This window comes from Catharus ustulatus, chromosome 8 (genome assembly GCF_009819885.2).
Source record: "Catharus ustulatus isolate bCatUst1 chromosome 8, bCatUst1.pri.v2, whole genome shotgun sequence".
NCBI lineage: Eukaryota > Metazoa > Chordata > Aves > Passeriformes > Turdidae > Catharus > Catharus ustulatus.
This window is the reverse complement of record NC_046228.1, coordinates 28,810,344-28,954,522: the sequence shown is the minus strand read 5'-3', so window position 1 is coordinate 28,954,522 and position 144,179 is coordinate 28,810,344. Positions and strand designations below refer to the sequence as shown.

Sequence of the window (144,179 nt, the reverse complement as noted above, 5' to 3'; positions counted from 1 at the left end):
TACACAGAGGAGGAGACTGCTGTTAGGACAAGAAATTTTGACAGTGCACTATGTGCAGTTATTGATTGTAACTTACAGCTCCTTCGTCTGCCACATCCAGTTTCAGAAAGCATGAAAGTGGAAAGGGCACAGACCTTTAATCCAGGTGCCAGCTGTAGCTCAGGGATTTGGAAAGCAGAGGGAGCTCTGTGTGCAAGATCTCTTTTTTGAGGAAAAAGTAGCCTATTGCATCTTACAAAGCAGCAAGGAGTAAAGATCGTGGTTAAATCTGGTTATTGGCTGGTTATAGGAGAAAACATACAAGACAAAGGCTCAATTATTTGTAACTTTTTATTTCTTTCTGAGATCAGCTCTTTCCCCAAAGTGTAAAAGTGTGGAAGATTTTAGGCGGTCAGATCTCCAGTTCAGCACACCCGCTGTCCATTGCAGTTAAAATTACTTTAAAAAAGCACCCCTTCCTTTTAAAATCCATTTCAAACACACATTTAAATATAGCACTGAATACATCTGAATACATACTGAATACATAGGTTTTTATGTACAAATAGTGTGTACATAGGTTTTTATGTACAAAATTTGAGATTCCCATAGTCAAGTACATCTTCAGTATCAGTGAGATGATTATGTAAATATCATTACCAGGTCCTCTGAATGTTCCTCTCAACATCCAAATAAAGTTGGTTTATTCTCTGCCTTTTTGTACTATTTTAGCATGTGGTTGAACGCAGGCTTAAACAACCATCTGAACAAGTTGAAAGAATAGTTAAGATTTCCATTTCAATTCAATTTTTATGCTCTTATAACAGAGCTTTTCCCTGTGACTGAGTCACTTTGCCACTTTGTTATTCCTGTAGTCTAATTGTAGCTTACAGATTTAAACTAGAACCCCAAATATTTTGTTTCACCTTTGGCAGTGGAATCTGACTTGCTCTGTGCCTTGGAGAGGATTAAAAAAAAAAAAAAAAAGGTCTTTCTGCTACTTAAATGACAGGATCTTGCAAACCACACTGATACCACAGCAGCTCAGCTTTTCTTGTCCAGGAAAACAAACAAACCAAGCGATCAACAAACCTATAATCAGCTTATCCCAAAGAGAGCATCATCCCAAAGGCTATTTTCACTCAATTACACAAACAATATATTCTCAGACTGCTGGAAATATGTTACACAAAAAATGCTGTTCTTACCTGTTGTGTTCTTGGCTAGATGATCCTCAGACCACTCAGTTTCTTTGCCAGAAAAGCATAAAAGAACATAGACTTTTCAGATCACTGTAGGCAGATGAAAATCAAAACAGCAACCAGTTTAACAGGACAGAACTGATTTTTCCATATGGCTCCCGAACAGACATAGCAACTAAAATGCTTGCGGTCCTTCATGAAATGTAAAAAAACCCCAAAAAACAAACAAACAAACAAAACCCCCAACACAACACAACGGGATTTTGGTATTTTCTTCAGCTGGGTGTTTGCAAAGGTTGTTTTAAACTTGGCCAGTTCTGCAGCGTCCCAAGCGCTGGCTGCTGCTGCAGTTGCTGTGCTGTGCTGGAGCTGTGCAGTTGGGGTTGCTGCTGCAGGACGCTGCTCCTGCTTCCAGTGTCAGCCAGGCTGCTCCTGCAGCCTAATCCCTGCACCGCCTGCCCGGGGAGCAGCTCTGTGACTGAAATGCACAGTGAGGAGGAGGGGGTGAGATGGAGACAGGAGCAAACACTGTTAACCCTTGTCAGCCCTTAATCCCAGCCAGCCAGGGGTGCAGCGCTCTCCTCCAGAAATCTACTTTTGCATGAGAAGCTCGATGGCCCTCCCAAGGAGTGTGTGATCTCCCTGCCCTCAGCACTGTCAAAGCTCCAGATCATTTCAGGTGTACTGAGTTTCTGCTGTGGGCCCAACAAGTGCTGACCTAAAGCAGGGAAGGCAAAAAAGCTGCAGGGGAGAGAATGCTCTGCATTTTTAAAGCAGACTGGGGTTAGCAGCCCTTTGAAGGCTGTCAGGAATCTACTGAATAGAGCTGAGCGGTTTCCTTGGTTTAAAGAGGCTGTGTAAGAAAGAAACTCCAAAAGTGTCTGGGCTGGGGCGCATTTCTGATGTGAAAGCAGTGTGGTTGAGGGAGGAGGCAGCAAAAGGGTGCCTGGAAAATGGCTCACAGCAAGCCAAGCACTTGCTTGTTGGGGCTACAAAGCAGTCATAGCAAAGCCATGGTTCTTTTCAAGCCTCTCCTGCTGAGTGAGAGCAGTGTATGGCCAGCATTCACAGGCTGCTTGTACTTCTTGGCCTGGGATGTTCAGGAAAGATGCCCTGGGATTGGTCCTGGGGATGCCTGCTCAGAAAGGCAAGCCGCAGGCAGCTGCATGAGATCCCAGGCAGGCACATCGCAGGGGGCAAAGACAGAATATTGTAGGGAGGATATGTTTTTAAATAATTCTCTTGTCCAGTGTTTTAAGGGTGACTTGCAGTAACCCTTCACTACTGTCTCCTTGGACTCAGAGTGAAATTGTTTAAGCCTTCCCAAGACTAAAAGTTTGCTAAGAAGAGGGGCAGATGAGAGACAAGAAGAAAGAGGTTTCAATAGATTTTGCATAGCAGATCATTTTGAAAATGTAAATTTGCTCATCAACCAACGTAAGAGAAATATTTACAGTGCAGAAGATGGCAGGGATAATTAAGGTGTTCATTAGTTGTTTGCTGGAAAGTTTTGCTGAGCAACTGGGCTTTTAAAAAGGGACAGCATATGGGAGCCTTGATACAGGCACTGTATGATCAGGGTATTGCCACTGTGGAGCTATGAGGGAACATTGCTGGACGTATGCTAGAAAACTGGCAAAAGCAGGGTAAATGGTAAACAGGTTTGTCAGACAAACCATCTTCTGATGTGAAATCCTGCCCAGGTCAAGTCCATATAACAGATCTGGGAACTAATGAAAATGTAAGCACCTAGCCAGAACCAAAATTTTTCCTTAATGGAAGAGAAATAGGAACAATAAGTGTTGGTGCAAAGTTCAGTAAGTTCCCAGAGCAGGCCTGGAAGAGTGAAATGTAGCTCAGATGAGGTGCATCAAAAATGTGCCCTGAAAACAGGAAATGAAATTTATTTTCACAGAAAATATATTGGTAACAATATAAAACGACAGTCTGTGTTTTGCTGGGAATTTGGAGGGACTCATGGGTGGAAGTCAGCAGGGAGAATTGCAGGCCAGCAACCAGTGCTAAGTAGGGATATCTCTGGGCAAATCTCAGAAGCAGATGTCACTCATATCTGGTAAAATCCCTAAATCTGGAGAGTGGACATGTTGGTTGTAGAAGGGATGGCTCTCTGTGTTGTCCTCTCCAAACCTCCCCACTGCCATCAAAGCAAACCATTACCCTCAGCAAAATTCAGCTTCCAGGCAAGGCAATGAGAGTCTTTCTTTTGGCCATAGTTTCAGAGCTGGAAGCTAAATGCTTGAAGGAACCCTCTGTCTCCCACTGAATAAAACATGAACAAGGATGTCAGGTGAAAAAGGCTGGTGATGGTTTAAGTATGGAAATAATCCAGTTCCTCTCTGGACAATTTCTCACGTACTTCCCATGTGTGTCTGCTTACATGCTTTGCTGGAGCAGAATCTGTGCTAGTAAATTTTCAGAGAGGTTCACTGAAGCACTATCAAAGGGGAAAAAAGTATTCTCTGTGGAGAAAGTTAAGAGCTAAATTCATGACTTGTATAGCTTGACTGAACTCAGTGAAGCTACAACAGGGATAAATCAGACCTTGATTTGGCAAAAAAATTGGTACAATGGCCTTTTCTGTAGAAAAAGTCTGTAATGAGCAGGCTCTGCTCCCCTCAGAGCTGAGTCGGTGACTTCAACAGGGCTGTTCAGAGATCCTACATCTGTTCCAGCCCTGCTGCCCATCCACACCTTTCACAAACGTGAGAGATGGAGCACCTTTGACACAGAGCCTTGATTTATACTCACTTATGCAGTGGCTCTGCTAAAAGATCAGTAATGCTAAAACAAAGGAGTTGCTTTGAAATGGGAGCAAAAAGGCAGACTCAGGGGTTTAGCTTGAAGCTCTCAAAGACACTTGAGATGTTCATGTCCTGGAACTGCAGTCCAAAGTTCTGTATTCAGGTGAGGGATTCTGCAGGCCAGGGGAGTGTCCTGCAGTTTTGGCAGCTCCTGTTTCATGGCATGCCTTGCACAGGGATGCCTGGACGCTCACCCTGGCTCACCCCACAGAGCACAGCTCTGAGAATTGGATCATGCTGCTGGGCAAGGAGAGCAAAAAATGGACCATGGGTATTTCTAATGAAGAATTCCCCTGCCCTGGCAACCCTTCTTTGATCTGGTTTGGTCATCTCCATCAGGAAACAGTGTCTGTGGGAAAGGCAAGGAGAGCTCCAGCCTTCCCTGTTTGTGTGCTAGGGCAGAGTGGGAGCAGGGCTGCACTGCCTTCCGTCCATCACCCAGCTGCATCAGCCCCTGGCTGTTAATTCTGGCAATTCCCAAGGACAGACAACTTCCCTGTGCCCCCAGCCCAGCCTAGGGAGTTCTGTTTCATGAAACTCTGTAAGCAAATTAAAAATGCATGGGGAAAGAGAAATCTAATCTTTCAGTTATGAGATGAGCAGCATTCTCCCTTTCTGTCTTTTCCACATGCACATATGTGTTCTATCAACAGCTGAGGTAGAATTGTTAGTCTTTGGCTCCTAGCTACCTGTCTGTCTACAACATGCCTTTGGAACTAATCTTCCTGTATCAACTACCTTCCTAGCCCCAAGCAGAAGTAGCTGTGGATGTCTAATGGGGGGAATTACAGCATCCAAACATATTCTGCATTTTCAACAGCTTCAACTTGCAATCTATTCCTTTTAGCAAAAGAATCTGACTTGCCCCTATGGCTATGGAAAGGGGGCACAAATTTCTGTAAAAGTCCCCTCCCAAGTGGAAAGGTTGTCCAAATCATTGCTTGATAAGTTATTGGCGCCAGTATGTCCTTGATGAGTTAATGTACTCCGGGTTAGTATTATTGCTAAAAAAATATCATCCTAGACACACAGCTGGGCTCCAGAAAGAATCACACTTTCCTTTGAAGCTGTGAAAGTCAATCCTAAGCAAAAGTCTGGCACTTAAAACCTACTGAGGGTGTTTTAGTGGGGCAGCTGCTTTTATTTTTTCCAGGTTTTGTCAAATCCTGGCAATGAATAGGACTGTCAAATGAGAAAAGCCCTAAGTCTGTTCCTATTCAGAGGCATTAATAAGCAGGAGAGACAGGGAATTGCTTCTAAGTCAAAACCAGACTTGAACTTCTCCTGCAATCTGTACCCAGGTGAGAATATAGGAATAGGTTGTTTAGGGGGCTGGTGGGCTGTCCTGGCAGTACATACTGGGTTTGTAGGATAAAAAGCCAGTGATCCACACTTTGCACCTGTAGCTCCTATCATGGCATGTCTGTGTTGAAAAGTTCTCCAGGGAATGATAACAGTGGTAATTGATATCCACTAACATTACTGGAGTTTTTCCTCAGCAGTCTCTCCAGAATAAGATGCTGGCACTTGAAAGTGATCTTTTTTGTTGCTGTTGAAACTAAACAGGGTCTTGAAGGGTCCTTTAGTGACAAGCAAAGTAAGTATTACAGACACCTGATTGCTCCTCACTGTTCTCATATTCCATATTTTCAAGAATGATTGTAATTTCTCAATAAGTCTGTCAAAAATGATAGATATGATGTAGGGGATATCTCCTATGCAAAGCTGATTTTGCAGGATATGAGAGATTGGTTCTGAGGTTAGTATGTTCAACTTCATGGGAAGATTCCTTATTTTTAGAGTAAATTTGTTCTTCCACGAATGTAAATGCAGTGATTCAGAAAGATCTTCAAGTACTCAGCTAGGAGTCAGTATTACACTGACAGCTTCTCTATGAAAATCCTGAGCTGCTACTTTCATTTCCTTTTCCTTTTACCATAGCCCTAGGCTTCCAGGATTTTGAGTTAAGTCCTGGTAAATAATTCCTTAGAAAACACTTACAGAAATCCCTAGAAGTCATCAAAGCAGTCTAATAGTTTGGGCAGGTATAGAAAAATAAGCTGATGTTTCCAGCTTAGCTGAAAACTGCTGGTTATCTCAGCTGAGAAAGTCACAGGCAGAATGAAGTGGTGTTGTCTGTAATCAGTACATTGTTCTAATGGGGTAATCCAGTATTTTGATTTTAGCTACAGTGTTGTTGTTTTATATGACAAAGGATTAAGCTTGTATAAACAGAACTAATCCAGCCTGGTGGACAAGGAGCATCCAAGTGTTTCCTGTGGTGGAGGTTGTGAAGTGTTGGGTCACTCCTTTCATTGTCAGGTTAGAGAGGGGCAGGGAAGGCTGAGCAGCCAGACTGTTGTTATTAAAACAAGCAGAGGCTGCTGGCTTTCATGGATATTTCAATGCTCTCTGGTCCTGTGCAACTCCATAAGATTTTTTAAAAACACCTTCAGTCTGACCAAGAGGCTTTCATCTCCTAGGCACTGATTTAATTTACAGCATTTCACTTTCCTCTTGGGCTGCTGGGAGCCCTCCTTCCATTGCATAGCCAGGGGAGTTTGCAAACCACCTACAGCACTGAACAGTTTTTCAGAAGGATGTGATTATTTATCCTTGCTTTGTTTGTCCCCATCAGCAACACCAGTTTGCTCCTGAGAGCTTTAAAATAAAACCTGCCTTTTGCAGCATTGGAAAGCAGCCTGCATTAATCTCCCTGTGCAGACCTCCTCTCTGGTGGCTGGCAGAGGAGGAGTTAACCACTGGCCTCTTTTCTGCCTTTGCTGGCTGGAGTCACTGGCATCCCATCTGGTCCAGGCTGTCCGGAGCTCTTCCCAGCATTCTCTGGGGAAGGCACTACAATATCCAGGAATTTTAACAATCCTAAACAGATTGGGGTCCACATATGGATGAAAATGATTAGGTTATAAGAAATCCAATCACATTTGCTGCCCTAGTCGTAGATTTTTAAGCACTTGAGATCAGGCTTTTTGCTCAATTACAAATATTTTACATGCGCCATAGCTAAAGTCATTATGTTTGTCTCTCCATCTTGTCCCCAGAGGAATAGTATTGACTTTAATGTTTGATTGTAGCAATTTGATGAATGAAATCTGCCACTTTTGTCATAAATCATCACAGTAACTTTCTGTTCATGCTAATCAGACTGCAGAGAAGTAACATTGAACATGATCATACTTAGGTCTATAGGAGGGAAATGTACTCTCCATGCTTTTTTCCTGCCTTGTTTACTCCAGTGCATGGATTTTCTTCTGTTCAATTTAAAAGAGATGGATATTTCATGACAGAACTTAGCAATAAGAGTTTATTTCTGTGAAACAATTATAGGGAGCTAGCTGGTCTGGTTCTGCTTGCTTCGCTTCCCATACACCGAAAGTTTTGCCCGGAGTGAATTTTCCACTTAGTTTTATTTTAAGAATTGTCTTGCTAATGCTTATTCTGATGTCTTGGATAACATGTTAAATCCTCAAGCACCCCCTGAAGGAAGCAGCCTGCCAGGCTGCAGAAAGCAGGGAATGCTCTTCTAGGACAGCCTAAAAACCTCAGAGAGCTTTATCTGGTCCCTGGTCTGCATCAGAAATCTTAGCAGGACTGTGGCATAGCAGCACACCTCAGACCAGTGATTAACAGCAGTGGCTGCAGCCAGCTAATGCTTCAGGGCCTCTGTGAAAATCACACTGTTGATTTAAAAAAAAAAAAAATTAAATTACTGCTTTAAATTTACAAGCTACTTTATAGACTCATTAATTTTTCATGGGGGAAGGATAAATGAGTGGCTGGGGAGGAGGTCATTTATGCTTAATTTATAAATTATGAACTTGAAAGCTGACACTTTATGGTGCTTGTATCATTTCATAATGAAATGGAATGAATCTCTCTGCCTCTGTGCCGGATCTGGCATAACATTAACGTTTATGTTCCTGGGCACTTTCTAGCAGCAGTGACTGAGCACATCCCAGCCCTTTGGTGGAAGGGGGATTTCCTTTGCATTTTCCTTGTGCTCCCTCTTTCATATGGCAGATGTTTGACCCTCACATTCTGCAGATTGCAGGCTGTCCATTAGAGTCCCAGCTCCAGAACTGTGTGGCTTCATCTCCATACCCATGAAAAGATTCCACTAAATCACCCCACGAGGCCTCTGCAGCTCAAAGGCAAAGCTAAGACGGCTCCAGTGGCACACACTGAGCTATGCAGGGCAGGGATAAGAGGGATTGCTCTTTCTGAGCCTCTGCTGTATTCAAGTGGCCCCCAGACTCCATGGCAAATTTCCTGCACTCATGGATGGGCTTCTGGAAGGTCGTCTGACAGGAGGTGATGGCACTGCAAAGGCAGGACCACAGAGGATTTGGGGAGCCCCCACCCTCCACATGATGCTTCCTGGGACTGGGTTTGCACTGAAGCAGAGATATGTGTGCAGAGAAAGTGCAGCCACAAACTAATTCAGTGCTCTTTCTTTGCTGACACAGCTACTCATGTGTCAGACTTGGTCTGTGTTAAAATACTGCTCCTGGCGTTAGGTTAGCTCTGGTGGTGTCCAGCTTTTCAGATTTATTCCTAACAGTGGCCTCATTTATCTTACCACTTGGGCTGTGGCCATGTCTTGCAGAGTCTTGTCTTTAGCTTTCAGTGTGAAATTAAATTTTCACCACCTTGTTAGTGCTCCCTATGAGTGTACAGCTTTCCAGGGAGCTGCTTGGAGTAGGACTCAGGAGTTGGATTTGGTGATCCTTGTGGGTCCCTTCCAATTCAGGATATCCTGTGGTTCTATGACTGCCTCAGCACAGAGTTGTTTGAGAAGCCTGTCCCATAAGTGATGTCCTGCACTGGCAGCCCCTCAGCTTCTTGCTCCCATGCCCAGTTTCCTTCTGGGGGTTCAGACAATGTAATGCCAAACCGTTTCAGGAAGATGCTCCCTCAAAGGTTTGAAGAGGAGCTTCTCAAAGAGGAGTGATCATCAGAATTTATTGAGCTTTCCTTCTCTATCTGTGAATTTAATTTAGTGCCTTGCTCCTTCCATACATGGCTAGGCTTAGGCTTGATTCTAATTTATGTCTGTCTAATATTAGGATGGATACTAAGAATAAGGTACCTAATATTATGATATTGCCAGAATGTTGGCATCTGTAAGCACATTTGGAGTATGTGTCAATTGACATTCATCTGTATTTTCTTTGAGCAATTATTAGCTGGATCTTACCTGCCATGAAACAGGTTATCCATAAGCATGGCTCACCCTGTGCCATAGGAAGCAAACCCATTCCCTGTTTCTGACATTCCCTGCATCTTTCATGTGGAGGGCCATTAGTGTTTGGGTGCTATTTCTCCTCCAGACTGTTGGGATCTTATTTTTATGTTACAACTCAGAGTTAGAGGGAGCTAAGGGCTGTGTCTGACCCTTCCACATGGGGAAAAAACAGATTTCATTGCTCTGAGGGCACAGGATTGGGACCAGGCTGATGGTGGGATGTTCCTGTCACAGAAGGGGCTCCTCTGTGGAAGCTAACATGGAAGTCAGCTGGAGGAAAAAGACATCATTTCAAGATGTGCTGGTCCACAGGGTAAATAGCAGGCAATCCCTGAGATTGTGGAGGGGAAAAAGGAACAGAGCTTCAGGAGGTGTTTAATTTTCCAAGCAGACATTGCACTGGGAGGAGCCAGGGTCATAAGGCAGGGTCAGGAAATGTCTCCCCTCAGGACCAGCTCCCTGCTTCCCTTCAAATTCATTTAGGCTTGGAACAACAAAAATGCTGCTCCAGATGGCAGGGGTAGCACTCCCTGTGACATGGAGAGGGCCAGCGGGACGAGGGGCGGATAGGGAGCCAGGAGGTCAGGCACAGGAGGGAGTGGGAGCAGCCACACATTTTAGCTCCAGGTCACTGCCTCCAAAGGCTGGGGCTGGCAGCTGGGGGAGCATTTTGACAGTCAGAGTCTCTTGGCTGGAACAACATGCATGGCTGTGTGATCTGTTCTGTTGTTTCCACAACCTGGCATCACAAAGGACAAAGAATAAAAATGTGTCCCTCTCACCTGGCTTCTGGGGTGAGCTTGTCAGACATATGGTATCCCAGATTTATAGCTCTGATTTAGGGCAATAAATCCCCTTTTCACAGGGGAGTAGAGGAAGAATCAGAGAAGTAGAACTAGCAACTGCTGGGAAACCAGTGATCAATGTCCACTCTGGAAGAAAACATTTCTGACCAAAACTGCTCCCAGCTCTATTGTCAGGGAAGTCACAGCAAATTCCTAAAGGAATTAATTTCTTCCTAATTGTCTTTGATGAGCATCTTTATCATGCTAGCTGAGGGATTGCACTGCTGCCAGCAGGGAACTTCTGCTATTGATGAAAAATATTTTTTCACTTCTTTATGCACCTGACTTATCTGATGGAGGGGAAAAAAATCTGATAATGCATCCTGCCTCAGAGAAAAATGTGAAAAGAAAGTTGGAGGAGAAAGGTAGGGAAATAAAAGTGGATTTTCTCAAAGGATCTACCTGGAAATACAGAGTAGGTTGTCAATGAAATGCATTCAAGGGATAATGTCTCTCTGCCATCATCTTTCAAGTACAAGACCACAAGGAAATGAAATTCGCCTTCACACTCCAACATGCCAATCTGATCCAGCCATGGATGGAAGCAAAGCCAGGGAATGCATGCTGCAGCCATATGAAGACGTGAAAACGAGTGGGCAGCTAAGGAAAGTCAGCAGTCTAAATGGCCAAGACAAACGAGCTGTTGTTTGGGCCAAGTTGGCTTTGTTCCTGCCTTTCAGAAGCCCACACATGAGCTCTCTGAACTTTGGAGCAGATGATCAGGTTAGCTCCATTGTGCTCTTATGGAACAATTCAACAAAGTATTTTCAAAGTGCTGTTGGGTTTTTGTTAATATAAATGTCACACCTTTGCAGAGTGACCCCATTTTCCTTTCTTCCCAACAACAGTAAAAGTGCTCGAGGGCCTCAATCTGCAAGTGCTGCTCATGAATTATTAACAAGGCTTCTCCTGCCAGGGAAGTTATGCACAGGGTGAGTGGTTATGGAGCTGAGCCTTTGGCCCAGGGAGCCCATTCTGCCTTAGAAAGGTGCTGAGAATGTGCTGATAATTGCACATTTTAAAAAGCCAATTAAAAAATGATTAGTGCCACAAACAGCACAGCCTAACCAGAGGTGAGCCCCTCATCTTTGAGAAAGAGCCCCACAACACACACATTTCCATCATCTCTATGTAGCTGCTTAACTCACAAAAGGGGCTGAGAAATCTGGCAGTCTGACCACATATTTTCCACTTATGAAAATGAAATGTGTGTGACCATTTCTCCAAGCTGCCTTGAGAGTATCCTACCTATTAACTTTCCACATAAGAGATTTCCCTGAGATTTTCCACTTCTCTAAAAACCCTTTCCCACGTTGGCAGCTCCCACAGGAGGATCTGAGGCTGCAGCTACCTTCATCATTTGGGAAGCCTGAGGGGAGGTAAGTCAGTACTTCTACACAGAGAGAGCACAGGTGCAGATTATATTAATGCTCAGGGAAAGAGATTGCTTTGATACCTCGGTGAAAAACCTGCTCCCTCTCAGCTCCCCCACTGCAAGACTGCAAAGACCTTTCTGGGGATAAAGAGTGGCTCAGTAGTTCTGACTGCTCCTGCTAGCAAACAGCCTGCACTTCACTGACATGTCCATCCATATTCCTTCCAGCTTAAAAGCGAGGAAAAAGACTGGAAGCTGTTCTTTCCTTGTAGGACAAGCTGAATGTCAAATGTGGCTTGCAAGACATAAGAGCCATCTTTGAAAATAGAGGATAAAACTCTCCTTCCTCCTGGAGGTGCTCTGTAAAGTCATCAACTCCCACCAAGGGTTTGGAACTCAGTTTCTGTCAGGATTTTTTAGCTGGTGTAGTCCAAGCACTTGTGAGGGATGTGCACTCATTTTATTACACAAGCATCAGTGTCTACCAGTATTTAAATATACTGATGCAAAATAACTGTGCATTACTTTGAAGTCCTGTTACAGAGGTCTTCTATCTAATTAAAATCCATTTTGGCCTCTTTTGCTGATCCTATTTTATTTGATAGAAAGAGAGAGAGCCTACTTTCTCCTAGATGCCTTCCTTAGGCTTCTCCTTCCATGGGCAAAAGGGTATGAAAACTTGGATGGCATGATATTAGCTGGCCAAAACCGAGAAAGACAAGTGCTTTGGTTACATTTCCTTTGAGCCCTGCCTCTTATTTTTCCATTTTCCTATTTTCTCTACATGTTCGCACCTCAGCTAATCTCATTTTATTTTCCTTCTACTCCTAATTTTGTCTCCATTATTCAGGCAAATTATAATTCTGGGCTGATGTTTGTCTTTGGTCTGCCCCTTCTGTTCAGTGAGAAATACTGTACTTTTACCTTCTTACTAAACCCTGTGCCAGGAAGATTTAAGAAATATTTACAAACCCTGGCAAAACCACAAATTGTTCTAGGTGCCAAAAATTAAAACAACTGAATAACCATCTGGAAATAATAGCAATTGTTTCACCATTAATTTATAATAGTCATAGCACAGCTGAAGCTGCTAATATTTTTATTTACCTACAATAAATATCAATTTCTGAACCATATGTAGAGAGGTTAGACTGCAGTTTGACAGTTTGTGCTGCCCTTGAAATTTTTGCCATCAAGCATGCTTTTAAAAGCCAATTGATGATGCCCTGTGTGGTGACAATGCCTCTATTTCTGTCTGTCAGTAATGGACAGCATGTGAGAGGTGGTATATCAACTTCTTAATTGCATTGTAGTGTATAGAGTTTCTTCAGCCTGGATTAGGTCTCTGCCTTTGACCTTGAGAGCCCTGAGACAGCATGTTTCCCTGCAGCCTTTGGCAGGAGGTGACACGATAACACTTGCCTTTAACACTTTGCATCATCCCCATGGGGTTTGGAGACAGGCAGGGATGAGGCTCTGACTGACAGACAGACAGACAGACAGACAAGCCCTGGGTGTGACACCGGCCTGGAGCAGCACAGGGTTTTTGGAACAAGGCCCAAACTTTGGTGGCTTTGGGCCCTCTTTAGGGTGAGCCCACAAAAAGAACCACAATGTTTTCTGGAGAGCCTGCCTTTGTCATGCATTTAGAGAACTGCAATATCAAATACAGGCTGTAGATCACTCACTGTTTCAGCTTGAATGACATTTTTAAGTCTGTGCCTTGCACGCTCATGTACAGCCCTTTCCCCTCTCCCATGGACAGAGCCATTCCCAGCATGAACACTTCCAGCAGGATCATTCCCTCAGCTCCCAGCTCAGCTGTACAAGCACCTTCTTTGTGTAAGAATGGGACATGCAGCATGGTGATGGGAGTTTTGGGGGGGGGGGGCAATGTCAGAGGTCAGACTTGTCTCAGAGTTGCACCAGACGTGGAGATACTCGTTATGAGAAGTCCCTGTGAGACAGAGGGGTGGCCCTTGCTGTGTGGGAAATCTTTGCAAACTCTTTGAACTACAGCAGCTTTTTAAGCTAAAATAGAAGAGCACTTAGGCTCTTTGAACACTGGCAGTACTACTTGGTGACAAATTTGGTACTTTCCCCGCTAGCCTGTCATTCAAAAGGTTTTAGCCTGTATCCTTGCCTCACCTGCTGTGTCTCTGTATTTTAGAAAGAAGAGATTCCTTCCTTGCAGAGCTGCTGTTCTCCAAAGGACAAAATACCAGCCAGCATGACTCTTGTCTTCTCTGTCACAGGTATGAGGAAAGAGGGAACCTTTATTAATGGAAATTTAATTTGTCATATGTGGTTTTGCAGACTGATGAACAGGGTTATTTATAATGCTGTAAAGCAACAGTGCTAGGGATGATGGTACAAGAATAAATTTAGAAGAATTAAATAATAGTATTTCCAGTTTAAACAGGGATCTCAGCCCCGTCCAGTCAGCCCTAAGAAAATGCAGAGCATGTAACATCTGATTCTGTACTAAGGAGTTTGGGGAGGAATTCCTCACACTTGTGTGTCCAACCACAGAGCCTTTGGGAATCATTCTCTTTACTACACTGAGGGGAAAAAATCCCATTCTCTAGACAGGATGAGAACTTGCACAGTTAGTGACACCATTTGTACCACAGAGCGGATGTAAATGAGAGCTCAGGTTGTCTGTGTCCCTCATGAGCTGGTCTTGAGACTTTTTGTATGTGACTGCAGCTCCTCCTACACTGGAGTCAAGTCTGCTTGCAGACCACGACCTTCTTGTCCTTTTTCTCCTGGAGCAGGGCCAGGTGGGGACCCAGACACTTGAATGAGCTCTTCTGGAGGGAGGCACAGCTGGGAAAAGCTGAGTCACTGATCTGCTCTGCAGAAGAGAGAAGATTAAGTAGGAGGCAAGACTGCTTCCTTAAGTCTTTCATTTAGAGGTAGATGGATGCATTCTGAAATGAATGATAATCACTTAATCTGCTGCTGCCTGTAGTCTGTCTCAGGACATTTATCAGTGTTATCTGAGATGCAGTGTTATCTGAGATGGACTGGTGGGCAGATTTGTACAGCACAGCTTGATGTTGAGACTCCATTAGATTTTCATCATTTATTCTCTTTATTGATTCACTGTTACACCGCACTGCTGCTTCTCAGAAGTCAGGTAGTGGCCTAAAAAAAAAAATAGTTTCTCAATTTCCTGACCTCCACTGGAGTCCTAAATTTCTGTGCTGTGTTCCCAAACAGGTCCTCAGCTCTTCAGTCTTTTTTCTGACATCAGGTAAGCAATGTGATCACAAATCAGATCTCTATTTTGGATGTGCCTGAGTGCACATCGCACTGCAAGCCTTAAATTCAGGCCTTGGGTTCCCAATACTTCACTCCTCCCTCTCATTCACTTTTTTCTTCAATTTGCTGGGTGAGAGATCTCTGTATTTCTGTTCTACTCCAAATACACCTCTCACTCCTGTCAGGTTTTGGTACTTTTGATAAGGACAGCAACAAATACCTCAGCAGCACAGTCAGAGGCTGTGCAGAACCTGCTGCCACATAGGAAAAGGGGACAAGGAGGTTATTGCAAACTGCATGGAAGTACTCTGGGGAATCTGAAAGGATCACCTTGTACAAACAGTTTAAATAGTTTGGAAAGTGGTTTTTAAACAGTGAGGCTATGCAGTCTCATTGCATTGAGTAAAACCTAAGCAAGCACACTTCTTACACTCTGTGTGTAGGTGAAGCCACATCAGAGCAGTTTGCTCCTGGCAGCCCAGGAGAAGGATGGCCATGGTCTATCTGAGGCCATTGCATTGGTCATGTCTTTCTCTGAGTGTCTGCTCTGGGGATGGACATAGGAGATCTATCTGCAGAACTTCCAATCAATAACTTTCAATTATAATCACCTGATTTCTAGGCTAGAGAACAATCACACTGCTCCAGGAGATAAGGAAAGTCAGTTGAGTTAGCTTGGTGTGTTTTGCTGTTATCTCTCTATCCCTGCTGCTCTGAGACTCACACACAAAGTCTCTGGAGACTTTACTTGTCTTTCTGCTGGATTCCTAACAGCTAAGTTTTCTAGGGAAACTATTCCTTACCAGTCCCACTACTAAGCATTGATGGCTCTGATGAGCCTCAGTGGGGGCTCACCCTCAGCCCCTGCCATGCCCAGGTGCTCTGTTTAGGCTCAGACTTGGGCTGGCACTTCTGGCCAGAGTCCTGGTATGGAAATGCTGGTCTCTGGCTCATCTGTGCTTGTGCCTGGATGTTTGGGTTTCTGCACTCCACAAGGTGAATTTTGCTCTGCTTTGTCTCAGTGCTGCCAGGAATGCTTGTGGAACAGAACCAGGCTTGCAAAAGCAGCATCCTTTGTGCTTGTAGCCAGCCAGGCACTGTCCAGGAGCTCTGCATGCCACTTTGGAGAGCTGTTGACATGGAGCCTGGAAAGATGAGGCTCTATAATGTACCCATGGTACTCACATCTCAGGAATTCACTTTTGGTCTGGCTCCTTAAAGGTGAAATAGATTGTGCTTCTGTAACTTCTTATTGCTGGCTGCATGTTATCTGGCAGACTGCTGGCTCCCATCTTGATGGCTGAGGAAAAATAGAGGAATTTAAAAATTCTTTGAATGAAGCAAGAAAACGAAAACCAAATTACATATAACCCTCACAACTACAACTGTGCTGGGCTCCCTTTCAGCTCAGACATGGAAAACGTGTCTGGAAGTAGTTGGAGACACCTATTGTGAGTCTGTCTTTACAGCTAATCCCTGAAAGTCTTTCTGTTCATCAGCATCCTTGCATATGCCTTGTGAGCCAGCCCAGCAGGTGTGTGAATGCTGCTTGTTTTCTGTCACCAAAACTTGGCACACACAGCGAGTGGGCAGTGAGAGCTGCTCTGGAGTCTGCTGCTTGCCCTTTGTATGTCAGTGTTTCCTGTCAGGCTGTCACAGCACACAAATAACAGGCAGAGGGGATGCAGACAGGGGCAGTGACCTTGGCAGGCTGTTTTCCCAAAAGGCCTGGGGCCAGCCTCACCATTTCCAGTGGGACTGGAGGGAAAACTAAAAGTGAGGAGGAGTTCCACGAGCAGATGCACTGCTATGGTCAGAGCAGAGTAGCAGTTACATTTGATATTCAATTTGCCAAATTACCTCAGCTGAAAGTAATTTGCAGCAACTGTGCACAAACTCAGCAGGCAGTGGTCCTGGAGGTGAATTCAAATTACTTGATAAGTGCTCAGCAAGTCTCTTTTATGTTTAGGGAATCTTATTCCTAAATTGCCTTTCTCTGTTGATTGTATGCTTCTTATTTTGGGTATGTACTTTGTAATTGGGAGTGAAGGGCCAGAGTCCTGGCTCTTAACTGGAGACAGATTTGGGTTGTTGCCTTTGAAATTTCCTTGAAGTGGGATAGTGTTCCTTCACGGAGCTATTAATACTGTTTGGAAGGGAGGAAAATACTGTTCCATATCAGCTGTGAATGTAATAACATCTCTGAGTAGGGACCAGGTTCTTAAGTTAACTTCTCCTTCCTTTTAGTCTTGATCAGACTGGTCCAGGATCTCTCCTATAAGCTTGTAGCCATTCTTTCTAGAAAAAAATGTTTTTAACCAGAAAATGTCAATCACTCTTAAATATCTGCAGTTCAAATGCCACAGGGATGGTTATATTCATGTTAAAAGTCTTTGTGCATTCATCCCTGATGAGATCTGATGTCATGTGGGCTATTTGAATCATCCCAAACAACCTAATTGGCTTAATCGGTAAAAAAGTGCTTAATTATTCAGTGTGGTTTATAATCAAGGGTAAATGGTTGCAAGAAGCTCCTGTGAAGCCTGAGTTGAGGAATGCTGCTGGGGAAAGGTAGGAGAGGATACATGTGCTGGGTGGAGAGCGTGGATCCCTGATGCAGCCTGAGCCCCTGTGTGGAGGTGGGAGCAGGCAGCTAAAATGGGGAGTGTTTTATTTACTGTGCAGCACATGTAGCATTTTGCTTCCTTTCAGTTGCCTTCTGAAGCAAGTCAGATGTGATGTAAATGATTAATTAGCTTCAAGTGTTATCACTTGGCAGAGGTTTGTCCTGTAGGGCCCAGGCTGGATTTGTACATGCAGCTATGCCATGGTGCTTCCTCAGGGAGCCTTTATTTCCCAGCAGAGTTCAGGCAGGATGCATAGAGCATAACTTACAATAGGCCAAGAAAAATAATCATGGGAGGTTAGGTGTTTATGCCAAAAAGCAGCCTTCCCACAGATAGACTTGAAAGGAGGATGTGGAGTCAAGCTGCACTGCCTGGTCCTTTCCCTACAGCCTTCCTCAATGTGCAACAGTGGAACATGCTGGGGGAGCTTAGAAACTGGAGTTGGAAGTCTCTCTGCCTTTTTTTTTAAGCAGTGAGTCCTATTCTCAACTAAAGGTGAGCAGAGAGCTGCCAGGGCATTCAGACTGTACAGTCCTGTCCACACACTTGCTCCAGGGTCTGGTTTGGTGCCTCTGCTGCATCCTGTCTGTCTGACAGCCTTCCCTCCATGCAGTGTCCCACTGCACTGGCCACTTACTTTTCCAGACCCAGCCTGTTGAAAGGGCAAAGGGGATTAAAAGGAAAGCCTTGTAGTCTTGTTCCTTCAGAGCCTGGCAGCCAGCTGGCCCTCCACTCCTGAGAGCCATGAAAAGGTGCACTAAGTCTGCCCTAATTCCCTTTCCCCAGTGACTGTCATTATGCCCATTTCCTGAAAGCCTCTTGGGGCCAAGAGCTGCCAGAGGGCTCAGGCAGGTACCTGCCCTCTCCCAGTCCTCCCAGCTCTTGCTGGTGCCAGGGGTTTGGACAACAGCTCAGGGAACCGGGGGCTGGGCTTGCCTTTACTGCTCAGCTTGGAGGAGCAGGGCGTGCTGGAGGGCTCTTGGGTGTGGGAAGGCTGCTCTCAGATGGGGAAATGGGGGATTTTTGGGTGGAGCAGGGAGAGATCCATTTTGCTGGGTCAGTCCTGTGTTACCCCTTGCTGTAGCAAAGCATTTTGACGTGTCTTGCCCTCTGCTCCTCTGGTTGGGTGGCAGTGCAGCTCTTTCAGGGATTGGGATACCCAAAGGCTGCCCCACAATGCACAGAAATGAGTACTGGCAGGTCCAGCTTCACTGCAATCCTGGCTCTCACTTCTTTGAAGCTTTCACTTAAATCTAATCCATGGAGTACTGAGATGTTGCAGGCGCAGGCACTAGGCAGGGCAGCAGTCATAGGAGAATAGAAATCTTTTTTAGATGTTCCACTAGTATCACCCTGTTTCTCTACCAAACACAAAGCTCTCCAAATCCCTGCTGTCCTCATTTTATTTTTAATTTACTTGATCAGCTTGGTTGCAGGCAGAGTATAGAGAACTGTTTGGGGTTTTTTTGAACTCCTCAGATTTTCTAGTCAGAGATTCACAGAGAAAACTCATACCTGAGCCATTGGCATTGCCTGTTACCTCCTGTATTCCACTCTCCCTGGCAGCTCATCCACACAGATTAATTCCTGTGGGGCCCCCTTCCTCCCTCTTTGGGATTCATGGCTGTCCCCATCTCTCTGCTGTGAGCAGACCTGCCTGGTTTCCTTGGGATTTAACTCTAGCAGTATATTTATTTAAAAATAAAAGCGGAAGTATGAGTAGGAGACGGTGCTCATTCTCCACCAAATGCTGTAAGGTATTTGCTGAAGGTGTGTGTCATTGGGGCCAGGAAGGGACCTGTGTCTCCAGATCCATGTGCTGAATGGCCATGCATGTCTCCTACCAGCCCTGTGCTCCTGGCTCCGTGCTCACAGATCAGCTGGAGAGAAATGTCATGTCATCGTGGCCAGTCTGGGAGCTCCAAGGGATGTGCTGCACCAGAAGATCCCTAATGAATCCCTTGCCTGGCACTAATGGGAGCACAGCAGCCATGAATTAATAAATATGCCCTCTCCAGTAAAAATTGTGCTCCTTAATGGAGATGCAAGGGAAGTTCTCCAGCCTTCTCAATGTTTAAAACAAAAACTGCCTGCTTGTTAGCTGTGATTTATTGTTTTTGCTTGGGTCCTACAAATGGAATGGATTCAGAAGGTTTAAGCCCAGATGAGCTCATGCTGTTCAGCTGGATGATATTAGGAGTTAATCCCTTTGCTCTGTAATACCTCTCAAGCCTGATGATTGCAGCTGTATTTTAAAAGCTTTGTTTTTAAAAGATAATCTGGTGGAAGCGTGAACCTGGTAGAAATAAATATTCTCCTCTTTCCATAGAAAAGAGACAGTATTTGTTTCCATATTTAAACTTTTATTTGAACTGGCTTGCAAAACAAATTCAGGATTGACTAGAGCCTTCCAGTGATGACTTGTAAAATTCAAATCTGTGATAGACATGCAACTGGTAACGTTTCCCACAACTGCTGCAAGTAATTAAAGGTCTCCTTCACATGTTTAATGACCGTTTTGTTTCGTGGCTACTCAATAACTCCTTTTGTTCCCTGTGGTTTGTCTTTGTGCTGCTGGCAGTTAGAAAGGTTGGTTTCTGGGAGCCCATGAACTGCTAGGTGTTTTAAATAGCTCATCAACCAGGTAATTCTATTGCCTTCTGGCTGTGAGATAATGAAATGTATGTATAACAAATCTACCCTGTAGACTGAAATGTCAAGCACGTGCTTGGTTGACCCAGGGGTCCCAGCAAGGGTTATTTATTCAATTCCCCTGATAACAGAACGTTTTGGGGATTTGCTGCTCATGTGAAATCCTCCCATCAGGTTTCTGAGCCATCCACCAAACAGCTGATCCACTCATCCAGGTTAACCTCCTTGTTTCCATCTGTGCCACAGGATTCAGAGGGTGGAAAGCAACAGCAGAATAACACACTTGCTCTCATTGAAAAATTGTGGGAACACTGCAATGCCCTGAGTGTTTGCAACACGCCTCTGAGCTAAATATCAATGAAAGTAAGCTTACTTTTGAAAGAAGGCCAGAGGATTGCTAGCTCTGGCTTTCTTTGGAATTCTCATGAGTTTTATTTACAGCTTCTGTGTTTAAAAAAAAAATAGAGAGAATTCCATATGGTTGAGAGAAACATGATCTGAGCCAATCCTAATAACTGCAAAGTCAGAAAGCAGAGTAAAGGGTTTAGGATGGGTAAGCAGACCCATCTTTTAAGGTCTGAGCTAAAATGCAAAAGTCTCTGGAACAGTGTGGTGTGGACAGCTGGCCTTGGTCTGGTCTGTCAGACCTGTGAGGGTACCAAGGGGCTCTCTGCCCTCCCTGGCAGTGTTTAGTGTGTCAGCTGTTACTCTGAGCTGTTTGTGGGCACAGGCTCTGTGTGAGGAGTTGAACTCTGCCGGCACAAGGCAGTGGGGCTGTTTTCAGCATCTCTGATCCACGGGGCAGTCAAGCGGTTCTGAGGGCCTGGCTTTCAATTTAGGAACCCTGAGGGTTACCAGTGCCAGGAATGAAGCAGAAAGTAACAGAAATGGTGTTTGGAAGGGAAGTAAGTGACAGAGGAGAAACAGATGGGAGGGGGGAAAATCACCTTATTCTTGTGTCGTTCTTATGGTTCAATTGGTATTTTTTTCATGTGTTTCCTTGATTCTTTTTCCATCCTTCCTCTGTTCTCCTTTTCTGCTTCTCACCTGCTTAGGTTTGAATATTTGATAGAAAACATTTGTTCCTACTTTTTATCTGCAGAAATGCATAGAAGAGATTAGAGTTTAAAGCACTCCTGTTCTAGGTTGGAATTTGTGTAACTAAAATAGATTAACAGCATGGAAATTTGGCCAAGAATATATTGGCTCTTTTGCTGCTGGTCTTAGAGTCCATGAATTTGACTTGACAGGGCCAAATGGGAGGTAATTGGTGCTGAACATGAGACTTTTGAGTTCTTTTTTTGGGTTGGAATAGCTGTAACTAGAATCCAGTCCCCTGGCACTGTGCACCTCCCTGGGTGGCTGTGTAAAAACCTTCAGGGAGCAAAGGTGCTGCTGAAAGGTCCCTGCTGCTGGACTTTGTCAAACTTGGAGCTCCAGGAGGTGCTGCTGCCTCCTGAGAACCCAGCACAGCAGTTCTTTGTGTCACACTTCAGCTCTTCTGAAAGAAGCATGGGGGAGATCTCCAGAGATTTTACCCACAGGAGGTGACTTCCCACCCCCTGGGCCTCTAGGAACACACCTGGAAATGAAAGGCATTGCATTTAAGAGGAGAGAAACACATCTGGAAAAAGAAAGAGAACTTTCTGCCAACCCAATTTATAAAAATGATGTGTTTTTTATTTCATTGGAGGGGATTTTCACTGTAAGATTTAGTGGAAAAGTGCTTCAGCATGCTGTGCCAGGGGAAGGTGTCAATAATGAAGCTTTTTGAGCTCTTGTTGGCTGCATGTGCAGTTTCTCTTCTGCTCTGAGGTGTGGATTCTCCACTGTAATACTTCCAAAAGGAAGGAAAGGAATAAACTTAGGCAATCAAAGCAGTAGTAGTGGCAGTTCAGATATACTCTTTGTATTTTTAAGAATGTGAGAAAGCAAGAGTGAGACAAAGGTTCAGAGCTGTGAATCTTACCTCAAGCACCATTTGTTTTGCCTGAAGGAGTAGCTGAATAGATTTTTGAACCATATTCTGGGTTGCATCAGGCACAGCATCACCAGCTGGTCCAAGGAGGGGATTGTCCTGCTCTGCTGTGCACTGGCCTCACCTCGAGAGCTGGGGGCAGTTTTGGGCACAACAACATAAGAAAGATGAAAAGCCATCAGAGGGTGTCCAAAGGAGGCCATGAGGATGGGGAAGGGCCCTGAGGGGAAGCCAAATGAGGAGTGACTGAGATCCCTTGGTCTGCTCAGCCTGGAGAGGAGGGGACTGAGGAGGGACCTCAGTGCAGTCACAACTTGCCAGGGGAAGAGGAGGGGCAGGCACTGATCTCTGCTCTGTGGTGACAGGGACAGGACCCGAGGGAATGGCCTGAAGTTGTGTCAGGGGAGGTTGAGGTTGATGTCAGGAAAAGGTTCTTCCCCCAGAGGGTGGCTGGGCAGTGGAACAGGCTCCCAGGGCAGAGGTCACAGCCCCAAGGCTGGCTGAGTTCCAGAAGTTTGGGCACCTGGTGTGACTCCTGGGGTGGTCCTGTGCAGGGCCAGGGCTTGGGCTCAGTGATCCTTGACGGTCCTTTCCAGCTCAGCTTTTTCAGTGATTCTACAGTCTTGGTTGAATAATGGCTACTTCAAAGGAAACTATGATCCTCTAATTTGCTGAACTTGAAGTATACCATTGAAACAGTGGACAAAGGAATACTTTGCTTGTGATCTTAAAAAAAAAAAATCTGTTGCCAAAACCACTTTTAAGAGCTTACCAAAGTACTAAGCTATTATGGATTAAAGCAATGTCCTGGTTTACATAAATGATGAAAAGCTTTTTAGTTAAATTTCATCACAAAGCTGCATTAACTATGACATACCTCAAGATCTTAAGATCCCTGTTAAGTTGCACAATATGCAAGCTACTGGGGTTTTTTAGGTTGAGATGGGCATGATAGGAACTCCAAGGAACTTTCAGATCTCAGTGCTTTCCAATGGCAAACTAACCACAGAATCAATAAATGCTATATAATGCCAAAGGAAAGAATTAATTAATTTAAACCATGAATACTGAAGAGTTGTTAAGTGATTAATTAAAGGCTTAGGAAAAAAGCCTGAATGTTGCTGTGCATTGATCAACAAACTGTGTGACAGGTGACTAACTTGTGCTGGACAGAAAAGGGGGCTGGATATGTGCCATGGTGTGGGAGAGCTCTTACCTGGTGCCACGTTTGGTCCTCAACAACCTGGGAGGTGCATTAGAAAATGAAAATAACTTACATATATCATAGAGCAGACAGCTTTTTGGGATCATTGCACAGTTTCCCAAAGGGTTTGGATTGTGTGTCACACCCTAGCCTGGGGCAGGCTTGGGAATGCACACATTCACTTCAGACTTGTGCTTATCTATCATTATTTGTCATGAATATCCAGCAGCTTGGCTGCTTTTTGTGAGCCTGCACAACTTTTCCCTGAAACGGGAGGGAGAATGCAAGGGGAGGGGTCTGCTTTTACCTTCATCCACTTGTGCCAGGGATGGTTATTTCAAGGGCTAGCAGACACTGCTGCATCATCAGCTGCCAGGGCCAGCAGCGAGGTTGCACTGGAGCCCTGAATCAGGAACTGAACCTGATAAATATTTTGCTCTGCTTGGCTGGTGACTGTCTATGAGTCAAGCCAGCTGTCCTGGCAGTTTGAAGGGACAGGTAAAGTCTAGGACAGAGGGCAATAGCTTGGACTTTACCTTGATCATACTTTGTGATACATTAAAGGCTGCTGGATTAGGGATAACCTTGGGGTCTGCTCACAGTCAGTGTGGAGAGAGGTGTCCCTGTCACCTGGTGCACACCCTGGAGAGCTGCAGGGCCAGGGAGGTGCTCCCTGCCTGCTCACTCATCTTCTGGGCTGCTGCTCTAGGAGCACAGCTCAGGGCAAGAAATCTTCATACACAATAACAACTGACAATTTTCTCACTTAAAAGGTTTTGCTGTAGAAAGGGAGAAGATGAGGAGGTTACCATGTGATTCATGTGCATTTCTCCCTGGGAAGGAGCAGGAAGAGCAGACAAATATGAGAAAGAACGCCTCAGGCTTTCACCATTCTTTCCAGGTGACTAAGCAGCAATTTTATTTTTAACAAAAGCTAATGCTAGGCAAGTGAACAGAGCTGATGGTACATCTGAGAGCACCTGTGTCACTTCCTGCATTGTGAAAATCTGCTTAAGCTGTGGGAGATGCATTGCATTGCCTTGTATTGATTTTTCTCCTCCGGGATGAGTGTGCCTGTGAGCTTTGTCCCTTCTGACAGATGAGGCCATCCCTGGTGAAGGTCACCGATGGTTTTCCAGCATCTTTTTCCTTGCTGGAGGTTGGGGTTTTGGCTTCCCTGTCTGCGCTTGTTTTGGCCAGCAGAGGGTACTAAATGAAAGGTTAATAAAGGAAAAAGTTTTCTCATGCTGTCAGGCTGGGCTCAAAGCTTAGAATAAAAGCTGTGCTTCTGATAATGGAGAGGCTTCTAATAGACAAAACCCAATTAGAAATGCTGATATCCTCAAATTGGCTTTCTATGCAAATTTGCTTTGGTTTATGATTAAAAGACTTGAATTTTAATATTGCCAGTCATGTAAACGACTGCTGGTTTTATTCAGTATTTCATTCCTAGTATATGTTGTTTCATGTCCTTGATGACATCTTTTGTAGAAATTAATAAATGATAATAAGAAGGCTTTCTGTAAAAATGGGGCCATAAAAGCAGTCATGAAATTATTTCATTAGGGGGAAAAATTTTTCTTTAAAGAATGTGTATTTCAAGCTAGTGCTTGAAAGTCTGAAGTGTTTATCCTGTAAGATTAACATGGAATTTTCACTTGCTATTTTTATCCTCCTGCCACTTCACTTCCTCTTATGTCAGAGCTGGTGTAATCCATCTCTCACTGCCAGATGTTGCCTGTCCTGCACTGGGAGGGGCGTTAGACCCCCCTACTCTGCCTCTTTCCAGCCAGGCTTTTTGCACAAGCTTGGACCAAGATCAGGCTCTGCCTTTCCCTGCTGGTTGCTGCCCATTTCTGGGAGCTCCAGGCACAGCCTCACCCTGTCAGTCCTTGTTCCAACTTCCAGCTTCCTCCTGGCTGGGAGGAAGTGCAGACTGGAGCTGCTGAACATGCTGGAGCATCCCTGGGAGGATGCTCTGTGCCAGCAGCAGTGTCCCCTCTGTGTCCCCACAGCTGATGCAGCCCCTGGCCTGGGTGGCATCTGGAACCTGGTGACACTGGGGGCTGGACACAGGGATGCAGGCCACAACTCTCCCTGCTTCAGCTCATTCTGTGACATCTCCATGGGTTTTAGTTCCCCCTGCCCCACCACCTCTGCAAAACAAAGGTTAATGCTGTAATATTTCACTGCAAAGTGAAGTATTTCACTGCATTAATTTTTTTTATGTGTTATTGTCATTTTGTTAACTTCTCTCTCTAACCTGGTATTCCCATCTGGGAGTAACTACATGTGGAAGAGTGAAATATAACATTTGCCAGGAAAAAATAGGGCTTTCAGGATACATTGTTAGAAAAACAGGCTAGAAAGAAATAATGGTCGCATTTTTCAGCTTGAATTGTAATACAAGTTTATATTACATCTGGGAAATTCTTTCATCTAGCCTTAGAATTTTTAAGGTATATTTGATATATAAATGTGTTTATCCTTTTGTCTTTCTGTTTTATATGTACAATAATATGAATAATAAAAGTGGCAACCAAGTATTTATCAGGAAATGCAAAAATGCAATTTATGATTGAAATCAAATGGCATTGAAATGGAGAACTGGGGGTCAAATCCCAGGTGAGGTTCAAATCTCGTCTGACTTGTGACACTACCTCCCTATTGGATGTTAATTGTCAAACAAATACTGGCCAGCAGCACATGGAGCACGGTAAATCACATATATGGAGCATGGTAAATCACAGCTGTGTGGAGGCATCCTCAGAAATGTAGCACAGGGAGGTGGAACAACCACAGTCCTTTGCTGAGTCTCAGCACTCCGCACCTTTCACCCCCTAAAGTGCATCTGGAAAACTACAGCCTTTGAGGATTTTGTTTCAGAAAGTGAGAGGGTGTGAAAGAGGTGTTAGAATGAAAGCTGGAACTCGACCTGGACCATGTGAAGCATCTATCTGCTAGCTGGTAAAATAAAATGGGAAAGAATGTTCAGAAACCGTCCCATGATCTCTTTCTGCTTCTCCAATTTCTGCCTGCTCTCCTCTTTAGTGCAGCCATGTGGCTGCTGTCTGTCCCTGCTGTCTGCAGTCCCTTTCCTCCCAGCCTGGTCCTTGGCTTTTCCTCTAGTGCTTCTCCCCATGCCACCAAAGCTTCCTGAACACCACGGAGCTCTATCAAGCACAGCCTTTTCATCCTTCTGGGCCAGCCAGCTGCCTTCAGCATCCCTCCCTATGCTCTTCCTCCTCCAGTCCATCATTTGTGCTCTGTGACCCTGTCACTGTCTACCCTTTGTTTGCCCTTCAGCCAAGTCTGCTGGAAGGTTCTGGAATGGTCTGAGAGGCTGCTGGCAAGAGTACAGGAGTTTTGATCCCATTTTCTTCCTGCTCTGCAGTTTGGCTGCAGGAAATCTTGCCTGCAAAGCTGCAGGTAACCACTGCCTTATGTGTATTCAGCACCCTTCTCTTCTGAGATCACTTCCTTTGGTCAGTCCTGCCAGCACCATCTCAGTGCCCCCCTTAGCACAGCTTCTGAGCTTTTCCTTTCTGGCTGCTGTGGGCACCACCACATCCTGCTGTGACTCAGGGTGGGGTGGATATCGTGTACATGTCCTTATGTACAACAGGGGCCTTTATTTCACTAGCTGACCTCCAGGGAAAGCTGTAAAGGATCCAGTCCTTCCTTTCCACATGCACTGAACCTCCTGCTCAGACTGTAACTCCTCCATATCTCTGTGAGTGTACCGTGCTCCTCCACCTTTAGCAAACCTTCCTGCATGCTGAGGGCATGGTTTGAGTTTCCTGCCTTCCCCCTGTTCTGTTCTAGCACATGAGATGTTACTGACCTCTCCTTTGGCTGATTTTGCAGGCTAGTGCCCCTGACCCCTGGACAGTGAGATGTCAAACCTTGCTTCTGACTGGCCCACAACAGCTTTCACCAGCCCTTTGGCATTGGCAAAGTTCACGTTATGTTTGATTTTAGTACAACAAATATGTTAAACTCCTCTGGGCTTTCCATAACAAATACTAGCAAAAGTTCTACTGAAAACATCTATGTGAATTTCCATCTGAATCTTTTGCAAATTGTCCTGTGTCTCAACTGCAAAGGGAGAGGTCTAAGAGTCAGACAATGCTGGTGGTGTGCTGGGATTGTTGCCTGTCAAAATGACCAGTGCTGTTTTATTTGGTTTGCATTCCTGTGCTTTCCCCTGCCACTCCTGTCTTGCTCTGTACTAGATATGGGCCCCTGGCAGAGAGAAAGGCTTCAGGTTTTCTCTCTGTGTTAGATCTCCTTCTAATTCAGAGAAAACACAAGATGAGTGGACAAAATGAACCCCACACTATTTCTGAAATGAGCACCTAAACAAAAACTAGAGGAGTGTACCTTATAAACCCAGATTGCCAAAACTGCCTTTGTTTGCAGCATAATCTCCCTGGAGAGACTCCATCAAGGTGTGAGCTGGAAAGATTATCTCTACTGCCAGGGATAGAACTGTGTTTGCAAGGTGATTAGCAACGTGAAAAGTGAAAGTGCTTGATTTAGAAAACAGCACCACGATGCCACATGGTGACTCTGAGACTTGGCTGGTGCGCAAACCCACTTCCAGAGGTGGGGCTTTGAGTCGCTTCAGGGTGTTTAGGTATCACCTGATATACTGCTGTATTACACATTAATCTGTGACATAATCCTTACTGATATTACCTCCTTGTACTGCTAGGCTAATTCTTGAATTTCCCAGTTTTGTTTGCCTCTTTCAGAGGTTTGTCTGGAGATCTCTATACCACTCAAATCTTTAAGTGAAGTTTAGGAATTTCAATATTTTTTAATCCTGTTTTTCCTCAGTTATTTGCACTAAGTGCTCACTTCTGCTTTTGGATGCTCAGCATGCTGAGCAAGTCAGATGGATTTTTCTAATTCCTAGATTTTTCAAAGCCACACAATTCTCTGTAAAATCAGTAAAAGCTGTGTGTCTTCAATTCTGTGTAATTGCCCTGAAAGAGTAACTGTAGTTATTATTTAATACTTCAACAGTATTTTTCTGCCTTTGATTCTTGGGAACAGCTGTAGGTTAATTAAGCTATAAACTAAGCTTTCAGCGAGTGATTATGATGATTATTTATTCAGGATTAATAAGGCTGGTGAAAACAACTCCTTCTTTTGCTGTGACAGAAATTGCTGGTGTGTCTGTGCATTCAGGACCAGCAGCACGAAGCTGTGCATGCAGTCTGCCATAAATCCTGGCAGCTGCGCCGTTTGTTCTCGTGTGCAGTGTGACACAGCTACACACAAAATAAAGATTCATTGTAAACCCCTCCGAGGGCCCTGGTGTGTGCCTGGTAGGTCAGCAAAGTTCAGCTCCCAACACTGGAAGCTTTCATGAGCCAGGAGCACAGGAGGAGAAGGGAATTGTGTTGTACAGTGCCACATAATCACAGAGAGCCCTGTAACTGATACTGCTGCCCCAGGCTTGTTTTTTAGTTTGGGCTAGACTTTACAGCTAGTCTGCTCTCTGAGGAGGAGCTGGAACATGAAGCAGCCTCGTCCTGCTCACACTGGAATCAAACGGAATGGTGGCCAAGACAGCAATTAGTGAGTTGGCCTCAGCTGTGATTTCAGATCCTGAGCTCGTGTGAAGAAAAGCAGAAGGAGCTGCTTACTGTGGTGAGGTTTATTGAGCATCTATGCCATGCACTCCAAAACATTTTTCAGTCTCTTAGAGGACTTTGCACTGGTAATTAGAGTAATTAATCCCTCATAACTGCAGTGCACCCAGGAGGAGCTCCTGCTCTGAGCAGGTGTCCATGCCTGCAGTAGTGTCTGGAGTCTGGAGAGAGGTTTCATCATTTAGCACTGGTCTGAGAATACAAACCCATTTAGCCAGCTGTTATGGCTTCAATTACCCTGTCAGTAACTGCTCAACTGAAAGGGTTACTTCCCATTCCCATTCTGGACAGATTTGAACCTGTGACATAAAGGTAAAAAGCTTGCTATCCTGTTACAAATCCCCTGAAGCTCCTGTTCCACCAGCTCTCTGTATTGGGAAAGCTTGTTCTTTAATGGTTGCCTTCACATCCTGGCTGGATGGGAGTTGACCCCATCCCCAGCCTTACAATCCATGCAGCCTCACAACTAAATTACAGTTCCAGACCATCAGTAATGTTTCTAAAAATGCCTGTCTGTCCTGAGCATCCAGGCAGGGATTAGCCCAGGGGCACCTCTCAGTCTAATTGGATAATCACCCTGTGCTGTAAAGGCAGCTACCACCAATGTGTCTCCCCCACCATTTTTCATATTATTTGCACGTATTTGGGTGACATAATTAACAAAATGCTCTGAGTAGCTGTTGATGCTGATTACAAGGCTGCATCTGGAAATACTTCTAACCTCGAATTTTTGCTATGATTTTCCAGTTTGAAAAACTATCAGATTTTAAAGCAATACATTGCAGCACAGAGAAGAGAATGTGTGAACAGTCCCTTGGGATTTTGCTATTAAAAGAAGCTTCCACAGTTTATGCATCAACTTTTGATTGCAAGGCATTATTCAACACTCTGAAATATCATTAATTCAGCTGATAGGAGAAAGAAAGCTCCTTCAACTGCATTTTCATTTTTCTCACGTAAAATTCCACATCTTACAAAGTGTTTTTTGTATTATTAGAGTAACCTTATTCCTGGGTTGAGGGTGTAGGGTCAGGTGCACTGCAAATTCTGTCCTCTTAAAGTAAACTTAACACCCCTGTTCATACAGGCCATAAAACCCCATCCCAGTTCATGCTGTTAAACATCTCCCTTCATTAGGCAGAAGCTGAAATTACCCCACAATAGCCACTTCTACATTTTATTTCTTTTCTTTCCACCCCCGCCTAGGAAACTCTCAGAAACCATTCAAGATTTGGGTATCCAATAAACTATCTCATTTAACAAAAAACTGGAAAGCAATTTATGGGAGACATGGGAGATGACTGTGTAAATTACATTTAGAAAGCATTTTTTCTTATGTCGAAAAAGATTTTATTTAGCATAAAGGAATGTAAACTGTTCTGGACACTTTTTGTTTTGCAGCTGGAATATTTTGCCTATTTCTTTCAACAGATGAGTGTTAGAAGTAACATTTTGCATTTTATTTTGTTGGTGTAATGCTTAAGACTCTAAAATAGCTTAGCTGGAGTTTTAGTTGCTTCTGCAGTATCAAGCCACGGTCCTTTTCCATCAGACCCTAAAAGTGGTGCTGTTGATGTGAGGTTTCTGTGAGAAAGCCCTGCTCTGTCCCACAGCCATTCTTTGATTGCATGTCCTGTGTTCCAGAGCTCCTGCAGAGGGATCACACACTGGGATGAGCTGGCAGGTCAGGCTCCCTTCTTCCAGCCCCAGCAGAGACCTGGGGACTCTCAGGATGTACAGAAGAGGAAGCCTTCCAAGTTCTGGTGATTTAAGGTCTTGTTTATGTGGCTAGAGGCATTTCAGGGAGGAAACAATCACTCTCCCTTGAAGGGACTGTCCAGCATTTTTACAGGGTTAAACCCCACAGGTCTGGATTTAGCTGGGAGAGGAGAGGAGAGGAGAGGGAGCAGCTCCTGTTTATGCCATGCAGCTGCTGAAATGAGCACATTGCTGGCTGCAGGCAGCAGCACAGCTGCTTTAAGTAGCTTATTGAATCTGAAGCTTTGCTGTTTACTGCTGCCCTTTTATTTCTCCTCAAAATATAGACAAAAAATTGTGTTTGTTCTTACAGAATAAATACCTGTTCCACTCTTTCTCCAGGAAAAAAAAAATCCCAAAAAACCCCCTTTGCTTCTGAAAAGCAACACAGGAAGTTAAATAGTAAGCAGGAAGATTTATCCCGGTTTTGCAGAACTTGGACAGAACAAGTGTGGGGAGAAGTCAAGGGATATTTCCCAAAAAAACCCACCCAGCCCTGGGCTCTGAGGGTGCTGGGGCAGAGCCAGCAGTGAGAGCAGCCCCATGAGAGGGGGCTGCAGCTCAGGTCAGCACTGCCCCTTAGGAATGGGCCCCTTTTCCTCTGTTCCATACCTTAGGGTAGAGTTAGAGTTGATGCTTTTTTTTCCTCATCGATCTCCTAGGAGGGAGTAGAGGATCTGGGGAGAACAGAGGGAGCCTGGAGCTGCAGTTAAGGCACTGAGTGAGCCTGGCCTTGGGCAGGCAGGGTGGAAGATGCAGGAGGGAGGGTGGAAGTCAGCACATTGAGCTGCTGCTGTTCTTCACCCCCTCAGGCACATAAGGAGCAGGAGTGCATGCTGAAAGGCCCAAGCTGCTTCCAGCTTGTAGTGGCTGTGCAGAATCTGGATTAAGATCAGGTTTGTTAAAACAACTTCAAAGCAGGAAGGTTTTACAGGGCAGCCTCTTTTCCCTGCTCCTTTCCCCATGTGGAGCCTGGAGAATTGGGATCTCACATAATGGTTTTTCACGGCCTTTGATACATGTGCATAAAATGCTGTAGTGCTGGTCAGTGCCTCGGAGGCACATAAGGAAAAGGGGAAAAAAATATTTCAATTATCTATAAAACTCAACAGAATAATTAAATCCCATGCTGCTGAGGCAATATAAAAATAAAAAATGTTGGCAGTCGCCCTCACTTTGTTTATTTTAAAATGTGAAATAATTAATTAGACCATACCAGTTTATTAAATTATTTTGTTATAGCTATTTGTGTGCAATGTGAATTTAAATCAAAACCACCGGCTACTAAGGAGTCAACAACAAAACAGTTCCTGTATGAGCTTGTGAAAGGAGCCAGCCTTCATTTTAATTTTAGATATGGGCCTGGAAACATCATAAAACTTAATTTGAATAGTATAGAGTGAGTAATTGCAATCACACTGTAACTTTATCTAAAATTGAGGAACCATTTAAATATCTTTCCAGAGAACACCCCATTCTTTTGTAGAAATAAGGTTTCAACAATAGAAATACTTTAATGAAAACCCTTACTGAGAATTGAAATTAATTACTGAACTGCATAAAAGAACTTAAATGATTAAATTAATACAGTAGAAAATTTGTAATGTTAATTCAAATATAAATTGACTATGTGAAAAAAAACCCCTTCAAAGTTACTGCTTCAATGGGAATCTTCCACTGACTTCAGGAGGTCTGGACAGGGCTTTGATTGCAGCAGAGCTGGAAGGAAGGAGTGAAAGGGGCCAAGCAGTGAAGGAGTGAGCAGCTCTCAGTGAGCAGCTCTCCTGAAGGGGATGTGGGAATGTGCCCTGGCTGTTTCCCCACGCAGGGGCTGCCCCACAGCTCTGCTCTCCCAGCACAAGGCTCTGCACCAGGAGCTGTGCCTGGCTCTGCCCTGGGCTGCACAGCAGCTTCCAGCACAGGAATTGGGGTTAATCACCAGCCTGAAGGGGATTGACTGGAAGCCTGTAGAGCAGCAGGTATAAATTACAGGCCTTAGCAGTGTCAGGGTAGGCTTGGATTGAGCAGGGACCTGGCAGGCACTGGGCTGCTCTGGGGCCAACTGGCCTGACCCCAGGGCTTCCCCAGCTCCTGTGGGGCAAAACCACCCTCAGTGTCAGCAAGTGCAGCCTAGGTTGTGTCCCCACTGCTGCAGGTGCCCTCTCTGGCTCAGGACATGCAGAATGCAGGAGATTTTTAGTGCTCTAATGTCTCTGAGTGCCAAGGATTTCTACATCCCTCTGCACAGCATCCCTCTGCACATAAACTCCATCACAGCACCGGGTACAGGTGCAGCTTCTCTGTCAGTTGAGGAAAAAATCTCTCTCCTTGAGGTGCTTGTGACTGGAGTAGAAAGAAGCGATTCAGCCAGAAATTGCCAAAATCTGTGCATCCCACCAGTACCCCATGTTTGTAGGGCAGTCCATAAAAATGTCCTGCACTGATTCCTGGTGATCAGGATAGTTATTGAAGACTGCCTGTATGCAAGAGAAAAGGGCTTGGATGCAGTGGGAAGAATTAATGTCCCATCACTAGGTCCTATAAAATGGGTTATGTAGATGGACATACCAACAAGAGCATGTGGCAAGGGTACTTTAAAATTAAACTTTTTTTACTCACCTAATTTAAAATGGCTATGCTGTTCATTTAGCATTTCTGGGCTAGAACTTACATTATCTACTTCAGGCTATTGTACAGCTTGAGACAGTTATAAAAGGAAGAAAATGGCTATTCTGAATAGAAAAAGCTCCTAAACTATAATTACTGCATCACCATTTAGATCTGGCAATTTAGCAACAAATGTCATTGCAGTAACTCAAGAGCAGATGCACAGCATGCTCTGTTCATGTGCTAACTGCTGAAACTTTTTTCCTTTTTCTCCTCAAATTTTCTCTCTCCTTTTGTTTAGGCTGGATTTGGTGTTTGGGTATTTACAAACAGTTCCCATGAGCTGTCATACGCCTGGAAGAATTAACCCTGCAATGTGTTCCTCATACTGCATGTAGCTAGGCTTAAACTAATAAAGGGTGCTCTGGAGAAATAGGGGGAGCTTTAATCTGCTTTGTAGCCCAGGGTGAGGCAGCACTAATGCTCTGCTCTCCTCCAGAGCTGCACGGTGCCCTGGGGAAGTGACCTCTGCAAGGCTGAGTGCCTTCACAGGGGAAAAATATACTCAATATACACACAGCTCCTGGGCAGAAACTGCCTTCCTTGCTCTTTCTTCGGATGGTCAGGAGGGAACTTCAGCACCCACTGTGTTCTTCCTGGACATGGTGTCTCAGAAAGGACAGCCTCCATAGCCAGATAAGGAACACATGTAATATTCTGGAGTGGCTAGGGTCAGGATTCTAGCTCAGGCAGCCAGTTTCTCTGCTGGCTCACAAGCTTCCAGACTGATAACAAATGACTAAGAGAAAAAAATAAATGAGTCTCATGCAGCTGGCCAGGTCCCTGGGATATGGCTGTGTCCTTGCCTTTCTGCAACCTTTTGAGTGCTCCCTTTTGAGACCACAGAGATTTCAGGATGCCACAGGGCAAAGGCTTTGCAGAAATGACTGTCATTAGTGTTCTGATTGTTGTTATTACTGCCATAATTATGATGATGGTAAGAGCCAGAGGCCCAAGAGATTAGCCCATTGATCCAATTTGAGGTAGCTTCTAGAATTTTTACATACAACGGACAAAAAGGAGAGACGCGGGTTTATGAAATTGGATCAGGCAGTGTTTGAGCTGAGTACATTCCAGCCTGCAGCCAGCAGAGCTGCCACATACTGGCGTGGGGGGGAACTTTGATTTTCTATCACTGTCCTGTAGCTGCTGTCCCCTCAAATATAAGGAAAATTATGTAGTATTTGCAAGTTAAATTTCTTTGTGGCAAACACTTTATTGATGCAGAATTTTCTGGATATCCTCATACAGGTCCATTTCAGTCTCATAAGCACATTAAAATCTATTTTAGATAGCTATAGAGAGTGCTCAGATACCAGAAAAATTCCTCTTGAATCCCTTGGGGTGCAACTCCCTCATTCTGCAGTGTCATCCTGTGGTGCATCATTCTGCTGTATCACTGCAGACAAATCAATTCCCTGGCCCATTCCATTAACCCTTGTGGCTCTGGTGCCTGGTGCTTCCTTAGCACATGGAGAAGATTTTTCCTGTTGTTTTGATGGTACAAGAGGAGCTCCCTGCTAAGGACAGAATGTACCAGTGGTGAACAGCACACAGGCAGCACTGCAGAGCATGATGTGGTGCACTTAAACTCTGTTCTCACATTCATAAGCAAACACTACTGTAAATAATAGTTTAGATAATCCATAAACAGAGGCCTGAAAAGAGAAGTTTGTGTTCTGCACTTTAATATGCTGTTATGATAATTGAAAAGTGTGAAAACAAAGAGTCTTACTGGAATTGACGTGGGAAACATCAGGAGTATTCCTGAAGCTGATGGAGGTAAAAGCTTTTGCAGTATAAGTGTGCCCTTGGGTTTGCTGGCAAAATGTTTGTCCGGCTCCTACTGGAGGTAACTGCAAACACTTGCAGCTCCACAGTATTCTAATAGTGTTTCTGTCCTGAGTTTATGTATCAAACTGCCTAGAAATCAGTGGGGGAAGACCTGGGATAGGATTTCTTGCTTTTGCAGGAAGGTTTTCCTGATCTTATTTATCTGAAGCTTTGGTTTTGCAGGGATTTCAGCAAGTGTCTGTAGGTGTGTTCCACTCTGCTTTGTTTTCATAGGCTCCTTTGAAAACTGTTAGCTCAGTGGCTTTAGATAAAACATTAGAGCAACTCCTGTTACTGCCATCCCACCAGGAAGACAGACCCTGAAAGCCATTCCAGTTCTGCTTGGGCAGCTTCAAACAGTATATTATGGAATTTGTACCTCCAGACCACACGGAATTTGTCCTCTTTCACCATTGGTGCCACAATATTTGCCAGGAGCTACCTGAAGCTTTTTCTCCAGAGTGACTGGCTGAACTGGATTTACATGGATTTACTCCATGCTATCTAGCATTGCTGACAAGCACCCCACTGACTGAAAAGCCTTTAGTGATTACAAGCTCCACATTATTAAGGTAATGCAAAAATATTGCTAGTATCTATGAATCTGTCAAGGTGAAGCAGAAATATAACAAGCATAGGTGAGATATCATTGATAAACAAAGGAGAATAATATGTGTAAAATGGCAATAACAGTCATGGAGAAATATTAATATATTAATATTACCTCATAAATACTTTTCAAATAAGGGCTTTGGTGGGCACCTCATCTCCAGCTTTGGTCAACCCACCAGAGAAGCCCAGATCTTGGGTCTTTTTGGTTAGGTTTTTTTAGGCTTGTTTGTTTGTTTTAGAGGGTATAGTGTGGTAATTCTGTCTGTATTTGTCCCAGTTATCGTATCAAACAGTCAATATGTAAAATAATTCAGCCCTACATAAAATGTTGATTTTATGTAGACATTTGAGAAGTATAAATACATGATATACAAGTACAATGAGATTTCCATTATATGATTAACTAAGTATAGGTCAAGTTTTATTTTAAGTCATATGATAATTATTTTCTGAACATGAATGTATTTCCTTACAGTACAGTTAATAGAACTGGATTCTATTATAAGTAATAGTTAAGCACAGCTTTTGAATTTTAAAATCTCAGAGAAGCCAAGAAATGAAAAAGTGTAACATATTTTTCACGTCCCAGCAAAGCCTGCTGTTCAGTTCAGAGAAGCACAGAATATCCTGATCTGGAAGGGAACCACAAGGCCCATCAAGTCCAACTCCTGGCCCTGCACAGGACAGCCCAAGAGGCACACCCTGTACCTTGGATCATTGCACAAATGCTTCCTGAGCTCTAGCTGCTTCCTGCAGTTGTGTAAGAAGCCAACAGACATCACCAAATCCTGTTCTGGGGTCATATTGGAGTTGGCAGTTGCCATCTTTTCCTTTGTTGACTCCAGATTAGAAAATTTAGAAATAGTATATTAAGCTGTTAGAAAGCAACTTGTTCTTTTCATAATTAGTGCTAATGGGACATTGGTGGTGCTGCTGCCATTGTGCTAGTGGGACCCAGGAGAGACTCAGGCCAGCTGGCCAGCACTTATCTAATATCCCTCCCTATAACAATGCATCCCTGGTGCATTCCTTCTAGAGAACTTGGTATGGAATCTGTCACTACAGAATTCCAGCTGTTCATCAGTCTGACAAAATATCTGGGGGTTGTTGCTGCATCTGTGTTTTACTGGCAGATCTCTGACTGCCAGTGGAGAAATCCAGAAACAGGCCTTTTGTTCTTCATGCTCCAGAACCAAATATCTGGACCTGGGAATTAAATTTGAGTTTCTTGCCAGGATCTAGCAGTACAGAGTTGGTTGGAAAATGTCTCACCTGTCAAGCTGAATGTTCCTAAACCTTCCCCTAGGGAAATGATAGAGGTGATTCATTTAGGGTGAATTATGATGAACTTGAAAAGCTAGAAGTATCTCTTTTCACTCTTGAGCTGCACATAAAGTCCGCCCAACAGCGTTTTAGCCCAAAGAATGTAACAATTTAATCAATCCTCCCTCTCAGCCACCAGTGTAATTGCAGGCCAGCACACAGCAGCCAGTCTCAAGACTTCAGATCTTCCTGCCAGCATAACTAGGCTGTGTGTCACAGAACACCCTCATGAGGAAAGAGAATGTTCCCATGAAGGTCTTGTGAGGCTGATCAAAGCAGATTTTTTCTGCCATTGCTGATATGCACAAGTAAGCAACTTGTGTGCAGCTCTGCTGCACTGCTGTAACTCATTCAGACACCTGGGATCTTCTCTGAGTTAATGGATAAGGATTTTTTTCTGAGTTAATGGATAATGTAAAGGATAAGAATTATTTCTAAATTTCTCAATCTATCAATAATTTTCCCAGTTCAAGCTGCTCCACTACAGCTGCTGTACAGTTTTACAGTAAAATACTACTAATGGGGAAAAAATTAAAAGCATCATTTGGAAAGGTGCATGTGCTTCTTTGCCATCCTTTCAGGAGGCAAATGTATGGCCAGTAGTTTGGGTTCAAGAAAGATGGCCATGGTCTCCAGATTCCCTAAAACTCTCATTGTGGCTGCTGATAATGTTCTATTGCAAAACAAAGGGGATGGCAGATCTCTTCTAGAAAAATGCAGCCTCCTTCACTGTAGTCAGTGCAGGTATCAAATACACAAAGGTTTTTAGAAATTTTGAATCCATTTGGTGAATTCATGAGCCTTTTTCAACACAGAAAGAAACAGCAAGTTGTGCATGAAAGCAAGAAGAAAAGCATGAAGGGGAAAAAAAATGTAAAATGATAAAGTACATTGAATATGCTTAATTATAGGGGGAAAATACAGCAAATCTCTTCTTCCCCAAAATGTAGACGTGTGAAAACTGTTTCTAAACCGGATACAATGTTAGTAATCTAACTGCTGTTGTCCTCTTTATCTTGCAAACTGTTCTGTCTATGGCAGAATGAGCTGGAATCAGTAGTTAAATCCTCTTTAAATAAGCAGCAGTTTCCAAATTGTTTTTGAGCTTAACACATGGCACGTGGGCCTTCCACAGCTTTCCTGCCTGGAAGGCATCTTTGGTAGGATAAAATTAACTATTACAGCAGTGTTCCAGCACATAATGGCACTGGGAGGGCTCTGAACATCACTGTGTGAGAGCTGCCAGGATCACATCTGTTACACGTTGGGGTGATGCTCAGGTGCTCTGACCTAACCCAGGTGTCAAAGCTGGGAGAATTCGGCTGTAATTATGAACTGACTGGATTTAAAGTTTGGGGTTAGATGGACTGCAGCTGTTGGATGCCCTTCACCTCTCTCCTTCACACAAGACCATCAATTCTCAGCTGAAGAACAGCGCCTGTGCTTTTGTATTTCGTGTTTAGCTTTGCAGACTGTCAAAGGGTCTCATGGGAATGACCTTACAAACCCTACAGTAATAAAATCCTGCAGAAAATCCCAGCTCAACCCAGGCTAACTGCTCCATTTACATCCCAATACAAGAAGCAGCAATTGTGATTGCTGGCTCTTGGCCCCGGTGAATTCTTTTGGTTGTGAGCAGAGAAAAGGCTGAGGATATGCAGAGCAAGGCAGATAGGATTGATTCATTAGAGTTCAGTAGGTTATCATTACTGTAGGAATAGGTAATGACAGATATTCTAATTAGAAAAAAGGGCTCGGTGGTTAGGGTAAATTACAGGCTAGAGCTGGTTTGACCCCAATCAGTACAAATGAGGGTACAGTGCTCCATCATGCCGACAGCACCAATAGCACCAGGGTTCAAAAGCCATCTGTTCCTTCCAGCCTTTCAAAAAAGTGTGCTCAAGGATCTTTCTAGGAGTGTGGTGTTTCAAACTTCAGTCTATCACACAAATGGGAGCGAGCTGGGCTTCTGCAGGGCAATCGTTTTAGTTCTCATTTAGTTCATTGTAATGTTTGGGTAAATTTTAGCTCAGAATTATCCCAAATGCATTAGCTGGAAACTTTAGCTAAGTATTATTTCACATTCACTTGCAAGTAATAGAACTAGCAGTTCATTCAGATGGAAATGCCAGACTTCATTGCTCAGACATGGACTGGTTTGGGTGGTCTTGGGCTTGAAGAGGTATTGACATAGGAGCTCCCACTCAGATCTCACATTTCTGGTCATTTTTGCAAGTCAAAGGACATAAAAGAGTGTTTAAGCCATTTCAAAGGAGATGATAACTTTGGGCCAGAACTGCAAGGGAATGGAAAAGTGAATACAGGCTTTTCACATCAACAAGAAAGGGGGTAGGAACGTTTAAACCAGCTGGGTAAGTGAGTGCAAGGGTTCACAACACACCTGAGAAAACAGGGCATTTCAAGTGTTACCCACCTCTGCATTCAGCCCTTTCCAGCTTTCAGGGGACAGTGTCCTGCTGCACTCTGAGCTCTTAGCAAGGACTAAAGCAGCCTGGGCTCCTGGTCCCTGGCTGTGGGGGACTGAAATCAGGGATTTGATGAAGAACTGTCCCAGCTGGAATCCCATGGGTCCTGAGAAAATGAAAGCAAGGAAGTGTTGCAGTCTTGCAGTGGCTTTTGCAAGTCAACCTTGGAATGTTTCACTTTTATGAAAATGTGGGATTAGCAGTCAAGGTCTTGGTGATAATCAGAGACTTTAAGTATTCCACTTATGGATGAAGTCTTTAATTGCTAATGAAAGTTATTTAAAGAAGAACATATGTTGGAATTGAATATGTTGACTTAAAATCACTTTAAATTATTTGATAATGAAAATCTACTGCCATATAAGCTGAAATATGGTTTTTGGGGGATCTATATGCTATTTTGGACTATCAGGAATTTTAGAAGAGGTATATATTATTATCTCTATCCCACTTCTGGTGAAATGGAAAAATAAATCAGTTATGGAAGACTTTCTCATACAGTCCAATTGTGGAAGAAAATTTCTTGGATAATGTATCATATGACTTAGCAGAATGTTAAATAATGCTAATAGAATACTGCTAATTAGACCTTGTATATTAGAATACAATATTTAATTGAGAATAAGAATAAATGTTTAATTAAAGAATAAGAAATAATATCCTTTTTTGAAATATAAGTTTGTAATTTTTGTATTTTTTGACTTAAGAAACCTAACAGAAATACAAATAAGTAAAAATACAATCAATACTTAATTAAAGAAGGGACAAGGTCCAAAATACAAACTGAGCAATATTTGCTTATTCTGTGCAAGAGAAACCTCACACTGTTACAACACTTGTGTGATTTTGATTCCAAAAATAGGGAAATAACCTTGGAGTAAGCTTTCCATATTAAAGTAGCTTTTTTGGAGTTAATAAATATTGGCAAAAAGTTTTATAAAAAATGCAGCTTTTAAATGAAATAATATATAGCAATGCATAATGTAGCCAACTTTAAAGTACATTGTAAAAAACAGTTTGGGAAGACAGAGACTTCTCTTTTTGTCTATGTAATTCTACACTGTACATAATTTTTTCCTTAAAAGGATTAGCTGAAGTGGAGTTTAGATTCCCTACCCCCACTTAGTTCAGTTGTTTAAATTTATAGATTCCTGATGCTTACCTCTTTGGTAGAGAGGTCTCTCTTCCTCAATTATTTTTCACACCCTTGGACCCTGCTCTACCTAGGCAGCTGTACAGGAACTCTTAAGCATTTCCAAATGGTGCTAAAGTTCAACCTGGATACCTTCCAGTGAGGAAAAAAAACATTAAAACCAACTAGTTCTGTTTACTACAGCTGTATCCAAGGTCAAAATGCTCAAGAGAAAGGATGTTTCAGTCATAGCCACAGTTTAAAAACGATCAGAAATAAATATTCCAATCCTATGGTCAGTAGCTGTTAAAACCCTACAGGCTTACAGTGATGTGGGGGACTGAAAGTCTGGTGGGGCAGGGGCAGGTTTCCCCTTGGCTGCTTGGTTTCACTCCTTCACCTGTCACTTCTAACCTGTGGAATGTCTGATGAAATAAAAAAAGTCTCTTTCTGCTTTGGGATGTGGTGGTTCAGATTTTACATCACATTTTACTTTGTATTACTGACAGCTCAATCCCAACAAAGGAACAATTGTAACACCAACAAACAGGCCCCGAACAGTGGGGAATTGCTGTATCCAGCACACCACCTCTGTGAAACAGAGCATTAAGCATTATTGAGTGTTGCTGTGTATTCTGTGGACAGGAGATTTGGATTGCCCTTTAGTGCTCTGAGCACTCCCATTTCTGGGTGGGCAGCTTGGCAGACCTGCCTCTAAAGGGTGCAAACCACTCCCATGTTCCAGTCACTTCTGCTGCTGCTCTGGGGACACTTCTTCAAGACAAATCTGCTCTCTGAAGTGAACATCCAGAAATGCTGCCTGCTTCTGAAATGTCACTTTGTGCCTTGCTCGAGTTCATGCAGCAAATTTTACAGCAGAAGCAGGATGCAAAATTCTGGAGCCCAACTCTGTGGCCTTAACTCCAGTGCATCACAACCATAAATTTTGATGTGATAAAAGGTTTTTGTCAGAATGACAAGAAAAAGATGCAACTAAACAGCAGCATCCTGTCTACTGCTAGGCCATATTTTGTTCTTGGAGTATTATGTTGACACAACAGCTTTTACCCTGGATAGAAATCACAGTATCACCTCACTGGAGGTGTGACCTGCAGTACAGGGAGTTTAATTCTGAATTATTCTGTCTCTGCCTTGAGGTGAAGAATCAGACTTTTAGCCTTACTTTAAGCATTTCTTGAACTGCTTGGACTAAAGGCCTTCTGTTCTGCTCTTGGAAGCATTGAAGTCACACATGAAAGGAAACCACAGATTAATTCCTCTTTTCTGCTCTTTAAAGGCTACTGTGAGAGCACAGAAGCATTAGTTTACAAAGCTTTAGGATCATGTTTCCTCCTGTCATGGCTACTTTTTGATCATAAACTTGGTATTACACCAACAGATTTGAACACATTGGGAATAGTTTTATTGGCAATTAAATGTGTGCTCATGCAATCTCCATGTATTAAAATTGGAAGGGAGGGCAGGAGCGAGGCAGGGAGAAAAGTTCTTTCACTTTAAAAAGGCAAGAGTGATTTAACATCTTGTGGGATGAACAGGACAACAAAAGAGCTCAGTTTCAGAGGTTTTATGATCAGATGAAAAAGTTGTGGTAGGAATCTTTGCAAATATAGTTGAATAGTAAAAACTCCATGGAAGAAGAATTCACTTAGAAGGAAGATCTGTTAAATTACAACTAATTAATTAAATAGGTCTTCAACAGCAGATGTCACTGAAGCCTTAAGATTTAAGAGGGGATTTCAGAAGACAGAGGAGCTGAAACAAATGAGCCTTGGGGTCACTTTAACCTTTATCATACTTACCATGTACATTACTTTTATTACTCTGAGACTCTCATCTCTAGAAGATGCAACAAACTGGCATATTTTTATTGCACTCATTACTGTTACATTTGACTCCAGCTTCACTAATTTACAACTATGTTTAAGTTTTTCTCCTTAAAAACGCCTTTCATATTTATAGCTCAATTTTATCAGCAATAATGCTGATAAGAGCCTGCTGTACTGGAGCCATTGGGATGAAGTTTACTCATATTCACCTTCAATCTTCAGCCCCTGGTTGGACTCCCCCTGTTCAGTGAGGAAAGTGTTGTTGCAGCCAGTTGAACTGTTCAGAGACCCCAGTGACAAGCGGTGCTGGAGAAGCCTGCTGTCACAGAGCTGAGCATCACTGGGAATCTCTGTCCTTGGGGATGTGTGGCTGAGCCGGGAGCCCCTGTGCCTGTGGCTGTGTCTGGGCTGCAGCAGGCTCAGGCTGTGCCTGGCTGCCCCACTGACCCCAATCGCTGCCGGACCCAGCCCTGGCAGGGCTGACCCAGCCGTGTCTGCGGAGCCAGAGAAGGAGCATCCTGAGTAAGGACAGGAGAGATCAGCCTCACATTGGGAGAGTGATATTAAGCTGCTCAGCTGTCCCACTTTTTCAGGTCTTCTTAATAATGCTGCTTAAAGTGGAAGGAAGCTTAGCATCTGTGTTTGTAGCAGTCCTGAGTGGTACAGCCCCAGGACAGCCAAGTTGTGTGTGAGCAGGGTCAGACTGATTTTTTTTGTATCAGATTTTAACCTTTCCTTGTATCAGCCTGTTTCCTCATCCTGTGTTAACATAATGCAAATGTAATTCAATTTTCTAGCATAGATATATAAAATACAGTGAGTGGACAGTCACAAGCAATTAGGGCCAGTGTGGATAAATGCAAAAAATCCCTATGGATGCTGTTATAAAACATCTATATCTGATTATGTATGTTAGACGCTTGCATTTTTAAACACCTTTTGATTAGGGTGGGAGACACTAGGTTATCCAAGCTGAAATTTTCATGGAGGAAGCCTAGGAGATTGAAACTATGACTCTTCATTTCACACCCTGCTGAGATGATTTACATAAGAAAATTTAGATGATGGTACAAACATCACATGCTTTCCTGTTAAAATGTATAATGTGAAAAAGGCTATTTTTTCCCTGTTTTCATCTGCTTCTACTAAGCCACAGAAGTCAGCTTCCCAAGGTCCTCTGAATAGCTTCCTAACCCAAAATATCATTATTCACAACAGTAATTCATTCCTAGTGTGTAAAAATAGTCTGGAGCAAGGTCAGAAAAACACCTCACCCTAAAATCCTAACCTTAAAGTGTAGGAATTGTAATGAGATGGTCTGATCCCACAGGTAAATGTGTTGGCTGGGGTGGAGAGGAAAGAATTAAAATCGAGGGAGGTCTACACCTCCTGCTCTGCCATGTGACGCCAGTGGGATGTGGCACAAGAACTCCCACGTCCTGGGACATGCCTGGCATGATTTGGTTGAGCCAAATCCCTCTGCCTGTTGTCACCACCTCACGTGGCAGGGCTGGCTCTGGCTTTCTGGATGATCACACACTGCTTCCTTGCCCAGTGCAGCATGGGGAAAGCTGAGCTCTGCTTGACTTACATGGATGAATAATGAATACTGTGCTGGAGATGTTCAGGCTCAGCTCCTGCACACCTTGTAAATCATTGAAAGCATTAGTAATGCTCCTGCTTTATTATAAAAATTCACTGAAGGACACTCTTGATGATTCACCTTAGAAATTTCTGAGCTGTTCTGCATTGTGGAGGAAAATCTCGCTGCACTGAGCTGACAAGATTTCCTGGCATGCACACAGGCTGTATTTCTTACCTTTGGTTTTGGCCAAGTGATTGCAAATAATGAAATTTGTAGATACATTTGCCTGTTGATTGTGAATAGCCACAGGTTGATAAGACTTCCAGTTCTTAGCTGTGCTCTCCAGGGATCACTGGGAATACTCCTAGACAGATTCCGTATAAACAAACAACCAAAAAAGTATTTTGATTTATACTGTAATATTGCCACAGGTCCTAAAAGACTTTACTGAAGAGTCTCATCATCTCAATTTTAGCTGTTTGCTTAATTGTTCATGTCCAACTTGCTCCAAAGGAAAGAGTACTCTCAGGCACAGAAATAAATGGGATGGCACCGAGATGCTGACAAGCTATTTAAACATGTCTGTGGAGTAAAGCACAACTTCTGCAAAGAAACCAGAGTCAAAGAAGAGGCAGTAGGTCACAGTGACAGAAGAATTACTGAGGGGAATAAAGACACATCACAGGCTATACCATAGTCATTGTATAAGAGCAATAAAAAAACCACAGCTCTATTAACAGCACATGATGATAAGTAAGACTGGAGCACAATGTATGCACCCAGAGGAAAGGATGTGTGCACTCATGCTTGGAGTTCCTGAATAATGAATACTGAGCCATTTAACTAGAGAATTTCTCTAAACCATTTTTTTAATGCAGTGTTTGTCAACTAGTGATAACACTGGCAGACACTGAGGAAGGAGAATACATTCTTTTCTCTCACTGCTGTTATTCTGCATCTGTTTTCAGCCCAAAGGCAATTTCAAGAAACCATTGATTTTTTTTTTCCATATAAATAAACAATAGCCAAATCAGAGTATTAAATGACACACATATTTTAAAATAAAGTATTGATTACTGAGGATGTACATTTCAGAACTGATCTGAGTGCTGTTATGTCCAGCTGTGACAGCTGAGCTATAAAGAGAGATTGTACCAAGTTGCCAGTTGCCAAGCAGAGAAACCAAGGTGGCCAGGACAGCAATAGGGGCTTCTATGTTAGTCTAGAGACTTGCCTCAGTTCCCAGCACTGCAGAACACTTCTCCAAAGCAAAGATGTTTTGCCTGTCCTAAATTTAATCTAGTGGAAGAAATCTTTTAGATTATAGCTATGTCCTTTACTGACCCTCAGCTCGTACCAGTAGGTCGTGGTGCCAATATCTTAATTTTTCATTTTATGCTGCTTGCTTTAACAACGTGTTCTTTGGCAGGCAGCCATGTCTACAGCACTCTGCTGTTAAAATGTCTGCTCTCTGCTGCAGCTGTCCATTTACTTTATGAACTGATCAGCCAGTCGAATGTAATTTAAGAGAATAGGGATAAGTCATAGCTGATGGCACAAAGTATCAGCTCATGTGCTGTATTCAGCTCTGTCCTTCAGAGATTTCTGAACCAAACTTGTCATATTACATGTTTATTTTTTAATTAGTGCAAAATGTGAAAAGAATGACTTAGCATGCTGAACATAGTGGGCGAATAAAACCAATCCTGCCCTTGTGGAAATACTCTTGGTACCAGGAGCACTCAGGAGTTGACAGAGTGAGCACAGAGCATAATGCTTTTCCTACTCACATGTTATTACAGAGGGCAGACTAATTTGACTTTGTGACAGCATTAGCTTTAACATTTAAATAAAGATGGCCAGTTCATAGGAGACACATTCTCATACTGGAGCCAGACTGTAAACTGGATTTTTATGTGAGAGACATTTCATAGAATGTCCTATTTGCCTGTAACAATGGTCTGTGACAGAGGGTGGACAGGGTGCCTGCTGAAGGCGAAGAAACAAAAACAGCCACTGGTACAACCCAAGCACTGGGTTGACATCATGTCTGGTAAACAAGGGAGGAATGGAACCAGAAATTAATGCATCATAATTGATGCATAATTGGCAATTAGAACTAACTGGCAGGCAGGGCAATGGTGGGGGGGGGAGGAGGGTGATTCTGCTCCTTACATTTTCTGAAGTGATTAAAAAGAGTTTAAAAGTGTGGGAAGTGGTTGTTGAGAAAAAGCTGGGAGGATGGAAGGAATCTTGCTGTCATCTCTGCCATCTTTAGTATCCCTGGGATTTGGAGAAGCACACCTGCTTCCGCCACACCCTCTTCAAAACTGCATCGTTATTGGGTGTGGCCCAGGGATGTGCATGGGCTAGACAAGGCAGAGATAAGGAATGTTGAGATTACAGTCTCATCTCCCCAGCAAACAAAATCTGGCAACACCTCTTCTTTGCTCTCTGCCATATTTTATGTCTCCCAGCTCTTTCTTTTAAAACCTAGGCATTAGCAAGCCATGAGAGACTCTGTCTCAGTATTTCCATGAGCTGCTGGCCTGAAAAGCATCTGAAAGCAATGCCTGAAATGGCTCAGCAATGTCCCTTTGCCAAGTCTCCTAGCAGCCAATGGGACTGAGTGCTTGAGTTCATTCCTCTAAGAATAAGCTGCCAAGGCTATCATATAGATACACGTATATGATGTATATTCTTACAGATATAAATAGATGTACAAAAAGCAGACAGGAAAATGAATGATAAAAATAAGCACAAAATATGTATCTAGTTTTTATTCTTAAGTACAAGCAAGGAAGCGCCAGATGTGTCATAATGATGATTTCTTCCCTTTCAGTAAGAAAATAAATACCTTTGTAGACAAGTCTCCAGTATATTCCTTCCTTCTAGTTCTTCCCCCCAGTTTATCTGTAAGCTAAACAATACAGAATTTACTATGCTATTTAAAATACAGTCTCCTGCTGTTGTCTGCATTTTGATACAGAAATGTATTCTCACTTGTATATATTATTTTACAGAAGTCAGTGTTGCAGAGCAAATATAAACCCCACTCTCACTAATCTGGTTTTACTCTTCCTGTTTACTATCCACACTGATGAACTTCCAGCGCCAGCTTCATTCCCTCTTGGCAGTGACCAAAGACCATCTAATACAGACCTTTAAACATATTATTAGCCTTTAAATGGTAAATTTCATATGAAATTACATGCTCTACAAAGACAGAGGTAATGGATAATAAGATCTTCATCTCAAAGGAGCTGTAAAGGGAACATAGTGAGATTTAATTCGCTGTCACCAACTGGGTCACATCTCAGCGCAGGCAGTGTATTATTTCTGACAGACAATATGGTCTGATGGCTATTAAAAGAGCAACAGAGTAAGTTTTAGTCCTTGGCTAGTCCTCAGAGATCAAAGTGCCACTGAAGGATGGTTTTCTTAGTGGTTATCAGCATTTCAGTCTTGTGACCATGTGCTCTTCATTCCCTAAGGTTGAATGTTATGTGTTTTGGCAAAAAGGCCACAGACTAATTAGCCTTGGGTCCCACAGTGTCTTTTCCTCTGAAGATGATTTCCTAGCTTCGAAAAGAGATACATTGGCAGTGGAACATATATTCCCTAAAGCTGTTTCAAAGTCATGTAGAAATAGAGAATTATGCTTTTCCAGTTCCTTAATCTGCTACATTTATCATCATAGCTTTCTAAATTTGTAAGAAGCTCAAATCATCCTCTGTTGAATTATTAACCATGGAAATATCTGAAAAGATCCATCAACATATCTGTGAGTTTTTCTTCCAAATTAACTTTTACTGTAAGAGCTGACATTTGTCATCAGCTGTGGACCCCTGTACTAAGTCTTGGTGATAATAAGCTGGAATAAACATAATTTTGGGCAACATCTTGGGGAAGAAAGCAGACAGCTCTGTGATTTTCATGATCCCTAACAGTAGTGAGAGATTAGGTATATATATATTTTTAAATAAAGATCTGTTGGGATGCAGGAAAAATGGTTGTGTCTTCCAATATACCCTTAATTAAAATCCTAATGTTTAAAATCTATTTATGAAGGCACATTATTTTAAGCAATAATTCTGTATGTTCATCGTGCTTGAGTCAAAAGCTTGTGTGGAAACGCTTGCATATCCATCATGCACCTGCAGGAAATATGTGTTTGGAATGAAATAACTGTTTTAAAAAATCTAAAATAAAATATTTGAAATAAAATACTATCCAAGCTGATATTTGATCTACAGTTTGTACCTGGAGGAGCAGCACAGAACTAGAAGTGTCAGAGAACTGCAGATTCTCACTTAAGTTTTTTTAAAAAGCCAATAACCTTGGCTACTGACATACCAACCTTGCCAGGTAAGCATTTCTGCATTTAGAACTGCAGTGGCCTTCCAGGACTCATGCAATGGCATCTCTTCATTCAGTGACAAAGGGAGAGCCACATAAACTCTGATTTACAAAGCAGATCTAAGGATGATCATGTTTCTATCCCATGCATACATTTAAATTCACACACTGAATATGCAAATGTATGTTTAGTTAAGCACTTGAAATTGGCCTCAGGTGTAAAATTTTACAGACTGTACTTGTGTCTCCCCTTGTGTATCTCTCTCATTAGGGGATGCCCCCATAGCAGCATCAGGAATTAAAAGCAAATGGAGCAAGTGCAAAGCAGGGGCTTCCACCACTCCAGGAAAATGACAGGACCATTTTTTTCACTTCTCTCTTCAATATTTATGTGACTTGATGTTCTCTTATTAACAAGGTCATCTTCTCCCTCTGATTTGAAAAACTGTTTTGTGACTAATTTTGTAATTTTCTCATTTCTCTTCTTCATAATCTCTTATTTCCCTCTGTCTTTTCCTATCTTTGGACCACTCTGGGCCATCTGCATCTAGAGAAATGACACTTTCATATTCCTATCTGCAGCTTGCTCCGGTGCTTTCCAAAGCAAAATTCTTTCACTGGGACTATAGGAGAAACACAGCTCCAGGGAAAAAACAAGGCTCATTTTTCTTACTAGAGCCTGCAATACTGCTCATGATTTAGGTCTATCAGCAGCACAGATTACTATTTCCTTAATATTGAAATGAGTCTCTTTAAATGCACATTGTCACACTGGCTCTGCCAGGATGAAGGGTGCAGTTACTTATTTAGGAGATTATACCTGAAAAGTATTGTTTCCTAAGGAAAATTACCATAAACTCTTTTCCCCCCCCATCTAATTTCTCTCCTGTGACTTATTTTGGAATCAGTAGCAGAACTTTAGTTGCTGAATTTTCATATCAATGAGGGCTGTCATCTTGGCAGACTTTCACAGGGCTAATAAGGTATCTCTTTTATAATGAAAATGGCTCCAAACCCCTTTTCCCTCTGGACACCACAGTGCATCTTGAGCTAATTATGCTTAGACATTCTGGCCCCAAAAAAAAAGAGATTTTTTTTCCCTAAACTGCTTTTTGATGAGGAGAAGAAGATTATGTTCCATGCAAAGGTGTGTAACACAGAGTGTCACAAACAGCAGCAAAATCATGAGTGTTAGCAGAAATTAAATATTCCAAACACCCAAGGATGTGTGTCACTGTGTGCACTAGGGAAGCCTTAATTCTGGTCCTTCCATTCTCACTGTGGTAAGTGAATCATGCAGAAGAACATTCCCCTTTCACCAAGATCCTTCTTTCCCCATAGATGCAGTATTCAAACCCAGCAGCTGCCATTATATTACTGATTTAATTCTCTGAAATATTTGTCCTCACTTTTTCCTGCAACTTAGAGTCAGGTTGCCAGAGTACCATGCCAGAGTACCATCCTGATCCTGAAAAAGGACGGCAATGGATTATAAAAATGCAGCATAAAAAACCCCAGAAGATATATAAAACATGTTTGCAATCAAATAAACAGCTTAGAATGATATTAAATGGAAGAAAGCCAGGCATTCCCTAGAAGTTTATCCACTTATCTGGGCATTCTATGTAGGTTTTTAATTTTCTATGTGCTTATCTACTAATACTTTCTATATGTCCATCATTGCAGTGTGAGTTAGTTCTGTGCTTCAACTGCCCTCTCAGTAAGGAGATAACCCCAGCTCCTTTGAACAGGCCTCTCCTTCTGGGAGCACCTCTGGGACTTCTGGAACCTTGGATTTAACCATCAACATTTAGGCAAATATCCACAAACACTACTTCTATTTACTCACAGCTGTTCCTGTTAAAGCTTTTTTACACTCAGTGTATCAGGATTGATTTTCTTTCTCTGCACCAGTTTGGTACAGGATAGTTCCATATAGGGTCTGCATGAGTCAGTCCTAAATGTACAAATCTGACAGGGAGGAATGGTGGATTCTGGTTCGAGCTTTCTACACCTCAGTTTATTTACAAGCTCTGTCAAAGCAAATTCTAAGGGTACATTCCAGTTTGTAGTACACCAGGAATTCCTTGATTTCAAAAGATTGTGAGTATGAAATATTTCTCACAATTGTCTTGATAGTGAGACTGATACAGAAGGAGCTCTTCTCATGATTTTGCATGTAACTTTTCATCTCCCAGCATTTTCTGTTTCCCAGTGTAGAGTGAAAACATATTTTTAGCCATTAAAATGCCAGAGTCATGCTGCTAAGAATTTGTCCTTGAGCCTTGTGACAACCATGGAAAACATTATTATTTATTGCATACATTGGTAAAATAGTTCAGTCTCTTTCCAACTTGCCACTATCCACAGTTAGAAATTATCAACTCAGAGAATTATCAACTTTCCACACCTCCTGATTTAAAAGCACAGCAGAACCTTTGTATGTGCCTTCCTAGACAGAGTAGTGATTGATTCTCTGGTGCCAGTATTTCAGGAAGCTGTCAGAATCTCCTGGGATAAATGCCTTCAGAAGTCCATGTATCAGAGGCAGGTATAATAATGAGATTTCTGTTTTTTCTCTGTGAGAATCCAGCTTTCTTGACAGGAAAGCAAGCACTTATCACTCACTGCAACTGAACTATGTCAGACTTTGAAAACAGTGTCCAGGAAGATTCAGTGTTTAGAAAGGACCCTGGAGACAGACTGAAGGCTCAGCCTCTGGCCCATGCTGAGCTGGGCTCCCCAGGCCCATGTGGAGGAACAGCCACTAATGATCCAGTAAATTGTATCTCCAGCTGCCCAGGGTCCGTGTTTATGAATCATCTAAACATCCACTACCATTCTCCAGGTAATTCCCAATACCTAAAATCATTTTTATATTTTTATATCTCTATATATGTACACACACAGATGTATGTATCTACATACCTATACACATATGCATAAGTGAAGGTGTATGTAAAAGTTATTCTTTATAGAAATATATTTTTATTTGTATACATGTCCATATATAAGCACTGTTTTCCTGAGTAACCAGGGTTAATAAAATAGGAGGGATGGAGTAAACATCAAAGAAGAAGAAAATTTTTATAAAAAATTTTGTGAGATAACATCTCATGATTTTCCAAGCTACTGTGATTTTGGGCATATAGTGTTACTGTTCCTGATGTTCCCGTGGAGCTCTGAAACACTGTTATTCAGTTAATTACTGCTTGGTCACACATGATTTGGGATAAGGTCAGCTCACTTCTTAGTGCACATGTTACTGCCACGTGCCCAGAGGAAAAGCAATTGCATCTTTTAATCTGATCTTTGGTTTCCGTTGCCATTTAATACTGCAAATGTAATGGAATTTCAGCTTTCATTTTTTATCTTCTGATGCTTTGACATGTTCAGACAAGAAAGATTAGTATCAAATATATACATGGAATACTACTATTTTTAAAGTGCTGACCTGTATTTTGAAATCTCTGTGTGCTACTGGAGCAGTCTGCTTGTATTCATTCCTTAAGTTAATTGAAACTAATTAATTGCATATAAAAAAAATAGCATTATTGAAGTAGTATTCATGGAAACATCACTCAGAGTCAATTCCTTTCTGCAGTCTGATTCAGCTATGAATCAAGACCTCTTCATGTTTCATCTGAGCAGGCAGGAAGTATTCCCTGTGCCAGCTTCTGGTAAGCTGGAATCCTGCACAGGGAGTGACTGATCACAAAGCAACTGCTCAGCCAAGGACTGGCCTGTGCTGCATGGGCAGCAGAGGCTCCTCAGTGGGCTAAGAGAGGAGCCAAGCTCAGGGAGGTAGAACATGATCTGCATCTATCAGGCCAGAGGCTGTGACTTTGCTCTCCAGCAGGATTTGCAGCCTCATCACTTCAGGTTGCTGTGGCCAGAATCCCTGTGAAGTACAGCAACAGTGCAGGATCTGGTTTTTTCTTTTTTTTTTTTTTATTTTTTTTTCCTGTGATCTCTCTTACCTATCTGCAATGAGAAGTAGGTAATTAAATTGATCAGAGGACATATTTTAATCATTAGTGACTCTGTACAACATGCAAAAGCATCTCATGTAATACTTTTCTCATCTAATTCCCTAATTGGTGAGTGGTAATTTTCCCTAAGAAAGGAAGGTGGGATTAATTTATAAATCTGTCTGGTTTAGGAGTATTAAACTGAAAGAGGGCAGGAAGAAGTTCTTTACTGGAACAGGCTGCCCAGAGAATGCTCCAGTCCTGGGAGTGTTTTTGGCCAGGCTGGATGGTGCTTGGAGCAACCTGGTCCAGTGAAAAGTGTTCCTGCCCATGGCAGGGGGGCTGGAATGAGATGATCTTTAAGGTCTCTTCCCATCCAAACCCTTCTGTGATATCACTTTATCATTCTTCTGTAGTCTCTCACTGATTACAGAATATCTGTCACTGGTAAATACAGTATCTAAAGAAACAAAATTAGAGCTCATAAAGGTAATTCTGGGCACTCCTAAAACCTCTGTAGCAAAATAGCAAATGTTTCAGTGAAACAGATGAGGAGATAATGCAGGTAGTTTATTTAAAAAAAAAGATTTGAGATAACATCATATAATAAGATATTGTTAGGGCTGGGGAGATGATTGGGAGTCCTAGAAGAGAGGGTGACACTGAGTTTGCCAAGAATCAAACTGCTCTCTGTATATCCCATTTAACTGTGTGCTAACAGCACATAGGAATCTTTGGTCACCACACCACCCAGGTGTCTTGTCCTTTCTAAATACTTTTTGAACAAGACTCAGAAGGATCACGTTTAGTTCACTTCCATCTATGAGTCTCCTCCATGGATGCATGTTAACAGGAATGCTGTTCTTTGCTGTTCTTTATGTGAAAACACATAAAAATTATACTCTTGCTCTGTTCTTCTCCTAGAGGCTTTCTTTCCTCTTATATTTCTTAATATGTTCAGCCCTGTTGGTCCATTATCCACTGTGCTGTGTGCTGATTATAAGTAGATTACTACTTCTGCAAATCTCAGGATTAAAAACTGTAATGGTATCGTAAAATGGAGGACACTGCCTATACAAACACAAAAGCTATCACTTCATCTTCATTAAACATTTTAAGGCTTGTAAAATTTAAAATGCTATTAAATAGCAAAATCAGACAACCCACAAATTATCCACATCAATAAGTTCAGGATTAGCATTAATTTAAAGCAGGCTCCTTTGTAACACGGTGTACATAAAGATAAGCCATACAACTGCAAATAAATTTTCATCTTTATTACTGATTTCCACTGAGATTTCATTGAATTCCAGTTAGCTTTTCTCATTCTGCTAAATTTGAAGGCTAATATTAGAAACACGACTGTTGTCTTTTCTGTTGTGTAACTGAATGACTTCACAGATAAAGAAAGAATCCCAAACACATGAGACAAAGTCCCTTAATAATGTCACTAGTAAAAGGCTAAACTTTGAGTCCTGAGATGATCAGGCAGCCTTTCAGCTGTAAAATGCAACAAAACCATTAATCTGTCCTGATTTAGAGAAATTTTAATTACACAAAAGGAAATGACTTCCATAGCTGTACATGAAGCTGAAATAAGGAGTTTTATTTATGTTCCAGAATTCTCCAAAATCCCACTGAATAATGGAAACATTAGGCATTTGGATTCCTTTCAGCCTACCTGAATACAAATTCAGTTGCAATGAAAAATAAGGAAGAAACTGTATTAGAAATACATTATACACTAATATGTTTTAACAGACACTGAGAAGCAGTATCTTCTGTAAGAAGAAATGAAAGGCAGCACACTTGGAATTTAGAAACATCCCACATAATTTTAATGACTGCCTAGAAATGCTTCCCTGTGTTTGTAAAAGTGGTGTGGATGTGGAATATGGCTGCTGAAGACCGTGCAGAAAACAAAGACTATATTTTAGAAGCAGCTTTAACCAGGCTTCTTAGATTGTTTAAGTAGTCTGCTTAAATAATTTAGATCTAAGTAGGTCTAAATTACTTAGACTAATGTAGTGATTTGAAACATCATGCATGGTCAGCCCTTAGAAGAAAGAGCACAGCAGCAGCAAGGTGTAAAGACTCCTGAGGTGGGTTTCAATGGCAGATTTGACTAAACTGGTCCAGGCTACTTCTACTCCAGCATCACTGAAAAATAAGAACAGTTTAGGTCTGTGTAAATTCACTGTTTTTCCCAGCATGAACAGTGTAATCCATCCTGAGCATCTCTGAACGTCAGCAGGGCTACAGAATAGCACATCACAGAGTATTAAAAGCACATCCTGGATATTTGAGTATTCTTTCAGTAATGTTCAGAAGAAGAGTTTGACCAAGAAAAAGTTTTCTGAAAGAAGGGCATGAAAGCTCACCAAACCCATAAATACAGCAACACCATTCTTGCAAGGTAGACATCTGAGACAATTATTTAAATAAAAAAGCAGCTGAAACTGCAATGAACAGGTCTTCATTTAAATATTGCCCTATTAACTAAATTTTATTTAGAAAGTGGTGGGTAGCACTAAGGCCTGAAAAGATATCAAATCTTAATTACTTAATGTGGATTATTTTTCATAGCTAGGAAAAGCAAAGGACTTAGTCTTAAATGTGACAAGACAAATGTGTATTTCAGCAGAATGAGTTTGAGCTCACATCTGTGTTTTCCCTTAAGCAAACAGGGAAGAAGATGCATTGATGGGGAACCACTATAAAGACCTCAGCTTGCACCGAAGTGAATTCTTTTATTCTTAAACAATTACTTATTGCAGAATGGTACAAAGTTTCATTACTTGTGGACACTACATATGGAAATACTATCTATACACATATATGACCACACTCATTTAAGTATTTCATTATGTGACATTGGCCCATTGCTTTCCTTATTATCTCAGCAAACAAGTTCATAAACTTGAAATACCCATTTTAGTACATATTTTTAAGGTAGTACAAAAATGAAATAACCTGTATAGTTTAAAAAGTACAAGAAGTTGAAAAGTAAATAGGTAATTTTGGAGACAGTGACTCCTTGGTGTTAGAAGAAAACATGGAAAATATAAGGGATGCATTCCTTAATGAAAAATAAAATTATTTATATGGACACAGATTATGAAAACAGCCGAAAGTTCATTTTTGATGCCTGTTGCTGAATACATTTTACAGAACCATGAGACATTTTTAAATTAAGGATTTCAACCCCTAACCATCCAACTACTGCACTGTCATATTTAATCAAAAGTCCACCTAGACCCCAAGAAGCATGTGGTCTCTAATTTTAACATCTGTTTTCCTGTTGTCAGTGAGTTAGTGAGAATCCGTGCTGCAGTATTTCGTAAAAGTAAAATACCCACAATGAATACCTTATTACTTATATCTGGGGGAATAAACCACTGTCACCTTGGTGCTTAAACCTTTAGAACTTGAAGGAATGCAAATCAAGAAAATATAGCTCATCTATCAGACAGCATCAAATCTGAGTACAAGTAGGATGTGTCTGAATGCAGTAACAGAAAGTGGATGTACAAAGTAAAATCATTATAAACAGATTAGTTTGCAGCAGTCACAGCATATGAGCTATGGAGCAAAGATTTTTTTTATGGACATCATGGTAAAGATGATTTTTATGAAGTGATGCAGGAAGCAGACTGTCCTTGCTTTGGGGATAACTTTAACTCAAGCATAGTCACTCAGTGTCATTGTAATGCAGAGAATTAGGAATATCTAGTGCAGATTTTCTAGAGTGTAGGGCTCTGCTACATGGTCAAATTTGAGAAATCCTTCTTTCCTTTTCCACTAGAGTGGAGTCCCTGGCCTGTGAACTCTTAGGGTTGAGAGAATATTTGTGTGAACATCATTAACTGCACATCCAGCTCTTCTTGGGTGGTTGGCATCACCCACGGCTGTGTCTCTGGTTTTGGAGGCAGCACAGTGCTGCAAGTGTCAGTGAGCAAAGGGGATAATAACAAGCTTTTAGTCCATCTCCCAGTGTAATGGAATGTCCATTTAAATCAGTTTAATAGAAAATCAATTCAAGGTCAAGACCTCAAGCTGAAAACATCTGATAATAAACTGGGAGGAAAAGATACTGCAGTTGATCATGGCTAGACCTCAAGCTGAAGTGTGTCTGTAGGAGGGTTTACACCATTTTTTGAGGCAAGCAGTCAGGAGCTGGAGTTTTGTATATAATGCTTCCTTTTTCAAAAACTCTGAATTCTACTTCATGACTGGGTCTTAATCTTCAGCCTATATAAGCATATGCAAATCTGTTATATGCCTAAACAGATAGTGGAGGTTCTCAAATCTGTCCTAAAATATCTCTAGGTTGCTTTCTTCTTTTACATATGTAGTTTTCTTTCAGAGCTCTGTTTCATAATTATTTCCAGATTATAAAAAGCATGAGCTGGAGTTAAAAAATGTGGTTATACCACCACTTCCAGGTCAGCACACACAGGTATGTGCCTCCTTTGTGCTTGGTTACAAGTATTCCTGGTTCTCTGATCTCTACTCCTTGATCTTGCTCACTGTGCCTCAGAGATGCATCAGGGGAGCCCCACAATCCCTTTGTCAGAGAGGACTTCAAGTACTGGCCTTGAAGAAACACCTGCCAGTGCCACTGCAGAAAAGCAGTGGGAAGTAGAACTCTCCCAGTGAGTCTCTAATATAATTTCCTTAATTTTTTTGGAAGGAAATAGAGAAGAAAGTTATTAGGAAGAAATTTCAGTGGCAATGGAGAAGTTGTTTTGATGAACAAAGTAGCGAAAATCAAATCTATGTTAATGCAGTTGATGCTCAGAAGCTGAGAATGACTGGCAAGAAAGGATGATTGTGTGGTTAAAGCACTGATGCCTGACTGAGGAAATCTGAGTTCATTTCCTGGCTTTGCTATCTCTTCAGCTTTGAGCAAGAGATTTAATCTCTCTGCTTGCCTTTTTTTTTTCCTCTTCCTGTACCACAGGAGAGTCATTATACTTCAGGTTGTTCTAAGAATAAATGCATTAATGTGGCCAGTACATTTAAATTTAAACAAAAAAAACCCCAATAAAACCCCAACAACAACAACAAAAAAAAACCCCAAACAAAAACAAACATATAAAAACTTCAGTTCTCATTCTTTCTTTTTTAAAAAAGGCCTTTCTGCTGCCTATGGGGCAAATGTGCCCATCTTCACACCCTGAGTCTAGAAAGATGAGGAGTGCCTGGGCTGACATCTGGGCACACCCAGCTTCTAGTCAAGAGGTGAACAAGGCTTATCAGTTAGAGGGTGTTGGTTTTATTCCTACACAAACATAGCCTGAGGCGACTGCACAGCTTCCTCTCTCTGGGAGGCCTGGCAAAGAAGGCAGGCAAAAGCTTAGAAAAATTGGCTATTGAAACTTTTGAGATAAAAGAAACTTTGAACACTCGATGTTGAAGCACAGCAATGTGAGATGGTGAAATGCTGTGACAACACAAACATGAAGACCCCTAACCACGAGAGATGCAGAAACATAAGCCCCAAGGCAGAGCACTGAGGTGTAAATAATGACTCAGTGATCCACCTCACTGGCAAGGAACTTCCTGAACCTTCTGTCAGTGCCTTCTAATTCCTCGCACAGGCAGAAAATAATTAATTCTGTGAGCACCTGCATGGAGAATTTCGTGCTTGACTGCAAGAGTCCTTCAGGATTTTTGTATAATTGGGTCACACCTTTCTCCTTTGAGTGTGCTATGTTGTATGTGGGCAGCAGGACCAAGGCAGGGATCATCCCAATCCCTTTACTGGGCACTGCTGGGGCCGCACCTCAATGCCATCTTCAGTTCTGGGCTCCCACTTTACAAGGGACATTGACAGGCTGCAGTGCGTCCACAGAGGGGCAAGAAGGGTTGTGAAAGGTTTAGAAAACACGTCTTGTGAGGAGCAGCTGAGGGAGGTTTAGTCTTGAGGAGGGTTGGGGTATGGGACATCATCACTCTGCAACTTGCTGAAAGCAGGTTGTACTGAGGGAGGGCCGCTCTCTTCTGCCGTGTCTGCAGAGAGGACAGGAGGAAATGGCCTTAAACAGGAGAGATTCAGATGAGATACTAGAAGACAATTTTTTCACTGTTTGTGTGGCTGGGCATTGGAGTAGGTTGTTCAGAGAGGTGGTACGGCCACCTTTCCTGGAGGTGTTTGTCATCGGGAGCTGGCGCTGGGCCATGGCTCAGGGGTTACAGGGGCAGTGCTGGGTGGGTGCTGCACTGAGGGATCGTAAAGGTCTCTTCTACCCCTGACGATGATTCTGCCCTTCCATGCCGCAGGGCTGGGACACCCGCAGGCCCGTTCCTGCAACGCTTTTAACAACTCCCATTTGCCCTTGGTTCTGCTCGACGGGAGAGGGACGGGCCTTGGCCGCCCGCTGGCAGCGTCACACACCGAGCTGCGGCGGCCGCGCTGGGCCAGGCGCTCCCGGGGCACGGCGCAGAGGACAGTGGGGAGATGGGTATGGAGATGAGGAGATGGGGAGGTGGGTGTGACGGGCGCGATGGGGAGATGGGCGCGGTGGCTGTGATGTGGCCCGGCCCGCCGCCATGGGCAGTGCGGGGCGGGGCGGGCGGGCGCGCTGACGTCAGGGCGGGCCGAGGGGCGCGGGCGGCTGCGTGTTCCCGCCCTCCGCCCCTCCCTGCGCGGGCCGGGCGGGCCGGCCGGCGGGACCCGAGGGCGCGGAGCGGCCCTGCCCCGGGAGGCGACAGCGGCCCGCGCCGTCCGGCGGTGAGTGCGCGGCGGCCGCGCCCCCGCCCCGCATCGGGGGCTGTGTGCCGGCGGGGAGCGGCCGCTGCGCTCCTGCCGGCAGCGCCGCCGCCCTGCGCCGGGGCGGGGGTCGCGCTCGGCCGGGGATGCTGCGGCGGCGGGGCCGCGCGGGCCGCGGGGCCGGGGACGGGCGGGCGGGGCGGCCTCCGGCGCGTCCCCTCCGGGCCGGCCGAATGTCACGGCTCGGGGACAGCCTGGCACGGCGGGCCCGGCTCTGCGGTGCTTCGTGCTCCTGTAATTCGGCGCTCGGGCAGACGCACCTGCGGCTGCCTTGGGAGCAGCTGCTGCGAGCCCCGGCCGCAGAGCTCTGCTAGCGTGAGGTTTCGTTTCTCGAGGGTTTTAATCTCCGAAAAGGGAAGGAGTAAAAACACCCAGTGTGTGTTCAAAGACCACAGTTTAAAAAAAAATAGAAACGATGGACAAGAATGCTAATGGTGGCATTTGTACTTTAGCAGTGATCTGCTGACATTGTTACCAGGGGGATGTTCTGTACCTTGTGGTGATTTCACTTTAATGACACTGAGACTTTGCTTTCGTCACCCAGAGCCTGCTGTTCCCTTCGCGTTCTGTCAAATGTACTTTGGCACACAATGAAACGTAGGCACCCTCAGCCTTTAACTTTGAGCTGGAGGAGGTCGAGCTGTTTATCTCCAGTTTAAGAAAGCAAATCTGCATGGGAACTTTATCCTGTAGCAGAGCGTTAGTGTCCAGGCCAGACGTCAAATTAAGGTAAGGATTGTCGATCTGGTACTCCGTCTGGTATGTTGAATGAAGATGTAAAGCACTTTTCTGGGGAATTGGTGCATCTTGCAGGGTTGGAACTTCACGTCTATAGCACGTTTGTTCTTGGTGTGTGTGTGCTTTGAGCCTTGATTTGGTGCAGAGTAGATTTTTTTTTGTTCCAAAGGTGTTAAAAGTGAAATTAAGTTGAATCTAAGTTCTCATTTTGTTGCATTTTTATAATTGCGAGCCACTTCACATATTTGCCGAGACTTTACAAAATTTCTCTCATCCGGAGAAATGTGCAAAACTCTTGGGTTAGCCTGAGGCAGTAAATATTTACATTGTTTGCTGATAATGAATGAAATTGTCAAGATTTTTTCTCGTGTATGTAATGATCACATACTTCTAAATTCTATGGGCCCATTTTGAGTTACATGCCCCCAAGATGAAGAGGTGATGGGCTAACAAATGGGACAACCATCTACCTAAATGTCAGCCAAGGATCTATGTCTGTAAACAACTTAGAGTAGAAAAGTTGGTTTTGGAGTTGAGGTTTAACTTCTGCTCATGGATAGTATTTTTCATTATAAAAATATCAATGTTTGGATTCCAAAAACTACCCAGTATTGTCTTTTAACTGTAAAGCTGTTGGAACTGTAGAAATAGCCTCAATTAACATAATGATCTCATTTAATGTATTGTTATACTAATGAGTAATCCTGTTTAATGGAACTGTTCGTGTAAAAGCTCATTGGAGTAAAATCCATTACTTTTGGACCTGATCATCCTTTAAGAGGGATTGGTTATTTGGAATAAACCAGTTAGTAGGAAATGTTGGCACGGGCTCTTTATAAAAAAGCCATCATGCCATCCATCTTGAGATGAACATTGCTTTCCTGGAGTCTTGAGAAAGTGTGGATCTCTCAAAATGGAGAAGAGATGAAGGAATATAAGATTACAGAACGTAATATGATAAAATATATCAACAGTGGTTGTGGTGTTCTCTTTTAGCCATTATTCACTGTAAACAACAGCACCATCTTCTTAATTAGAAGCTTTCAGGCAGGGTTAAGTCCCATGCCAACAGGGATGCTAAGGAGATCAAAATACTAATGGTGCTTTTGATAATTAGGTTGAAAATCCTGTATTGTGTTTCAATTGGAGCAATAAAAACAGATTATGTAAATCTCTGGATACCTGCACATGTGTATGTTACAGTAAAATCCCAGCAGCATTAAATAGTTATCCCAAAGTTGAAGTTTGGCTAGTCAGGAAAGGTCTTTGCATTTCTTCACAGCTCTTGGACACACACCCCAGCTCACTCTGAAACTGCTACCAAGTAGGTGCGTTTTGGAAGATATTTTGAGAAGGTTGTTTCCTCCTTAATCAAAAGTAACTGGATTTGCAGAGATCTGGACTTTGCTCAGTAGTCATTCTCTGTCCTAAAAGGAGTCAGCAGTTCTGCTGACAACATCCTATAGGAATTGAAGAAAGTCTCTTCAGGGTGGGGGGTTTTGCTTATCCCTGGTCACATGGGGAATTGGTGTCGCAAGTTCTTGTTAAAATGCCTGTTTCACTGCAGGTTGTTGGGTTTTTCATGAGCACTTAGTCTGTGCTGAGGTCCTGCTCTGCAGAGTGCATCTTAATGGCCTTTATTGAAGAAATACTGGCAATGCTGGCAATATCCTCGCTATGAGAAGGCTTGGCTTCTTAGCTAGAGGAAATGGGTGATAAGGATTTACTTTGATGGGGTGGCTGAACAATTTATGGATCAGGAACAATCCTTAAATTGCAAATAATTTCTGTAATTACTCCCTGAAGCCTAAGAAATTCTGTGCTTTTAGGCTAATCAGCCCAGATGGCTTGTGACACACACAGCACAAGGGAAGCATCCTGGGAGAACTCAATGTCCCAGCTTCTCTTGACTCAATGATTATGTCTACTTTAAGCTGGAGATTCAAAAATCTCTTCTAGATGGAGGCAGAGTTTATCACTGCGATGTGGATTTGGACGATAATTTGATTCATACTCTTTTTTGTAAGATATTTTAAAATTGGCTTTACTTAAATCCTATTTTTTCTGATCTTAGATGTTAAAATTATTACATAGCCATGTTGATATAGATTTTTGATGAGCTGTGGCTTTTGAATAACCTTCATCTCAGTAAGGCAAGCTTGCATAGGTAGAAACTTGGCAAGGCCCAGGCTGCTGCTGTCAGTAGCAGAAGACTTAGGAGGAGGAGCACAATCTGTCAACCTGCATAGCCTTCTTTATCAGTAAACAGAGTTAAAAACAAAAAAAATCTTCTGTGTAAATCTTCTAATCATGAAAGCTTTCTGAAATGGTCATTTGGGTAAGTATAGCTTTACTGTGATTACATTGAGATTCTGATTAAGCAATACAAACAATATATATCACCTTCCTGTAAATTGAATAAAATACTTCATAGATGACTAGCTGACTGACTCTGAAACTGATCCTGTGACAAACTGTCACTTGTAACTGAAGTTACATCTCATTTTCCCAGAGAGTAGAGTTTTTTTTTGTACCTTCCACTGCAAACTTCTGAGGCCATAACAAATATCTCTGTCTTCCCCACTGGAAGAAACTGACCTTGAGAAGTACATTCCAATAGAGCTGTTGGTGTATCAGAAGGCTGGTAGGAAAACACAAAACACACATTAAAATACCAGAGGCTGCCAGTCTGTTGGTATTTGTTATGCTGTGGCAAACTTGCGAAGTTGTTTGGTACTCAAACATTTTCAGGGAGTTTGGTTTTGAGACTGGGAACTGATTTAAATCAGTGGAATTATAGACGGAAGCTGTACTGAGTCCAGAAATGAAACTCAATAGCCAAGAAAATGATACTTTTAAGATGTGGTTTACAAAAAAGCAAGTTTCAACTGAAAGCTGTAATAAACCCATTTGTGGCTGCAGTATTTTTGATCAAGGGTGGATGTTGAAGAGAAGTCAAACTTCAATTAACACAGTGGCTTCATGAAAGCACATAGATGTGAAACAAACTGGTGTGTTTGGTAGCAAGGAGAGCAGGTAACAGTAGCCTCTTCTGACAATTTAGAAGAACTAGTTTCAGTAGTTTTCCTTGGAAATCTGTGCAAGACAGTGAAATAACCTTGAAAGAATCATTACTGGGGTTCTGGAACTCCTTGCTTAAGGCAGTTAAGAATGCAAAAGGTTTGGGGGCTCATGGACAGGTCACACAAAATAGCAGACATGAGATCTGGGGAGGGTTCCTAAACAAACTGCATCAAATTTAAGAAATTCTGTGAATTGAGAACAGTTGAAGGTTGAGGAACTCACATTCTTTGTTTGCCCTGATCCTTCCCTTGTGCGTTTTTATTTTAAGGCAACCACAGGAGTTAATGGGATTTTTGTATTCCTGATTTCTAAAATAAAATTGACTGGTGGAACTGTATGGAGAATTGAACTGGGCATGGAAGTGCCATGATGCACACACAGTGAAATACCATTATTTTTATACTATTTCCAGCTTATCCAGGATGCATATGTTGGTCTTTCATGATAGCAGTGTTAAGGATTTTCTTTCTCAGTCCTTTTTCTGGTATTTTTAATATTTTTAATCCAGCAGTGGCTGACTTAACAATATTATGTTTTTGAGATGTAGCAATGTGCTGACATGTTCTTGTCTCAAGATCACAGTCTTCTGTGAAAAACTTGACTATGCTGAAATAGTGTTGGTAATATGTAGAAAAGAATATTTGAACTATTTTTTCTATCTTTCTGCTGCTTCTTGTCTAATCTTACTTAATTATCACATGTGAGCCTCTTCAGGCTTATTGAAGATATCCCAGTACCAGTGAGTTTATGAATTACATGCAGTCTCTTCCAATTATCTCTGTCTGCCATTCAACTTAACCTATAGCTATAATTCTTACTTGAGCTGCAGGAGAAAGAAAGAATGAATGTATGTGGCTGGAGGGGGGGAAAAAAAGCAACTTGCATATTGGTTGAAAGCACAGCCTCATTGAAGATTTAAACACATGGAAATTCTTAATGTTAAGATACCCACATAGATAAACTGTTCAGCAGCGATTCAGACAGGAAGTGTTGTTTCTGTTCTTAGTCATTATTTAATAATTTTAAAATACATTAGTACCACTGTGAGAGGTTTCTAGCTCAAGACAGCTCAGTGTTTTTACATGCATCAGTTGAGTAAACAAACCAGAAGAGTAGGATAGGCAACATGGCAATCTAAAAAGGGATATTTCCAGTTATAATTAGTTCTATACCAAGTTTCACTTGGCTTTCAGCCTGCCTGTTCTTATCAGCAAGAAAATCCTGCTCCAGCTAACATGTATTACTATATAAGAAGTAGAAAACATTAATTGGTAGCGATCTCTTTTTGTTGGTTACTGAGTCAATGGTGAAGTAAATCTTTCCTGGAAGAGTTGGAGATGGGAACAGTGTGTTTGAATCACTTGGTGACAGTGGATTTTCCTTAGACAAGTTGATCTACTTAGCTGAGGAAAAAAGGGTTATTCCTCTGTTTTTAAGTGAAATATTTGCTGGAGAACAGCAGGTAATTCCTACTGGTTTGCATTAGGACATTGCTTTTGAGACAGATGCAATCTTTCTGGATTTGTTCTTACAAGACAGATTAAATTACCCATGTGAAATGCTGTTGCTGAAGGACTAATGCCATCAGCAGAAGCAGGGGCCTGTTTCTGCTGTCAGTTGCTTTGATGCTGACATAATCACAAAATGTTTTAAGGATCAAGATCTGACGCTTCACTGGTAGAAAGCTTTAATTCTAGGCTGCAACTGATGTTTGGGATTCAATCTTAGCCACAGCATGAAATTTAAATTGCCTTTATGACGTAAACAGTGATGCCACCTTTAAAACTCTTCTGAAAGGCAGGTTTCTGATTACCTGCTGCCTTATTCATCATGTAAAAATGCCAAAATTTGAGAAATCTTGGAAAAAAGACTCTGGTGGGAAAGAGGAGAGTTTTTCCAAAATCTATGTGCTTGCACACAAGCATATACACAATTATGACTTATCTTCCAGGACAGAGATCTTACTAAATGCAAAGAAATAATAAGACAGAATAGGAACCTAGATGTAATAAATGTGCTTTATACTCACAGTATGTTTGTTTAGGGTTGCTTTTGGAAGGGTTTGTGGGGTGATGCTGGTGAATGTTTAACAGATTTTGGCTTCTTTGTAGCTGTGTGACTTTGTCTTTAGGTTGCAAAGCATTGGATCTGTAAGGCAGGCAGACAGCGTCTGTCTTTTCTTACTTCAGTTTTTCTGCTTTCTGTTTGTTATCCCTGCAAATTTGGCAACAATTTAAAGTATTATCAAAGAGAGAAACAAGTGAAGGCTCTTTGTTTCTCCAACAAAGATGTTGAAAACATCTCCATCTTTTGCCATTTAAGAGCTGTTAAGCTACCCTAGTGAAGAAACGCGACTTGCTCACTAGGGTTGAATCTCTTGGATTGGTTCAGGTCACAGGAGGCTGTTCCTTGCATAACATAATGAATGAAGTAATCCACGTAATTTAGTTCCTTCTAGCAAGGCTGTTTCTGCACTGGAGCCAGATGTATTGGTCATGATTATGTTAATTGTTTCTGATACATGGCAGTATATCCCTCCCATCTCGTGCAGTGTTCTGGGGGTCAGCACACCTCATGTAGTGCTTTTGTCATCTGGGCCTTGTGTTTTTTGGATGCCAGTGAAAGGCACTGTTCTCTGGCTCTTGTGTTTGGAGCTGGTTATGCAAGGGCTGCCTGGTATTTGTATCTGCAGGTACAGGCTTGACATTGCTTGTCCAGGTTTAGCAAGATCTGCTGAAGAAAGGAATTGATGACTTCCTCCAAGAGGATATATCAGATGAATAGCAGCTCCAGAGGGGAGTCATGCATCGCCAATGCTTTATTCCAATTTCTAGCTGACCCCTGTCCCTGACAGCAGTTGGGCTGTCAGCACTAATGCAGGAAAGAGTAACTGGCATTGCACTTCATGTCTCATTTATGAACAAACCATAATACCCTGCATTAACACTTAAGAGAAACTTGAAATGTCAAGTCTATCTTCTTGTTCACAGACCCTGATACTCTCTTTTACTGGGAGTAATTTATCTGTACCCTCAGTTATCCTCATCCATCTTCTTTTCTTGGTGCTGAAGCTTCTCCTTGCTGCAGCTGGCTAAACATCTGGACCTCGACTGCCTTCCACCTTGTTAGTTGTGTAAGAATACGAAAAATCAGTGCAACTTGTTTGAGAAACAGATTTTTAGCAGAAGTTTCTCTTGTAGTTAAAATTTGCATGACTTTTTTCAATAAAATCTAAAGGGGCTTATGATAACTCATACCTTGTTTTGTTTCAGTGTTTTGGATAGGTTTGATGTAAAAATTTGGAGTTTAAAATGCATAGTTTCTGTTTTACTAATGCAAAAAGCACAAGTGGGCAACAACTACAAAGTATCCTTGTCTGGGCAGATAACACTTAGCTCTTTTTTGCTTCCTTGAGGTCCCTGATGCTTTGTGTAAACAGCATTAATGTCGGGGTGAATTGTCATTGTGGCCCTCAGGGATGCAAAGGGAGTTTTTGGTTCTGAAAGCATTGTGGTATCTTTCTTCTACAAAATAGAGCTGCATTTCCCTATTTCTTTTTTTCCAGTATGTGCTTATGTCCTCTTGCCTTATCAAACATTCTGATGAATAGCAAGAGTGCTTTTAGAGATGGCAAAGGATGTGACATTTTTTGCTGTATTGACTAAAGATATTGCTCAGTGTTAGGAATACTGAAACTCCAGTCTCTTTATGATGTATTTCTTGCTTCCTTCTCCCTTTATTCATTATCCTGTTCTGCTCATGTTCTTTGACCTAGTGTATTTTGACAGTAAATTGAGCACAAGAGCAGCTTGGATAACTGTTGTTTTGGTGTTTGATAGATCATCTCATCAAAGTGGGTAGAATCTTGTTATTGTGAGGGAGGAAAAACAGAAAAGGATGTATATCTAAGCTGTCTTGAGATCTGAAAACAGAATTTCATAACCTGGGACACAGAAATGCAAGGTGATTTCAGAGAAATAGAACAATAAACCCTCACCATCTTGGAATTTATTGCTGTGCATCCTGAATGTGGTACCTTCAGAAGACAAAATGTCAGGGAAGCTGGTGTTAACCACTGCAGTTTGGACATAGGAAAGGGAGAGTGGCTAAAATTCATGGATGCCTTTGTAAAACATTGGGAATTGATTCAAGAACTTGTGTTTTGGAGAAATGGAAGATAGGAGAAGGAGGGCAGGCTTGGAGGATTTTACTGCAGAGCTGATAAATCTTACTGGATCTTGGAATGAAGGTGGCACTTTTGACTGAACTGAAACCACTCTGTGAAGAGTAAACAACACAAAAAGTTGTAAACATTCAGAGTTCAATATTGAAGCCATCAGAATTTCTGATTGCATTCTGGTTCATTTTAAGTGCTACAGCATGCACCATTTCCTCAGGATTCATGCTCTTTCCCAGGGCTTGTTATGCTCAGAGCAGGTGTTTGCCAGCTGGATCTCTTGCCAGCTTCTTCCATTCTGTTAAACTCCTGAGGTCCTCTTAAAACTTAAAACTGACTTGGTCATGCTGCTCATCTTGCAATGTTCTTAAGCGAGTGCTAAGGAAGGCTTTTGCTGCTTCTGTTGCAGGGACCTCCCACATTTTTCCCTGATGACATTCAATACCTTCCTACATTGCTGCAAATAAGATGTTTTCATATTACTGATCTAATGCATTTTTAATAACCCAGAGGTGTAAGAGGTGATTTTATAAGCTGTGCACAGGACAGACTTGAAATACATGTGCCCTTAAGTTTCTGTGAATGAAGCACAGATGTGAAACTGCTGGCATGGCAGTGGATGTGCCAGGGGAATTGCTCTGGCCTGTCACTAGTCTGTCAGATGTGTTTCATCCCTCAGCTGGGTATTCCACACTGCTGTGACAGTAGGAGGGAAATTCGGTCCCATTCAGGAATCTGGAACTGGAAAATGCTGTTATCTTCCTGGTGGCAGGGATCAGAGGGATTGCAGTATTTTAAGGTGCCTACGCTTTCAAATGTATGAATCTAAGCTGTCTTTTGTAGAGAAGAGTGTCAGATGCAAAGATGGACTTTGCTGAGAAGCTAATGTATAGGAAACTGCCTTCCTGGTGGTGCTGAAGCAAACTGTGAATGAAATTAGAGTGAATGTTGTGCTTGCCAGTTGAAACCAACAGTGCAGGATTTTATTAAGGTATAAATAATCCCGTAGAGGAAGTACCAAGGAGGGTGAGAATGAATATCCTTTTGCTTATCACCAGGATCTTGAATATCCTTGAAGGTAAGGATGTAACAGCTTTTCAGTTAATTCAGATTATACTTCAGAGGGGGTCTGTGGATTTTAACTCCTTTTCCCTGGATCATTATGTAAGGCTAGGCTCTTTATAATTAGCTTAATTCCTGATTAAGCTTGTGTGCACTATTTCCCAAGGCAAAGAATATAAAACTTGTTTGCCCAAATGTCAGTTTTTAAAAAATCCATAGATTGCTTAAGTCTAAAAATACTTTGAATTTCTTTATAGTACAGCAAGCTACAATTTAAATTGTATTGAACTTGAATCTTCTGGGATACAGAAATCATAATCTAACTGGTAGGTACAGTGCTGCTTGATAAGGGAGTTTTATTGTTAGGCTAGTGTAATCTTTTGTAGTAAACATATGTAAAGATTAGGAAGTTTTAAAGAATGTAATCATCCTGGGAAACAACTGCCAGACAAGATGCTATTAAGTTTTAGGGTTTTCTTTTTTGATGATGATGTGTTTCAGTGAAACAAATGAAACCTGGACTTGAGAAGGTGGCACAATAGTTACAGTTAGGTGGCTAATAAAATACAGAGAAGTCTTGTTTGCCTTTTAATTTAATTATCTGAAGTGTTTTAGGCTATCAGTATTGTTTTCTTGAAGATAATGTACTGTCTTTGCCTAATCAAGGATAAATTAGCAAGAACCCTTCTAGAGAACTGAAAGGTCTCCTTTTCAAGTTTAATTTGCAGCACTTGGTGGAGGATTAAAGTAATCTAATTAAATGGCCTCATTTAAATTTTGCAGTCACCTAAGAGATGGTAGACAGATGTGAAAAGGGAATTATCCATAAAGCATGCAAGTTAAATTAGCAGCTTTCTAATTTAACTTTTTCAATTTGGAAGATTTCTTCACAAGACTTGCCTTTTATTTTAGAGTTAGGTTATCTTCTGAGGGATCTGCACTATGATGCTTGCTGGGAATGAATTCATCAGCATGTTAAAGGCCATTTTTTATTTGTGGAGTTACTAATAAAATGGTGTACTTTACTGTATGTAGTTGACATGAAATAAAGATCTTTGATGTTGCTATTAAAGCCTGACAATATTTTCCTGTGCAAGCTATGCAGGTGCACTATAGGTAAGAAGCCTGACATTGGACACTTCAATCCACATGCAGGCTGATGTCATACATGGTGAATAAAATGTTCTGCTGGACCCAGGGGAAATTCCTGTGTCTGTCCTTGCACACCTGGGTGAGGGCAGTGTCTCTGCTGTGCAAGAATTTGCTGAGTCTTTGAAGAGCTGGGATTTCTGCATTTCAAGATGGAAATGGAATTCCAGAATGTGAATTCTGACGTGTTCACAAATTGGGAGCCCCTAAATGCCGTCTCTGCAGTAGCTTTCTCTTTCTGTCTTTATAATGTAGATCTGCTTCCAGAAGGATTGTTTTGAGGCATCCTACTAACTGACGAATCCTAAGGGCATTTCAGTTTGTATGAATTTAATGCCACTTCAATTTTTTGTTTGATTTTATCTTCGATTCTGTTACCAAGAAAATAACTGTTTCTTAGTGAGGTCTTGCAACTTGGGGAGTGATTTGGTTTAGGGTAATGCTTGCTGTGGTTATTTTTTGTATTTTGAATAAGTAGAACTTTTGAATTCACTTGCTAACACTGACCTTATGCAACTGTTGCACTCTACTTCAGGTCTTGTTAGTGACTAATATTTTCCAAAAGAGACTACAGTCTCCATACAAAGGAAACAATGACTAGGAATGTGAATCTTGATTTGGGGATATTCATAAGGTCTGGGAACAAAAAATGTTGTGGTGAGATGGACAATGAGTGGTTGTTTCCTATATTTTAGGCATTGGGGAAACTGAAAACTATGTCAAAAATTAGCTTTTAGTCAGATTTTACATTATAGTTTTTGCAGGTTTATGTTACTGACCACAGGTTTTTGCTATGTCATATTTGTGGCTTTTTAAAAAATACTAAGTCTTAAGTTTATAACTTAATAATTGTAACACAGCTGAACAGTTGAAAAATTCCATTTGTTGCTGAAAATGGGTAAATAAAAAAAAAAAACCAAAAAAATCATCCAACCTCTTCTCGAGTTTATTTTATAGATTACAAAATGAAAACAAAGAAAGTTGATTTATGTAGAGAATGAAAGCTGGGGGAGGGAACTGTGATCTGAAGAACATATTACTGCCAAATAACTGCTGGAACTCTGGAGTTCACAAAATGTGTCTGGGTCACTTTTTGTCAGCATGGTGGATTTAGGCCCAGAAATCTGGAATGCATATAGCTTCAAATATATAGAAAACTGTGTTTGATGTGTGGTGAGTTCAAGTTTAATGTTGTTTTATTTTTCTTTCTTAGATCAAAGCACCCTTTAAGGACCAATGTACCCAATAGCTCATGGAAGAAAAAAATCAAAACAGGACGTCGTTGGTTTCCAGGCTGCCGAAATATGGGACGAAAACTTTAGGGAGTGTTTTGCAGCCCATGCCAAACGGGACAGCTGTGAGCTTAGCGGGGAGTAATGGTGGCAAAAATTTCAGCAAGCACAATGGCACTGTTGGAATGTCTTCCTTTGCTTTCAACTGGAAAAAATCAAATAAATATCAGCTTAACGATCAAAATGGGAGAGAGGCCAGTGCCAAACGCAACTCTAATGAAAAATTAATTGATTCTGAGAAGTATCCTCAGTCTCAAGGAGCATTGGGCAATGATGAGCTCAGGGTGAGTTTGAACAGTACTGCTTCTGTTGTGTCAAAAGCAGCAAAACAAACCAATATGTTTGTATCTCCTGCTGAGGAATTAAACCCAAAGTCTATACCTGGACTCTCTAGTTCAGCTAAATTCACCAAAGGTACCCTGTCAGGAAGGACATACTCTGGACTCAATGCTCCAAGATCAAATTTAAATGGATTTTATGGAAATCGGCCGGTGGTAGGTTTGCAGAGACCTAGAGCTAATTCTGGTGCCACAAGGACAAGTTCAGGAGAAAGCTTGGCACAATCTACAGACAATAGCAAGGCTTTTTCCTGTGACAAAATGGTAAGATCGCAAAGTTTTTCACATTCCATTCAGAATTCTTTCCTTCCCACTGCATCTCTAACCAGGTCACATTCCTTTAATAAAGCTGTGGATCTTACAAGGCCTTATCATAGTCAAAATCTCGCTGCCAGGATGTCTCAGAGGTCTACTCTGCTGTCAAGAAATGCGTGTCAGTTGGATGTCCCCAATGGAAATGAACCGATGAAGTATGGATTTACCAGACCGTACTCGGCTGTGTCAGCTCCTTGTTCCAAGAAACCCCCACTGTCAAATGGATCTGGGTCAGCACCTTCCTATGGATACAGATTAAGTCGGCCTCCTCTGCTGAAGCCTACCAGGCAGCGGTTTGCTGGGAGTACCGTGGTGGATGGCAGCAAAAGTGCGGCTGCGGACACGCGCATCGTGGAGAACACGGAGATTGCAGCAAATATCAATAGAGCCGTCGATAAAAACAGTATTCTGGAGAGCAGGGCTCAAAGAACAGAACCTGGTGAGGGCCTGCATGAAAGTCTGGGAAAACATGGGTCAAAAGTGATGTGTATGAGCGATGATGGAGATGAAATATCTATATCTTCTTTGTCATCCTCTGAGAAAAATGATTTGAGTGAAGACTTCAGTGATGATTTCATAGATATAGAAGAGGCAAACAGACCTGTACAAGTCCAGCAGAAGGAGAGCTGCCTTCAGGAATTAGAGCATGGGAGCAGAACATCCATCGAGCCATTCACGTCTCTCAAGGAAGGTGGAGGATCTTGCTGTAATGCTGATGACTGGCTTGATATAAATGTGTCTGGTAAATACCTTTTCTTTTTGTTCTGTTTGAAATTTTAGATACTAAATCAAAATTCTGTAATGGTAGTGAAGTTATTTAATGTAATTGCCCATTGCTTATGAATTGTTTCAGAATGGAACTGCTCTATGCTGGCCTATTTGTTTGCTTGTGCCTTTTCTGCATTACAGTTTTTTCCCAAGCATTACTTTGAAGAGCTCTATGTGATAAAAATGAAGGTGACCTCCTTTAAACACATTTGTGATGTGGTTGTGGGATTCCTCATATCCTTGCTTTGCCATTCATTTTCTGGGTTGATGGTATTTTAAGAAAATTTCACCTTGTGCTCCCTCCACCTCTGTAGTCAGAGAACAGTTGTAGCTGCTTCTAAGTACTGGAAATAAGTGTAGGATGTGTAATTGAATTAGTTCAGTTATAAACAGGATTGTTACTGGATCTTTTTGTTTTTTCTGATGCATAATAATTCTTTAAAAATTAGTTGAAGACATGAGAAGATGCTTTTGAAAGCCACATTTTCAAATCTTTGATGGGCTTTTAATGATAAAAGCTTGTTTGAGAGATGATGCAGTTGAAAGATTAGATCCAAAGGATGTATTTTTGGACCCACCTTCTAATATGTTAAAGAGATGCAGATTTCTAGAAAGTAGCTTCCATGGTGGGTGAATTAGGGCAGTATAAAAGGTTAGCAAAGATGTAGGTTGGAAGAGTCCTTGTTTGTAGCTGCCAAACCAGCCTGAGCTTTCCCCCCTTCTGGACTGAGGGAACAATACTGTAGAAAGCTTTAAGGTATTTCTGTTACAGTACAGCTCCAGCAAAGGTAGCACACCTTCAAAAGCACACCAGTAACAGGCATTTTAATGTTTGTTTTTTGAGTAGTGGATTGGTTTTGGAGTCTTAACTGATGTTGTTTTCTTTAAGCAGTGGATGACAACAGTGAAAGCACAAAGCACACTACTGAGAATGTCATCTCTTCAGAGATGAACTACAGAGCTGGCTCCTCCTTTGAGCTTTCTCCATCTGACAGCTCTGACGGCACATATATGTGGGATGAAGAAGGGCTGGAACCTATAGGAAGTGTCCATCCGTGTGGAAGTTATGACTCTTCAGAAATGAACAGCATAGTATGTATCTGTATTCATAACTTGCATTATTGTAGTGTGTTGAGTTTATTGCTTGCTAAGTATATTTTTAAAATATTAGTGCTTTTAAAAAAATTTTTATAGTTGTTTCCTCTCTCCTCTGTAGTTGATAGCTTTGTGAAGGTTCTTGTTTAGGAACTCCTGTTTCTGGACAGTTGACCTTGATCAGGCTGTTTGCACACTGTTTTTTTCTTATTCTAAAGTCAGGACAAAAACGGTCCTTCCTTGTACAGTCTCGTAGCAGTGCTCACAAAGAATAAGGAAACTTCATTTCTGCAAAGGATAGATTTAATACCTCTTACTAATCTTTAAACTTAGGAGTGAAAAAGCCAGAAAATACCTATTGCCTCTGTGGCTTCTTGCATTTGCTGTTTCTGTACTGTGTTCTCATAGGGCCCATGAGCTGAAGCAGTTACTTGATTTCACTTCATTCACTCATAGCATCTTTGAGGTAGAGACCTGGCTGTGGCTCACTCTAGCAGGGCTCTTCATATGTCTCCAGTGGGATACACAAATGCAGCGCAACCTTTTTCTTGCTGCTAAACTCAGACTGGTTTGCAAGAAGCATCTTTAAATATGAGAAGAGTAGATGGAGAGTTGTTGCTGTTATGTGATCCTCCATCTGAAGTCAGGTAGCTAACCCTGGAATTTTAGTGGGTCTGAATAAAATTCTCTCCTGTTCATATTCCTTTATCTGCACAGACTTCTGAATTAACAACTTGGATTTTACGTACATGATGTTAACAGTCAGAACATTTGACAAAACCAATTTGGTTTAATCCATGTGTCGTGCTTCCTGTGTTTAGGGTGTGTTAGGTACTGAGTCACCATTGCAAATTTAGTAATGTCGGTACCACTTTCAGACTTGGGCCCAGATATGTAATTATATTTTTTGTGTGTAACTAAATACGAATTCATGATAATATTTTCAGTTGCTTGTGGTATTGTTTGCTGTCTGTCTTAAATTATGATGTTGAGCTCTAGTGCTTGAAAGAGTTTAGCAATGGTTATTAACTTTCTGTGGCGATTGTGACCAGCTTGGAAAAGCTGTTAGAGATTTTTTGGTAAGAGTTTTGTAGCTTTATTGGTGTTTATAGGGAAAACCCAAGTTTCATGGAGGCCACTGCAAAAACAAACACCCTTGTCCCCAGACACATGCATGCACATGCCAAGAAAAGAGGGAAGTTTTTAAACTTTATCTTTGGTAAGTTTTAAATATAGGCATTTTGATATGTATTCTGAAATGTAACAAACAAAAGGAAGATACTTCTTTTACTGTGCTTTTGGAGTATATATATCTAGGTTTTGATACATGTAGCCTTGTGAATTAATTTGTTCATGGGTATGAGGCTGCTACTGAATCAATGTGCTGATTGGCAGAAGCTGTTTTAAACCATGTGGAGCAGAGGTACCATTAGAAGCCTTTGATATTCTTGTCCACTATTTTGGATTATGCCTTTATTTATTGAAAGTAAAAAGTTTTTAGAGAGGGCTTAATAATGAAAGAATGTATTTACTAGTTTTTGAGGAAGTGGAGAAAGGAGGAGATTTTAAGACTTGCTGTTGAATCTAGAAGATCATGTGTTGTTTCTGCCCATTTTGAGTTTTTATCCTGTTAGTGCTTTTCCAGAATTTTAGTGCTTACTGTACTGTGACTTTCTCTGAATGAGAAAAGCATCAATAGCACATCTTATTTTTGCAAGGCAGAAATGCATTTTCAGTAGTTTGGGTCTTGAAGGGGAAAATGTAGCTCTGAAGTGTTGAATTGCCTTTTAGTAGTGGAATTTTTTTTTCCTGTACGTGTTGGTTTTTATAGAAATTATGATATATTTGATTTCTTTAGCCTAAAGATTAAACAATAATCTTTTCTAGTCTGAAGATGCAGAAGAATTTTTGATGCAGTTTTTTATTCTTTCTGAAAAATTGTACTCTTGAGTAGGTTACTGTAGGCTTTTGTTCCATGTTTTTCCTTTTCTCTGCAAGCAGGGAGTATAAAGACAAAAGTGTGAAGGCATTTAGCATAATTATTGTGATTAGTCAACACGTCAGGTGTTTTGATTGCTGGCAGATACGTGATCAAATTATGCAGTTTGTATCCTCTAGTGTGGTGAGTTAAAGGCAGTTCATATCTCTGTGTCAAAATCCAATTGATGAGAGTCAGATTTAAGAATTTGGAGTGCTTGGGCTAATGCCAGCCTGCCTGCCCCTTGGATTTAGTGTTTCCAGGGCACTCACCACAGCAGTAGTTCTGGAGTTCTGTGGCACCAGGCTGGGATGAGTAGAAGCAAGTGGCTGAGTAACAACTCTGGGAACTATGTGCTGAGTAATTGGTCATGTTGAGTGCTCAGTTCACCCTTTTCTTCCTCATTTCCATCCTGCAGTTGTTTTGTTAGTCTTTTAAGCTGTATCCTTCTTAGTATCAACAAATACTAAATGGCTTTTCCTAAGCTTTTCCATAGATGGCAGTGCAGCTCCCATTGGGTCGTTTTAGGAGAGTTTGGACCATCTTTGGGAGGGCAGCTTTTGCAAAGGGGATTTTAACTGCCTTCTGAAATGAGAAGCAGCATAGGAAGGCAACGGCAGAAACTTGCTGGCCTCTGAACCTCATTGTTCCTTTTTGGGCAGCAGAAAAGCCAATATCTTTGCTATTCCCAGTACATCTTGGTTTTAAAAACATGGGGATAAAGAATAAAATAAATTTGGCCTCTTTTAGTACAATCTTACTGTTCTTTACTGAGTGAACAGCTCTGAAGAAAATGTGTAACCCAGTGATGGAGGTTTAAGAGTCATACAAATCTAAATAATATCATAGGGGGGACATAGAGCTTGGTAGGAGATGTGTGTGGATTTTGTAAGGATTAAAATATTTTTATTGTCTAATTGCATAACAGAAAATAACTAAATGCACCATTCCTGTTGTTGTTCCATTTACATTTTTTAAGTCAACAAATCACTTGGATAATTTTGTGAGTGCTGAACTCCTTTCAGATTTCTAAGCACTAATTTTTTTGGTGCTCACTGTAGTCTTTTCAGCAGCTGATCTTTGCTGCTGAGCACCAAGTTCAGTTCTGTGTGATCAGACTGATGCTTAGCAGAACAGTTGATGGCTCTGTAGGTTAGCAGGAAGGGCAGTATTCATCTAGAGATGCTCTCACTTGATTTTAGCTGTGCTGTTTGCTGTTGTCCTGGGTTTTAGTCACTGGCTGCAGTGCCTAGTTCCTTTACTGCTACATGGCAGAAAACTGTTCAGCAATGCCAGGTACAACTCCTGGTTGTAGTTTAGTCTTGCTGGATTTTTGTTTTCATGAATTTTTTTGTCTGAAAATACTGTTCACCATACATGTAAGCAATGTAGCCTCAAACAGGCATCCTGACTGGAGTCTCATGGCTCCTTTGTTGCCCTCTCTTGTTGTAGAAAGGTTTGAGGTGTTTTCTCATCTCCAGCACATTAAGTAGACACAGGCGAATCAGAAGCTTTAATATGTGTTTGTTCAGAGGGAAGCTTTGAATGTTTTTGGCAGATGCAAGTCCTTATTTACACTGAGAAGGACAGGTAGTACAGCTGTGATTGTTCTGCGTATCTGCTTGTTTTTAAAGTTGCTCCAATATTCTAGTGCTCAAAGTCTGCAAGAAGTAAAAGCTTAAATTGAAAACATTCCAATAATTTTGGCTTTTTTCTGTAATATTCTTGAGAGAAGTTCTTGTGATGTGATTCAGGGGTTTTTTTTGTTTCTTTTAAAGCAATTTCATTTGGGGCAGTAGGTTTGGACAGGAAGCTTTCAGAGTGTTCCCTGTACTGTAAGATTGAGTCCCTTGCCCTCTTTTTCCTGTAGGCTCCGGTAGCAATGTGAATCTTTGCCCTATGTTCATTTTTCGTGAAGTAAATAAAGCCAGTATTTTTGGGTATATGCAGAGTGAACATCAATGTAATTATAAGGGCATAGGATTATGGAATAATAATTGAAATCTGGCTTGAAGAGACAGATGGGTTTTAACTGCTTTGCTGAGAATTTAATTGCTCTTGGGATGAAATCTGGATCTCACTGGAATGAATCAGTTTGACACGTGGCCAGAATTTTAGCCAGAGTATGAAACAGTTACGTTTTCTCTTCTTCCAGGCAATTTTTGAAATCTTTTAAGATTTCTGTTGTTTTTCCTTGTTATATTTTTTCCCCTTTGTGACTGTATCTTGGACAAAGGCAGTTCTGAATTAGTTATTGAGACTTGGGAAAATGCTTTCTGGTTCCTGAAGCATTGGTACTCAGTGAAATATGCTCTGCTTCTAAGAGAAAATGAATTTGCTGGAATAGATTTGTTTAGTTCAGTTACTAATTTATTTCAGTAGTTATTTACAAGTAATTTAGTATTAATTACCTTAATTTTTGAAATAATTCACTTCTCAAAATGACTCTATAGTAAGGTTTAAATACCAATCTGATTTCTCACATGACTAGTTTATTAATGTGAATTCAGACTTGTAATGTGTGTAGTTCTAATGCATTTATTTCCTTAGAGTGAAGTATTCTCAGTATTGCCTTGTACCCATCTTCCTGTCTTTGGTTCAACTTTCTTTTCAGGAGGTTAATGCCAAAACACTAATTCTTGTTTGAGAAGCTGGGATTTTTAAATTTTTGCAATGTTTGGTTACAGCGGGAATGAAAATAAAAGTGCAAGTGAACTTAGGATTACATACTTTTTACATTATCTTTTCTCAACACAAACTCCTGTTGTTGCTATAACTTTCTAAAAGAGTAGTCATGAAATGAGTCCTTCAGGTGCAAGCTAGTTACAAGAAGCACACATTAAAAGCCTTTCATCTAATGAGCCAGTTGAAATTCAGTTCTTTTTTCTCTTTTCATCTTGCAAAGAACAATTAAGATCTTACTCAAATCAGAGAAGAGCATTAAAAAGACACGTATTTCTTGACAGCCTGTGCTCAAATGAATAGTGTTGACTTACTGCATTTCCTACTTTCTTAGACTATAAAAGGTGAGGTTAATAAAGGGTATTAATAGCATCTTGTGCTCCCATGATGCTTCCTAAAAGTAATTTGTGTACTTCAGTTGAGCACTTCTTTAAGAAGTGTCTGAGTTTGTTCTGTTCCTGAAAGCAAAGGATGACTTCACCCCACTCAGTGCCTTTTTGACTAAAATTCATTATGGCATTAATAAATACATACTTCCAATTTTGTATGTGGTAGAGATTTTTTTGTTTTTTGCTAGTGAATGTGATACAATGAGAACTGATGAACTATTAGATGCTCAATATTCTTCTGAGGAGGTTGAAAAGAGAGAGGAGACTTTATACTTGTGGTATAATTATTTAATGAAGAATAATTGTTCTAGTCTTAGGGACTCTTATTATATACCCATGTTGGGGTGATTTGTATTTTGAAGTATCTGTTGCCTTTTTGCTTGCCTACCAAACCTGTAAAACCTCAGAGATTTTAGTCGTTCTTGCAGCTGCCAAGTTTTATCTGGCCATTGTTGTGACACAACAGGACCGTGGAGGAGGAAACTGGGCAACCTCTCCCTGTAGGTGTGTGAGGGGATACCAGGATTTATCTGTGTGTCAGAGGAATGAGACTGTGAGAATGTACATGTGACTGTAGTGTCAGTGGAAGGGGAGGTGATTTTTTTTTCTGCATAGGAGGTATTCAAACAAACCAAGGTAAATGCACTTGAGAAGTCACTTCATGCAGATGTGGAGGTGTGTATGGGCAGTGATAGAAATCCTCAGTGGAGATACTCCTCACTGGGTGGGATAAACTGCAGTACAAAGTGTCTGTGAAACTCCTGGGAGTGACTGAGAGCAAACCCAGAAAGAGTCAGGTACTCTTCAGTTTGTGGTTTCTGTCCATGCCCAGCGTAGTGGAGAACACCTTTTATGGATAGAGAGCATTTAGTACCACTAATGTGGAGTGGTAGCACTGAGTTCTGTTTTCTGCTTCTGTTCAGAGAATTTTCATTATTTACCTTCATACCAAAAAAAATCTGCACTGTAGGACAAATTTGGTAACTCATTGGTCCTTCACACTCCTTTAGCTGAAAGCCTGACTTTTGGGTTAGGCCAAATATATCTCTTGGCAAGAGATATCACAGTAGCACAGGAAATCTTCTGTGGAGTTTTAGTTTTTACTGATGCATTCTAGAAAATGGCAAACAATGTGTGAATTTTTACTTGGGATACAGAAAGGTTTCTTGGAAATGCATTATGTGGGAAGCTGCCATTTTTATGGTCAAACTTCCTGCTCAAATATATATATATATATGTTGATTCTGGGATTGGAATCTAATACGTGAGTCAGCTGTTTTTCATTGAAAGCTGCTTATTGGAAGTTACTGTAGTTGATAACCTCTAGTTAAGCTCCTAAATTCATGTCCAGATTCCAGGCTCTTTTGTCCCAATATCTTCATGGCATGTTCCAGAATTGGATGAAAATCATTCTGATTTACTTAAATTGTTCTAACTTCATAGTTTTCATTTTTCCAATAACACAAGTATAGAAATCTGTGGCATTTGTTTTTCGTCTTCTTAATTTCTAAGAAACCTATGCCTAAAAATTTATGTTTGGAAAACCACTAGACTGCTTTATTCTAATTTCAAAGCCTCAAAAGTCATCTTTTTGCCTTTAATCTTCACTATGAACAAATAATATTTGTGAACATAATGAAGTAATGGTACTACTTTAGTAATATGAGTAATATGTACATGTAATATTTGCATGAGTAATATGTCCACCATTAAGTTTTCAGTAGAAAACTGCAACTGCTATGAAAAATCAGTCTGTATTGTTGCTTGTCAATACAGAACTATGAGCACGAACTCATTTCAGTGTGTTCTGTCAGCTCCTCAGCCATTCCTTTGGTGGAGTTTGCTGGCAAGCAGTTTTCTGCTCATGGCAGAGAAAGGAAATGTCATTAGATTACAGACTGAATTTAGAGTGATAGTACCACCATCTACTGTCCTACCTCTGCTCCAGTCTTCAACTTCAGAGTTTAACTATAACAGCAAAGGGAGGTGGTGAGAAACTGAATTGCTTAATGAGATGGCACTTCTGTCTGTCCTGTGTTTTGTAGGTGTCCCTGCTGTCAAACACTATTAGGAAGTTATATGACTCTATTAAAGTTCACAAACCTCTTGTGGTACTGGTCTGAGAGGCATGACATTTTGTGAACAACCTTTTATGGTAAATTACCTTTTTTCCTTTGTGATGGGAAAGCTTCTATGCCTTTGAGAGATGCTTCCTTCAGAACTGACACAGTAAATCTTCTCATGCTGTTTTGGCTGGAAAAACCAAAGAAGGCAACTTCACTTGTGCTTATGTGTTCTGTCCCTGGCATCCATTAATTACACCTTTGGATTTGTGTTGTGGAGAGAGGGAGAGAGCCTGGCAGATGCTGTGATGGTATGTGAAATATGAAAGCAAACACTGGTAGAAGTTAGCACTTGGTTCATTTCCTAGGCTTGTAAGGGACATTTTCTGTATGAGTTGATAACTGCATATCCACGTGTGAGCTGGTTCTGCTCTTGGCTCGTGCTGTGGAAATGTATCAGGATAATGTAGCATAAATGCACTTTTGCAGTAGTGCAGTAAGTGAGGGAATGCTTCCCATGTTGTTAGCAGCTCATGGAGAGATTGGTCAAAATAGAATCACCCCAAAGTAGTTTGGAGGTATTTAAGGATTGTTTTGGTTTTAATTAGAAACAAGTATATTAAGCTGGCTGTGTAAGAATAGAACACATTAATGCTGTGTAACGTGTCGTATTCAGGTTACTCCAAAAGTCTCACTAGGGTAGAATTAAAACTCTTGCACAGAGGAAACAACTGAGCTCCTGGTACAGCCATGCCCAATGCTGCTTCTCTGAGGTTATTGTTTGGTTTCTTTCTCAGTTGGGAATTACTTTAAGCATCTATATTTTCCTTAAATGAAACATTGTACATTTAATACAAGTGCAAGTCAGTGGAGTGAGAGTCATTAATGATAATTTCTGCCTGTTAATAGCTGTAGGAATTACACATTGCTTAATAGGGTAAAATGCTCCATTGTTGGTTAGATAAAGTGTAAAAGCAATGCTGAACCTCTGGTATTGGTAGCCTTTTTGTACAAACAGACTGGAAGCAATGAGTAGGAAGAACTGCTTTTCCTCTTCCTCAGCTCTTCCTCTGTTGCTATTTATGCTCACTGCTGACTGCTTTCTGTGATTGTCCTTAAAAGTAAACAGGAAACTCTCTATTTAAAAGTACCAGCCTATTAAAAAAAGAAAACCAAAATAGAAAATTTTCTTACATTTAGCTGGAATTTTATCTAAAGATGGTTACAATGCTTCCCCCTTTGAGCTTTCCTCATTGCTGGAGGCTAGATGGCAGTCAAGGAATGCTGTTTGTGGCAGTGGGTGTAGCTTGGGCCTTGTGTTTGAAAGTGCTGTTGCTTATGAATTGGTGAAGTCTTAACAGAATGGCTACTTTTTCTGATTTTCCTCTTTCTCTTGTTTTGTTGTGTTATTGAATTTCAGATTTTTTACCAGTCTGACATCTGATTTTATATTAAAAAAAAACCAACAAAACAACAAGGCTTTATAAAACTTAAGCTAATAATTAATTCCTCTATACTTTCAGTAAAACTAGGTAGAACATACAATGCCTCTGCAAAAATGTTTTCAAGAGCAGTAAATCTTTAAGACCATTCTGCTTACAATTAAACCAAACATATTTTGGATTTTCCATACCAAGTTCTCGTTACCTGTGTTGTCACAGCAGCCTTCAACTACAGAGCATGGGAAGAATGACAAAATACTTGTTCAGCTGTTTGGCCTTGTCTCTAATGTGACTTGTACAGTGTTACTCCTTTCCCATCCTGTCTTTGGTAACCTGCAGAGTTCTATCCCCTCTTCTCTCAGTGGTTTTCTCTGTTTTAAGGACTTCATTTACAGTGGGGTTTTCTCTCCAGCCCTACTGTACAGTATGTGCTTTTCCCCGATTGTGTTTTCTGCCTTCACTTGAGAGTTCAGTTCCTATATAATGTTGCCTTTTTGGAGACTTCCCATTTCTTTATTTATCTCTATCTCAGATGTTGTCAAAGGCTGAAAATAGCATTGAAAAATAGTCTGGAAGTTTCCATCTTTTCTCCTGTCAGCCTTGACTTATGTTTGACTTTGGCAGTTATTCTTTAGTTGCCCTTCAGATGACTGACTTACCCAGTCTGTTTTGTATTTGTTTTTAAAAGCCACTTCCTTTTTTTCCTTCCTCAAGCACCTGAAATGATGGTTTGTTAGTTTCTGTGCTACTCTTGAATGCTTCACTTGAGCATTTTGGCCAGATTCTCCTGTAGTTCTCTCCCTTTACACTTACCTTCTACTGTTTCATCCTCATCAAAAGCAAGACCTAAGTCACTAAATCAGTAATAAAACCAATTGGTTATTTTCTTTTGGTTGTCTGCTTCCTAAAGATGGAACAAACAAATGAGGTCTGAGATCATGAGTGAGAAGGCTGAGAATCAAGCCTCTTGCCTGGGTCCAGCTGTTAAGCTAAATTGAACTCAGATTGATTGATGGACTGAAAAATACCACTCTTCAGTTTAAGAAAGGGTTTATGATGCATGTTGCATGAGGAATATTTGGAAACTGAACTTTTCGAAAAGACTATTTTGCACTCCAGTTCATTATGGTGAATATTATTTACAATGAAATTTGAAGTTTTGCTTCAGCAAAAGCAGCTTTTCTGCCCAGAGTTCCCCAGTCTTCAAAGCAGTGGTCTTGATGTTATGCCTCTCCAGAAAGGGGTGCTGGGCTCCATGCCTCCAACAAATTGGGTTAAATCCCAAGCTGTTGTAGGTGAGCTGTTGGTGTGTGCTTGCTGAGCCTGTGGTAACACACAGCTTCTGAGGACAGTCACCCCAGAAAGGATTTGCAGGACATTAAAGTGAACTTGCTGAAAGTGGTATGACACACATGTGGTGTGCCTTGCTTGCCCTTTTAGCCTTTTCCCTTCTGATACTACATGGAGCTCCCTGCTATTGCGGTGCTGGAGTTACTCAGGTCTTACACCAAGACTCACAGATCATCCTTCTCTCCTCATGCTTTCCCTGTTCTGTTGCAGGAGGTCAGCAATCTGCTTGTGTCCAGTGGAAAGGCTTTGTGGAGAGAGAGCTTTGGTGCAGCACTTCAGCTGGACCTGGGATTTCACAGTCCCAAACTCAGTCTCTTCCTAGGTTGTACCAGCTTGAAAATCTAATGCTGAATCAGCCTTGTGCAAATCATACCTCTTTTAATATACATTACTCTTTTCACCTATACAAATAGAATGGGATTCTTCTTTTTCTCTAACTTGTAGTAATTGCTGCAGTGTGTAATATTCTGTAGAGTTGGAGCTGATGCACTTTGAAAGAATTTTTTATATTCTGTTCTGTTTGAGCTCATTGCCTTGTATCACTTCATGATGCTAATTGCTGTTAAGCACACATTATTAACTGTGTTATTCCCACATAATTACCTGCAGTTCCTTGTGCAGTAGATAGAATAACAATGGAAGTATCTAAATTTTTTTTTTTAATGCACCAGTGTGCTGATGCACCTTGTACTTTATCTTATGGCTATTTCAGGATGACATTGCTGACATCTATTTGTGTATTGTGTTTCCCAAGTAGCTTAGAGGGGGAAATACTCAAAGTGCATTCACACATGGCCCAGTGATTACAAAGTCTTGGTATTTGCAGTTGTGGGGTTTTTTGTAGCATGGAGTTTCCTTTCCTCAGTGTGGTGAAGAATGCGTAATTAGGGAAGCATAATGCAATGTGCTGTTGACAGGAAAGTATGTCTGGAATCTCAAATACTGACCTTCTATGACACCATTAGACTTCCAAAGTTCTGATTCAAAGATAGTAAAGTGGCTTATCTAGGTTTATTAGTAAACATTCTGGCATATTGTGTTTCTATATTGCGCATTTTTAAATGCATTTGCACAGCGATGGTAAAGCTTGTCCACTTTCTTTTGTGTTTGTGGCCACTTTTTCCATTTTATTTGTTATGCTTATTAAAGTTCTTTCAGTAAAAGAAAATAGTGCTTGTGCACACTAATTTGGAAGATGAAAGCATGGCATAGAAATATTTTATCAACTAGCAAACCGAAACTGCCTCTCAAGCATGCCTGTATTTTGCAGAATTGTTTGAAAAAATGTGCATTAGTTTAAAAACTCCTGATTCCTGGAAAATTATAAATAAATGGAAGCAAAAGTAGCAAAAATATACATGCATTTTGTTGTCCCAAATCTCAAATCCACATTTCCTTTAAATGGCTTCCATTTTTTGTGACACTTTTCTGTAGTTGGATTTATTATTATTCCCAGTGCCTTGCTGTGTAGATTTTCCTGGTATTTTTCCCTGTAAATGCACAGAATGGTATTTGTGGGCAAAGTAATTCAGATAGGACTTTGAAGTATGACAAAAACAGGTGATTTTGTCTCAAGTATTCTGTCTTTCCTTTATATTGCTCATGTTTTACAAAGTGCATATTAACTATTTTCATCTCACGTTCTCCCTCCGAAGTCAATAAATAACTTGCAAAATGTTTAATGTTCTGTGTCACAACCCAAACCCTCCCAAAAATCTTAAAATATACTTAGCTTTTGTCACCATTTATAATAAAATACAGTAGTGCTTTGTGAGTGCTGTAGGAAGGGTGCTGAAGAACAGCTGGAGCAACAATTCAGACAAATGCCTGTTCATGTTCCTCCTTTTCACCTGTGCATCTAACAAATCTAACAAATGATAGCCAGCAAAGGGGTGGCTTTGCAAGGGAATATTGTTGTGCATTGTGTCTGTAGCCTGTATGCCAGTATTCATTTAAGTATTTAATGATCATGGTACTATGAGAAATAATTACAAAACACTAATTTGACTTAATATTTGGTAAATTGTTCAGTGTTGGTGCCAGGCATCACCTTTAGGGGTAGCTGATAAACCTAAGGAAAATCTGTTTTTCTGCTCTTAGGAAAGAGGCCAATGTGAAGTGCCTTAGTGTGATCTCAGGCCTTACAAGCATGACTTTTCCTGGGAACTCAGGAGTTGGAGCTGGGTATCTGTAGGAGTTCCCTCAGGCGTGCTTTGTGTGATGGCCACGTGGTGTTGATAGTTAGTTTTCTTTGAGTAAGGGAGGGAAAGGGTGTCTGGGGTTTCTGCCCAGGCTGCTGTGGCTGTCCAGCAGCCCTGGCAGTGTCTGACTGTGCCCTGAGCTGGGTGTTCCACAGCCTTGACCTCAGTTTCTCCTTCTCTTGGTATTCTTAAAGCAAGAGGGGCTGCTCTGTTTTTTAATACTGTGTGGACTCGCTTAGAAATTAAAATATTGCAGTCCTTTAATATACCTGACTATATTTAATATGTATAATTCGCTTAGCACTGACACTTCATAGCTTTTTTCTTGTGCCATTAGCATACCCATGCAATGTGATGGTTTGTCAGTCCCTTTAGGAGCAGCTTTATATGAACCACAATCTGAAGGGCGAAAAGAAGCAAAGTTTGGTGCCCATAATAGTGTGTTTGAAGTTTTGTTGTCCCAAAAAGTCAAGATAACATAGGTTTCCCTCACTTTCTTTCAATGGTTTCATGATAATATGAGAGCTGGAAAAAGCAAATTTGACATCATCTCTTCACAAAGCTGTTTTTGAATTCCGAGTAAGCAAAGTAGTTGAATTTCAAAATACTTCCAACTGCGGAGAAGGCAGGATATTGATGAATAAAAAAAGTGTTTGGAGTATTCCATAGGCATCATGTTTTAATCCATCTTTGTTTCATCTAGCACCGTTACTGTGTCATAATAGCGGAGGTGATGATTGGTGTTTGTATAGATGGTCTCAGGTAAGGCTGATCTTCACTGCTGGGGAGAGGAGGCTGCTGCTGACACTGGATGTGTGCACAGTAAAAATGTAACAAAACTTTGTGACTGTAGGGTACCTGAAGTATGGTGGAACCAGCTGTATCTCACCTTTCCTTTCTTGCAGGATATTTTGAATAATCTTGATTCATGTGATCTTGAAGATGATGATCTCATGCTTGATGTGGACCTGCCTGAGGACCCACCTCGTGACAAAGGTAAGGAAGGCAGCCAAGCAATCTCACTGTGAAACTGCTTCATGGGCGTAAGAGACTTTTGAGTTGCTTTCTTCTGACTCTTGACTTAATAAGTCAGTGTACTCTTCCAATTGGGGTGTTTTTTTTAAAGTAACAGCTCTTTCTTTTGTGAAATATAGGAAGGGAGATATTTCTGTTTTCCCAACTATGACTCTTGCATTTGAAAAATTCTGAATATAGAAACGTACTGCCTTGAAAAGTTCAAACTTGTTTCACCCTGTTTTTTCTTAAAATTGTTTCTATAGAATCAATTTCAAAGTTTCAAATTAGTGTTTCAGTCTCATATTTCAGCTATATTTGAAAATGAGACTTTTTTTTTTAGCTTTGTGGAATGACAGTGTAATTCTTTGAGCTAATTAATTGTTTTCTTCTACAAAATGACAATATCTCCTAATAAGTACATGTACACATCAGGGTAGCAGAAGATATAAAATTTAAGATAAGTGTTTTCAAATTGTTTTTTATGTGCTCTTGCTTTTAGTGAGGGTCCGGCAAAATTTTCACAGAGGAAGTAGAGGTACCTAGATACCCCTGAAATAGAACAAATTCAGAATAGAATGAGCTTGGTAAAGGAAATTATGGCTGCACTTTCTCAAATCCCAAACTAGAAGGGTTTGAGGCATTTGGTTTGTTTATTTCTGAGCTACTCATAGGACTGATGAATATTTTAACTGTTGTTATGTGAATATGGATATTAGTTTTACCTCCAGGTTCAGTGGAGGCCAGTTTGTTGTCAAATGAACAGAAACACTGTGGAGCACTGTCAGACCCTATCCAGTGCAAACATGCGCTGAAAGGAAGAGGGCTTTACTTATTTTGTGTAATGTTCAGCTGCTTGCTGAAGTTGGGGGAAATTCAAGGGTTTTTGAGAGCACCTCTGAGTGGAGACTCCTGTGTGTATGTTAGATATGAAGCCAAATTTAGAGTAAATAAAGCACAGTTTTCCCTCTACCATGATGGTGGCACATCGTGTTTTAACACTGTGCACGTATGAGGTGCAGTGCTTAAACTGGTAAATCTCAGAGTGAGTTTTTCAAAGTGCTTGTGTGAAATGATTGAGAACATTGCAAGTATGCAGCTTTTCAATCCTGACAGGTATGAATTTTTTGCTTTTTTTATTCAGTTAATTTTCCAGAATGGGTAGCAATGCAAGCCTAAGGCATATTCTCAATGGGGGTAATTTAATTCTGTTGGGAAAAAACGAAGACAGGATTTTAAAGGGTAGATCAATTTCTCCTAAGTTTCCTTGTTTATATGAAACATGCACTGCATTTGCATCAGTAATTCTATTACAAATTATTAATTTAAAAACTGCTAGAAGGGCATGTTTATAAAGTTGAATGTTTGCCACAAAATCATTAAAAGCTAATTACTGAAACTTTTTACAATTTTTTAGAGGTTGGGTTTCTTTATAAAATTAATCTGGTATAAACTGGTTATTTCTGCCTATCTTGAAAATTCTGTATTTTCAGCAGAGGATATGAAAAGAAGAATTCAAAAGCCACCTCCAGGTTTTCCCTTATGTAAACATGACCACTTGAAAAAGCAAAACTTCTCAGTTAATCTCCACCTGTCTTTTCTCAATGTCTCAATATTTGCTTTTCCAAAGCTGAAAATCATAATTGCTTGTAAACTTACCGAGGGCTTTTGTTGTTTTTAATTTTCATGTGTTATGAGCCGTAGAAAGATGCTGCTAAATGAAAATAAATCTTCTTTTAGTTAAGGTGAATACGTTTATTTTATTATGCAAATTTTTGGTTATTTGCTAGGTGATGAAAACTGAATTGTAGGTATGTGTACTTGTTCTAGTAATGTTTAACAGCACTTTTTGCCAACACTTTTTCCATAATTATATGTGACTTCACTGACGTCAGCCTCTTAAGACTTTCCAGGTCCTCAGAAACTCTCCTGGTTTCACTTTGGAGCCTGGGATGCCGCTTGGCCACTATTTATAGCAACAGTTCTAGCTCCACAAGTATGCAGGGAGCGGGGAGGGCAGTGTCAATGACAGGGTGACGCTGGGCTGGCTCCAGCCCCACGCAGGCTGGGAGCCCAGCAGGAAGGAGGGCCTGTTTGGGAGCCCTGCGCGCTGGGGGCAGCGGCAAACACCGCTCCCTTGTGTGGGGCTGCTCCTGGCAAAGGACTGACAATGTCAGGAAAACTGCTTGGGTAAGTGAAGCACCAGGTGTGGTGGCAGAATAGCAGTTTCAGGGCTGTTTTTGCCCGGGTAGAAGTTGTTTTGGCTTTCTCTCAGTCGTTTCCGGGCTGTTGCCAAATTTAGCGTTTGTTCCCTTAAGACGTTTGTGGAATTCCTGTGGCTTTACAGAAGTTGGTGCTTTAAAGAGATTATTTGTTTTCCATGTTTTAAATCATGCTGGTTTTCCAAGTAAACACAGATTAAATGTGTCTGAATCTGAAAACCAAACAAGGTGAATAGGTGAGGAGGTGTATCTGTATTTTAAGTAACTAAACTGTTTCCTTTTGCAATGCAATACTGGTCTTTTTTATGATGTTGTCTTTCTCTGTTTGTGTGTTGTTTGAACTTGTCAAAGGCCTGGTGATACCATCAGTAAGAAGGACAGGAAATTATTACTTTTAAATTCTTTTCTTCCATAATCTCTACCTCCTTTCTGTTTAAGCTGGAAATACCGTTAAAGCTGGATTCTTTAGTTTCTGCTATTCTACAGGTTGCTCTTATTCTTGTATCAAGTTTGTTTTAATAAAAATGTGACATTGTTACAGAAGTCTGCTTGACACTTCTAAAGTGCTTACTGTTTTGGATCAGTTAAAAAAAACAAAACAAACCCTGCAGACTTTACACTGCATCTGTTACCAGCACATAGTTAATATTTTATTTGCAAGGTCCTGGGAACAAGTCTTTAAAATTTTTTTTAACATTATGCGCTCTGTAGAGGAATGTGAAAATATGAGCCGCTATGACAGACAAGACAGAAATTCGAGACAGCATCAAGAGGGATTCTGGAAAAGAGCACCGCAACAGAGATGGAATACACAGGAGCACTATCATCTTGGCCATGCTGACCATTATATCCATGGTAAAAATGATTTGAACAGGTAAAGCACTTTTGTATATCCTCACAAACATTTAAAGCACCAGTGAGCAATTCCTTTTTGGCACTAAGGGGTCTCAAGTGATACTGAGTACAAGTACAACATTTTCAGAATAGTTGTATGTCTGAGTGGAAGCACCACTGAGGGTCATAACAATTTCTTTTCAAAACTTAGGCTTCTGTTTTCATTCCAAGTACTTTTTGCTCATGTTGATACAGTATTATACATGTTGATTAAAATACCTTATATGTTCCATTGGAAACCATTGCAATGTCTTACTACTTGGATTTTGTAAGTTTGGGCAACTTTTTGCAGTTTAGTTTGTTGGTAAAGTGAATGCAGCCTTTTAGTTCTTAAAGAGTTGAATGACAGTTTATAGAAATTCTGCTGAACTAACTGGTTTTAGGGTGCTGTAGTTTATAGTCAGAGAGAGATCTCTGGGAGTGGAAAGGAAAACTGTAATTAACTGAAATAGCATTGACATTTTCCAATTTATGCATTTATTTTCTGCTGTGTGCCACAGTATGTAAGTATAGACCAAATTGCATAATGCTTTCCTTTTTACCAAATGCTGTTTAGCTGCACTTTGACATCTGTGTTTTTCTGTTCTGGATTTCTCCTCAGGGGTTCAGGCTACCTGGAGTCTGCTGTGGGTGCCCTGGAGAGCTGCAGGGCAGGCAGCAGCTTGCAGGCGCCGCGGGCGCTGGCGGAGAACACGGTGATGCTGGACGAGATGACCCTGCGGCACATGGTGCAGGACTGCACCGCGGTCAAAACCCAGCTCCTCAAACTCAAGAGGCTGCTGCACCAGGTGAGCTGCCCAAGGGGCTAAAGCACTGAAATAAACTGGGGACTGAGCCTAGATGTTCTGCTTGGCCTTGTTAGGATATTGGCGTTCATGTATACATTGAATCACAGGGTTCCAGAAAGTGACAATATCTTTTATTGCAATAGCACCTTTTGTGCCTTGTCAGCACTTTACTGACTACGCAACATGCTAAATACTAAAAATTTTAATATTTATTCAATATTAAATTTTACTTCTCTGAGAAAATATCAAACTAAGAAAGAAAATAAGTGGATGTGAAAACCAGCTTTTTCTTCCAATAAGATTCAAAAAGCTGGCAGTTTAAAAAATTAAAAAGTATTAAAATTGATCCCATTGATCAAACTTGCACTCAGCAAGTCAATGCTAATAGCTTTTTCTTAAGGCTTTGTTTTCCTCATTCTTTTCTGTGTGATTTGGCAAGAAGCTTAGCAAATCCTACTGGGTCATCTCTATTGGAAGTGTTAAAATTTAATAAATTTCATAGCAATTTCTATGTAATGAAGTTGTCATAAGCTTTTAAGAAGCTTTTTCAATGCACCTCAAAACTTGGCAAGTTGTGGGAGTTGGTAAACTGCTAAATGACTCAGCAGAAGCATGGCATTCAAAATATGGCTACAAAAATTCCTTTGTTACCATAATAAAAAACAGTCCATGAGGCTTTCTTTGGAGGCATATACAGATTAGCATTGAAAAGTGTTTGTGTGATGTTGTCTTTTAATACCAGATTCATCGCTGTTCTTTCCTAATAAGATAATGTAGTGAAAACAACTTTGTGCCTTAAAAGTAAGGCACTAATACAAAACACACAAAAAAAAAAAAGGCAAATCAACCTTGAGGCTAATTCAGGGGTGCAGTTGTGCCTTTTAGAAATGTGAGCATTTGCTTCCTGTACTGAGATGTGTTCCCGATTTTGTCAGGGGGAAAAACAGTTGTAACAAAATGAATATAGTGTCAAAAGGGAGGGAAGTGTGTTCTTAAAACCTGGTGAGTGGTGGGCTGCAAAAACTGTACCCCCAACCGCCCCAGGATTAATATAGAGGTAGCAGGGAACCTTTATCTAGGGCTTTTAATGCCTTTAACACTAGGACAGTTTGGCAACTTGATGGATGATCTGTTTGTGTGGTTCACTGTGTAAAGGCTTGCACATTATAGCCAAGTACTGTGTGGCCCTGCAGAGTATCATGTGTAAAATCCTGATCTAGTTTATAATAGCCAGGTTGCAGAATAAAATCATTGACTCAAGTAGCTCAGATGAACTTCTTTTTAAAAAGAACTTAAATGCACAGAATGAAGCAGTTACTCTTAATATGTTCACGTTTCAAAATTTGCTCCTTGTCTTGACAAATGCCTGATCCTTCCTCCCTGTAACAGTGAGTTTAGTAATAACAGGTATTATTCTTCCCTTCAAACTTTGTCAGGCATACTTGACGTATTTTCCTGACCTAAACCAACCCTGTTTTGACTCACCGCTTCCAAAACTCATCACTGGACTTCTGAATATTTATTCTACTCTCCTGTGTATAATCCAGTCTTTTAATCAAAGATCATGAATAGTAATGTAAAAGTAAATTAGCACACTACAGAGGGGCAAACTTCAGACCTTTATTACCGTAATTTGCTAAAAAAATAGGGCAAAACTTGTGTGAAATATTTTTTCATTACATTAAAGTGTTAAGCCTTTGCAGTAAACATCGAGCTTCATAGTAACAGGAATGGGTAAAAATGCCACAATTCTTTTTTACTTCTTGAACTGAGATACAGTTTTGAAAACATTTAGTTGAACTTTAGTGTTCTGAACAGTGAACTAGGACTGGAACACACGGAGCTTCTTGCAAAATATAAAAAATCAAGGTACAAAGTCAACTGCTTTCAAACTCCAGTTGTATTATGGAAGCAGAAGTTCTTCTGTTAGCTCCACCAATATTACACATTTAAATGTATGTGTTGCCTTTCTCCAGTTGTGTCATTCAGCACTAATATTTGATTTGGGTAGGTAGAAATAGAGCTGTAGTCAGGACTTAGGCACAAGGTCTCAGAGGAACAGTTACAGTAAAATAGGAAGAGTTAGTAATTAAATTCAGTATTATACAATTATCTAATCAACCATAGTATGACTTAGTGTGGAGCACAGCACATAATGAATGTATACCTAGCAGATTCCTGGGGAGACTTAATGTGCTGTACTGGATTCATTGCTGTGACTGGAGCTCACAGAACTGGATATAAATTAGCTGGAGTATTGCTAGCAACGTAGCTGCAGCAGTGTGGGGTTGGTGCTGCATTCCCAGTTCAGCTTGGAAAAATAAATAGTTACTTGAGTACAGAGCCTTGGCTGAGCTCTGTGTGAGCAGGATAACAGCAGCAGCAGTACATGTGCTGACTGCTAACTCCTTGCACTGCCATCTTCCTGTGCCTTCAAACAGTGAAATCAGCAATAGGAGGCTCTTGTACAGAGTTCAGAACATTTTCACAGTGGTGTGTATAAGCTTCTCTGACTTGTCAGTAATGTTTTACTAACCTACATGGAGTGAAAAAGGTAGCTTGTTCTTGTACTAATGCAGCCATGCTTACAGAGGGGTGTACTGCTGGAGAGCATTCTGTCTTTAATGCCTAACTGGAGTGCTAACTTTGTACTGTAAGAAGAGAATGGTTTGGAAGTCTAATTCTAGTAATAATTGACATGTAAATGTTAATGCCTCTTAAACATTGACTAAGGTACTTAATTTGCATGCTTATTAAGAAATAAGTTTTCTTCTGATCTTAACAATTTCTTTCTCCTCCTCAATTAATTTCATAAACTTGCTGCTCTGGGTGGAGGCTAATGTGTTAATACAATTTTAAATAAGATTGTTCTATTTCTGTTGCCCTGGAGCCTTTGATCTTGGCAAGGATTGACCATCCTCTGTAGTAACCCAGCAGTAGTTGCAACTACCCTGTCTTACCTGAGATCAGCACTTGCTGCTCTTGTCGGGAGGGCTGAAACATGAAGTAGTTCACAGAACTGTGAAGCTCTTTTTTCTGTGGGAGGCAGGTTTTATAAAGAATGTTTAATTTCAACTCATCTTTCCTGAATGGAAATGAAGTTCTATTTTTCACGCACAGATCTTCACTGTAACTTATCAGATATGGCCTATTTGTATGAAGAGGTGTGAATAAAAACGTGAACCATACCATATAGTGCATAGTGCAAACTTGTTAAATGAATCAGTGCATCTTGCTGATGTTTGAGATCAGTAAGTCACTTGTGTACCTTTGAAATACATATTCATTGTGTTCTTTTCCTTGTGCACCTGGTGAGATCCACAAGAGAGATTCATCTTTGTTTATGAGAAACCTGAAGCTGAGAAAGAAACACTTACAAAATAAAAGGACATTATGTTTCATACATTAAGTTTAATAAATTGCCCCTACAAGTATTATTTTTTACTAGCCACAAAATAGTTCACCTCAGTGACTTAGTTGTGCTTGAAAGAAACAGAACCAAAAGAGATGAACAAAAAATAGCACATCAAATTGACAAATTTTAGGTTTAAGCCATTATTTAACTGTTAGACTGTCAGTGTTGACAGTGTTTGACAGTGGGCACTGGGATTGACATGGCCTGGATGAAACTGCACTCAGAATGCCAAGCAGGCAGCAGGTGAATAGCACCCTCTGCTTGATGGCCACTTAAATTCTGGTTGCATCCTTATAGAAATGCCACTAGCAAAGGAACCTATTCAGATGAGTGATTTGTACTGAATAAAGTTTGGAATTGGGAATCAAAACCTAGACCTTGGTAAAAATTTGATAGACCCTCATAAACTTGCCACTGCTCTGTATAAGTGATTATACCAAAATAAATAATGTATTGTACTGCTGTAAAAATGTTAGAGGGAGCAGTTTTTTATATTGCCTGTTGTAGTGTGATGTGCAATCTGGTGATACCTTTTTATAAAGTTAATTGTATCTTTACCAAAAGATTTTAAAGCATGTGTTCTCTCCAAGTTTCCAGATTTGATGGTATCTTGGTATACTTCTCAGTATTATTTCTAGCCTACCAAAAATAACATATGCATACAAGCAGGTGCATTTTCTTTGCTAATTCTATCATCTTTTTAGTAATTCTAATATGTTCTTTTTTGTACAAGGCTGCTATTTTGCTGATTTTCCATTGCATTTTGACAATATAATGAGCAAGAAACAAAAAGCACAAGACAGATTTCATAGATTAATCCTAGCATGTGTTCAAATGGGGGCTTGAGTTCCCACTGATAGTGTTAGAACTGTTTTTTTTCCAGTTATGCTGTGTTCTCTACATGAGTACTGAGATAATTATGATAGTGGCGAGGGAATTGCTGCAAATGACCTTTGTCCCTGCTTTGCTGGTGAATGAGTCAGGTGTAGCACAGGCCTGGAGTACTGATTTAAATCACCAGGGAGTGTGTGACATACTAACCTTCTTTGCAATTAGGTCTTAATCTGCTGTTGTGGAATATCTTATTGCTCTACTTCCCTGCATTTTAATAGCAGTAACAGGTATTTTGGGGGTACAGATACTTTTGCATGAAATGGTTTGTCTTGGTTTTTTTTCCCATTTTTTCCATTTCCCACTTTTTCACAACTGTAACCGTGGCCATCTGTAGCTTCACTTTTGAGTGTGTGTATTTGAATAATTGCTTAAATTTGTTGCTGAAATTTGTTAATTGGGAATATAAGATAAATATAAAATACAATATAAATATGCAAAAAATAATTTGATATACTGTAAGTAATTCTAGGATTTTAACTACTGCACTTCTCCTCTAGCATTTTAGAAATGTTTGCATTTTTATGGTATTATTGTGCAAATTGTTTCAGAGGACTCTGTTAGAATTTGTCCCTAACATGGAGTGTAAACTGCTGCTTCATCAGTCTTGCTGGCCATGGACCTTGGAAGGGACAAGCAGCTACTTGAGAACTGAATACAGCTGAGTGCTGGACAGTGTAAACTTGACTGTTTGCAAAATCACCAGTCTATATAAAAGCCTAAGAAGCAAAACAAAACAACAAAACCACAAAAAAAACTCACAAAAAAGCCCCAACCAAACCAAAAAAGCACCAAAAACCTGTGAGATGTAAAGTTCTATCAGGTTATGGAAATGAAATATAAGTGTCTGTAGCATGGCCCTGAATTGGGCATTGTACACAGGCTGCAGCAAGGGAGGATTTTCAATGAGGGGGAAAAAGGAAACTTGCTGTTTCAACAAGTAATTCAAACTTGTATTCTTTTTTTTTTATCCCCTGGTAGAATGATGAAAATGTGTCACTCCAAGACATCACATTCTCAGTTCCATCGAGTCCAGAACCACAAGAAGCTGAGTCAAGTTTTAAGGTAAATGACATAGGTTGACTCTAAGGAACAAAAGATGCAAACTGTTTACGTTTAGAAAACACACCCAAAGCTTGTGTGTTACTGAAGTACTGCTTCTTGCTTCTTTCTTTATTTAAATGCCAGCCTAGGTGAACCCCAGCAAATCAGTGGCAAGTTTATTGTTCTAGAATGGGTATTAAAGGCAGAAGAAATCACAGTAGGTGTTGCAGATGGGATCATCTTTTACAGTTGCAGACTTGCAAAGTGTTTTCTGTGGTGGTGAGGTTTTGTAGCATTGCTTACAATAATTGTAAAATCATGATACAAAGATCCCTAATTCTGTATTTATGGGAGGGAAACTGTGCTTACTGGAAATGTAACAAGGCTATAAATACTTCATGAAGTTCTAGAAGACTTAAGATCTAATGCTTGTTCTGAGTTCAGTGATTTTTGTTGCTGATAAAGAGGACTGTAGTGTTTGCTGACTAGGCATGTTCATCTACATGATGTCACTTGTTTGCACAACAGATGAATTACTGCTTCAAACGTGCAGCTGATTTACTTACCCTGGAAATTTAGTGGGTCAGCTGAATTTGGCATATTAAAGGGCCTTTTAGTCAAGTTTCTTCACTCTTTAACCTGTGTATCTGCAGCCCCTCTCTGACCAGGAGGAAAGCATGTGCTGTGTCACTGCCATGCCTCCAGACATGTCTGATCTCGTATATCCTGTAGAGGTGTTGCTTTACATCATGCAGTCCTTACAGAAAATCACTGTTCTGTTGCAGATGGATGATCTGCTGAATGAGATCAGGCAGCTTAAAGACGAACTGAGGAAAAAGGATGAAACAATCAACCAATTAGAGCAGCAGCTTGTAAGTATAATCCAAAATGTTTAGCAAAATCCCAGGTGTGCAATGCAGAGTGCATCTTCAGTAGGCAATTCTGATGAAGGCTTTAAGAGACCTTAGACAGCTATTTATTTTCTTGCACTTCCACTGTAACAAAGGTAGGCTTGGGTTCCCAGTTGTGCTCCTGGGATCTTTAATTCCATTAACCCAGTCATGATTTTGTGTGGCACTAAGCAAGGATGTTTGTAACGCTGTTGAAAGTATTTAATTTCCAAAACAGTTTTGAAAAATAAAATAAATTCTAGATAAAATTCTAGAAGCTGCTCAAAAATAACAATGAGGAAAAGATGAGGCTACACTTAAAATAACTTTAAAATGGGCAAGGATTGGGCCTGTCATTCTGCTTAGAATTTTTGTAACTTTTTTTTTCCTCCCTCTCCTTTCCTCTATTGTCCATTATCTTAATAAAGAACTACACCATAGAATTTAAAGCTGAGCAAGGTGGTATTCTAAGTTGATTGCTTTTTTAGGAAGCAATACAAAAGTTAAATAGATTAAATCTGCCAGCTAAGAAAAAGTTGTGGGGGCACTTTATCATAAATGAAGTTCAGGGAGACACAAGGCCTTAAGCAGAAGTCACATATGCCTTTTACCTTTTTGCTTGTGTTCTGAGTTTGGATTTCGCCATGTATAGCTTAGCATTTGGTTCCGGTAATTTCACCTGCTGTGACAATTCTTGTGAAATAGCCCCACACTTTCAAGCCACAGCAAGATCCTACTGGCAGGGTAGATGAGATGCCAAGAGGTGCACACCATATGTATTTATCATAGCTGGAGACAGTACTTGTGTGACCATAATCTCCAATGAAATGCTAAACATGTGCTTTTGTAGGTGTGTGCAGTAAAAGTGAGCTGTGGCCTTCATCCTCTCCCTCCCTGGCTTGGGAACATTCCTTAAACACAAAACTGAAAGATGAAGATTTGACATTTGCTCTGCTGTTCAAATAGCAGAATCCCAGATCACAGCATACCACACCAGATTACCTTGTTTGTTAGCATTTTGTTATCAGTGTTGGGTTTTGGGTACACTTAGTTTCACTCCACAATCAGCCAAAATTCCTTGAAGGAAGTTTTTCCTTCCCTGTTCAGTCATGTGCCTGATTGCTGGAGTAACCTGTAACTGGTGCAGCAGTAGAGATGGGTATAACTTACATTTGTAGTGACTGAAAAATGATTTGAAGAACTCCATGCTTCTGAAATTTAAGGGCAAAAACTTTTTCACAAGTCAATATTTAATCTGGATTACTGCTCAATATCCTTTGAGAAAAGCAGCAGTTGTGCAGCACTGTAAATAGTGGTTTTTACAGTTTAATCATATTGTGCTCCACAATCAAGTCATGCTTCATATTTGAACACTGTGCTTTAACTGTACTTTTCCAGAGGCTTAGTTAGTTAATTTCTGACTAATTCTTGGTTTTTTTTCTCTTTCTGGGGGTGATTAAGGCCACCAGATGTAACTGCCAGAAGGACAGTCAAAAACCTCCAGGGGCAGCGCGCGCGTGTGCCGATAAATTCACGCAGACCTCCTGGAGGAGGAGTTCTGTGAGTAACGTGGGCTCGGGTACCTCTTGCTGCCTTTCATTCCCCACTTCTATAACCTTGGCTCTCACACAAGTCAGCCTTAAGAGATTCTGTACTGTCTGTGAGTAGTGTGCTTCCTGCTGTGCAACCCTTGCATTCTTTTGCAGGCCTATTGTATAAACAAATATTGCAAACATTTATTTTAAAATAAATAATTAAACTTTAGAAATCTTCTCTTTAATTAATCACATTTTGCAGTATTCAAGTTACAGTCAATCCAAGCTGTATATCTAGTCATACTTAAGAGATTTTCTTATAACCAGGCTTTAAAGTCAAAGTTATCTCTTCAGGTTTTTTCCTGGTCAGATTTTCATTGTTCATGTTTTCATATTTGTTGGGGAAAAGAAACAGGGTATTCTGAGTTTTGGTGCATAAGTGTAAAAACAAAGGTTAATAATTTTTAATATTTATTTGGCTTTTATAATTTATTTTAATAACTGGAATCATTAAAAAAATAATTGTGTGACTATCACTTTGACAAAAGACATCTTCATTCCCATATATTGTTGCATGGATCACATTTTTTTCCGCTATGTAAAATTCACATTTGTCATGGAATGCCAATAGAATATTTGAGATGGGGAAGGAACAACATATTTGATATTATATAACAAGCAGAAATTACCTTTGCTAAACAAAGCTTTTGTTAGTTACCAGCAAATAGCATTTGGATCTTCAAGCTACTGCTCTAGCTAGAAAACCTAGGACGTTTTATTTAAAGGTTAAAAATGGGTTTGATTTTTTTTGTTTCTTTGTTTTAATCCTACCTTGAGTTGCTTGATGTAAGCTTGTAATAAAGATGAATCACCCCTTTTATCCTCCTAAAATTGCTCTTTTAAATATATAGCGCTAGTGTGTTCACCAGTTACTGGCAAACAACTGTACCCATGTTTTCCAACCTCCTTCTTTCTGTCTGAACCTGCTGTCAAAAGATTATAACCATAAGTAGCTTTTGGTTTGCTTTGACACCTCTGCTTCCCCATGTACATGGAACATCTTGGTTCATCCCATTTGTTTCTTCTCCTTTTACTTTGGAGCTTCTGAGCCCTTGCATTGTTTCTCAATTTAATTTCATGTGTGTGCTGTTCATTGGATGTCTTTGTGCATTGATACTGTTACATGGTTAGTGGCTATTTTTCCATCTTCCTTTTTTCCTAGCTCATTTATCACAAGGCTTCAGAGACAAGATTAATAGTTGTGGAAAGTTAGTTGCTAACTACACAAGTTAATTTATGCAACTTATGGTGTTAATTGATAAGACAAAGAAGATGGGGAATGTGAGTTGCTGTCCCAAGGACGAGGAGTCACTCAGTACAATTTTCTGGTTTGGGTCAGGTTGGCCAGTGTATTTTTTTCAATTTATATTGTAGTTTTGATCAAAAAGACTTTTACTTGTCAGGAGGAAGTTTGGGTTAAGGGACACTACCTTTAAGAAGAGCTAAAGGAACCTCTGCTGTATCCATGGTTGGGTGTGAATATATGTATATGATACACATAGGTTTTTCTAGGCACATGATCTTTGCACACACAATCCAGACATCTTGGTATTTTTATTCATGGGCAAAGTTTCTCATGAAATTGATAAAGGACTTAGGAAAATTCATGAAGTGTTAACAAATTTTGAAACTATGCTGCTTTTCAGGGCCTTTTGATGGCTGGGAAGTTTTGGGCAGAATGTTTTGGGCATGTTTTTTGGGTGTTTTCAGTGTTGACACATGCATATTTGTAAGTTACAGGCTTTCTGCCAGCCAACAGAAACAGGAGCTCCATAATGTGGAATTCCTTCAAGAATGATGGTCTGGCTGGTGCAGTCAAATTTCAATTCTAATGGTCAGACCTCAGCTTTCTGGTTTAATGCTTCCTCTGTTAAAGTGCTTCCATGCATCCATTTGGTGCTTCCTTGCATGGCTTAATAGACACGTTAATGTATAATAAGTTTTTGATCTGGAACCTAGTAAAAAAAAGTCTCTTGCAATATAAATGAGACACAATCAGCTCTTACTTTCTTGAGGGTAAGAGTACAGTAAATAGGACATACCTAAAGAAAACCTTCCCACTACTCAAACCCCTAAAACCTCTTAAACAAAATATTCTGCTTTATTAACGTTTCTCTTCAGTTTAATTTAATGATCTTGACCTAAGTATAAAGACTAAGAAAAATCATGTTTATTGATCCTGTATATGGTGTAAATCATGAAATAATGTTAATATTTATGAAATTACCAGGTTTTTCTGTAGACTAGCTTTTTTAAAATATAGATTAGCTTTTATTTTTAAACCAAAGTATAATTGAACTCTTGGCAATGACAAAATGGGCCCTTTAAGACATCTTAGATTTTTGCTTCTTTAAGCATGTAAATATTTTTCAATGTTGATGAATATTTAACTAGTTCAGTTTTTCCTATTACAGTTGACCTACCAGTCATTTTAAATTATGGTGGATATTTGGTACTTCAGGTATCACAATTTTTAAAATTAATGTCACTAATTATATTCTATATATTCTATACAAATCAGAACTGATACAATGTGTTTATTCCTCAGGAGTTAGTACCAGTCTGGGAACACAGTGATTTAGTGTTCCAAGGGATACTTTAAGTGCTTACTGAAGTGTGCCTAACAAACATTGTTAATGTAGTGTGTCATGAAGAATAGATGCTGAAATAACAAGCTATCATTAAATGTATTTGTTTTTAAAAGTCATGTTCACACAGTTTCTTTGTTATTAAATATTTCTAGAAAATGGCCCATTCTGATGTGATTATAAACTTGTCTGGCGTTGTTCTTTCTAGGGACCACAGGTTTTCAAAGTACTTTTAGTTTTTTTCATATTTAAAGGTAAATATGTCCATTAATGGAAGTTGTGTAACTTTAACTTAATCCTTGGAACTTAGTGCTCACATAATAAAACCAGGGGCTGGAAAGAAATGCTTGGAAAATTTGGCTTCTTAAAAATTGATAGGTAGCTACCCATTGCCTGTCTGCTGTGTCTGTGACGTGGTATTTCTTGTAAGTGTCCTCTCAGGATGCTCAAATTTTAGGTAACTTCTTATTGTTTGTGTTTTATTCTTGGTTAGCCATCCTTGGGATGAAGGCTTGTACAAACATTTGCTGGCAGGGTAGACCATGGTATTTCTGAAAGGATCTCTTACAGGTCTCTAATACAGAATTCATTCCAGTTAGTGTGTCTTATGATTTTACTATCATAGAAGAAAATAAACAAACCCTGGAAGAAGATAGAAATTACCTGAAGAAATTAATGTTAATGGACAGCTTACAAGAAAGAAAAATGTGAACATCCATTGCCACACTTGACTTGCATACTTTGCAGGATTGTTTCTCTAATAGTAAATACTGATATTTTTAAGACTTTGAGGATAAAGGGGTTACAAGTCAAGTTTTTGTTGATAAATCAATCATTTGATTTCTTGGGCTGGAAAGGATGTTGGCAGATGCTGAGAAGTAAATGACAAGCAAACAAACTGCAAAGCCTTGAATTTGGTTCAAGATACCTGCAGAAGATTCTGACCTGTGAGGACTAGTCTTCTTAGTTGCTGGTTTCTCATCCACTCTCTGCAAGATAGTGTATGCAGTAAAAGCTGGGTATTTCCCCCTGGTAACAGCTCACAGTGATGAGAATGAGCTTTGCTGTCTTAATGTGTGTACAAGTCCATTCTTGTCTACTAAAATGACAACAAAACCTGTCAGTTTGCATGGGAGCATGCATGGTCTTGCTCTTTGCTCCATCTGTTCTCTACTTTTGCACTGAGATATTCTTACCCTACCTTTGAATTTTGTTCCAGTTTGTCATTCCAAAGCCTTTCATGTCAATTGTTTCAATGAACCTTTGTAATCCTTTGTCTGTCTGTGTGTACTGTTGTCCTTCTGGTTTTACTATCTCTTTCTACCTTAGATTTAAACATCCTGTGTATGTTCACAACCATTGATTTAAACTTGCAGCTCTTGAGGTCCAGTCACTGCATGTGTTCCTCTTCACATCCAGCCTTGGCTTCTCTCCCTGTCCAATGCTCTGCTGTTTGCTTCATGTTCTTATACATGTACTTGGTGAAACAAAGCCATAGCTGGGCTAGGTGATCATATTGTGCACCTGTCTCTTGTGCTGTGACTGTGCATAACATGAAGGGACTACAGAGAGGAGAGGTCCTTGAACCCTCCATAAGCAATTCTTGTTGGTTTAGTGTAAACTAGCATGTAAAACTGGGTTGGTGAAGTTTTTTATATTAATACTTCCAGAAAGACTATTGGACGTCAGAACTGCTAATTCATTGTCTGTTTCTGGGTGCTAGGCCAGTGAGAGAAGAGTGCTGCAGAAACATTTTGTTTGCCTCAGTATTGAAGTCTGTCAGTCTAGGTTTGTTCATGATGGGGAACTCTGAGTGTGTATGAGACAACTGGCAGTGCTCGGTGAGAGGTGGCAAAAATCACCTCCTCAGTGAAGTGCTCAGAGGCTCCAGTTGTGTGAGTTAAAAGAAGGCTCTTTCTTTTATTTGCTTCTGTAGCAGAAAAGACTTTTAAAGTAGCAGTTTTGCATGTTGGTGTACCCTTGGGAAAAGAACTGGAATATCTGGCTGTTAGGCTAAAATTACTGTGTGGCAATAGCTTCAAAATATTTTGCTTCTCCTTTTCTGGCAGAAGAAATTGCTTTTGTTCATGTGATTTCTTATTCTAAGGTTGAAGTCTGCTCATAATTAACAGTGGAAAACTCTGGTTCTAGTCTTCATAGTAGCAGTTGAAAGAAAAAACAGCCACCAAGTTTTCCCAGTGCAGTTACAATCAGAACTTCATAAAGCATTTAGTACAACATAAAGAAATAGTACAATTCATCAGGATCTCAGAACATTTTTCCTTCTGGTTTGTAGGCTGCTTTATCTCAGCTACTCTTATTTTTCCACTCCTGAATCTCATGTTGTTAAAAAATTCTGATTAACTTCTCTTTGGGGATGCCTTTGCTATTTCACAAATCCAGGATCTGGAAAATAAGAGGAATGGATGCACATAATATCTGTGGGGCGGGACTGTTCAAATGGCTAACATAAAAGTCTTAGTGGAAAAGGTTGCTTCAGAATCCAGAAGAATCCCATCAGATATTTTTTTGTTTGGGTATTTTTTTTAATAGAAGTTGAGGTAAGTCAAGTTCTTGTCTTTCAATTCTAGAATTCCTTAGTGATGAGTTTTATAGACATTGTAATAAATAAGTGGTGATTCAGGTTTTTCTTCTTTCTTACTTTTTGTAGGAAACTGCCACATTATCTGTGTATTTTGAATATGTACCATCATCATCTGAGGAGATGTGTTTATTAGTGTGTTCCTTTTTTCCTCCTCTTTAGATTTCTTGGGAATCTCAGTGCACGTATGAGTAATAGGAGGTGAATATGAGTTGATGTTTAAAGGAGAAAGCTTGGTTAATTTGCTGGAGTTTTGTACAATAATTGCTACTAAAGTAAAATTAATCTTTTTGTAAGCCAGGCATATTTGCAGATACTTAAATCTTATATGCTATATCAATGGGATTGGTACATCCTTTATAATTTTTATAATCAGTTTAAGTCATAACACTCATCTTAATACATTCCCAGTTCTGTATCTGCTGACCCTTACTTTTTCAATTGATGTTGATGTACAATTCAATAACCCTTGTTTGGGGTATTTTTAGAAAATTTTTATTTGTTTGTTAATTTATTACAAGAAAGAAACCTAGCATTTATTTGGAACTTACATATATGGAACAATGTCAACTGCAGCATTTGGGAGAAGGGGATTAAAATAAGCCTGGAGACCAGTTCAGCAGGCAAAAGATTCAAGGAAGTTACTTGCACTTTCTTCATTTACCTCTCCACTCAGCAGTGATAAAGTAGCATAAAGAATTATTGAGAAGACTGTACTTAGTGCTGTGCTTTGAAGTGCTAATATGGATGCTTAAATATTTCTGGAATGTATCAAGACATGTAAATATTTCATTGCCTTTACAATAGTGTCTTAACTGTTATGTAGCTTAGATGGCTTGTGCTTATCTTAATCTCTCTTTTCAGAGAGTAAAAGGGAAAGGATATAAAATTTATATCTCCCCTCTTAATATGTTAAAAATTTCAAAGAAGTGTGGAAAAAGCCCGTTGCCAATTCAGATGAGTCTCTGCAAAATCAGACTTGTGCCTGGTGATAATGTGCTTTCTACTATGTGGAGATTCAGTTGTGTTTAGGGAATGGAAAGAGTTTGTCCTGGTGTTCCAGTATCCTGCCTCACACAATTTTGGATGAAATATGAGGAAAAAATATAGTGTTCTTTTGTACTGTGCTATGAAAATCCAAAGTGTTTGATAATTTTCTCATCAGTCCCTGATTGATAAATCATGTTCCCAGGACTATTTAATGTATGTACCTATTCAGCTGGTGCAGCACATTATATTATTTTGTTACATTGCTTGACTGAAGCTAGTACTGTTCCAGTGCATTCAAGCAGCAGTCTAAAAATTGTGATCTTAATGACCACTGATGGAGGATTAGGCAATCAATACCTCCATCTAGAGATAATCAGACTGAAGAAACTGTTTCATTTTTCCCCTTAGATTTTCCTGCAATAATTGTTTTATCTCAGCTTCTGAAGAACAGTGAAGGAGTCTTGTCAGGCTTTTTGTTTATTTGCTGTTCTAGATGCAAAGTGTTCTGACTAGCAGATTCTAAGACTTGGGTAAATGCATGTGTTAAGTTTCATCCTAGCAGTACTGAAACCTGGAATAGTGCTGGCTAAAATCTCATATTAGGTAAGGATAACTGGAAGATCAGGGAAGTGTTTAAAACTCTCCTATGGCAAATAAAAGCAAAAATATTTATTTACAGAAATAATATGATGATTAATATTGTTTTAAAAGAAGCATGGAAGTCAAATGCTTTATTATTTTTACTGCTGTGGCAGTATGGTCAGAGGCAGAGAATCTGGAGAGGAGGGGCAAACTGAGTTCCTGTTTTCTGTCATGCAGGTGCTGTTCAGATGCCTTCAGTCTGCTGGCTCACAGAGTAGCCACAGTTATTTGGTCAGGAGGCAGAGGGGCAGTCATTATTGTTGTACCAGTATTCCAGGACTTAGAAAAGCAGTTTTCAGCTGCTTAAATGGCAAAAAGGGTTGGAGGTATTTAAATTTGTCCTGCTGAAATGGGAAATCAAGATTGTGTTATTTAAGAGGGAAATTGCAGCTTAGATTTGCAAAGGTAAGGATGTGGGGACAAAGGAAAAGTAGTAAGAAAATCACTTTTTCTTGTTTTGAGAACATAGCAACCACAGTGTGTCACAGCTGTGGTTATTTGAGAGCTCTGACAGGCAAACCCTGCACTGCATGGATCTGCACAGTTCCCTGATCCTTTCACAGAAGACTCAAGCTCCAAGAGCAAAGTGCAAGGAAAACAGTTCTATTATGTTACCTCTTCTCTTCCACAAAAAGTAGTTCTGATGAAATTGGAGCAAAGCGGCCTCTAAAGCAACAAGACTTGCTGGAAAAATTGTTTCTATGCATTAGAAATTTGTTATAAACTAAAGTTGACTGGTTTTCCAGTAGATTAGAACTAAGCAAACTACTACTTGGTGAGGCATTTTCTAAAATACTTTTGAAAACTGTATAAATACAATTTTGTCATATATTTTTAATCATGAAAAGCTCAGCTTCCGTACTGTTCCCCTAAAACTATCTTGGACAGAAATGTGTACTTATATATTGAACAAAACTGGAGGTATTTTGTAAGATATCTGACTAGTTTAGGACATCTGGGCTTTGATAGTGTGTAGCATTTACAAAGCAGAACAACTGGAAATATAATAATATCTTTCTTGGGGAAAAAGAATGGTGTGGCTTTTTGGTGTCTTGTTTTTCCCTGTTCTCTTTTTTTATTATACTTCTCCCCCTCTCTCTTTCTGCACAGGGTGGGTATTCTGCTCCCTCCTTCTCTCCCTGGCAGGGCTCATTCCAGGGCATCCCTCGGAGTGTTCCACCGCACCGCAGACAGAGTGAGTCTGTACCTCTCACTCATCTCCCTCACCGTGTTCCAGTAGAAGCTTCCCCTTTGCACGCACTGTTCATCTCGTAGTCTCCTCCTCAGGCAGATCTCCAGGCATACACGATAGTCTGTGGCTAACAAAGCGCTTCCTTCAGCCAGCGTACAGCAGCTACAACTTATAGCTTTATAACAGTTATTAAGTGCCAATAGACCTCAGCAGTTCTTCAGGCAAACCTGAGTAGGCCCTTGTTTCCAGTCTTGTCCTAACATCAGTCTTGCTTGCTGCATTTCCCTGTTTTCCATGGCTGTGATGCACTCTCCTGTCCGTGTGTGTTCTGTTTGCTCACGCGTCCGCACGCGCATCTGTGCGTCTGTTCATGTCAACGCGTCGTGGTTGTACAGAAAAGTGCTGCTGGGAAAGTGTCACTTGCATTGTCTCTCACAAAAGGTTTTAACTTTTCAGAATGGCTTCCCTCAAACTAATTTTCCTCCCCCTTCTCTCGGTATTTGTTGTAAAAAGGCTTCTCTTATACTGAAGTGGCTGTTGCACAACTTGCATGATTTATTAATGTTCCTTATGTGCTAGCTACAATGTGGGCTGATGTAAGATGCATTTGTTCACTTGGCTTGGATCTGCAAAACAAAAGACAATTGCTGATTTTAAAACTGTATGCTTACGTAGACATAGAGAAATGGTAAGTCTTATTTTGTGCTTTGGTATTTCATTTTGAACAGATAAGTGTTTGAAGAAATATAACTACTTCATAATGCTAAAGTTATATTTTTTATATGTACTGTAATTTGCAAATTACAGTGTTTGCCTAGCAAAGCTCAAGAGTGTATTTGGACAAGAAATAATGAAAAAGTAAAATTATAGAAACAAAGTAAGATTTCCAGGGTCAATGGAGATCTGAAGAGTAAGCTGCACCTTGGAAAACTAAACTTATATATTTCATACTGCAATAATCCTTATATATATCACCAGAAAAAAAATCTAATATTTTGTAATCTGTGCTTCAAATACTCTCTTGATGTTTCTGTGACAATGTTCATGTAAACAACTCATCAGGAACGCACAGCCTGTTTCATGGGCTTTTCTTTGTGCAATAAGGGATGTGCTTCATTTCTCTGTGGTGTTTGATGTGGGACTCTGTGTGTGTAATGAATGTAGAACCCCAAAATCTGATCATTGTGCCTTCTGTTGCTGAGTGGATGGGCCAGCCTGGATGATTCACTGTCCTATCAACAGAGATTGACTTCAAGGAGATCAATTTTAGACCTCAGGATCATGTCAATGTTATGGGTTTGAGGCTTGGTGACAGGACAGTCAGAATGGGAGCAGGATGTTCCAGCTGCCACGTGAGCCTCTGGTGTCACATCATGCACAGTGGCTGCTTAGTTGAAGAAGAAAACTTTGCTTGCTAATCTTGCTGTTGTTCTGAGCCTCCACCTTATCCCTCCACTAACAAGGGTGGCCTCTTATTCAGCATTCTGTAGTAAACTTTTATTACTGAAGCAGGTTGGATTTTTTAGTATGTGTCATATATTGCATTCAGTGAATTGCTAGTAAAAGTGAAAATGGACCCTTAACTAGTTAACCTAAACTAAAACTAATGTATTGTTTAGGAAAGTAAGTTTCTGCTAGTGGAGTGTTCCTAGCTTTTTTCTTTAAAGCCTTAGGTTTACTCTACAGAGCAATACCGGGAATAAAAATAAAATATTATTATAAAATATAAATTAGGAGGTTCCTTAGACATTTTAAATTAAATTCTTGAAAAATCAATGATTTATCACTGTGTGAACAGTTCTATAAAGTAGAATATTACTGGAATGGCCACTAGTATCCTTCTTTCCCACTTGGTTCAGTGGTTTCAGTGTTCAGGTTTTGAGCTGGTATGAAATGCCAAATATGGGGTTTTAAGGCAAATGGTGACCTGGGCGTCATCACTGAGTGGTGGCCTGAAACATTAATGTCAATGTTCTTCTGCAATAATACAGAGAAGATGTATGATGGAAACATGAAGTAGTCTCAGGTTTTGTCTGGTTGTGTTTTCTGTATAGGCTTGGAAGCCAAGCACTTCTTTCCTAACTCCTGGATCCTGAACTTAAAATATCTCGGCATGTGAATTCTGCAGGTTTCTTCACTGTGCTGTTGATAGCTCATGGATACATAGATCACTTACAGGCACTGTAGATTATGAGGGTGTAAATCTGTTAACTGTTCATATTGCAGTGTATAAAGAACTAAAAATAATTTCCCTCCTGCTGTACAGGACACAAAATATATCCCTGCTGGGTAATATTACACTAGTGTAGGTTTATGATTCTCTGTAAGCACCAGTCACAATGTCAGCACACCTGCTGCTGAACTTGCCTTAGCATATCACTGCACTGCAATGTATGTTTTTCACTTGCAATGACAATTAGTTTTTTCTATATCCACATTTATTAATTTCATGTTTTTTTCACTAGCCTTGGAAACAATTCAGCACTTTGCATTTCATTAACACTTTGATAACAGTACATTAATTTTGTCATTTTAGAAATAAAAACCATATAATTTTGTTCCTGTAATTCCTTAATGTCTTAACTGAACTCCTGTGTAATAGTAATTTATTTTTCTTTGATTATAGGTCGTATTTTGATGGCATCTCAAACTTTGTTCAATACAGTTAAACCCTTTCCATTTGTGTTCTGGAGCTTTAATGATGAGGCTCTAGAAACAAACATTTAGAATACATATTGGTAAGGAAGCAGTCATGAGTTTGTGTTGTAACACAAGAATATTACACCACCTGCTCTGGGCCCCTTATCCCAAGTGCTTTTCCAGACAGAAATGCTGATCAAGACTGCTTTGTTCTTCAAGCATTGCAGTTGTTACATTGCCACTTACTGTGTACATCCTGGAAGAAGTATGTAGACTTTTTGTATGTAAGTATTACAGCTAGAGATAATCTAAGCAGTTCTAGCAGGTGACACACAGCTTGTTATCACCAGGAAGAAAGCTACTCTCTGCCCAGTGACTGTAAATCAGATCCAGGCTGGGCTTTTTCATGCATTTTCTTTTAAACAAAGACACATTGCTCAGTGCTGAAATGTTTCCAAAGCTTTATGGACTGCTACAGCTTTGTAGGGTGTACAAAGTGTTTGTGTTAGCAGAACCAAGTTACTCCAGAGCATTAGCTGGAAAGTTCTGTGACAAATTATTAAAAACATCCTGAGATCATTACAGTACTGCCTTTTTTTATGTAATTATTTTTGCTCCAAGAGTGTTCAGCTATATGAAGAAGAGTCTTTTAGGAAAAACTCCTCCCAACTTCAGTACTTGCAGTGTCAACTACAAGAGAAATGTCTCTTGTACCTAACTAAATTTATGTTTGCAAAAACCCCCTTGATTTTGTATATAGTCATATTTATCCGCTTGCTGCACATATATCTATATTTGTGGAGGAAATATCTGTCTTAATATAGTTATATATTACTTGAAATAATTTTTCTTAAAAAAAAAAAAAAATTTCCAAATTGGGGTTCCTGAACAGACTATGCAGGGAAAAAAAATACTTTGCCACATTACCAATTATTTTATTAGCCTTATTGCTGTGGTGAATGATGCTTTAAAAAAATACAGTTGTTTTGTTTCATTATTTGAGGTCATTCTCCTTACTGCAGAATCCTATATGTTAATGATGAAATGTGGATATAATACAGCTAGATCAAAGAGAAAGAAAAAAAAAAGATCAAAAAGAAGGTATTAGCCAATGCTACAGATTGAAGGTCTGAAATATTGATGTTTTCCAGAGGTGGAAAATGAGAGCTCTCTGATGCAGCCTTTCAGCAGGGCTGTGTCTGCACAGGTGATGGTTTGACATGACAGCTTATCCTGTGCCAAGGCAGTAAGAGGAGGGATGGCAGAACTGATGAGGAAATGAAAGAATTACACAGCAGGGTTTGTGACCCTTCCCTTCTACCCCTTTCCAAAAAGAACCTGTGGCAGTCATCTCTTCCAACTCATGAGTCAGTTGTTAGGAAAGATGAGTTATTAAAAATGAGGGCAGTATGATCCAAGGATGGAATGCTGTGCCTCTAATGACCTTGCTGTTCAGGGTTAGATGTTGAACATAATATGCAGGGATGCAAAGATTTTTCTTTTAGACTGTTGTAGTAATGCACACAAATTCTAATTGCAGTATTTGGAATGTAAGAGATTAACTGCTAAAAACCTCGAAGTTATAAGAGCAAAGGTATTCCATGCAGATCTTGCTATAAATGTGTTTGCACTGCATTAATTAAATACTGTTGCTACGTTTGTTTCTTGAAGGAGGATTAAAAACCAATGGGGGACATGGTAATTGCACTTAAAATGGTGAAGTTGCAGTTCTGTCATGGCAATTGCTCATTGTTTTGTCTTGGTCCTCTGACATCATTGTCCTTGTCTTTTTCTTGTCTCTGCTTTCCATTATGCCATTGGCAAGGAGTTGAGAAGTTAGTCCATTACTTCTGTGATAAAGCGTGGTACAGTACAACTTCAGATTTATTCTCATCTCCCTCTCACACATTTCCACTGTTGGGTTTTTCTTTGCCCTGTGCATGATGCATGTCTATGGGAGATGTGCATGCAGTCCTCGGATTTTCCATTGCATCACTTCCCTCCTTCCTCAAGATACTGCAGGGAGAAAAAGCTTTTATTTCATTCTACAGCTGTGTTATAAAGGGAATTGAGATGGGACCAAGATAACCAAAGCAAAACTGAGGGAATTTTCAGCTAATAAATGACTATCATGACCACATTTTTAACTTCTTTAACAGTCCATTTAACTTCTGTAACAGTACAACATGATGTTTCAGTTTTCCAGCCCAAAGCTAATACAACCTCAGTAGTTTGATAACTGTGCAATAGTGGTAATCCTTGTTGTGGATGTCATCTTTCTCTGAATTATGTAACAGCCAGTTTTACTTGAGAGAAATAATAGAAAAATTTCTTAGGTTAATGAAGTAGGGAGTGAATTGAGTAATTTTGATTAGTGCATCAATGTTTGGAAGGTTTCAAAACTCTTGCTGGTACAGAAAAATCAGTTTCTTTGTGCTTCCAGTTTGAGGAGAACTAAGTGCCTTCAGTTACGCTGTACTTGAAATATTTGAGTCCAACTTTGCATTTTAGGAACATCCCAAAGGAGTGCAGGTGTTTGTCTACCTGCACGTTTTCATTATGGGACATAAATAGAAGTCTGAGTAGCATGGCAGTCTATTCCACCTGGTCTGTCCCACCCCAGAAGTATTACTAGAAGTGCACTCCAAACATTGCAGATGAAACCCTTCTTTTAGGACTTATTCAGCCTGGAAGGCAGAATGCTTCTTTATCTATTTCTCCTCCTTCATGCGATGGAATTCACCAAGTACTTCAGTCCTTTGGCTGGCTCATTATTTTTACCAGAAACTTGGTCAGAATTTCAAAGACTTTCTTTGTAAAAGGAGAACTTGTATTTAGTAGAAAGATATGAGCTGTGGGTGACAACAAGGCAGTTGGCAGTGTTGGATACCTTGTGAAGTGTTACGTGCATATTTTGCATCTTGCTGCTTTTGGTGTCATGTTGAATGTTAATGCACGTAAAAAATTTGATATTAAAATTTGTCATTGTGATAATTGGACAGCTCTTCAGTAGAAATACACAATTAGAAAGCAGTACAGTATTTAAAACAACTGGGCAAAGACAATACCAGAACTTTAATGTCCTCATAATTCTGAGCACGTAGCCATTTGCTACCTTAGTATTGCTAACTTTCTGGGTAATGAGCTGCTTAGACCTTTTAAGGTTATGAAGGATGATGGGTAGAACGTGTATTTAGCTATTTTTATATGTAAAGTGCAAAATTGCCCAAAGGGAAGAGCTCAAATACTACCTAACCTTTGTCAGAAGACTTCAAAATAGCATTATTGAAACCTTGATGGCTTTGTTGTACCTTGGATGTGTTTGTTTAACTCAGCTTTCCATACACATTTAATTTCTTCTGTAGCATACCGGTTTTTTAATTTTGTTGATTAGTATTGCTAGAATTATTCAATATGAAGTTAATTTTTATTGGTTAGATATTTATCTGTATTTTTGAAGACTAGCATTTAAACACCCTCCCTAGCTGAGGGAGAAAAATTTTCTCACAATTATTTTTCCACATTTGATACAATACTGTGGGCTATAAATGTTTTAATTTTTATTTTTTTTTACTTTAAATGGGGTGAGAAAATATTATTTATTTGTTGTAGTATTTGCATGGGAATCAGGTACATATTGCTTTGGTTTCTGCATTCATTATTAGCAGGTTGGTTTTGCAGGTGAGATCTCAAGTCAGTAAATCATTTTGGCTAATATCTGCCTGTCAACTCCTAGACTGGAAGGTTAATAAGTTCTATAACCCAAACATAAACACTGGAAAATGGAAAAAATATCTGGAAGACTAATTTTATTTAAGCTGTAACTCTGTCAGTGTATGGAATCATTCCTTGTGTTTAGCATTCTCTTTCTGTAGGATTGTATGGTTTAGAAGGATTCACAAAGTTAAGCTAGTTTTGGGTCACATAAGGAATAATATTTTGGTACTCATTTGTAACCATTTTGGAGGCTTTTTTAGTCTTTTCCCTCTTTCCAAAACAATCACGTTCTCACTGCTTAGGATATTTGCCTTTTATGTCTGTCACTGATAGCTGATTTCACTGGTCCAGATTTGGCGTTACGAGACAACTGTTATATTCTTAAGGGAAAAACTGCTCATAAATAAAAAAATAGACTGAGAAACCTTGATTTTCCTCTCATTAACAGTTTAATTTCTTTTCTTGATGAGGAGTTTTGAGGATTCAGTTTTCAGTAGTAATCCTGCCAGGGGAAAGATGAAAAGCCTAAAGAGTCCTGAGATAGGCTAAATGTGTAACAGGAATCTGGCATGCACAACTATCATTGCATTCTTCCTGCTGGTTGAAAGAAGAGCTAAAAAGACCAGAAAAATAATGGGTTTTCTCTTTAGAACTAGTGAATAATTCAGGAGAGTGACTAAAATTACACTTTTAGTCAAATCTCCCAAGCGCAACCATTGCTTCTTTTTAATTTACTGAATTTCACTAGTAAACAGAATGAACCTGTTCACTGTGTGCATGCAACCTGTCAGGTGGTTAGAATCCAGGTAGCTGAGTGATGACTAGTTGGTAGGAGTTCAGTTCCTGTCCTTTGTAAAGAAAATGAGAAAAATATTCCCAAACTGCTAAAACTGTAGTTTAGGTTTTAATAGATTCTTGGTTTTGCCACAAATTGCAGAATTTCTAGTAATGCTTTCAAGATCTGTATCCAAGTTGCAGGTCTAAGATGTATTGTAAAGCTAGTACACCATTAATCTTTTAAGTCTCTTTACAGGGCAGAGCAAAGAGAATAGAAATTACCCAGAAGAGGTACTGGCAATTCTCGTCTGATGCATGCCTGATTAGATTGTATCTTCTGATAAAATGTAAAGTCTTCTACATTTCTCTTTATCCCATCCTTATCAGTGTGGTAGAGTGTGGTCTCTACTTTCACATGAACTCTATTTCTTTATCAGCCCATTTAAAATCAGTTCAAGATAAAACAGTTACCTAAGCTTAGTCAGTAGCCCGATTAGCACGTACTGCCACCAGATGTTCTGGCCTCAGTAAGGCAAGGAAACAGTCTGTAAGTTCAGATGGTCCATCCAACTCCTTTCCTGCCTGTTCAGTTAGAGGGTTGGGGTGGTTGAGGTCAGTATGCAGTGAGTAGAAATTAAAGCTGGACACGGCTGTTGCGTTGGGTCAAGCACTTCATTAGAATCTATCTGCACCGACGATAATTCTTGTGCTGTCCTGCAGATTTGGGTGAAACCATCAACCATGCCTTCTTCATGTTTCCTTTTTGACCCGATCGGTTTCTTTTTTGTCTTTATATTGTTTATTTCAATGCTGGTATATTTTTTTTCCATTTCAGTTCCATTTGTGCGCGTCCCATGACCCATCCTGTTTTGCCAAAGTCAAAGTTTTGATTTAAAAGCCAGATATACAGCCCTTATCAAGCATCCAGTCAGCTCACGTTGGATTCTGAGTGTATCGGGTGTCTTCTCTGCCTAATATATTCTTGTATTATTTTCTCTTCAACAGCCTCAAGTACTACAGCCTTCCAGCAGCCTTCCCAATTCCACAGACCTCGCCCAGGGAAAACTAACAAAAACTCCACATATCGAGGCCCACAGTGAATATCCTAAACCAGATCTGCATGACAATAGAAATCATCAGAATCAGAATCCAAATGCTGCAAATGTCTCTCTCCCACATAGCCCAAATGACGTAAACTCTTTAATGAGCGTACAGTTAAACACAAAAGATGAAAATGCATCATATTTGGACTATTTGAAAAACAAAAACACTGAAGACCCTGGAGAGGTGGCTAGTAATAAGAAAGGTACATTACCACCTCATTCCCACATTCAGACCTCTACACGAGCTGATGCTCCAGAGGTGCAGACTGGATTACCTGTGAAAGGTCAACCCGCATTCACAAACCAGGCTTCTCAGCCAAAGACTTCGAGAATCGCGAAACCCCCAACTGCTTTAGTGCCTCCTACCATGGCCGTTCCTGTACGATCTGCAGGTCATGCCGCTGCTTCCAAGGAACGTGAGCTTCTACCACTGAGTAGTTCGACTCAGCCACAGCCAACATCTGGACAGGATAACCTAAAGGGTAAACAGAGTCAGAAAGTGTCAAAACTTCGCCCACCAACTACGTCCTTCGTTAAATCTAAGCAAGTGAGCAGTCAGAAATCCACATCAGTACCTCCAGAGCCTCAGAACACCTCCCTAAAGTCTAACATCCCAAGGCCACCGGTCCAGAGAAAGGAAAACGTGCAGACACACTCCACTGGTTTGCATTCTGGGGACAGCGTGCCCTCCAGTCGGCTTTCCCGCCTCCCGAAACCAAAGACACACTGAGGCCGTTCCCACATCTCACTGCACTATGCCATGTGTATCCCACTCCCTGTGTTGTGACTGCCTTGGAACCTGCTGTACCTGCAGCCTGCAAAGCCTGAGTCACTGTTCCAAACTGCATCTTTAGGGTTTGCATTCTCCATCCTGCCGTGTTCTGAGGCTGATGTTACGAGCTGTGCAGTTTCTCTTGAGAGTGCTTTATTTTATTGTCCGTCTTTAATAAAGATGGTGTTGCAATCCTAGTAATTAAGCAAATACTGAAGTCTGTGGTGACCACAAATGCCAGAATGCTGCACTATTTATTTCAGGATGGCAGAAATTATTTCTTACCTCTGTTTGAGTTATTAGACAATGAAATTGCTGTTCTGTTTAACTTCTTGGTTCTGAGTACTCATTAGGTCAGAGTGGTAGAAAATTAGACTGACTAGCAGATGTTTTATTGGCCATAATTCTGACTCTGTATTCCAGAGGCCTATGCAAAAATCCTTGTATTTATCATTCTCTCAAGACTGACATATTTAATGTTATTTAATCTGATGGGTTGGGTGGGTTGTGTTGTTTTGTTTTGCTGTAACCTGAAGTTGCTCTGTTCTTTATTTAACTCGTTTTCACTGTTCACAGACATTAGGCAGATTTCACAGGGTGAAACAAATCTTCTCGCTAAAACATCCTCATTTGTTAAATGATTGTGGTATGTTTTTATTGTGTTGAATAGACACATTACCTGGTAGATTCTTGAAATGCAGTGCTAAGGATGTTTGTCCAAACCTTCCAATGCAGGCTCTTAGGAACTGGTAAGTAGGGAGCCTCTGGGAATACGGGGGCCAGAACACCTATGTTGAGGTTGCACAACATGCATTTTAATTAATATTTTAAACTTTTATTGTTCTGCTTGTATTTATTGATTTCTATTTAATATTGGAAGGCTCTGAAGTACCTAACTTGAAATTTTGCACAAACTTTGCCATATGTGTAAGAATTTGAAACTATTTTACAGAATAAAACTTATATAAAAAATGCAACTATTTTTTAAAAAGGAAAAAAATTAGCCCCACTTATTTGCTTTGAGCAATCCTATTATGTCCTAATCCAGAGCTGGTACTCTTAAGAGTTTTTTGAACATGTGTTATTTTGGGTTTGTTTTTTTGTTTTGGCTTTTTTTGTTGTTGTTGGTTGGGTATTTTGGTTTTTTTTTTGTTTTTTTTTTTTGGGTTTTTTTGTGATTTCTGAAGAAGTTCATGATAACTAGTAAGGAGCTTTTTGGGGAAATAAAGCAGGAAAAAAAAAATCTACGTTTCTATGCTCTCTAGGAGAAGTACTTTTTTCTGAAAGTAGTCTTGGTGCACTCTGGGACCATGACACGAATGATGTGAGTTACATGTGCAGTGAAGCTTTCCAGAAATGTCATGCTATGTCCCATCTCCAATTCTTCCCGTCTTTACCCATGACTCTCTTGGATGTTACTGGTTTGGGGTTTTTTTTCCTGTTCTTGAGTTGGTTTTAAAATCAGCAGCAGAAGGCTGTTTGTAACAAGTTGGCTCAAAATCTGTTCCTAAAGAGCACATAATGTCAGTAAAACGCAACACAGTGTTAGTTTGTTCTAGGCTCTGGCTGTAGGACATTGGCATATCGCAGTATTTTCTTTGAGAGAATTAAAGTGAGTAGGTGTCGACATTTCATAAATGAATTCAGTATTCAGCTTCTATAATGTAAGCCCTTTAACTGGGGTTATCCTCAGTTGGGTGAAGGAAAAAAGAATCATCTCACCTGAGTTACATCATTGATAGTCAAGAATTATTTTGGATTTCTTACACTGTAATTTTATTTAACTGAAGATGAAGGGGAAAAATTAAAACGTGTGGGGGGAGATGGGTAGGGGGAGATTCTTTGAGGTACTTGTATCAGTCTGAAATAAGGGACCTGCAGGACTTTCAGTGAACTGAGGTGATGACAATATAAGCAAGACATAACAACATAAATAAAATTAATTGTTATAGTTGGTATAGGATCAGAAACCACAACTTAAGATTGCAGTAACAATTATGATCTGGTAATAATTTGTTTCCGTGAAAAGCATTAGTGGTATTTAGTGTACGTACTTACTTTCAATAAGAAAATAAAACTGACTTTTTATGTTCCCCAAACTAGCTCCTGGCAGCTAACTGTGTTTCTCAGGAGTTTAAAGACTGCTGAGGGAATGATCAGATTCCTGGTTCATTTTCCGGTCCATATAGATTTCTATGGAAGGTGTGTTTTTTAAGTTTACTTTCCTTGAGGAGAAGCTGATCTTATTGTTAGTTGTATATTTTGTGTAAAAGTACAATTTTCATCTAATGTTATTGACAGAAATTCATCATCTTCTTCTTATTCTGGAGGTACTGCCAGCCTGATTTAGTGATGTTTCAATTTTTATGTTTACATTTAAAAGTATAGTTATCTATATCTTTATCTATATCTGCACCTTTACTGAAAATTAATGAGATGATCAAAGCAAATTAAGCAAAGAATATCAAGATGATCAAGGTTTTCATTAAAAAGACAGTTCCTAATTTTTATTTCTAGAAGAAAAGGTTATATTTATATGAGCGTGTATATATATTAAAGGAACATAAGTAGATTATAGTCCTTTTTATAGCATTTCCCCATTTTGTTCTGACAGGTTAGTGAGACACTGAGCTGGAGCCAGCAGGATTTGATCATGGATGAGACAGATGCTAGCCTGGCTTGTGTTTGTGTTCAGCTGCTAACCTTGCATCCCTCTAAGACAACTGCATGTTTGGGCTCTTCAGACTTTACGAGGGAAGGCTCTGTTGCACGTATAGTAAGTTCAGAGTATGGCAAAGCCTGTCAGGAGATGGGCAGCTGGGAGAGAAGTGGTGAAGTGAGGTTTGAAGTTTCACCTCGCTGAAAGATGGAGTTTGGGGAGTGATGGATGAGAGGGCACTGAGAGTGCTTGTCAAATGGGATTAAGTGAGTATTTTCAGGTATCATATCTACCTTATGGAAGGTGCAGATATATCATCAGTACTGGTGCAGATTATCCAAAATGTGTACATTTAAGTATTTGGTATCTTCAGGGGGTTTTTTTTAGGTTTATAAAACAGATTTTTTGCCATTTTTTTTGTTTTGATTTCTCATTCTTTTGTGCAATATTCACAAAAGTATTAAACTACTGTTCAGTATGTGTGTACAGAGGCAATTACACGTTTTAACAAGTGAATAAACACAAAAGAAAAGAACAGAATTGCACTTTAAATGAGCTTTATTGCTGGAGTTGTGCCTAAAATGATCTAGATGCCTCCTGCTGTGTGTGGCTTTTGTTTGAAACAAATTTCCCCAGTAGTGTTGCTGTTTCCAAGGTATTTTCACATCACTTTCACAGGATCGATATGCACTCTAGCATGTTTAAAAGTATTCATGTAGTGTACTGAGTTTTTGTTGTGCAATGACTTTAATTTAACCGTGGAATTCTAACACTGATGATACAGCCAGATCATTATTACCTTCCCCTTCCCTGAAGCTAGCACTTCCTACTGCCAATCAAAGCCAATAGCAAAATTTCCCTAGGACTAGCATAGCTCTTACAGAATTATGGTCCCAGAATACGGTTTTGAGAAAAGAAGTGCAATATTATCTCTTCGGCTCTCTCAAAATAATTACAAAGACCCTGCAAATCCAAAACTACACAATTTTGCTACAGTTCCGTTTAAAAAAGGGGTTCCTCAACTTTCCATATTGTAGCAGTGAGAGTAGGCATAGCAACTAGACTGCATCATAGGTCAGTACAGTTCATTTGTTCCTTGATCTAAATGCTGATTTGTTGTAAGGATGCCTGAAAACTGAATACCATTTGTGTGATTACCTTTGTTTGCATGTCACAGCCATGTGCACATTCTAAAGTGTCATACTGGGGTAGGTTGCATGTTGGGGGGGAGAATATTTCTGGTTTTGCACAGCACATAATCCTCTTAATATGGAAATTTTCTTGCCGTACAAATGGAAATCAGTTCTTGAATCGGGCTTCCGTAGCTGTTCCTTATCTCATTACAGAGGCTTTTTCTGAGCAGAGTGGATTTAATTTGACCCTGGTGGTAGGGCTCAGTATAGTCATCTTATAACTGTGCTATCAAAGAAATTCAGTCACTGTTATGGTAAAGCTGCTCACTGCCTACTTAATTGTAAAAGCACCATCATAAAACCAACATAATTCCTGTGTAGCAAAATCTTCAATTCAATGCTGGCTAAAACAAGAGGTACCCTTACTATCTGCTTTGTTGTTTTTGGTTTTTTAACCCAGGCCAGAGTAAATACTGTATATTGGAATTTGCTTGTAAAGTTGATTAAAAGAACTGTATGTAAAAATTCTTTCCTCAATGTTGCTCTAGTAAATAAAAATAAAAGTCATAATTCTAATAAGTATCTCTTTCTCTTGACTTGTATGTTTTTTCGAGTCATTGTGCAAAATGTAGACAGAGCTAGAAAATCTGGGGGGACAGGGAGATTTGGTTTATGCTTATAGTGGTTTCTTTTCCTTGGAATTGTCTTTCTCCAATAGAAAATGATAGGCATTTAGCATGAGATGGTTATTAAAGGAAAAAAGAAAAGGAGGGGAAAAAAAAGACATAGCAAAACTAAACACTTTAGTGTATTGCTTGCAGATGAACATGGATTGACATGGCTAGTTCTTAAAGGTATGTTATGGCACCTGTAGTGCAGTTAGGAAAAGTATTTATTAGTTGTCTTATGTATTTAACAAGTTAAAAACGTTATCCTAAGATAGTTTGAGAGCGTTAATTCCCTGCAGATGTCCACATGAATACAATGTGTACAAATGTGCAAGTTGTAATTGTCAGTATTTTGTCCATGGTTTGAATGGTTTGCTATTCTTCAGATGACAGGAAATCTGCTCCATTAATTAATCTGACCTATTTCAGCGGATGGAAGTTCAAGTTTGAAATTATCAAAAAGGGACGAAAATCTTGTAGTTTGAAATAAGAGCATTTCAATTATACTGCAGGCAGGCACTTGTAATCTTTAACGTGATGTTAGCTTCAAGATGACCTTTGAAAATTTGCATGGGTGTTGGGGGTGGAAAGAACTGCACAGGGCTTCCAAGTTCAAACCAGGGAAGTTTGAACTTCCTTCCCAAGAAGGAAGAAAGGTCATGAATGAATCCTCCTGCGTTGTAGTTCCTCCTGGGTAAGTGTGCTCTTTGTTACTTGGGTGGACCAGGCTGTCATTGTGATGTCTAATCCTTACCAATGCGATCATATGACTATGGAAATAGTGTCCCTAAAAGCTGTGATTGACAGCTTCCCTGTCTTCCTCATCCAGAGGCAAAGGCTTCCTGGTGGTGGTGAGCAATCTGCTACTGTCCAAACTGAGCATGGTCTGCTGACGAGCAGAGCTGCTTTATTGCTGTTGGGCAGAACGTTACGCGTGGGGAGAAGGTGAGAGACGGTGAGACATTTCCTTTCCTTTGCAACCCAGTAGGAATACCCCTGGCACCTTCCCTTGACAGAAATCTCAGTGGGTTTTCTGAGCACGATTGAATACAGCTGAACCGCAAGGCAAGTTAATATCAAACTATTTGTGACATCAACCAGATTTGTGCTGTTGCTGCTTGCCCTGGGTTATGGATATTAGCTGCTGTTTTGAGCAAGAATTGGCTTGTAGTAGAAGGCACTAAACATAAATGCTTCAGCTCCAAAAATGAGTTATTCAGGTATTTAGTGCTAATCAGTCAATCTGAAAGCTGAAAGAGTGGGTTTCTGTTAGGATTTCTAATAGTTTTCTCTGAAGCCACAGGCAGTAAGAGCCCTCGAGTCTCACACAATATACTGGGTGCCCCGCAGGCTTGCTCCAAGTCCTCACTGAAAATACAGTATGAGTTCTTGATAAGAAGCTGAAGGCAGAAGTATTTGACCAGAAACTCTGTTTTAAGAAGGATTTTGAATTTGATTATTTCAAAGCAGAGCACAATCTGAAAACTTCTGAGCTGTTTAAAATGCTTGCCTCCATCTCTGAGAAAATCACTTCAGTTATAAAAAGCGTTTCATGACACAGGTTGGCTTTTCAAGTCCATTACACTGCAAGTCCCTGAAATAGTCCAAGATGAGAGGTGTTTAAAATCAGTCGTACACATGAGACATTCCAGCAGTTACTTCACTTAAGTTTGTGGGGGTTTGGGGTTTTTTTTAATGTTTTTTTTTGTTGTTTTTTGTTTTTTTGGTTTTTTTTTCAGAAATTCCATAGAAATGCAGCAATTTGGGAGAAGCATTTAGATTTCAGTGGAGCCTCGCATTCTGACACGTGGTTCTCAGCAACTCTCCAATCAACACAAATTGTTTAGATTTTATTTTGAAGAGACCCAATAACATTATTATCTCGGGTGCTGCAGTTAGAGGCACCCTTGAAAAGCAGCCTGTGCATTCCCACATTTCCTCATGATCATCAGAGCACACCCTTTGTGTACACAGTGGTCAGTCCAGGGGTAGCAAATACACTAATTTAGCTATATCAGAAGCACATGCATGTAAAAATCTATGAGCCTTTAACGGCTTGGATCATTTGGTGTGATAGATTTCAATGCCTAGTAATACAAAAGTCCAGCTATTCCCACAATTCCATTTTAATTGCTACTCAGTTTGACAAACTCTACTAATTATCCCATGCTTCCTTTAATCTCTCTGCCTTAGTTTCCTCATAAATAAAATCAGATTTGTACAAGTGTTAGCAAAGTCAACGCTTGCAATATTCTATGCTGACAGCATGAGAAAAATTCCCTGGGGAAATGAATCCACCCTTATTTTCTTGAACACTTTATTAATCTTCCTGCATTTGTCTGCTCAGGAGTCTTTCAAAAAATTCCTAAGTAATTCCTTGCATGCATGTTTTGTGGACCTTGTTGAGATTCTTTTATTAGTTACAGTGAATTTCCATATTTTAAGAGTTCCATGGCAGTTATTTGCAGGAATTCATGGAGTGTAAATGAGAGAGAATGGTTTCTCTGTGTGAGTTACATGCGGCACAGTGAACAAGTTCTTTGAAGCTCTGTAAGGAAGTCCTCATGGAACTCTGTGTCCCAAACAGCACACTGGCAGTCTCATGGGGTGGTAGGAACCTGTGGCCCCATCTTCCAGGAGGATCCCTAAGGTGTTCATCACGTTTATACAGTTTCACTGTGACTGCGACAGGCAGCCCTGGTTTACAACTGCTGTGGAGTTTCTGTGGGTTTTTGCTGTGTTTCTCCGTCCCCCAGTGGTGAGGCAGCAGCCCCCAGTCACAGGGGACAGCCCCTTGTGTGAGCTGCTGGATCAGGCAGGAATAGGGAAGCAGTTACTGCTGCAAGACACAGCAGAAGGGTGTCAGGCTGAGCTGATCTGCCAGCAACTGAGCTTATGTTTCTAGAAAGTCTGATGTTCAAACCATATGCTTATAAGCTGTTGCAGATTTGGTATTCCCATGCAGGAAGCCTAATGATGCCCAAGCTCTCTGCCAGTCATGCTCCTGTGCTTTTCATCCCAGCATTCAATTCCCGACTTCAAAGGAATTAGCTAGATCTGTGTGTGAGTATTACATTAATGACTGTTAAAAGCTCTGTGTGTGGCATTTCTGGGACATACAGCACACTGAAAAAATACTGCATGTTTGGAGTTTATATTTAGGCATTAAAAAAAAAAAAAACAAATGTATTTCCTTTAAAATGTACTTCTAATGACACTGTTTTGAGCTGCTTTGAGGGTGTTCATTTTCACGGGGGATTATCTTTGTGATTTATTATTCTGCCAAGTAATATTGTTTGATTTCCTAGAAAATTATTTATTTTAAAGGAAAAAAAGGGTCATGGAGGTTATTTCACAGAGCTGTATTGCACTTCTTATGTTGCTGACATAGAAGAACACTGCATCATTTTTAAAAAGTGTTTCCTGCAATGTGCTAGAGCAGGAACAAACTAGCAAATTTGAGCTTATGGCTACATGATAAATGTTATAGAAGGGCTTTTCAGCTGTTACTGTAAGTAGGAGAATGTGTATCTGTCTTGTGCTAAGTGCTCTAAGCTCAGTACCAATTTCCTAGGCCTTGGTAAACATGTTTTAGACAGTATCTGAAAGATAAAGCCCAAAATCTGATAGTATACATTTTCTCAGTAAAGCACTTGGAGCTCTACTAACAGAAAAATAAAAGAATTAGGATTAGTACTTTAATTACAAATTCACAGCAGGCAGGTGGATAACAGTGAGCCAGAGGAAATGCTTTGTGTGGGGACAATCCCGTGCAGAAACACTGCCGTGCATTCCCTTTCTCCTTAGCTCAGTCCGCTCCTTGGCTCGGAGCGCATCAGTGTTTTCAGCATTCGGCTCCTGCGGGGCTCCTGTGACAGCAGAGGGCAGTGCAAGGCAAGCAGCCGGCCCTGCCGGCTCTGTCCCCGAGTGTCTCACGCCTTCCCGGCCATAGGTGGGGCTCTGCCGACATGGCCGGAGCAGAGCAGGCATCTCTCACCCTCTCCCCGCTCTGATGGGCCAGCCCCAAACTCAGCACTACTGATTTATTGTTTTCAGCAAGCAGGAGCGACGGTGCTCGGTGGAGAGAAGCAATCAACTGTTAGGGGGTGGAGGAGGTAAAACACACACTGGAAACCTCCACTGAAGAACTGGTGTAATTTGAACTGGGATAAGTTATAGTAATTTCACGACTATAAGGCGCACCCTTTTGACTAAAATTTTGCTCAAAACCTGGAAATGCGCCTTATAATCCAGTGCTCCTTATATATGGACCAAGTTTGGAAATTTGCCGACACCTAGAAGTGCACCTTATACTCCGGTGCACCTTATAGTCGTGAAATTACGGCAGGTGGCAGAGCCGGGGCCCGTGGCACAGGGAGGGTGCCTGGGGCTATGTTTAAAGGCTACGTCAATCTGTGAAACATGTTTGCAAATTGAGCACCTGCCAGTAAACCCCGCGATCGTGTGATTCCGTTACTAATTCGTTACTTTGTTGTGCACAGATTCTCACCGCAAAAAATAAAGTGCACCTTATAGTCCGGTGCGGTTTATATATGGACAAAGTTCGGAAATTTGCCGACACCCTGAAGCGTGCCTTATACTCCGGTGCGCCTTATAGCCATGAAATTACTGTAGTTATTCCCTGCCTGGCCTCTGTGACAGGCTTGCCTTGTTCCAGCCAGCTGTATTTATCATTCAGCTCACTGACTGCTCAGGTGGGAAGTCCACAAGAGAGAGGGGAGATAAAGACAAAATGCTCAAACGTGTTGGCAACTCCAAGCCCTCATGGAAATCTTTGACTGCTCTTTCAGTGCACATACACCACAGAGCAAATCCTGCTGGGAGGAAATGATCATTTCACTACACCAACACTATTTGTTGTGCTGGTGGTCACCGTTAGAAAATTACTCAAGGAGAACCTCTGTTTATTTACTTTCCTGTTTAATTGTGTGTAAAGTCTCCCGTACATAACACATAAGCAGAAATCATTCTCACTGTGGGGTCCTGTTTTCATTGTGTTTTAAATGAGCCTGATTCCTTGAGCATAGTTCTGTTACACTTTTAAAAAGAAATAATTACTTGCTCATATGGTTCCTTGAATATCATATCCAGTAGGTAACACTTCCTCCTCAGACCTTCAGCAGTGGAAGTCATCACTTGTGTTTGCGGTCAAAACTTTATTTGGATTTTATTCATATGAAAGATGAAGCCTGTTTTGATCATATTTAATTTAAAGAAGAGATTTCTTTAAGTAGAGCAAGTATTAACTAAGGTTAGAAGAACTTACCAATTACATATTACTGACCTGAATTGAGATAGATATAAGCAAGTAATTTTTCCAGGGAATTAAATTAGTTTTGTATTAGACCTGGGTCTTTCCACTGGGAGTCTCTCATTTGTTTGACCTGTGAAACCCTGGACTTAGACTTTTTTCTCTTTTTAGCAGTTCTGTTCCAGTACACAAGGAAAAGGTTCTTAATAACCCTTGAAGTGCAACTGTATGAAAACCTCCCTCTCACCCTTCAGGTAAACTGAGTCCACGTTAGCCTGCCCCCATGTTCACATACAATTTTTCCTTTATATTGTTTATTCACAAAATTTTTCCTCATCACTCTTCTCAGATGGAATCTTTATTTTAACCGATAGCAAGCAAATCACACTTCAATGATGACTTATGTTAGTTTTAGCAGTTAGCAGCCAGGGCTTTATTTATGTTAGCTCTGTAGAAATACAACATGGTGCTCAGCAAAAATGCTGCTGCTGGATCTGTGTCACCTTTCAGGACAGTTGAGCTTTGTAACATTCTGTAATATAATTCAGTTTTTCAGTCTGAATCCAGCAGAGGGAGTTTTTTTGGGTTTTGGTTGGATTCCTTTTAGTAGTGATGGTTTTCCTCCTATGTTCCCCAGATACTGTAGTATGAGTTATTGTTGGTATCTAGCACCAATCTGAAGAGCAGGAAGGTGGTGCTGCCTTATGCCAGGGCAGAAGGTCTGGCAGTGGCTGTTGAGGGGCAGGAGGATGCTGCATTAGTGGAGGTGTGGGAGAAAGCTGTAGCATCAAATCTTGTAAAATCTCCTGGAGAAAGGACAGGGCAGCAGGATCCAGTGCAGACTTACCTGAGACTGCAGTAACCTTCAGACCAGTAGCACACCAACTAAGTTAATAACTGTCCCTGTCCCAGCTCAATGACAATGCACAGTAGTTGAACCCAATCACTCCTTTGTCTATTTATTTCCCTGGGCTGTTTTCATACATGTCCCTGCTCTCACCTGTCATGCATCTGCACAGTGTTTTAGCTATTTGCATGTGTGGATTCCTTCTATTTGTAATTATAAGTCCAGTAACTTAAATAATTCTGAATCTTTTCCCTTCCTCTCTGTTTTAAAGCCATTTGCAGCTAATTTACTCAGCCCAGCTTTTGATCTCCATGTCACCTTGCCTGCTTTTCCTGTCAGTCGTAGATTACATTTGGTCTTTGTACTTTGTGATTTGATTATTGTTAGCTACTTCTTTGTTCCTGTCTTCCATAGTGAGTCATGGGCATTACTGAGTTTGTCTTTTCATTGCCTAACTACAGAGGACACAAACCATTCAACAGCAGAGTGCAGACTGACAGGGAATTAACCTCTTACTTGTGGAACCAAGGAAATGACCTGAGTCTGCTCCTCAGATGTTTCCTTGCTGTCCAAAGCCCTATTGTCAGCCTCTATGCTATCAAAGGTGTGGGAATAATTAATTCTCAGCTTTGGGGCTCGGGTGGTTTTGTGGAAAAACGAGGCACACACTGTCTGAATTAATTTTAAGTAAGCAATTTATAAGTCTCTGAAGCTGCAGCTTCGATAAGGATTCCACCTCTATTTTCTTTCTTTAATTTGTTCCATTAAAACATGCCTGACTTCTCAGCACACCTGTGGCACTTGCCTGTGTTCTGACAGGCTGCAGCTGAGCCTGCTGCCATGGCAGGGCACCTGAGTGGGATCTGATGGAAATGCACTCCCAGAGCAGCTGGCCCAGCTGCTGACAGCTCTGTACCGAGCTGTGCCTTGTCTTTCTATTTTGTTTTAGAAGTTAATGGCCATGGCTCAAACAAGACTGTTTCCCAGAATGGACCATTTATTCTGACATGGTCTCTGTGGTTGATTTTTTTTTTTTTTTTAGGAGTTCCTTGGGTTCTTTTGTTGTTTTGTTTGGGTTTTTAGCTCCACAACGCTAAGGTATCTTCCTGCAATGCTGGAAGGTAGATGGAAATCTCGGGCCACTTGCCCAGTGTTGGATGTCCTGCAGAGTTTGTTACTTGTCTGTTCAGCAGCTGTAAAGTTTGGGTTGGATGTATACTGGTGCTGGGCTCTCTGGTGACCACAGTGACCACTTGTCATGACTGAGCTGATGAATCCCAATGCTCAATGTGGCCAGCAGTACCAGTGCCAAGGATTAAAGAAACTCACTCCTTCAGCCCAGGATCTCTCTTAATTTTATGCTTCTCTGGCATGTTTTGTGGTCTGGGGGCTGATGCTTTGCACAGGCTGTGGCTTTGCTGAAGGCAGCCCTGAGATTTCTGTGAACCTGGGAGTGTATTAGACCAAGAGGGCTGCACATGGCAGCCAGGTCAAGGCAGCATTGTCCTGGTGTGAAGATCCACATCTCTGGAGATTTCTGGAAGGGGAATTGCCAGTGGTAGGCATCATACTGGTGGGTGACAGGCCCCAACTCCTTCTTTGGCTATTTCACATGTGTGACACAGGGCACTCCCAGGGGCAGGAGCCAGGATTCTCCAGGTGCATGAGAGAGTGGAGGAAATCCCTGCACTGCACTGAAGACAAGGCTGTGCATAACCAGCTGCTGGGGAAGTTTCTGGAAGAGATGCTGTAGCCCTGTGGTCTGGAGGTTCATGGTGCTCTGTGAGCAGCTTTTTAGCTAAAAGGTTGCAGTTGGAGCACCTGGTGTTGATCCAGATTCCTGTAAAGGATTAGCAATGTGTGTTACTGTATGTGGGTGTGATTCATGAGGGGTTTGAAAGGTACAGAGGGTTTCTTGGCACTTTGAAATGGCTGTTACTTTTTCCCTCTAAACAGGGGGATTGAAGATAATAGTTGCTCAGTTTGAAAAAAGGAAATTGCTTACCTTTTTTAGTCCTGGTGCCTCAGATGCTCCATGGAAGCTGGTTCAGCCTCTGTTCACTTTGCACAGCATCGGTCATTCAGGTGACATTTCCATTTGTTTCACTGCCAGCTGAACAGCACCTTATGGGCTCTCAAGGAGCTGACTGAGTGCCCTGACTACAAGATGCTCCTTTTCCCTCTTTGAGTGCCAGAACTTTGAGCCAAGCAGGCTGCTGAATGTCAGACTCAGTGGTAGACTTGCAGTTTAGCTGGTGTATTCCTGAGGATGAAGCTGGGGACAAAACTCTTACCTGGCATCACCACTTGTGCTCTAGTGGATGTAATTCTGCAAGCAAGCGATCTGCTCTGTGCAAATAGCTGATACTGGGTGTCCTAAACCAAAGTGGAATGATTCCTGCCTAATGTGAGCACTCAGTGCTGTCTGTATTTGTGTGTAAATGCTTTTACATCGTGTTAATGAGTCATGAATGGCAACAGTTTATTCCTCTTTTCCAGAAGGTTCTGCCACAGAAAAACAAATGCATTTTATTTCTCAGGTACAATGAGCTTGCTCACTGCTGGTAGCTTATTAACGAGTTGTGGCTGTGAAAATTAGGGATGCAGCAGCTTTCAGGCAGGTTCATGAGCTGTGGTACTTTGCTAAAGCCTAAAAAGATGTTATTTTTGGCAATGCTAGAGACATTATGAAAGAACATCAAAGATCATTAATGCATCTTTTGTAAACACTGTCTCTTACTAATCTCTGTGCTTCTGCTTCTGGCTGGATAAAAGCTGCCCACTGAGATTCCTGCTTCAGCTGGTCCCCCTTTGGGGTCCGATAAGCGTGAGGCTTCTGAGCTGGTGCTCATTACTATTAATTAAGGAGCAGCTCTGTTCTTGGCAGCCTGAGGCACAGTTTCATGAATCAAATGCAAACTCTTCTGAACTGATCAATAAGAGTCTACTGTTTTCTAAAACTGGAACTACTGGTTTATAATATAGAGATTTTGGGTTACTTTATTTGTAAGTTAATTGCTATATGATCAGCCATAAAAGGTGGTCCAGGAAGATCCCTTTCTCTTGATAATCACTGCCCTATAATTGTCCTTCACTTTCCATTTGACTGATTTGGAGGCAGATGTGCAATTTTTAATTGGCTTTTAATTCTCTTCAGCTCTGGGAGGTGGTGACTGAACAAATCTCCAATTTATTTATTGATTTGAATTCACAGCTCTAAATTATTCTTTTATCAGCCTTTATTGCTGGTTCTTCCCCTTGCTCATGCAGGAAGCTAACACTTCTTTTTTTCTTTTTTAAAGAAGGAATTAATAGAAAACAGTTAAGTAAAGCAGCAACTGAAAGTTTTGAGCTGGTGCTCAGCTGAGTTCCTGTCTGTCCTTTCCAGAAGCCGTACTCAGGAAGGAGCACAGCTTGTATGAAGGAGCCAAGGGCGAGTCACTTCTGGAGCCAAGAACTGAAGGATCACATCATAAATTCAGGCTGACTAAGTGTTTGCTGAAGTTCTTTACCAGAAGGTCTTAATATCCTTCCTGATAGACTGTGGTGGCTTCTGTACATGCTGTTTATCATGCTGCAGTTTGGGACCCATAAAGCTTGCTACCTGAAGCTCACTTTGAACTCTTGCAGAGCAGAGTTTTCTCAACACAACTGCAGCTGGACTGTTCAGAGGGGCTGAGCAGTGCTGGGGCCCTGTTTCAATCCATACTACTCCCTGCTTTTATTTGGGGGTTGTTACTGCTGACTGGTCTTGCAGAGTGCAAGGTGTGCATGTGCATGCTGTAAAGGTGAAAATAATATTTCTGTTTTCTGCATGCCTTGCTATTTTTGCTGTGAACTTAGATAGTCCCTCTCCTCCACTATTTAACACAGGTTGTTTTGAGTCAGGGCAGCTGGACCCACCAGGGCTATCCATTCTTCTTCAGGGCTCTGGGCATGATTTCCTATAGTGAAGTGGCTGGGGCCTGGGGATGTGTGAGTTCCTGTCTGTCCCCCTTGCAAGAATAATTGCTTCCAAGGTGCTCAGGTCCCAGCAGGATCTCTGGTCTCTCCCAGGTCCACTTTAGACACCAGCCACAGGTGTGTTTCAGGAGGGGAAAAGCACACTCCTGGAACATTTGAACTCCCTGCCCTACCTTTTGGGGAATTAGAAGAAGAGAGTCTGAGATGTGGGGGAGAGAGAATCAATGTGGACATCGCCCATCTGGAAAGCTGCAAGGATTTTCCTTGCTATCAGCAGCGTATCAGCTGTGGGGTGACCAGCTTTGCCAACCCCTTGCTTGAAGAGGAAGAGGAACAGGCAGAAAGATCTCTCTGCTTCCATCAGCAGCTGCATCCCTGGGTTGAGTGCCAGAAGATGATGCTGCCGAGCTGGAGACCTGCCGTGTCATTGAACAGCATTTTGTGAGAGCTCCTGCTGCAGTGGCCAAGCTGGGTCACCCTTGGTGGGAGCTTGGTAATTAAATCTTGTTGTTTCCACCCCTAGCATGCATGTAGTAATTAAAAGAGCTTGTAATTAATGGGGACTGGGGCAGGAAATCAACTGGAACTTGTCAATTTGAGCTCTGTTTTGATGGTGAAGATTTACTCAGCCAAGTAGCTGATTTTCTTTTACAGCTTTCATGGGTCACAGCTGTACCTGGCCCTGTGAATAGGCAGCGAGGCTTGGCATACTCCCCCTGTCTGGCCAGGGTGAAAAACCTGAACTCATTAAGGATTTTAACTATCCCAGACATTTCATTCTACTGGTAAGTCTCTGAGACTTCCACTCTAGTGATATAAGAATATATAGTTTGTGGGAGGGAATCCTTGGTTTAAACACATGCATATTTCCTTTAGCAATGAGAAAAGCTACTAAAATAATAATTAAACTCTATTTGTGCTCTCAAAGAGGTATATATATGTGACCCTGAATGGAGCCAAGGGTCTTTAGAAATCACAGTATAAAAAGCACCCCAAAGAATTTTTATTCTGTAAAATAACCATGAAAATTATGCCTAACTTTTCATATTTTGGTGGTTTTCTTCCCCTTTTGCAACAGACGCAAAAAAACCAAAAAACAAACCAACCAACCAAACAAAAAAATCTCCATGTTTGTAGGAGCCATAGCTTGCAGGTTCAAATAGCTCCTGTGTTTGGAATCATTCCTGGCCTCCTCAGTAGTTCCTGAACCACTGAGTAACCAACCCTCTCAGCAGGAGTGGCCACAGTGGGGTCTCTGCTGTGATCTTTCCAGAAACCTGCTGCTGCAGCAACAACCGGAATTTGTACTTCAACACAAATTTTACCGTGTTGTTCCCAGCATCCAGAACTCTGCATCAATCAGGAGAATTGATTTACAAATAGGTTAACAAAATAATTGAACTGTATTGGCCAGAGACAAATCAAGCCCCAAGGCAGTGGAAGGCTGAATGTAGATACTGCATGGGAGTGGATAGACTTGTCTCTAACTGAGATAATTGCCCCACTGAAGTGACATGTCACCTCTCTGGGATTTAAGGAGTGTCACATTGGAAGGCATCCTCCTTGCTCTAAGTGGCCCTGAGACCCAGCTCACAGGATGGCCTTAGCCATGACATGCAGTGCAGGCCCTCCAGCTGCTGATTGCCTGCCAGGGATGCTTGGAGGATCCACCCTGCCCTGGAAGCTGCATAGGCAGTTTTACAGGCTCATGTCAAATTGCAGGATGCAATGGGCAAAAACCCCAAATCAAACTGCCCTGGAAGAGCAGAATAAGCTGCTACTTCAGAAACCTCAGTAACTTCTCCTACATGTGGGAAGCTCTGCAAAAGAGTAGTGCTCTGTGTAATGAGGCATGAAGGGGGAGCTGCCAGACTCTTCCTCAATGTCTTTTTAGAGCTGCTGGTTTTACAACAGCCAAACTTAGCTCATGTATTCCTCCTGTCCCCTTTCCTACAGGAACTGCTCCCTCATTGCTCAGCCTGCCCTCCCTCCTGCCAGCTGCTGAACCGCAAGAGACACCTGAACATTTAGCATGGAGCTTTCACAGCCTTTTTAGAGGTTTTAACTGCTCACTTCCTGCTGTTCCTAATGGAGCCAAGCAGTTAAATCCCGAACTTGGAAACCCGAAAAGGTCAAAGGCAGTTAAATTCCAGGTACGTGGCGTTCCAAGCTTGTCCCTGTGCGCGGTAGGAGCAGTGGTGACAGTGTTTAGTACACAAGCTGCCTGTCTGCTGAGCCCTTCCCTGAGCCTCTGTGACACTGATATATTAGCAGGGCCATCGGTCATCGTGCTGCTCCAAGCACCAACCTTGTCCTGATTGCTGCGGGAAGAGAATGCGCTGCATGAGTTTATCCGGGTAGGCGTGGTCCTAGCAAGTACAACCTTTGGAAAACAACTCAGTATGGACTTGCTTTCAGTTAGTTTTCTAATATGAAGCGAACTGGAGGGATCTCAGCCACTGGAGGAAAGGCAGGCTGTTTTGTGGTATAAACTGGAAAACAACTTTTCTATGGGAAGAATATTTATAGGCTAAATCTCTACCTTATTAGCATGGACTGACTTAATTGCAGAAGCCCTTGAATAAATCCCCTAGGAATTTATATGAAAGGGTCAAGTAAGACAGATTGCTTTAGTGAAGAATTTGTCTTTAAAGTTTTTAATTTGCTAAGTGGTTTTTTTTTAAAGAATTGTCTTTTAATTCTACTCTTCCTACGGAATTTCTCTCCAAGGTTTTTACAAGTAGTAATGTTATCTCAATTTCAGCCAACTACTGCTTTTAACTGGCTGAAATGTGTATTGCCTTGTGATGTATTCCTTGTTTTGCAGTCCTCATTAGACTATTGAAAGAGTTAATAGATGCTCATTTCAGATGCGGCTTTCAACGTCTTAATTGCAGTATAACTAATTCAAGCCTGTGTGAGACATACTTATCAATGCAAGGTAATAAAAGCAGCCTGGAAAGTGCTAGTAAATGTTTAAAGGACTCTCTCTCTGATTGATATTATGAATCTTTTCAGTTTGTGTAGGAGTGATCAGTGGTCAGTTCTGTATTGGCAGGTCAAATCTTGTGATTGACACTGTGTGACCTTCCTATCCCCAAAAGCTACTCGATTTCCTTCTGGATTTTGAATACTTGGGTACTTCCAGTGAAGTCTTTGTTTGAACTTGTTACTTTTCTCACTTCTGGGATGAAAAGAAGTGCTAGAATCTTATTCCATCTTATTTGGTGTTATTTTTATGTGTATTCAGTTTGTTCTGTTCATGGACTTCACAGAATTCAGTGGAAGCAAGATGATATATACCCTCATATATGGGGATATTTAAAGGAGGAGGATGCTGAAGCATTTCAGTTACTACCAGTATTTCAGACATTTTCAGATGTTTTATAACTGGATTTCATTGCATATTTCTTGCCATGTTGAAATCATAAAGAGAACTTTTATAAAGAATGATAACACAGGATATAGCAGCTTTCTTTAGCCTTTCAATCATGCACACTTCTTAAAAGAAAGAATGTATTGCTGCTGGCTTTAGCTTTTACATGCTTGATGGTGGGTACAAATAAGATAGAGATTTAATACTGTGTCAAAGTAATATGACTGAACAAAGTTAAAGGGTCACAGGGAGAAATGTTAATTTTCAGTATTCAATTAATCACCCCTTAACAGCAAGCTGATGACATGCTCTTTCATTCACAAGAAGAAATTGCTATTCACTTTGAGAGACTCAGAGCTGAGCATCCAACCAAACAAGAGGACAGGGCTTTACAACTCTGCCACTCTCACTGTATCACCCTGTGCACCCCCTGGGTGTACCTTACTCTGTGTGAGCTGCTACATGTGCTTCCCATTTGCCTCTGCTTTTAGTCCTGGATTTGGTTCAAGGCACTGACTTAGCACAAATTGGTTGTTCTCTGGTCTGTGAAGAACCTGTTTCTGTGCTTTTAGTTGCTGCCACTGTTGGCATGGCTGAACTGTGTCTCAGGGCTGACAGCATTGTCAGACCCATGTCTCAAATGGCATGGATCTACTTTCCCTTTTCCAGATGTTTCACCAGCTCTCAGCCAGTGCCCCCTATTTTACCTGAGTTTTGTTTCTGCAAACTGAATTGACCAAATTATGCTCAGGGACACAGGCTTACTAATTAGTCGTAGATTGTGGAAAAACTGCCAACTGAACAAAAGCCTTAACAGCATTTTGGGCCATTCCCCTGAATTTAAATCTTAACTGTGCATTAGCTGCCTTAGAGGATTAGCACTGTGATACACCAAACTTGCCACCTTTAGATTCCCACATTTAGTGGGTACTGAACTGAACCTGTGTCCCTAATGAACATGTTGTGCTCCATGAGGCCCGGGTTCATATACTGATCACCTGTGCCAATCCTTTCATGGACAGTTGTTTGCAGTTTAAACCTGTCTTTCTCATCAGTGAAAGTGCTGCCTAATGCACAGCATCTCTCAGTCTGTAGCATTTATGCTGCTGTGATGAACAAGGTCCTTAATTCCAAGTTAATGAATCGATGTTAATGAGCATTCATTGTCCACAGACGCCCACACTCCTTCAGAGGGTGGAGAGAACAGTCACTTAACATCCCAGCAGCCACAGGAGGCACAAGGGAGTTCTGCTTGTCAACAGCTTTTTGCTGGAAGCTTCTCAAAGTATTCTTTCCCTTAGCTTGAGCTGACTCCAGCATTTCTTTGTTGTACCTTCCTTGAAGCACTTTGAGCTGGCATGGGCACGTAGGTGTCTAACACACATCCAGCCATGGCCTCTGTGCTTTGTGAGGTGTTTTGTGAGGCTGTGGAGCTGCTCTGTGCCTGAGGTTGGCTTTCTCACTTGTGCTATAGTCTGATGATCCTGGTGAGGAGCCCTGCAGAGCAGCTCTGGATGTGCTGGAGAGCTTAGTGCAGGAGCTTAAAACTGCTTTGGTAATGGGACTCTGTGGGAGGTGCTGCCAAAAGAGATGAGAAATCTGCACCCAGACCTACACCTGGAGGGTTGGAGGGAGTGCCCTGGAAGAGCTGGGCTTGTGGAGCTGAAGGTTCAGGTGCAACATGGCACAGAGTGGAAGGGAACAACCCTCAGCATGTTCGAAACTCCCTCCTACAGCCTAATGTGTTATACAGGAAAGCACTCTGGGGAAGTCAGAAGTGCAGTATATAAAACAAGAGAGCACTCTGGTTCTGGGTGGGATGAAACAGCTTCCACAAGCCTTGTCTCATGCTTTGTGTGAAGGTTTAGTGCCCATCTTAACCTGTGCTAGGACTGATAGTGCTGGCTGTTTTAGACACTTGCATCTCCTTGTTTTGGCAGTGAGCACTTCTTGGAGTAAGGGGTCCCTTATTTCTCCACAGAAGCAATATTTTCTCTAACAAAAGAGTTCTGGATGCATGTTTATAAAAGGTAAATCTCCCTTGGTTTTATTCTGAAATAATTTTGGGTTTGTGCTTTTCTGTCCTAATATCCTGAGCTGGGTTTGAAGAATGAAAGTTCATGATCCAGTTGCATTGACTTGCAAAGAAAAAGCTCTTCCCTATACCAATTGACTAGCTGTTAAAAAAAAAAAAAAAGGGGGAAAAAAAGAAAAAAATAGATCTGTGAAACTTTTTTTCCTCCTTACTGAAGTCTATTAGTAAGTCTCTGAGTAATTCTACAGGTTTTGCCCCATTTTCTGTACCCCTGGATCTTTGCAAATCAGCTTAGAGGAGACTTCAGAGAGGCAAGGTTGAGAACTGCCTGATAAGTGAAAGTGTGTAGTCACAGGCTGCCTCAGTCTGTTCACTTTTCTTCTCTTGTAGGGAAAGAGAAAGGAGCTGAGCTCCAGCAGCGATGGAAACGAACACTGTTAAATGAGGGACCATTATAAACATCAGTGCTTAAAGGAAGATGGACAGTGAGACTTGACTATCTCTTATAGACCACAATTTTGTAGGCTATTCAGAATGTATTGATCGCCAAGAAGTAGTCTCTGAGCCAAGTGGATTTCTTTTTCTTTCTTATTTTCAGTTCCATATTTATTGTTGCAGTAACAAAGAGTGTGAGAACAGCTAATAACCTTGTTGCTGCACTGGAGTGAAGCCAGAAGGGGTCTTTATTACTCTGTAGAAAAACTTGTTCGAGTGGCAGGGAGGCTGATTCCAGCAGGGCATATCCATATCTGTCCATTTTCTCACTTAATGCTTCGTGCAGTTTTTAATTGCGAAGTTGCAATTTTTTTGCAATGTAAGGTAGGTCGTGTATTGTTGTGGCTCTAATGGTCAGACCTGAGGTTGTCTGAGCAGACAAAAGGTCCAGGCCTTGCCTGCATGTGCAGTGGAAAAGAGACACGTTAGAGACAAGGTGATGGTGATGGGTTGGCAGTCTCACCGTGAAATGGAAGTGGCACTGAGGGTTCTTTCAGTCTGCCTTGCTGTGGGCTCAGCTATGAAAAGACCATTTTTCAATGTAATGGCAGGGAGAGTGCCCAAAGGACAGAGCCAACATCTTCCTGGAGGTGTTTAGGAAAAGAATGCATAGAGACAAATTACAGCAAGGGAAATTCTCATTAGTTAATTGGGAAAGAAAAACTGATTATGAAGGTGGTGAAATATTGAAATAGGTTATCCTGAGATCAAGCTCAGCTGAATAACCTGACCTCAGAGCACCTTGCATTGAGGGGGAGATTGCACTTAAAGGAGTTTAAGACTCCTCCAGTACTTATTTTTTCTATATTTTTTGCTTTCACATTTGAGTTCTTGTGCCTTTTGGAGAAGTAATGTGAAACCCAGTTGAAAAGAAATCACATTATCTTTAATGAAGCCTGCTTGTGCCTTCTGAGCAATCCTGAGGGAACAGCCAGTGAAGAGAGTGAGCTGATGCTGAGTCTGGTGTGAGCAGGCTCCAGCTGTTCATTCCATAAGAATTTCTGTGATATTACAAATTTGGCTGATATAAATCACAGTGCTCCTTGAAATCCAGCAAATAACAAATCCCACTGTATTTTAGCCCCTACTAGCAAGAGACAATCACCCCCATAGTTAAACACATCCCTGAGGCAACTTCCCCAGCATTAAACACAACCCTGTGCTGCCTGTGCCTCGCTCCCTGAACTCTGTAAATCCAGGTTTCTGTTATTTGTAGATATGCAGTAAAATATGTCAGGACCATCGTGGGCACCATGCAAAAAGAAAATTGTGGCACAGAAACAATCACATACTTTCTGGATCTGCTAAAAGTAGCCTGGGCTGGGTCTGTCAAGCAGGGTGGTGTGGCTGAGTTGGCATGCTGTCCCAAGTACTGCCTTGAGCACTCCTATTGGGAAATTAGTTTCATGGCTGTTTTCTTTGTTCCTGCAGTGAAGGTAACATGGAGGTTGTCCCTCTGAACAAAGTTCCTCAGTAGCAGGTGAGAGTCTCACTCACAGGGATGGAAGGAGGTGTGCTGCCTCTGTCAGAAAGCAGCAGGGCTTGTGGTAATGCCACCAAATCTTACTGAAGGGTGTGGAAACAAAACAAGCAGTGGGGGTGGGGGAAAATCACTAATTCCAAACCATAGACTGAATCAAAGGGGGAAATAAAGGGTATATTTGTTGTGGACAAGTTCTGGTCTGAAATTTCTTTTTTGGACATGTTGGTATGGGTGGGGCAATGGATCATAAGGCAGAAACCATAACTTTAATATGGTTTCTATGTTGCTGATTCTGCATTCAAATCCCAGAGCACTTAATCATTATCAGCTATAGAGAACTATTGACTTCTAGGCCATTAACAAAATGACATCATGTCCCAGATGGGAAATAAAACATCCTTTGGAACTTTTCAGGCTGGGTAAAACAGCTGAGGCTGGGCCCTCTGAAGGTTTCCTGCAGCTGTGAGGTAGCTGGCACTGGATTCAGCATCCTCAGCTTCTAAATCAGCCATGGAGTAAGGGAGCTGGAGCCCTGGCCCTGTCACTGTGTGCCTGCCAGGGGCTGCATGGCTGTCCCACCTCTGGTGGCACAGGGGGCTGGCAACAGGAGCACAGCAGCCAAACCACACTTGCCTGGGCTGTCAGGCTTGTCTGCAAACTAACACTGGCTGCAACAGTCTTTTCCTAAATGCTGCACTTCCAATGTTTTCAACATGTTCATTTACTTGTTTTGGCCTACAAAGCATAAAAATCAGTATCGTCTTCTAGAAAGAAATGCTTCTGTCCTGTTTTCAGCTAGAATAGAGTTAATTTCTTCTTGGTAGCTGATGCAGTGCTGTGTTTTGGACAATTTCTGGTTTAGACTTTATCAACCTGTGATGTTTTACTTGCTGTGGGAGTTGGAATGAGAACCAAACATAAAACTCTTCTTGACACATTTTAACCACAGCTGCAGCTTATCATTAGGCAATGGTAAAAACATATGGGGCAGCAGGGGTGGGTGTGTAGTGTGGTGATTTTCACCTGTTTTTCAGTTTCTCAGCATTCAGACACACTCAGCACTTTGGAAAGCTGCTCAGTATTGTTACTGGTGTTTTCCCCACCGTTTTAATAATAACACCTTCTCTTCAAGCACCCTTTGTCCCATCATTGTACTGATAGTTTCAAACCATGGGAAGACCCTCTGCTAATATTAATGGCAGGTTTCAGTTCTGTTGAGCTGCTCTGCATGCTGGAAGAAATGAGGGTGGAAAAGGGCAAACCTGTCTTTCCCAGCTACGTTTTGTTGTGATATGCTCAAATTTCTTCTGTGGCACTTGGAATCAGGACTCAGTAGCAAAGAAAAGGAACAAAGAAGTGTGTGCACATGTGGGTTATGAGGGTGGGCCAAAATCTGAGGACACCTGGAGTTAAACATTATATTTACAGTGTGTAGGACAGGTTTTGCTTTTAGATGTACCTGTTTTGCTGTCTGGTTTTGCCTTGCCTCAGGGAGCAATGGAAGACAAAATCCTTGCTACTTGAGAGAATGAAGTTCTCTTCTTAATTTTGTCATTTAACATAATAGTATGCACCTAGAGACAGTAGATGTGATACAGCTTTCTGGGAATGAATAAATAATTAGCAGAAATATGTGGGCTGTGCTTCTACAAAGCTTATTTGTATTTCAGACCAGGATAGGAGCAAGTTCACAATTGTTCTTGCACCACAGCTGTCTTGTCTCCTTGTCAACAAAATTGCCCTGTCTTTTCCTGGCCCTTCCTCTACTGTCTCTACAACAGCTCCTCTGCTGGGGAAAAGAGAAACCTTAGACTTGTGTTTGCATTAAAGATTTTGTTTTACATTTGGACCAGCTTTCCTGCACAGAATTCTTTACTTCCTCTGCTCTAAAATGGCTTGTTTCTTTTGAGGAGCATATTGCAATGTTAAATAGAAGAATGCCACCCAAAATTAAAGAGTGTGGAATTGCCTCAGTGTGTTGCTCATCTCGCAGCTCAAACCAGGTTATATTCTGGCCAGGAACAAGGCCATGACATGAGAACCTAGAGCTGATGGTACAGTAGTACTTTTTATTATGGACAGGATAATAGGCTCAACCTTCTGCCAAATGCCCTTTCTTTGCCACACCCTTCTTACCTTCTTGTGTTTGTATAAGATTAGTGAAGTATACAGAATGTTTAATTAAGCTTAATTGCATGACAGCTTAAAAGTGGGAAGGTAATTACTCATTTAATTATTGTGCTGCTTCGTGCTTAAAGTGTGTGTATAATTGCTCTTTTTATAAGGACAGTCAACTTTGCAAGCTTGCATGAAATTATAACAGCCCCACACCTTTTTAAAATGAAACTAAGCAAGAAGAGAGGCGCACTGTGTTACCCCAGGCATGGTGCACTCTGTTACCCCAGGCATTCTCTCTTCTCCTGTCAGTTTTGAACGGTGTTGCCCTCCCTCTATGACATTTTACACTGGGAAGGACTGTAACATTAATCACATAACCTCTTCTCTTTCGTCTATTTTTCATTTACAGTTGTAGAACATGCTGAGAATCTGGGATTGCAGACATGCCAGTGTAAATTATTATTTCCTGCAATGTCTTCCTTAATTATTTCTACAGTGGCAACACAGTATATCATGGAATATGAATGTGTTATACAGTCAAAGGTTAAGTGACTCCTAGTTATGAGTGCTAATAGGAAGAGACTTTTCCAGTGTGTACAAGGATTGTCAAAGGTGTTTAAACAACTGCTCTTCTTTGCAACAGTTCAATTCTCTTCTGCTCTGACTAGTACTAGCAGTGAGGCTGAGATGCTGAGGTCTGGGCAATCCAATAATGCCTAGAGCATCTACCCATGGTGTCCAGAGGATGATTTCCCTGCAGAAGTCACCAGAGTGGAGAGAAGTGAAGCAGTGAAGGAGAAAGCCAGCTATTCAAACACAATCACTTTTGTAATTGCAAGGGGACTCAGTCTGAGGTGGTTGCAGGCTCTAAAAGATTATTTTTTGTTTAAATAGCAAACAGTTAGATTACATGAAATCCCAGTGCAGAAAGTCCCTCTGTAGCCATTAGGCAAGCCTCAGAATTCCCTAAACTCTCTCAAGGTTACTGTCAAATTAATTTCTGTGTTGATGAGTTCTTTTCCCTTTCCCAAGTGAGAGGTGATGGGGGGTTGTGTGCAGCAGGGGAAGTTTATGGGGAGTTGGTGCTTTTCTGTGGTGGCTGATGTGGCACAGCTGTCACAAGGCCAGCACTGTCAGAAAGCTCCTGCCAGAGAACCAAAGGGCTGGAGCTGCAGACACCCAAAGGACTGGGAATGTCTGGACTGGGGCTCTCTCCAGCTGCCTTGGTCACTGCCCCTGTGCCTCCAGGCACTTTTGCTGCTTTTGAGGATGGGGTGATCTGGAGTGACTCAGGCCCATCCCCTTGGTGCAGCCCAGAGCTCTGTGGGACCTCTCCTGTGCAAGGGAGATTATTCCTTGTCACTGGCAGCACTTTCAGCCTTTCCAGTCTCTGTCTTTATCCCTTACACATCTCCCATCCTTTGATAACCCAGAGCACTGTTTCAGCATTCCTCCTGCAGCTCAGGTTTTGTTTCTGAGTCAGTACATGAAAGAGATGATTTGGCCTTTCAGTAGCTCTTTGGGAGCTGCTGGCATTCAGACCCATATACTTCCCACTGTGAATCCTGCAGCTGTTTTGGAAACTTTTGTCAGCAAGATAAAGTTTGGTGATAAGACAGTAAGTACATTTATAGCATAAGCACTAGGTAAGAACATTTTAGTGAAAATACATGACATCCTTCCTTGCCTCATCTTTTTACTGCTGTCAGAGGGGAAAAATACATGATGTTTCCTGGCAAGAAAACAAGAAAGCACCAAACTTGATATTTGGATATTTCAGCTTGTGTCAGATACTTGAGAGACCTGCAGGTACATATTGCCCAGTGATAAGTAATTTCTGCTAGTGTGTCTGCTGGGGGTGGAGAGGCAGGATTTAGAGGGTGGTGACCTGAGAAAGCAAGTTTCTCCGCATGGTCTGGAAAAGAGTGAGTAGCTGGCATTAAAAGTGGGATAGGGGAAGGGAAGGAATCCAGAATCAGTAGGATTCCTGATGTGTTTGTAGAGACAAGGAGATGCTTTGTACAGGACTGTGCCAGCCTCTGGCAAGGCCAGAGCTGCTGGGAGAAGCGTTTTTGATAAGACAGCTCTGTTTTAGCACTGACTCCTGGCACCACAGGATATAGCCAGATCTCTGCTGCCTGCAAGCCAGCATCTCTCAGCTCCTGATGGGTTGGAGAGAGCTGTTTTGGGAAATGTCCTCTCTAAGGCAGTAGGCTTCTGAGCCAGCAGAGCCAGAGCAGAAATGCAATGCCTGGCAGGGCATAATGTTTACAGCTTAATAATGTTGTTAAATCCATGTTAAAGTTTTTTCTAGGAGAAACTGTGAGGAGGAATAGAGGGACTCTGCAGTAGAACAATGAATTTTTAAATTTTATTTTTGATTACCTGGAATATAAACATGCCATGGGGTGTGCAGAGGTGTGGCAGCAAGAGAAATTGTGCTTAGCAAATGATGAGGTAATGAGGTAGCTTTGGGCAGAATTGACCAAAATGAGTGACATGTGAATGTCATTAATGCCATTTATGTTGAATTAACCTCATATAAAAACTGTTTGGGTAGTCAGCTGCTTCATTTGATGAGCATCAAGTGATCTTGATTTTCTTCCACCTGCCACCTGAACCTCATCTGTTGATTTGGAACAGCAGTGCTAATTCCATCAGCTATGTGGCCTGGGCATTTATAATCTGGAAAGTTCTGTTGACCATTCAGAGGCTGTGGTTCTCTAGATTTGGATGTTTTATTTATACTTAAGTACTCTCTTCTGTGTTTAAAAGGACTGCTTCTCTCTAGGTGCAGCCATTTATCTAAACAGTGTGAATGGGAAACAGGAATTGCTTGGTGTGGGTGGGTGCAGCATGACAGCATAAACAATTACAGGCAAAGTACAGGAGCTGGAAATGTGCTCGAATGCTTTGCCTGAATCCTCGATTTGACTTGTTTGAACAAATAGGGTTTATTTTTTTAGAGGAAAAATAATTAAAATCTTTCTTAATGGGTGTTTTGCAGATAATAATTGTGTTACAGAGTCAATAAAGTTAATATGATTTTTAGATAAACTATGTTTTTTCTCCCTTCCCCCCCCGCCCCACTTTTTTTAAAATTTGGTACAAAGAAGAAATCCCTACCTCAACTGAACTAGCAAAATGGCAACTAAGATTTTGTTTTCCTCCAGGAAAGGAACATTTTCTCTTATGCTTCATGTTGAAAGTACAAAAAGAAGTTGATAAATTCAATGCCGTAATGCCAGTAATTTGCTTTCTTGGAAATGTCACGCAGACTTACTAAAAAATCTTGAGTTGAAAGACCTATAGAAAGAAGTCCCAATAGATGTTTTTATCATTATTATACATGGTTTCCTCAAAAATGTAGAAATAACATGTTGGAAAAGGAAAGGTCAAGCAAAAGCAGTTCCATATAATTTTGTTCTTGGAAAGCACAAAGCGTAACTGGAATTTCTAGCTCTCCTCTGGAGGTGGGTGCAGTTACCTAAGGGTCTCAAAGAGTGTAAGAGATGGGATGTGTGATGACAGGCTTACTTTCCAGGAGGAAACTGATTAATCATACACAATGATTTCTGAGAAGTGAATTCACTTTATCATTTCTGTTCTTGTTTTACTTTTTATTCTGGAAGATTTCAGAAACGCCTGAAATTTTCTGCTGAAAAACTCTTGTATATGAGAGAATCGCACAAAACATAAAAAGCTGGAAACAAATCCACTTACACTACAACTTAGTGGATACAGTAGCTTGGCAGAATTAGGTGTCTCAGATGCTGCTGGCCTTCAGGGTAAGCCTTGTTGCAGTGTGTTATTGGTGCTTGCTATCTGATGAGGTGCAGGTTTGTTGAATTTGTCAGGGAAAGCTGATATTCCCCTCCCAGGAAGGAAAAACTTCAGATTGGAGAGAGGGGCTTGGAAGGAAAGCTCCCCAGGCAGGGAGCAGCCAGGAGAAGCTGGCAGAAACTGCTATGCAGCAGGAACACTGGGGGTGATTTGTTGAGGGTAGGAGAGGTTTTCAAAGGGCAAATACTTACAAAGATTAAATGTTACAGAGCTTGATCTGCAGCTGGTAAACAGGAAAATGCCAGGGTGATATTTCTGATGTGAATGTCTCTGCAGATTAACAGTAATTAAAGCTGGTCTTAGTCTACCTGGGGCTTTCTTTTCCCTCAGTGTCCACGTGCTTAGCCATTAATGTTAAGAATCAAGTATATTAATACCATTTTAAAATGTCTATATATTTTTTCCCCTAGGAAAACTCTAGTAGATCATGGATCAAGTCTTTACTGTGTAAACCCTATTGCTCCAGTGACACTTCCTCTGTTGTCATACTTCTTTTTAACTGCATCTCTCATTTATAATCCCATATATTTATGGCATATCATGCTTAAACTTCCCCATGCACACCACTCAAAAATCAACAATATTAGCTAGACTGGTAACACAAGTTGCAGACAATTTGGGTGCCTTTTCTGTAAACATGATTATGAACAGATTTTTTTTTTTTCTGTTTGGCTAGTTGCCTTTTTTCCCCTCTTTTTTCCTTCTTTTGCCTATTTTTTTTTTCCCAAGAATATTTGCAATGAGAAGGAGCACCGCATTCTCTGGAAGATGCTCTTTATGCAGGATGGCTTGTTCTTGGGAATATAGAATCCATAGAGCTGCATGCTTGTTAAATGTGTGCAGAATTGTGCCCTGAACTTACAACACTGAGCAGCGTGGGGATGAGTCAATCTCCCTGACCTGGGCCCTGATGTGAGTCCAGCTTAGTGTTTCTCTACATTCACCCCCTGCAAAGCATGAGAAAATGAGACTCTGCCATCCTGGACCCAGCTCTCTGTTTATATACAACAAGCAGTCACAAGGCAGTTGCATCAAAGGCTAATTCCAGGGACCAGGGTTGCAGTTTAAACCCCTGTGTTAGCATGGTATTGCATATGTATATATTCTAGCACCATCTAGCAGTTTTCCAGGGTAATGTCTGAAATAATAAAACATAAAGT

At 40.9% G+C, this 144,179-nt stretch overlaps 2 protein-coding genes across 10 annotated transcripts in view; one reads left to right on the top strand and one right to left on the bottom strand.

Moving 5' to 3' along the window:
* LOC116999705 (protein NDNF-like) overlaps positions 1-1,925 on the bottom strand; it is an 8,087-nt gene extending 6,162 nt beyond the window's left edge. Inside the window, exons 1-2 of one of the 3 annotated variants that reach the window (XM_033066646.2) lie at positions 1,188-1,925; positions 77-201 (exon numbers count right to left, since the gene is read on the bottom strand). In XM_033066646.2, coding sequence (XP_032922537.1) covers positions 77-113 — 37 coding nt within the window. In that variant the 5' untranslated portion in view covers positions 114-201; positions 1,188-1,925. The remainder of the gene's footprint in view (positions 1-76; positions 202-1,187) is intronic. The other 2 variants (XM_033066648.2, XM_033066649.2) reach the window with 2 other exon arrangements.
* Positions 1,926-59,114: 57,189 nt separating this feature from the next.
* Positions 59,115-116,263, top strand: CCSER2 (coiled-coil serine rich protein 2). Of its 7 annotated transcripts, none has more exons than XM_033065548.1 (13): positions 59,115-59,189; positions 59,773-59,957; positions 70,652-72,125; positions 73,044-73,243; positions 86,257-86,347; positions 89,299-89,461; positions 90,083-90,269; positions 95,557-95,640; positions 96,405-96,491; positions 97,971-98,069; positions 106,037-106,121; positions 110,584-110,623; positions 114,258-114,374. In XM_033065548.1, the coding sequence occupies exons 3-13, from the start codon at positions 70,691-70,693 to the stop codon at positions 114,319-114,321; spliced, it is 2,535 nt and encodes an 844-aa protein (XP_032921439.1). In that variant the 5' UTR covers positions 59,115-59,189; positions 59,773-59,957; positions 70,652-70,690; the 3' UTR covers positions 114,322-114,374. The 7 variants fall into 7 exon arrangements, with proteins under 7 accessions (XP_032921439.1, XP_032921437.1, XP_032921440.1 ...); XM_033065546.1 differs by having other exon boundaries at positions 73,041-73,243; XM_033065549.1 differs by lacking the exon at positions 110,584-110,623.
* Positions 116,264-144,179: the final 27,916 nt, after the last annotated feature.

Excerpts from the sequence above, each read along its gene's own strand:
- CCSER2 (XM_033065543.1), top strand. The coding sequence starts at position 70,691 with ATGGAAGAAAAAAATCAAAACAGGACGTCGTTGGTTTCCAGGCTGCCG. Across the intron at positions 72,126-73,040 it reads GCTTGATATAAATGTGTCTG|CAGTGGATGACAACAGTGAA; the intron begins GTAAATACCTTT and ends GTTTTCTTTAAG. Across the intron at positions 73,244-86,256 it reads CTTCAGAAATGAACAGCATA|GATATTTTGAATAATCTTGA; the intron begins GTATGTATCTGT and ends CCTTTCTTGCAG.